This window comes from Helicoverpa armigera, chromosome 2 (genome assembly GCF_030705265.1).
Source record: "Helicoverpa armigera isolate CAAS_96S chromosome 2, ASM3070526v1, whole genome shotgun sequence".
In the NCBI taxonomy this organism is placed as follows: Eukaryota; Metazoa; Arthropoda; class Insecta; order Lepidoptera; family Noctuidae; genus Helicoverpa; species Helicoverpa armigera.
Genome location: NC_087121.1, coordinates 7,162,736 through 7,306,914, shown reverse-complemented (window position 1 = coordinate 7,306,914; position 144,179 = coordinate 7,162,736). Strand labels below are relative to the sequence as shown.

General features: G+C 36.2%; 1 protein-coding gene and 2 long non-coding RNA genes across 3 annotated transcripts; 2 read left to right on the top strand and 1 right to left on the bottom strand.

The window, feature by feature from the left end:
• The first annotated feature begins 39,636 nt into the window (after positions 1 to 39,636).
• LOC135118655 (uncharacterized) lies at positions 39,637 to 41,212 on the top strand. Its single transcript, XR_010277703.1, has 3 exons — positions 39,637 to 39,679; positions 40,248 to 40,358; positions 41,104 to 41,212. It is a non-coding gene; the product is annotated as an uncharacterized LOC135118655 (long non-coding RNA).
• A 58,568-nt stretch (positions 41,213 to 99,780) lies between these two features.
• LOC110377596 (chaoptin) lies at positions 99,781 to 116,901 on the top strand. The gene is made up of 6 exons (XM_064038908.1): positions 99,781 to 100,055; positions 111,161 to 111,337; positions 112,566 to 112,710; positions 112,810 to 112,920; positions 113,009 to 116,001; positions 116,610 to 116,901. Exons 2-6 carry the CDS (start codon positions 111,163 to 111,165, stop codon positions 116,894 to 116,896), a joined length of 3,711 nt encoding a protein of 1,236 aa, XP_063894978.1. The 5' UTR covers positions 99,781 to 100,055; positions 111,161 to 111,162; the 3' UTR covers positions 116,897 to 116,901.
• A 106-nt stretch (positions 116,902 to 117,007) lies between these two features.
• Positions 117,008 to 124,824, bottom strand: LOC135118033 (uncharacterized). The gene is made up of 2 exons (XR_010277323.1): positions 124,276 to 124,824; positions 117,008 to 118,889 (listed from the first exon to the last, which is right to left on the bottom strand). It is a non-coding gene; the product is annotated as an uncharacterized LOC135118033 (long non-coding RNA).
• Between the last annotated feature and the right edge of the window lie 19,355 nt (positions 124,825 to 144,179).

Genomic DNA, 144,179 nt, shown 5'->3' with positions numbered 1-144,179 from the left:
CGTTATTGAAGTACTGGTGGTTTAATAACAGCCGTGCTCCTATTGGTGCTCCGTTTAAGGTAGAATTAGTCTTAGACCTTTGACATCTAATTTCACATGAGGCCCATTCTCCATGCGCATATCCATCAGCCAATACCTACCTCATACGTCTGACATATACTACACTGAAAACCGCATCAGAATCTGTTCAGCCAAACGCGAGATAATCACGCACAAACTTACATACACAGTCGAACTGAGAACCTCATTTATACATTTTCTTTTTGCGCCAATTCCACGACATATTCTGAGCCGAATCTATAACATATTCATCATAACAGTAATATATTAATTTCCCAAACACAAGTATTTTCAATGTACATATAGGTAACTTGAAAGCGAACATTTGTTAAATCCAATAGGTACCGATTCCATTAATCCCGGATTCGGCAAAGGCTTACCGACTTATCCGATTATAACAAATTATGAATAAGCAAACGGTTTCAGTTGTCATACATTCACGTCATTGATTTATTTACTTAACCAAATGGGTCACGTAGGAATTGAGTTCTGATTTGAAAATATTATTTCATTGTGTTTTTAAAAGGCTTTTGTAAGACCAGCCATTTTCCCACGGGACGCGGGTTTTCACCGGGAATCGGGATGATATATAGCCTGTGTTACTTTGCAAGAGTGTAGCTTTCCAACAGAGAAAGTATTTTTCAAATCGGTTCAGTAGTTTCGGAAGCTTTAGGTACAAACAAACACACTAAAATTATTTTATCTTTATTATATAGGTACCTATAACGTCTCCTCTCGTCTATGTAACTTAACTTCCTATTTAAATTCTCATTAAATTTAATATTGCTCATAACAGTTCATCAAAATGAAAAATAAATACTCTACCAAGAAAATGCAGGAACCCCATAGAGTTTATTTATACAGAAATAGCAAATAGCACGTTAAACGTCGCCCACAACACAGAATCAACTTATTTTACACGTGCACAAGATAACACGTGCATGCAGGTCTGTTTGTCCATTACTGAATACGATTTCAGCTGAAAGACGGACACATCAAACACATTTATTAGTAAATCTATTTATTTGTTTCGCATCAAATTCCATTTATATCAATTGAAACCTTAATATATTGCATACAACCTGTGAATGGTTTTATCGAAATTAAACTGTTCAAAAATGATCAAATTCACATAATTACTTACACAAAACAGAATTTGATTCATGAACATAACTTTGAAATTGAAAGTAGCGATACAAATGCGTTTTTAAGATAAATAAAAAATAATCTAAACAAAACAAAACACTGTAATTTTCTACTACGAAGACAAAGCAAGATCATTTAATAAAAGTTCAATGTTCTAAGGCTTCAGTAACTTGCCACAGAAACCTTAAAAAGCGTCCGTTATTTGATATTCATTTAATAATGCCCGAAAAGGTCTTTTAACGATGACAGTAAAGTCTTGTTCGGACGGAGCGTTAAAATGATCGCGTACAATGTAGGTAAAGAGTTCGCGTATTCAAATGATTCTCCCCAAAGTGGCGCCTTGCAGCACACACAATATCGTGAATGTCGCCCATATTAATTGAAAACCTCCGCCACCCGCTGATACCTGAAATTGATTCTACATAGCGACCCTCACCCTGTTCCAAGACGCCAACAAGTTTGGTGCGAAGTGCATATAGAGTGGGTTTCACTATTTAACTTACTACATATAAATAACAATAACCGAATTATATCCACTTGCCAAATCGCTCATTTGACAAATGAGCGGCAAATTTAACGTTGATTATGGTTTAGCTATCATCATCTATTTTTTTATTTATCATCATCATCTTCTCAGGATTTTCCCAACTATGTTGGTGTCTGCAATATGGTTAGGCCAGCGGCAACACAACCCAAAATAGTGTAACCGCGATGTGTTCTTAGGACGCGTAGTCTGAACAAGGCTTTAAGATATTCATCCCGGCTCCCGGCTTACAATGTTAGCGACAATGTCCTACATATTCCATGCGATTTTCATAATCCCCGCCTAACTCAATGTCGGTCTGTTTGCAAATGAAATTCATTCGATCATGTTTTTATTTGGTAATACGCGAGCAAGGTTTTACATTACGTTTGTACTTGCTGATTTTAATTCGGATAAAGCTGCGATGCTTTGTATCTGAATATGTTAAAACAGATATATGTACCTCGACTTATCCGGGCTTCCATTATCAGACCCTATACCTTTACAAACAAATGAAGATTTTTTTAAAATCGGTAAGTAGTAAATGACCACAGATATAAATGACCATAGATTATCCGAATTTATAAACTCCTTCTTGGATTCAGTTCAACGGTATCACATCTATACTTCATGACTGTACAAAAAGTCCCTTTGTAAACAGTGCTCTATGTAGCAAAGAACCAACATTGGCCCAATATTAGATCATGCTTGTCAAACGTTCTCGTAAACATTGCTCAGCTTACCCAAGTGTCACTAACGTTGGCCAAACGTTAGACCATGCTTGTCCAACTTTTCATAAAGAGTAGGTACTCTACTTACTCAAGGGTCACCAACATTGGGCCAATTTTAGACCATGTATGTCCAACTTGTAAGCCGGGTCGGCCCCAGACCCTCGTAATATCTATTGACGTGTCTGCAAAGGATTCTGTATGATTTGGTGACCGCTTTCACATCTCAATATGATTGATTTGAATAATATTTTCACGCTAGTTTTTCGTATAAGCTTTCAATTTTATATCCAATTTTACGGATTTGTTACATAAATGTGGATTTTATTAGACTTGTATTGAACAAAGTGTTATTTCTATATGTAAAACAGCTTATGCTGTTGTTTTATTTTGTTTTACTTTTTGTCGATTTATCTAATAAAATAAAACTATCTGCCAGCGGCAGCGGAGTTTGCAAGATTTTTTTATAAATGTAAACGCTTGTTGTTTGTGTAAGTTATATTAATTTCAACATGAACAAAGTAATTTTATGCCATTTGGTTTAAAGATTTTGATAATTACATTATCCTAGATGTATGTACGTTTTTGAAGAGAAAAATACCTAGATAAAATTAAATAACCAAACCATACTAATGTTAAAAGTTTTAAGCTTAATGTAGAGGTTACTTAATTTTTACTATTACTTACTTACATTGTATTTATATACAACTTTAACAGAATTAAATAATTGCGCAGATCCATAGTTTCTCAACATGCATTTGTATAAGTTTTCTCTAACGACTTTGACTTTACATAACAAATCTAAAACTCCAAAACAAACTCGAATTCAACATTTAAAATCAACTCGAAATCGAAATACTATTTAAAACACATTTTTAATTACTTTTAAAATACATCCATTAGCCAGGCCCGGAGCTCTGAAAGGATTTTCCGAATGGCGTGCCGTGAAAATTTAATTTATACTCTTTGGAAAGCAACGCCCCATTCTCTGGCAAACACGTATGCTGTAATCTGGCACATTGAATGTTAATTACATCTCGTCTTAATGTATGTTTAATCAGTTTTAATTTATTTTTGCGAATTGTAATTAATAAATAAAGCATCATCATTTTTTCATGGGAACGTTGCAGGAGGAAGAAGAAGAATTTTTCATCATAATTATTCCACGTTCTGGGGCCCGATTCTCCTAAGTTAATAATGTCAACATTGAATAGAAATTGAATCGCAATAGCATTTTTAACCATATCGGGCTTTCTGCTACTAATATAAGACTAATCGTATTCCAATGACATTCGATTGGTTTGCCTCTGCCAGTCTGCCATTTATTTTGGTTATTTTGGTCTATTCGGTAGGTTGCTCTACAATCATATTGCAATCGTGAATCATTTGCAGACAAAGTGATTCATTATTCAGTGACAGAAAAGGATAAAAACGTTTATTTCAAAGAAAAAATAGCAGAATGCGCTTCAATCGTAATTGAGTCGGGATTGGATCTAGGTCGAACGTGAATCGTATGTCGCTTAAGTAAAATTAGTAGAATCGCGCCCCAGGAATTACTGGGCCTTTTGGGTTTAGCGATCCTTCAAAAACTATTTCAACTAAGCTATTAAAATTAATAGCAACAGATCATTGTAATATCTTTTTAGTTCATAATTAATTCGTTAGCCTGTGATACTTTATCCCTGAAAATAATTAAATTTTTAAATGTTAAAAACACTGACATTTAAATAAATGTTAAAAGTAACCAGATAGTACCTTCATTAGTTTTATTAAAATACTAGCTTTTGCCCGCAACTTCGTTCGCGTGGAATAGTGACTACCAGCAGATTTTTGATTTGACCAATAGATGGCGCTATATGGCCGGAATAATTTTATTTTTATTATTTTTTTTTGTAATAAAAACTATCCTATGTCCTTTCTCAAGTTTCAAACTATGTCTGTACCAAATTTCACACAAATCGGTTCATTAGTTTAGGCGTGAAGAAAAGACAGACAGACAGACAGAAAGACAGACAGACAGACAGACAGACAGACAGACAGAGTTACTTTCGCATTTATAATATTAGTTTGGATTTAATTAGGGCTTTAACGATTTGTAAAATAAGTTATATTTTTCTCCGTATATCATAATATTAACACAAAGGCCTCTGACACGTCTGTTTGTATGTGTGCGATAAACTTAAAACTGCTGTACGAACTCTCATTAGGTTTTTTGCAAGATTTAAGAGTGCACATCACATCTTGGTGCGGGTGGGATTTATGTGATCTATAATAAAATTATATTAAGAAAAAAACTGACTTTCTAGCTTCCGACTCTAACTACTGTCAATTTTCAAATGACAGCCTGTACACCATATTTTAATGTTTATTTTGAATCACTTGGTACAATTATTAATTTAATCTCAAGTCATGAAGAGCGGGAAAACCCTGAGAAAAACTCATCTACATAATACTGTTACAGCGTTTTTATCATCTCACTGCTGGGCTGCGGCCTCCTCTCACACGGAGAAGGATTGAGCATTAATCACCACGCTTGCTCAATGCGGCTCTTCTACATAATAAAACCCTGTTATTAAAGGACTTTTGAAACTTCTAAGAAGAAAACAAGTAAGTAATTAACTTTAACAATAAACGTTAAATGTTTAGCTCTGTAATCAGATGTTAAATAAGATTAATATTCTATCAAAAGTTGACGAAACTTCTATTGGAAAAATATCAAGTGTAATGAATTATGTCTAGGGATGTCACTTGGTGAGGCAGGTTTATCTGTCTGTCAGTTTGTCTGTTTATTCTTCTGACAAACTTATTGTTCTGTTATGAATGACAGTCTTTGAAGTTTCAAGTTAAGTTAAACTAAAGATGAAGGGCTAATTAGTTAGGTATGTACTTACTTAGTTTTGCAATATTTTAGCATTTTGTATTCCCTAATCAAATCTAGGTAAGTACACTTATATAGTGAATTGTCAAACTGTAGAGTCTGTTTGTTTGAATGCACTAATCTTACGCTGAAACATTTTTTTTACATTGGTCCGGTAGTTATTGAGACTAGTTCGTTCAAACAAACGAAGAAAGTCTTCAGCTTTATATTAGATAGATTAGTCTCATTTCAGAGACAAACTTGGGGATATAGACTGGATAGTGTGTGAAAAATACTGTCTAAAATGAGAGTGGAACCACAGGCAACAGCTAGTCAGTAAATAATTTCGTCTGCCAACCTTACATGATGAATGCCATTGAACTTAAACGGCTAACTTTATGATTAAGTAAGTATATTTGCTTTTCAAAAATTGTTGAAAGGTCGAGAAACTTGCTGATCGTAACTTTTCTTAGTACGAAGCAATCGAAGTTTTTAACGTATTGGTGATTTGGTACTTTAATAAGTTTTTTGAGAAGAACCCAATTTGTTGTTAATTGAGTGTAATGGGAAAATTAGCTGGAGTTTAGTTGGTTTCATTTTAAGTCTACGTTTATATACCATCGGGTGAGGCAGCTTTTCTGGTGGACTTTTACGTAAAAACTACTGAACCGATTTAAAAGAAATTGGTAAAGAAGTAGTTAAAGCACCAGTCTCTCAAGTATGCAGATTCAATTCTAGAATATAAATAAGTAACTTTCAAATAAAAAATACTGAACAGATTTCTTTGTTGCACACACAGTCCACGACCTGAGAAAGTGTATTACGTGGTATTGAATGAAAATGAAAAATGTTAAGTATGATCTATTGATAAAAGCCGAGCTGTTACCCAGTTATCAAGAAGTAAACCTCAATATACAAGTTTTTATTCCTTGCATAGCTATCATGCGAGATATCGCAAACAGCAATCTGTGATGCACAAACATCGCGACTGAGCTGTGTGGTGCACAAATATTTAGTTTGCATCGCTTTCGATAGCTGATAGCTAGTACTGGACGAGGATCTCAAAGAAAATGTGTATTGTACCTATATTATTATATGCTGGCTTTACCTTCCTACTTTAGTCTTTTAAAAACTGTTGAAATAATCCTAAATCTAGTAATATAATGACGAGGAAACATTTCGCAGGAATGATCGTCGGTTTTGTATCATCATTTCATTAAAGTTATCTCAAAAGGTCTTCAGCGTTTTGACTTGTGCCCCATGTTCGCCTCCCAAAAATCCGGAACTTTACAGTCTCGTGGTGTGGTACAGACATACATATAGGTAAGATTACAGTGGCGAAGGGTGGTTTAATGAAATAGGGAAGCCGCAGCAAAAAAACTGAGGGATGGGGAGAGAGATAATGGAGGTAATTTCTCAGTCCACCTTTTAGCACTGACTAGACTGATAGTTTGAACATGTTCTAATTAAGTTTTAAAAGTAGGTACACTAAAAAGAAACCTGATGCAAACTGTCGGCGTATCAAAATAACTCATTTCAACGTAGGTCCCTCTATTTTTTTCACTACACACACTGTACTTGTACTGAGAGTGAGTACCAGGTCACAGTGCGATTGCGGGGATTAGTAGGGAGTAATGATACTGCCAACTACTTAATCAAAATTATGTACTTGGTGAACCAGTGTTGCCAGATGGTGATCTAGCATTCTCCCAACTCTCACCAAAATCCCCAAAATGTTAGTCTTTTGAGAAAAACCCCAGTAATTTAAAAAATATTTAATTGGAAAGCTTTGGGAAGTTTATTGTAAAAGCGTATACATTGACCCATGAACGAGTTGGTTACTCTGTGGAGGCGAGTAGCATGTACAGCAAGATTATGTTTATTCCTAGTATTTTGCTATGAACATCGTCATAATCACATTTGAACAAAGTTAGATATGTTTTACGAACGTAGATTAAATTTTCAAAATGTATTGAAAAGCAACAGTCAGAATATTTATTTCTTTGAATTTCTCTCTAAGAGAACAGCTCTTCTGTAAAATAAATATATAGTATCATCGTTCATCGTCGTTCTCCGCACGCAGCATTATTGTGGTACTGTGTGTATGTTTTGTGTGGTTCTATGGTGCGTTCAAATTAAGTAGTAAAAGTAATTTGGTTGCGTTCAGTCATAAAACTTTTCGAAAAATCCTCCAATTCCCTCCAAGCCAATTTTTATCCCCGCTGTTCCCCAAATGATTTCACCCCCAAATGATTTCACCCCCAAAAATCCCCGTGGACAGAAAATACACCCAAATTTGGGGGGAATCCCCCCCATCTGGCATCACTGTGGTGAACACAAAAATTATCAATTCCCAAGTAGGGTCATTAAATCGCGGAGAATCTTAACACCGCGATTCAGGATTTGCATAAAAATGCACAACGCCATCTATGTTGACATAATGTAACTAAAACACTTAAACTAACATAAAATATTGTACACACACGAACTATGTTATTTCTAAATGATACACACACTAATAAATTCAATTAAGTAGTACAAAGAACAAATTGTTATTGGTATTATCTAAAATAAGAAGAATGAGAGTGAATTTGTCTGATTTGTTTGTTTACATATTTGAGACTCGCGCGTAGACAGATATAGCTACTCTACTCTTGACGCGTTCTTTCTCGTTCACTCGCGAGTTTTGATTGGCTGGAACCCGCTCCGTGAGCCGGCTTACCGCTCGCCCTTATGCCGCGAACATCGCGCGGCGCGGCGTGGATGACGTCACGCAAGCGTAGTTTTGTATGGAGGAGGAAGCCGCGGCTTGTTTAGTAGGAGCAAAATGTTTCAAGTAATTTATAGACAATTTTTTTACGGTGGTAGGCGTTTTGTTATACCTACATATTTAAATTGTGTGGTTTAAATGATCTGCCACACTCAGAGTCAGTTAATGGTTACTTAAGTGGCTCCTTAGTAAAGATTTAAAAAAGCTCACTCTCAGAGACAATTAATGATCCGTTAGCATCCCTTAATGACAATTAAAGTTAAGTAAAGCAAAACCTTTACTTAACTTTCTAATGATTGATTTTGACATTTATGTTTAAGGTTATAAAAGTAAATAAAATATTTTAAAAAGTCTCAGGAATGGGAATGTTTTAACAATAAAGTAAAGATGAGTGATTTGCTTGACTTTATTGATTTCGTAGACTATACCAGAAGGTTTAGAGTAGTGGGGCCAAATAAGAAGCCCAGGAGGAGTAACATTAGAAGTCTATAGGAATATAAAAGGATATTTTTCTATCAATGTTCAAGCAGTCACTGGGACAAACTTGGAATGTTATGATCTAGTAGCCCGGTGGCCTGGCAGTACCCATGATAGTTTTATTTATAACAGCAGTGCAAGTAAACAAAGACTGAATACTGGTGTGTTAAAAGGTATAATTTTAGGGGACAGCGGGTATGCAGTTAGCAATGTGCTACTGACACCGTTTTTATCACCAAATTCAACTGCACAAGAAAACTACAACAGAAGCCAATAAAATATAATGTGGAATACTGTGGAAAGATGCTTTGGCATTTGGAAAAGAAGGTTTCCTTGTCTCCAACTTGGCATGGGCATTAAGATGGATACAGTTGTGGCTGTTATATGTGCTTGTGCGACATTGCATAATATTTCTTTACAGGTTGATGATTTGGTTCCAAAGAACTGGGAATCTCCTCATATTGAGAATGATGATGTTGTCCTGAGTGAAAGGCGTGAAAGCACAACCAACAGCAATGGATTTTTGGTGCGACAATCTATAGTTGATAGATTTTTCTCATACCTAATATAATTTTTAATAAATAAAAATCCATAAAATAAGAGGAATACTTTTTTAATTGTTGAACAAGAGGCCAATTATGTAGTACAAAGTTTATTTGACTTCCTCGTTGATCTAGTGGTCGCAAGCGCGGCTGCTGTGCTCGAGGCCGGTCGGAGGTCGGGCCGAAATCGCTTTTTGAGTTTTCTTAAACTTTCACAAAGCAGCCCGTAGTCTGGAAGTTGGTGATTGATTCCTGATTGATTTCCTGTGTTATACTATCCCATGCTGCTTGTTTCTTGGCGACTGACTTGCCATCTGTTATTTAAGATTCCACGATTGGTCTCTTTTAACTAATTGTGCTAACAAAGCTTTTCGTCCGCCGTGAAATCAGCCACACGTTTGCATGGGGCTCTTGTTCCTGAAGACTCCTAAAATGAAACAAGCACAAGTTAAATATCTCAAATACATATGTGCAGCTACTTATGTACATAGAAACGAAACTTACCATGATAATATGTTAAGATAAAGCTATTTATTTCAGAGCTTATCACATTTTTCCACACACTTTTCTTTCCTGACGGTTAACGGAACAAGAATTTTAAACGTAACCTTGACACTGACAGTACAATATTGACAGTGATACCAGAAAAAAGTTTCCATGTACTTTATATCATTTACATGAAAATAGGTGTTTTTACGTAAAAACGATGCCGAAATTAACAAATTCTTATTTCTATTGTTGATATACAAGGTTTTAATGTATTTAAATAACAGTTTTTGCTACTTAATAATTTCACATTTTAAGGTGCGGCTACACCTTTCGTTTATCGATAAGCATTATCAAAGACAATTTGACGATACTCTGCCCTACGGATACTTAAAGCTGTCATTAACTAATGAACCCTTAAATTTCGTCTCTGGGATGTATCGTTCATTAACAGATTTAATGATAATTAGTTAAGAACTCATTAGGACTAATTTAAGTATCCATTCTGAGTGTGGCAGTATATTAATTATACCTATACCTACCTATATTATAACTTATACCTATGCTTCTTTCTTGAAATTCGAAAGGGAAGCCGATGGGAATCGGCTTATAAGGACGCCTCGCCACTGTAAGATTATATATTAGAAAGTAATTGTCAGTGTGCTGAACCAATTATTTTGAGATTTTTGACCACTTTTTAACCAAGTATGAAATTGGTGTAGTTTATAAACTCGACTAGGTTATTAATATTTTATATCCGGGTGCATAACCTAGTTTTTTCCAGAATGCAGTCGAAGCCACGGTAAGCTGGTAGTAAAAACATAATATTGTAAAATGTCAGATTCATAAGCAAAACGCCGCCAGCCGGGTTCTAGAAATGCAACAATTTCTTCATATTAAAAAATCTTGATGACACTGTCGCAGAGTAAGAAATGCAGTAGAAAAAATTATTTAGTCTTCGAAAACGAGTCAACCCACAATTTATTTTGTAACTAACAGCCCTTTTAAACAGTCAGAGATTTTAGCGCATACATTTGGTCGATTGGTCTACTCTCAGAGTTAAAATCTGTCGCACATACACTCTTGTATTTTGGTGTCATTGCTCAAACTGGTCGTTAAAAAATTGTTTAGCTAATAATTTACTTAAAAAATATATGATAAGCATCATTACTACCTAGTTTCATTCATATGTAGTTTTTACACAAAGAGTTACAAAACATACCTACATCCATTTCAAGTTTATAATATACCAAAGTGTGCTTGTGTGAAAAAGATATAGGTGCAATTTGGTAAAAACTTAAGGTTCCGATAAAATGTCACACTGCATATTTTACTCTGTGTCTGTTAGAAAACCGACAGAGGCCGTCGTAAAATAAACATAATATTTTTATATCGTTGATACGCTAGCTGCATCTAGATATAACTGCAGGCGTATTATTAAAACCAGATTCCACACAAATGTTGCATCTGGTATATTTGCTTTGCGAACAGTAACAAATTGCATGCGAATATTTCTAAAATTATGCACTTTGTTTCTGTGGCCTCGCGTTGATCCTGTACATGTTTTGTTCGTGAACAATTTTACTATCTCGCTCTCAGGAAAACACTACGCTAACTAACTACACTTCATATTATTTCTTAATCAATAGCCCAAATAATTTCAATTAGCGCAATAGTTGTCTCCGATAATTCGACCAATATCAGACTAATCGCCAGTTGCACAAAGCTTCATTAAATCTATCGCTGAGACTTTTTATCTTGTTGACAACGAAAGAGTCAGCAATAGATTAAAAGAAGCTTTAACTTTAATGGAGCTTTGTGTAACTGACGGTAAGTATGTAAAAAGTTAATTATGTACTATCAAAAACACTGTTTTTACTTATTACCTACAGAAAATCCATAGGTGAGTACATAAATAAATAAGTTAAAGTAATAAAGAAACATTGGGTTAACAAAGTTAAATATTTGTCGTGTCAATATTTTTAACAACGCTTAATCCGGGACCCTCGCAACTTCGGTAAAACAATTACTTAATTTATTGCAAACAGATTTAATTTCTGAGAAGTGGGCCTGCCATGTTATGTTGGATTTTAATGGACTTTTTGTGGCAACTTAGGGATGGGACAAGGAAGAGTGGTATTTTCCAACTTTTGTATTTGACACAAAGAGCAATGACTGTAAAGATAGGCAGTAAGACCTCAAAACTCAAAAGATAACATGTCCGACATAACCACGAAAATTCTAAAAATCAATAAATAATATAAAATCTGCGAATAGAATGTACAAAACTGCGAACAACAATTCTAGAGAAATCATAACAAATGTAGTTAACTAAAAATAAATAGCAGGTAAGTAAATTGCTAAAGACCACGGCAGCATCATCCATATAAAAATAACGTACTAATTCGTTACAACCAAAATCTGACACATCTAAAAATAAAAATACCAAAACTTCGAAAACAGAATTCGCAATACCGAATTTCGAATTTCGCGAAACATCTAGCCCAGCACTAGTGTCACGGCAATTACTCGGCATTCGTTTACACTGACACTCCACCTGTAAACTGCCTGTTAGCCTTTATAATATGCTCCCCCGGACTTTCGGGAGAAACGCCAAAAAGGTTCCATTTATTCATAAAAGTGCTACCAATTAAGGTAGAGGCGTTTTAGATGACTTTATTTTGGTGACTTATTTTCTTACTAGATTTAGCCAGCGGTTTCAGCCGCTTTCTGAAGGTATTACTTCCCGCACCCGGATAGAAAGCCTGTTTATTATATGACTGCAATAAGCTATGTTACTGATAAGTTTCATCAAATCCCGTTCAACAGTTTGCGTGTAAAGAAGTAACAAAAATACACACTTAAATATTTTCATTTTTATAGTGTTGCTCGAGCTGTTTCCTGCGGTTTTACCCGCGTCCCGTGGTAACTACTAAAATATAGACTAAGTATTATCACCCATGTATAGAACAGAAAACAATTTAACAAGACGCAAATTTATAAAATCACGAGCTTTCCAATCATACTGCCTAACTGACCTCCACAAGTCAACATAACATGATACCCAACAGAACTAGTTGTCAGACTTTCTGACACATGTAGTGCGAAATAAAAGCGGTGACAATAAAATATAATTGAGTGGAGTCCTGCCAACAGGTGTCATAATGTAATACGACAGACAGATACCTACATTGTTTTGTTGGTGATAGAAGTAAGTTTATTTATCTTTTGGACTGCTGGTTGTTTTAATTTTTTTCGGATTTCTGAATTAGAATTAGAATTTGCTTGAAATATGGTTACAATTAGGTCTAAAAATACAATGATGATTCTTCATATCTCGCCTCATATTCAGCATTAAATTTAATATAAAAGGGCATAATCATTAATACCATACTAACGTTTTAACAAATGAAATTTTGCAATGTTAATAAATTAGAAATTATTTCAAAAAGAGGAGGATTTGTTTTCATTTTAAGTCTGTTGGCTAGTTATGACTGACTTTAGGTTAAAGTAAGTATTTAATATTATGAAAATAATAAGTTAGGCAAAAGTATGTCAAAACTGGCTACTCATTTTTATACTATGTAGTACTTATTTCTAACACTATTTCATACATAACAAAAAATCTTCTTGCATCATTTACTACTTTTAGCTTCATAGTTTTAATTTATTCAGTAAATTAAATCCTTCCTTGAAAACAATAATTGAAATCGATACGCATACACACGTTTTACGCAATTAAAATATAAGGAAGTACGTAAAATATGACGTTTTATCAATACCACTAGGTCGACAGGTAATAATTTGTATGTCCAGCCTGTCTTCCGCAATACACCCATGAAAAATACATAAAATTGATGTGATTTTCATGATATTACGCAGTGGGACCCGTTCTGATTGCGTTCTTTCATAACAAATTATATGTTGGTCATGATTGTTATTCCTGGGGAGACACCATTAGATGTTATTGAAATTGTATTTTTATGGGAAAGGTAAGGGTGGAAAATATAAGGAATATACCATACTTACTTTGGACCTTATACTTTTTTTTTCAGATATAGTCATCTTAGTGCATATTCCTTCTGGAGTTTTGGAGACCTTTGTGTACCTACCAGGGCCGCGGTAACTCTTTCGAACAACACCGCAGCTCTGGTAGGCTTCGCCTATAAGTGCCTGCTGAGTTTGCTGACTGGTCTTTGAGGGGCGCATGGCTTGCAGTCTTTTTAAGAAACAGAAGGATGATGAGTCACTCAAAGCTCTCCGCCCGCAGACCCACGTCTGCGGTGACCGGAGTCGTCTCTCGAGATAAGTATAATGAACGTAACCATTATTTAAGTAATTTTATGTTATTTTTAATTTTAGAATTTGTTTCTGATATGATGATTCTCTTTTAAAATAAATAAATAAAACCGTAGTAGTGACTTATTTAATGTGGACCTAAAAGCGGCAATTTCGTATAAAACTGTGGTTTCTACCTCTGCGTAGTTCCATCGTTTATCTCTGTGGTTTTCCTAGAATATTTGATTGCATGGCTGCACGTGTCGTGTGTGATTTATTCATCACCAATTTGTAATGGCAATTGCAATATATTATTGGCATTACTACGTATTGTAAATCAAAGTCCTCTGCCTGTCTGTTAACTCAAAAAATACTGCACGGATTTTCATACTTGTGTCACCGTATGAAAATGCAGCATAAGATAGAGTGACTTTACTATTTGCCAATCAACATAAAAAAATAGTATTTAAGGACCTTTTCAGCAAGTTTTTCCAATAAAATATCTTGTACAAACACGGCGAAGTGGATAAACCATTTTCAATAGCGAAGTTCTTACGTGGTGCACTTTTCCGAATGAATGCTCGAGTGTGTGCCTTTTAGAAATCGAGAGCTAGATGCAAGTGGGTACACCTATAGGAATATTTGGCTAAGAAAATAAATACAAGAACAAATCACGATGTTATTATGTTAGTAGATCAGATTCATGTTTGTTTTGGAAGTTATATGAAATCAAGCTTCCGTCAAACCGCTTTTACGTGCAAAAGCTTTTACGTTTTCTTCGATGAAAGGTTTTGTGAATCTGAACAGAAGTTCTTGAGATTAGGAAGTGAACAAACTTTTCAGCACAATATTAGAATAGATCTATCCAAAACAAACATGAAACCGAATCCTTTGCTATAGCATTAGGTATGTATTAGGTTAAATTACTTACAATATAACAGCACGTGCATTTTTAACATAAACACGTGCCAACATCAACAGCTTGATCTCTGAACCTGTGTAAACATGGATCGACCTCTCAAGGATGAGATATTCGAAGATCATGAAGGATCCTTGTAAGGAGAATATAATACTTGCTTAGACTAGTTAGACTTACGTGTAGTGTTTTGTTTTATTCATAACATGGCTTTATGGTTCATGTTTAGGTGACGAATATTCATATTTCGTGTAATCTTATTGCGTTCTCAAGAAGTAAAGACTTAAGAAATACAAACATCTGAATGTAGAATATAATTTGTGGGAAGTCGTTAAAAACTAAAAAGAGTCAAAGACGTTTTAACGACGTCCACATTTTTTTACTGAAAAATCAGATAGAGATGAAGGTGTATTTAGTGTTGTAAGTATGTATATTTTAAATGCAAAATCGAAATTGATTGTTTGTAAGGCTTTCACGCAAAACGGCTGCACGAAAACAGATGGTACTTTGGACACAAGGATAGGCTAGTTCTTATCCAGATAATACAAATATTTCTTTCGGGAAACAAAGTAAGTATCATTACTACCTTTATTTAACTTAGTAATTATTTCACACAAACGAAGTTATAGTCGAAAGCTAATTGATATTAAACGTAAAAGTAGTCTTTTAACAGAGAATAAACTTGTCTGTAGTAGCTTTTCTTTAGCTTCATTGGTCGGTATAATTAAATGTTCTGCTAAGAAAATAGTCTCTACGGCTTTTCTGACTCCACTAATTATATATAATGAACATTTATTGTCTCTGGGTATTACACGAATATCTTCTCTCAACTAATATTTGTGTAATAGAGTTATATATTAACTAATATTATATATCTGAAGTTCATTGGCTTGGACGCGCTATCTTAGGAATCAATGGACGGATTAAAAGAAAACACTGTTGGGAATCTATACATAGGCTATCTTCTATCCGAGTGAACGAAATAGTTCCTATATGACACGGGTGAACCAACCAGCCAATGTCTTTGAGTTCCTCTCGTTCAATGGGACAATAACCATAAATGTATGCTTCCGTATATTTATAAAAAAAAATACTAAGTACGGTCTTGTTTGAAAAGTTACTGCCGTCTCTTAGATTTTGTTTTAACAACAAAACACTGTGTTATAAATGCATGATAAATATTTAAAAGTTGGTTTGTTAAACGTGGGTTCCCTCGGTACGAAGCACGATGACTTTGTGGCGTCAGTGGTAAGTCATTCATTCGATATATTCGCAGTCAATGAGACCTGGTTACGAGCGGGCGAGGAGGGTCGCGCGCCCACGGTGCCGGGCTACCGTCTGCGTCACACGCCGCGACCTGCGACTGTGCGCGGGGGTCGTGGCGGTGGTGTGGGTTTTTACATCAAGCGCGGTCTGACTGTCCGCGCCTGTTCTACACCAACTGACCCCAGATACGAGTCTATCGAACAAATGTGGATTACCCTGTCTTTGAATGGAGTCAAACTCGCTATAGGAACAGCGTATCGTCCCCCTCGCTCTGATTTGGACCTCTTCTTAGATTCAATTACCGACACCATCAGTTCACTAGCAAAATGTGACCACTATATACTGCTTGGCGATTTTAATGTTAATATGTTGATCACCAGTTGCCAAACTCGGAAAGTCAGTGAATTTTTAAATTGCTTGAACCTTAAGCAATTAGTTGACTCCCCCACCCATTTCACGGATCATAGTCAGACGCTAATCGACCTTGTTTGCACTACCATAAACAACATATCTGTCTGTGTTGAACCATTCGGTTCAATACATGGTCACGCATTGGTAAATTGCACACTTAATATAAAGCGTAGTAAGTATAAACCTCACACGGTGGCTTTCAGACCAATTTCAAAAATTAATATGGAAAGTTTCGATGATTGCTTGGCGCGTTTAAACTGGGAAATCATTCGTGACTTATCAAATGTAAATGACATGGTCGATGCACTGAACCGGAATGTCGTGTCTGTTTTCGATGAGTATGCTCCAGTCAAGACTTGCTTGATCAAAGACCACTCATACCCATGGATAACAGATACGATAAAGTTCATGATGCATCTGCGTAACGAGGCCCTCGCCAAGTATCGTACAACTAAGTCGGAATCAAAGAAGGTATATTACAAACAATTAAAATCACTCGTGTCCAGTTCCTTATTTTATGAAAAAGTTGCATATTTTAAACAAAACATAAATAACAAAATTAACGACCCAAAAACACTATGGAAAAATTTGAAAAGTACTATATTGCCACCTAAACCACTCAATGACCTTCCAGTTCACTTTAGAGACCCTGATCAAATAAATTTAAATTTTTTGAATGTTCCTGGTAATCCAAACTTAAATGCAACTGTAAGTACCTTCTTTGAATCTCACCGCTTTAGTGAGGCGAGTTTCTCACTACACCCGGTGAGTACCGAACAGGTTTTGCGATATTTTGGTCAGTTGAAATCGAATGCTGAGGGTTGTGACGGAATAACACTTGACATGCTTAAACTGACATTTCCGCATACAATAGAAGTTATCACTTATAATACCACAAGAGCTTCAAAATTATCGGGTATTTTCTAACTTGACGACTTTATTTGTTTGCAGGGAACCTTGAGGGAAATGCCAGATAATTATGAAGCTCGTGTGGTATTCGGGAGATTATTTTTCCGTCCCAAATGTCGGCCACAACCTGTCAGTTTGACGTAGCAACGACCAGAGAAAATATTCAAAAAATTTTCAGTATAATACCATGTAGGTTGTACCACGTGACGTCGAATGGTGCAATTCTATTGGTCGATATTTGGGTCGGAAAAATAATCACAGATATTGTTAATAAGTCGATTGCCTCTGCAACGTTCCCTGACATCTGGAAAATTGCTTGTGTTAGACCCCTCCCAAAAATAAACAACCCGACGGAACTCAAAGATCTCAGGCCCATAAGCATATTGCCATGCCTATCCAAAATTGCTGAAAAAGCAATCTTTCAGCAGCTGTCGCAGTATTTGGATGCAAACAATATGCTTCCGGAGTTGCAGTCAGGCTTTCGTAAACAACGTGGCACTTCGACCGCTCTGCTGGATGTGACGGATAACATCCTATCTGCACAGGACAAGGGCATGTGCACAATTCTGGTTTTGCTAGATTTTTCGCGTGCCTTTGACTGCATTAATATTGAGTTGCTTCTTAGCAAACTAAAGTATTACGGATTTGACGATAATGCTATAAAATTGTTTAGGAGCTATCTTAGCAATCGGCAGCAGCGTGTTGAAGTGCGACTGAGCAATGGGTCAACCCTGACCTCGTCACTTACTCCCGTCAATAGAGGAGTTCCGCAGGGCTCAATACTGGGCCCCCTGATCTTCATTTTATACTGTGCTGACATCGTAAACTCGCTGGAGCGGTGTAGGTATCACATTTACGCTGATGATGTACAAGTTTACGTCTCGTTTGTTCCTGGCGAACATTTAAACGCTCTGAGAGATTTGAACGAAGACCTTAATAGGATAGCAAGTTGGGCAGAGGTCAACGGCTTGGTACTTAATCCCGCCAAAACTAAGTACATGATATTTGGTACAAAATGTCAGATTAGTGCCCTGCCGTCTACAATAGACGTTGTACTCATGGGTGAGTCGGTTGACCGAGTTAATGAAGCACGTAATCTGGGTCTGACCATGGATGCGGAGTTGAGGTATGAGGCACACGTGGCAAAGTCGGTGCGCACGTGTTTCTACCGGCTTAAAATCCTTTATAAAATAAGGCCTTTTTTGTCGGAGGAATTGCGTGTGCAGCTGGTTGAGTCACTTGTGCTTTCTAACCTTAACTATGCAGACACTGTTTACGGTCCTCGATTGCTGGCACGAACGGAACGCCTGATCCAGAGAGTGCAAAATGCCTGCGCCAGATTCTGCTTCAAAATACCACCAAGAACTCACGTCACTCCCTTTATCAATGAACACTCCATCCTTAAGATGAAGTCGCGCCGCAAGTTGCACTTGGCTTGCCTACTCTTTGGGGTTACAAAGTACAAAGAGCCATCCTATTTGTATAATAAACTCAGCTTTATTGCTACTAAGAGAGATCGCCCGGTACGACAATGCTCACAGCAACTCTCCACGGAACCGCACAGCACTGCGGCCTTCAGAGGCAGTTTTAGGTACGCTGCTACTAAATGCTAGAACAATATTCCCCCGCCAATAAGAAATCTCAAAACACTTGGTACCTTTAGAACACACTTACGAAAGTTCCTTATTACATCACAAAAAAAACTAGGTATGACGATTTCAAATACCTCCATAATCTAGCGGTAGCAGGTACCTGCCGTGATGCTGTTTCGTTGCCGTGTTCCGGCTGACTTGTACTCTGACAAAACTAGTACTGGCAGATTGCATAATTACACATTTTTGCACTGCATTATTAATCATACATAGTTCATATTCAAACACAACACACACAGAACATAAAACACTTATTTCAAATACACACAGCACACACCAATCATCTACTCGACGTCCGTGCGTCATTTTCGGGATCCAGCAGAATACCAGCGTCAGGTATTCTACCTGACACATGCTGAGCTGGACTCCCATTCGGTGCAAGCGTAAGACACTGCACCACGCCGTTAATTTTTGTATTTTATGTTTGTCTTTCTACCCACTTCTTGTTTTGTTTTATTTCTTATTGTGTATCTTTATGGTGTCTTGTCGTTTGTCTGAATAAATGTTATATCTATCTATCTTATATCTATCTATCTATCTATCTATCTAGGTACTTATATAATTGAAAAAGTACACATAGGTTTTAGTCCTTAAAAGTTTGAATCCTTCTCGCTGCGTAGACACTTCGTCGTTAGGAATGGATTTTCACTTATAAGAAGAAATATGAAGCTTTATTTTAATTAAAATAATGATCTAAACCCTAACCAAACAAACCACAATAATACAAAAGTATATTCAAAACTGCACCCTGCAAGAATCGTATTCAACGTCAGAGCCGTTCCCACCTGAGACAAAAGAGGTTCCCAATGAAAAGTCCACGTCTTCAATGGCACCTTTGTCTTCAGAATCCGGCTCTTTAATTATAACCAACAATACTACAAAACTGTCTCGTTAGGCCCTATGCAGTAAGGCAGCAGTCATTTGTTTTTTTTGCGGAGTTGAAGAAAATATTTTGCTGTGACTTTGAAGCAAACTGCAACTGTTAATAGCACGTGCAGTGGCTGCAAAAAATCTATACTAATATACTATAGAAGAAACGTTTTTTTATTTCATTTATCCTAAAAACTATGATACTACTCAACCGATTTGAAAAATTATTTCACTGATAGAAAGTTACAGTCTTCGAGAGTAACATAGGCTACATTTTATCCCGGTACGGGTTTCTTACGGGACGCGGGTGAAACCGCGGGAAATCGTTCTAAATGAAACTGTAGCATGCATGTAGCCTTTTAGGTAAATAGGCTGTCTTTCACTGAAAATATTTTTCAAATCACTATAGTAGTTTCTGAGAATTGAGCGTTCAAAAAATAGAAGTATTTTTCCCTATCTATGTACATTTCTTCAAGTTGTCATGTTGGCTTTTACATCACTTAAACACTGGCCTAGGTGTACATAAATAGTGTAAAAAATAATATAGAGCCCTGTTATTTCGCCCAAAAAATAAATTAACTTGTCAAACAAACAAAATGAGCTCCGCACCTAATAAAGAATACCTTACCGAGTTCGTAAGCAATATAAATCTGTGTATTCTACGAAAAATGAGGTAAAATCGTTTATTAATAGACACCTACCCTCCCTAGCTGAGCAAGGTCATTGACCGTTAAGCCGTGACCCCGGAATCTCCTCTACATAATAAGTTTTCACAAGGCCGAATATACCAAAAACCAACGTATCTTGACCTCTCTCTACAAACATTTGGCACAGGTAGATAGGTCATCATATAGTTGACATTCAATATGTCTTGATCCCTGCTTTCAAGGGTTTGAAATGCAGAGATGGGTCTTGATAAAATGGTCATTGTATAGTCTACTTGTATTCATAAGTCACCCCCATAGTTTCGCGACATATCATCAATCATTTTTGGTGGAAATCATTATTAGAATTTCCACCAATTTTCTTTATGGGGTAGTGTTATGTAGGTAGCTATTGTTACAAACATACTCGTAGATATATAGATAGGTAATACCTTTATTCAGCAGTTCGGGCAGTCCTTAGCAAAATTGGGTCTGTACCAACTGATACAGAGTAGTTTTCAATTTTCAAAGACATCATATTTCTTCCACAAACCCTTTGGGAAAACAGAAAGAATTCGTAAATTCTTACAATCTAGACAAGATAGACCTTGTTCTATTTCAAAAATTCAACTTCAATTTCTGAACAAATGAACAGAATCTACTTCAAAAATATTACCGTAGATATACTTACATATAGATGGCCAGGTATTCAGCCTTCTCCTTATTTCCCTAGAGCTCCTTCCAGTTCCCACTAAGGAGATCCTAAGCCGGTTCCAGCAAAACAAATATTTCTTCAAGCTTACCTTTATGTGCCTATCTTACAATGTTGTTTTACCTGAACACGATATTCTTAAGACCTATAAGAGATTCATCCTGTATTCCCTGGAGGATTTTAGACGTATTTTTTTTTTGTTTATTCAGTTGGATTATGTCAATTTCCGATAAAGACATTTGTCCTGTTCCTTACCCCGCTAAATGAGCCTAATTGATGGATAGTATTTTCATCATCAGCCTTTTTATTGTCCCATTGCAGGGCTCTTTTTATACAGAAAAGAATGAGCGTCAAACACACGTTTAGGTTTAAGGTTATAACGATCCAAAAATTTAGTTACCTCTGGTTGGCTCACAGACCACTAAAACTATCAGCCGATTAAAAGTTTGTTGTGTGGGGTCCTAAACTTTTGCATAAAAGGATTATTTAAATGTCTCTGTTTAAATCTAAAAATGTATATTTTGAAGCATAGTTTAACAGAGTTTTCGATCCACAATATCAATAATGAAATCCTATTAATCAGATAAGCTGTGACCTATATAAAATGTCAGCAACAAAATAATCTTGCTATTAAGTAGATATCATAATATCGATCTGTGAATTGCAAATGTCACTCATTGATAAGCTTATGGTATAAAATATGGATCCTCTACATACCTATGGCATACATATATTTCTATGAATATTAATTATTCAAAGTTTATACTAAACCGTTAAAGCTGTAGAGTTTGTTCTTTTAGTTGCTTAATTTGTGGGCTACGAGATTGTTTGAAAAAGTTACCGCGGCCCTGGTACACACGTAAAAGGCCTACGACGGAACACGACGGTTTTTAGTCAGTAAGAGTCTGACACTCTTTCCGCTGCTAACCCACAGCGGGAGGGGTCATTTGATGATTTTTGGCGTCGTTAAAAAAAGCAAACAAATTAATCTAAAGAATTACCCGATTTGTTCGATTTGAATTTTAGTATTAGTTTAATCCAGCTGCCGTAAACAGTTCCAGTGGCAAGTCGCTAGTATAGTTCCCAGCACGTAACTTGGCATGAATCGTAAGACGAAAACAGGTCCTATTTTTTTCAAGCAAACATAATCGCCAATAAATGATGTCCATAACCATAGAATAATGCACAGGCAATAACAGGCACCACTTTTTTGTATTATTTAGTGCACTATGTGGGAGCTCAAACTTGTTAAAGGTCCCAAATCCTCGCCAAGTTATATGCCGGCTACATAGCATAAAATACTTACACATCATAATCAGCTGTCAAAGCAAATATTCAGGCGGACTAGTGCCTTTGTCTGCTAAGATTAAGCGCGATTTTATTTCCTATCTAGTTTGGCAGAAAATTACCAAGGAATAAAAGTGCCTATTTATAGAAAGAAATCATTAAAATCATTCAGCAAAATCCATCCAAATTTTTTCGAATGAAAAATATATTTTCCGATTCCATTTCTGTGTTCAATTATTGGAACAATACAATATTAATGAAAAGAACTTACATCTCGGTACCTATAGCTAAATGTTTCTGCTTTTGACATTTCCATTAGAACATCATTGTTCTTTTAAAATGAACTAGTAATCGAACCTGGCTTCGCACGAATGTAGGTGAATACAGGATTATTTTTGGAAGTGGACAAAGTTATAAGTCTTTGGGCAGACATCTTTTTCGATCAATTTCAGTACCTAGAATAAAATTTGTTTAAGTGTATGCTGTAATTTAAGAACTTAATAAAAAAATTTCTTTATAGAAATCACATTAAACGTTTCATGAAAGCCAGTTAAATAATTTTAGCTTATCATACTGCAGCGAACAAACATTCAGAAAACAAAACCTAAAAATGAACTATATCTATATATTTTTTTTAGAAGTTTACCATTTTCTCTCCCGTTATGGTTTTTTCGAAGCCTTCGCTGCAAATGTTTACCATTTATAGATGTACAGAAGCATTCTTGAATAGCCTTGCCTTATGTCAGATATAGCATAATACTTTTTTAGGAACCTTCAGGATACTTTATCTTCTTTAACGTACCTAACTTATTTTCTAAATTACTTATTCAAATTAGTTTTAGTTACGCTTGGTTTGACTATATACATATTTACAGGTCACCCATATAAAATTCAACAAATCCTTACTACGGATTCCTGCTAAGTTCATTGGTGTGGCTGAAACTGGGGCACAGGGCACAGGTAAACAGGGTCGGTTGCTTTGGATGCAAGTCCCACAAAGGAGATTAAAAACCTTCTGTTTCGTAGTACTGGGGTGAAGCCATACGTATCGCAGTTATCGAGTAACTCGACGTTTTAGCTCTTTAGTTTATTTTTTAGCTTACTTGGTGTAGGATTTCGTTTGAAGTAATCGTTGCTAGGGATTTAAATGGTTAAAGGCGCTTTTATACCATTCAATAGAAACGGCATAAAACCGCAGCAATGAAATTGCAATAGGTATTTATTTTTGTGCGGTCCTGGCCTTGCCCCAATTTTGATTTGTTGTTGGCTAAGTATGTTTTCTTATTCCACCTTCTCTGTGCGACGTTATCACATGTTTATAAATGTTTTATTCGGTCGTGTTTAACAAAATCCATCCCGACGTTTGTTTTTTTATTAGATAATCTACTACTAGTAGGTGCTTAACCGAATTTGAATAATGCTTGCTTCCCCACGTAGGTTTACTTAGCACAAAAATAACAATAGGTACGCATACTTAAACTGATTGCTTCAAGCCATTCTTCTCTAGGCTTAGAGCGTGTAACCAAAACGAACCAACAAGAATACAAATAGTGCTCATTTAACGACCTACGATAAAATTACTAACGTAAAACCCTTCGTAAGTCGCTTATAGTAATTTCTTAGAACATCTTGAACATGTAGTTGCTTCCATATCAATTACGTAAAGTACATTTACAGAGCATGACTGAATGGTAAAGATGAAAGCTCGGACCGTCTCCGGTTGGTGAACTAGTCTAAGCCAACAAAATTTATTATAATTTCGAGACGCGATAACGTCGCAACTTTTCATCACAATAGCAACTCTATTCATTTTATTTTCTATCTCGTCTAGTTTTTGTACTACATAAACGGTGAAGGCTAGGAATTGTGTTATTTTTAGACCTTTTTGTAGACGACAAAAGTGTGTTTTTATTAATTTGTTTTGTTTTCGAGTTTTGTGTGAAAATGGAAAATTTTACAATTTATGATAGCAATTACGTGGGTACCTGCTGGCATTGTACTTTTTTTGTAAGCAGTTGGGATTCGAAGCCTATTTGCAAAGTCAAACCATTGTAACTAAAGGCACTTTATCATGCTCTTGGAGATCTTTTATTTGTATTTTGGAATTGTTTAAAGTTTCTGATTTTCTTCACTGACAAAATGTATAGATATGACTCTTTGCTGTAACAAGACAGATTTTCTGAGTTAAACTTGCCTAAGCATTTATATAAAAGAAGACAAGGATTTCTGGGACTGCAATAAGTTAAGACATGGTCTCAAAACAGTTAGCATGTTTTAAAAGCTGTTATATAACTTACAATTATTATTTAAGTATATTAAACTAGCTCTTGTCAGCATATAAAGCTTTTGCAATATTTTTCGAGAACGTGATGTGAGAAATTAGCTAATTCTAATTCTAATTAACTTCAATTAAGTAAGTACGTCACTATACTAAGATATAACAAGTACATGTGAGTACGGAAAATGTTCATAATATACAGGCTGGACTAATGACAATTAATGTTAATTAATTAGGCTTAATTGTCACCAAGGTCTCGGTCACGATTTCTTATTCAATTTGTATTCGTTAATTCTTACCTGGTAACCGTACAAAATATCAGATTTGTTTATGTACAAATTGTTTAAACGTAGTCCACACAAAATCTTCATGATTTGATTGTTATTTCTGTATATATCTATTAAGAGGACGAATTGGAATTTTGGCGCCAAGGATGTCAATTTTTCTCAGTAAATACAAAACGGATCAAAATACAACTTGGTTACCTGAAAGTTCATGATATAAGCCTTATTTTGTTCGTTGTAGAAACATGATTAGGTAACTTTTATAACAGAGAAAAATATATCAAACATACCTCTTTTAAAAGAGATTCACATATTATGGGCAAACGGGACCGATTTAAGCCTCTTAACTTTTTAGTAGTTGAGTATATACATACTCTTTAAAATGGTAGTAGGAATTTTATTAAATTATCATTTCTAAATATTAAAATTACAAAACCATTTTGTCGCTTACGACTTTAGTTATAAGCTAGCGCGCGTATTGTTATCCTCGCCCCGCTCAGACGCTCCGACCCCTTTTGGCGCCTTAGATGCGCGTGCCGGTTATGGAATTATTGTTGACCAATTCCTCGCCTTAATTCACTAGCTTCTGCTGGTGGTTTTACCTACGCCTAAAGGCTCCATCCAGCAGATATCTCTATCAATAAAGGAACTATCTAACGCTGAAATATTTTTTTAATCGGATCTGTAGGTAGGTACCTTCTGAGATGCGCGTTCAAGCAACACACATTCTTGGAAAGGTAGATACTTACCTACCAACATTTTTTAATGACATAAAACTTAATAACTAAAATTTAGTAGATAAAGAGTACGTAACAACTTATTAAAGAATCACAAAAGTTTCAATGAAACCCGAGCACCAATTCCTATCGTTGTTTACTCGGCGTTTGTGCTAGCATTGGATTTTCAACACAAATTGACTTCAATCAGATATTTTCTTTGATGACTTAACAAAATATTCCAAGTACGATTATAAAGTTAAAGTTAAGTGAAAGGGAATGCCTGAGGAATCCGATATTAGATTTTGTACAAACAATCCGTTTTATTATTAGAAATTAGATGATCAAGGAAGAGGTTAAAGATGGAACTAATTATAAAGGTTGGCAGGGAATTATTTAGTGTTGACTTTTTGAGAGTTTTCTTGCCATTGGTGAAGCCATGACAAACATTCGATACTTGCTAACCATTCACAATTCCTACATAGATATTGTCGCGCCCAGTGGGAAATTTTTTGAATACGGCAGGTATTCAAAAATTTCTTCTTCAATGAGCTACCTAACACGACTTTTTTAAATCGGGCCTCTCTAGTTGTTTCTAAGATTAGCGCGCTTGAGAGTAGCGAAAAGATTTAGTACTTGCCTGACCTGGAATCGAACCCACACGCGTAAAAGTCTGGCGCCTTAACCTCTAAACTACTGCTTCATCCGGACCAAAACTGTCTAATAAATTAAAACAAATTGAAGTTCAGGTGAGAAGTATACTAATAAATTCGAATAAGAAGGCAATATTTTTATGAGTTTCAGTTAACCTGGTAATAAAGGTATAAGAATAAATTTATGGCCCGTTCCTGAAGGTAATCGATTGCTTCGAAATAGGTTACGAACCAAATTAGGGTCCAAAATTATGACACTTTTACTCGAATACCCAAGTTTATGGAGGTAACTTTAGCTTATAATTTAGGACATTCGTAAATTTTCTTCTATTCGAATTTATTAACATGCCGTTAATACATTTTGTAAGCGTTCAATATTAACGACCTTTTTGTGAAAACCGTGTCAATTTAATTTCAATATAAATAATTATTTTCTACTTACTACTTACACATACGCATTTTATTTCGGTCATTTCTTAGTCTATTACGTAAAAAAAACTGCTTATTAATGGGTAGAAACTTGACTTTTATTTGTCGATAGTTTGTAATTTTAATGTAATTACTTCTTTTTTATATTCTTGAAAGTGGGACTGTATAGGTACTAAAAATGGGCCACATTATCAAAACAAACACCAATCCACAAAGGCAAACTTATCCATGACCTTTAACGCAACCAACAGCATCCATTTGTATCCGTCAGCAAGACAGTTCAAGGTCAGGTCACAGCTTTAAGGAGTCAACTAAATCGCTGTGGATCGTGACACGAATGTGCACTATGCAATTCTTGCATCATACTGTAGTTGGGGATAAAATGTGGTTTTGAGCCGCCGCGGCGGCTCCCTTAGCATGCCGGGGCTGCGGGATTGTTCTAAAGAGTTACCGCGGCTCTGGTACATAAAGGGCTTAAGAAGGAACATGGTCGGTTTTAGTCAGTAAGAGTCTGACACTCTCTCACGCTGCTAACCCAAAACGGAAGGTGTTATTTGATGAGTTCACATTAAAAAAAGAAAAGGTTACATCTTTGAGGAGTCAACTAAATCGCTCTGAATCGTGACATGGATATGCACTATGCAACTTTTGTTGCATCATACTAGTGAGGGGATAAAATGTGGCTTTGAAACGGCTGTGGTTTGAGATGCGCTAAGCCGGGCAGCTAGTGGCTAGCCTGTGGTAGTTACGGAGTTACTTATGTGTTATATATGTAGGTTGAAAAGTTTGTTTGTTTGAACGTGTAAATAATAGCTGGAGTTAAATCAAACGTGCAGAAAAAATGGACAAAATACTTTAATATCAGGGCTATCAATGGAAAAAATCTCTAACATACGAGCACCTACTTGACCAAAAATATGCCTACGGTACCTGTACCTACAGTACAGCAGGGGTAAACAATAGCTTGATATCATTATCACTGCAATAGCAAAAGTTTCGACATACGGTTGACCTAAATAAGGCTTTACCTGCGATAACAAATGACGCATGCAATATATTAGTTTTATTGGAAACTTTATCTTTTATATTATTATTGTTTAGGAAAATGTCAAGGTGATTCTTATCAATATTTTGGTTAATTAGTTTTTTATTACGTGCACTGCTAAAATTGTAGGTATCTAATGAGAATCATCGTCCGCCTAGCCATTTTCCAAATATGTCGGGGTTGGTTTCCAGTCTTACAGGATGCAGCGGAGTACCAGTGTTTTACACGGAGCGACTCTCTATGTGACTTCCTCAACCCAGTTACCTTTGCAGCACGATATTCCTTGGTAAGACTGGTTACCAGACTCTCTGGTTTCCAAATACCCGTAACATCAACCAAAGATGTTCAAGCGACAGTCGGGATTCACTAATTCAACGTAACTTTCGAAAGACGCTTGAAACTTGTACCTACAAATGCCAAAAATAATTATCATCAAAAATCAACGTTATCAAATAATAGAGGTACGGGTTCCCGTACATATCTACTATAGCTACTATAACTTCACCCAAAAACAAAGACAGCCTCACAATTTAAATAACTTCTCTAACAATCAACGGTGGTCCTTTTATCCACGTCATAGTGATGACGTCATCAAAGTTGAATGTACCAAAAGCATAGCTGCGCTCGATGCGAGCGCATTCCTTTGATGTTCGCACTAGTGGCTTGCCGTGGCTTCACTTGGATTTCACAAATACCACGTTTGATGTCCATTAAGTTCCTACGTTGGAGAGCATTTTTTGAAAGTCGAAGCACTTTATTGTTTTGTCTTTCTTTAATTATTGGGTGGGCGTAGATATTGAAAGACAGAGAAGCAAAAGAAATAATATATATTTTTTATTTATTTATTTGAATCAGGCATCTAAGGCCCATAGAAAAATACAATACACATATTTGTAGGTGGTTAACAGGGTTGCTATAATGATTTAAAGGATAAAAATCACAGCTATGCCAAAGGACCAGACACATAAATGGTTGGCTTAGTTGGTTCGGGTTACGACCGATTATAGGTACATGTAAAAGTATGCAATAGATACCTATTTACATTATTATATTATTTACATGAAAGATTATATTCTCAAAGATTGAACCTGGTTACAAATTGATTCCTCACCTTCCTTTATTAATTCAATCTCCTATTAGATCAGTATCCTCAATGAAATTATACCTACCTACTCAAGTATTCACTGGCCCGTTACCATGGTAACGAGTCAACTACGTCATACCACCCGTCGACCGCACAAAGCAAATTTGACAACCAACCCTGTTCGTTTCACATTTTTCAGCCACTACAAACGCCTGTCAGAATACCAGTGAACGGACTACGGGGATGGAAAAAAAAAATCCTGCTAAAAACAGTATATAAAAAAATATGGCACACTTACTTACTTTGTTAAAAGGTCAACCAACTGCGATTGTTTAAGAGGCTTCTTTCTTGTTTGTTGTTATTAATTTGTGAAGAGTTAAGTAGTAAGTTTGACGAAGAATTGTAGAATATAAAGTAATAGGTTAGTACTATGGTACTACACTCAGCGGCACGGAATCTGGCCCAAGCACATTTGGGTCTTATAACCAATATTTAAATGAAAAATCGGTTTTTTATTTTAAAATTGTTTAATTTATTCATTTCCAAAAGAAAATGACTAACAAACAACAGAATTGTGAGGATTTTCATTAAATTTAATTGAGTTACAAAACAGAGTCCTTTACCGCAGTAATCACCATAAACTTTTAAATTCAACATTTTAACAGAAGAGAAAGTTGTCGAATTTTAATAATGGGTGTTTCTTCCTCTTGATCTGATGACTGCCTGCATGCGATCTGGCATGCACTGGATAATGTTTTTTATCTCCACCTGAGAGATCTCCTCACAGGCAGCTACCAGCGCGGTTTTCAGTTCACTGAGAGTTCGTGGTGGGTTACGACTTGCTCGGACCTGTTTTTAAGCATGTTCCAGACATGTCCTACAGGATTCATGGCTGGGTTTCTTCAGGCCAGTCCAATTTTGAATACCGACCTCGAATAAGTAATCGATTACGCAAAGAGCTGTGTGAGGTCGAGCATTGTCCTGCACTAAACGAAATTCTTCACTTCCTATGAATCCCTGACAGGGTAAAACATGATTTTGAAGGATCTTTTCAATATACCGCACTGTTGTCAGACGACTTTCGACAACCAATAATTCAGTACGGGCTTCTGAACTTACGCCTCGCCAAACCAAGATGGACCCACCATGAAAACCGACTGTTTGCTTGGTAGTGGTGGGAAGAAACCATTCTCCGCGGTTTCTCCATTCACATTCACGGCCGTCTGGAGCTCTTAAGACGACTCTGCATTCATCGGTCCATAAAATTTTACTCCATTGGTCATGCGTCCAATTTGCATGTTCTCTTGCAAACCTAAGTCTGGCTATGCGATGGTGCAGGAGAAGTTCCGGGCCTCGAGTTGGTCTTTGACTACGCGGATCCCGTTCCTCCATCCTTCTTCTTATTGTGTGCTTACGGACGTTGACTTCTCTTGCTGTTTGCAAAGGCTGGCGTATCTCTAACGCAGTGAGAAACCGATTTTCATTATTGCACGTACGATAAATCGGTCGTCGTGCGACGAACACCTTACACCGTCAGTTTCTGGTCTTCTTGTGTAAACCAGTCTACTCATACATTTTCTATGCATATTTTTACATGTACGCGGTGCACTTAAAGTTTCAACCATCTTCCACTGTGTACGCCCTTGACGTCTTAGCAACACTACTTGAGCAACTTGAGCTGCAGTAAGAGTAATGTTCAGATCAAATTGTGAATAAAGAGAAACAAAAACGATCATAATCATTATTTTTTTGGAACGTGCTTAGTACTTCGGCAATTTCTATCTGAATTTAAACTTAACTTTCTGCTTTTCCAACAACGTAATCTGTTTCTAGTGTTATAATCAGACACACATTTTCATTTTAATAACTATACTGTATGAAGAAATTAGAATTTACAACGGCTATCTGGGCTGATATCTACTTGTGTTTGTTTGGGCCAAATTCCGTGCCGCTGAGTGTATGTAGCTTATGTCGGTCCTACGCCTGATCTCTCTCGTTCGTGTCGGATAGCCACCCCATCGGGGCTATGAGAGTGAAGAATAGTGAGTGCACTGTCCTGCACATAATGCTTATGCACTATAATATGTCCTGTCCTCCTTATAATGACGTCAATAACTAATTAAACCTGGCTTACATCATAGTGGCACAATTCGGTGGAGTCGGTAATAGCAAAATACAATCAAAGTACTTTAAGTTAGAATTTGGGCGAGAGCTTACGTCCACCTCGTTGTCACGCCATGAATATTGAATAGTCGCCAGTCTAAGCCCGCAATAGTTAATCTTCTTTTCGGTGGTATCTTCTTCTTCTTTAGTCGGTCCCTCACTCGTTGAGGATCGTGACCCCATCTCCTACGCCGACTATTAGCTGTCGCCAGCGTTCTCTGTCCTGTGCCAGCCTTCGGTGGTATAACAGCCGTTTTAATTATAAAAGGCTATTATCGTTAAAGAGAATTTCGTGGCGTATCGTGTCCACAAGCTGTCGTCGAAAACTAATGCTAAACTAAACACAGCTTGCGTGGGCTTGGACTGATTGTAATGTTAGATTTAAAAGTCAATAGCTTTTGTACCTAACTTTTATTATTAAAAGCCTTGTGATAGAAATCAAGAACAACTTTATTACACCTACATAATTTATTTCGCTGGCATTGTTATAACGTCATAATATATTAATATGAAGTTATAACTTACTATTTATGTATGACTGTCATCTATTGGATACGGGCAAGTATTACTGTATAATACATACTTTACAAATAAGTACGTATCCACCAGGTTATATACCACAGAATGATATGTTACCTGACTCTTAATTTATTTATCCTTTGCTGCACCCACAGGGTCATAATAAGTGATGGTGTTTTGTCATTTTCATTAGCAATTTCAAAACCAAGGTGAAAACATGAATTAATTTAAAACCACTTCAAACACCGTCATTATATTACACGAACCGTCAATGTGTATGCAGAAATCAACTTTCCAAAAGCAATGCTTGAACAAAACTTGGAAACATAAATACTTGATACATGTTTACGAAGTTTCAGTGTTTGTAGTATTTTCATGCAAGTAACAAGAGCTCGAAGCAATACAAGGACGCTTTGCAAGTCGCCGCCTAGGGACTGGCCCGGAACATTGTTGCCTAACTTATTTCGATTCCGTAATGGAATCGCGCCAGACGCAAACATCCAACGTCTAAGTCCAACATCTATGCATAGCCAATAAACTTATATGTTTACACTGTTGTAAATGCATGCATTTGTTTCGCCCGAATTCTGATCGGAGTTGAAATATGTCGAACAAAGCTTTTATTTTGTAGTCGAAACCTTATATCAATTTTGTTTCATGCATTTCAGCATTTACTTTTGCAGTCTGATATTGTTAAAACAGCAATGTTTTTGGTAAAAATAGTTTGAAAATTTAAAATATTGATATGTGCCATTACTCCTTCCTATCAAACACAGCTTTACAGAGGCTGGTGTTTTTATAGAACTTATCAGTCAGGTTTGATTGTTTCAATTTTAATATTTAAAGTGTAACTTTTTATATAAATGAATTTTTATTCAATAAATGGATAACATACTTCTTCTAACTAATAAGTTCTCTAGCAAATAGAGTGAAATACGCCATCGCATTTCAATTGTGACTATCGTAAAGGCAACTCAGGGACTGTGTCAAGAAGAGGAGCATTAGCATAGGCAGGTACTCTAGACTCAGCAGACAGACAGTAGTGCAGAGGATTCTCTGAATTCATTGAATAATAAATTTTATTATGAGCGTCATTAAGTGAAAAGTGGCGTGCGAGTACCTTCGAGGACGCTCGTGCAAACGTTTGATAACTGCGTCAATGTTCGTATCGTAGGTACCACTTCATACTTTTTTGACACAAAGCACATAATAATATAAAGAATATTCCGTAATTTGATGGGGTGCAGACAAGCTTACTATTGTTGTGATCTATTAATAAATACTGTACTAATTATACCAGATATTGCATAAATTATTGCCAGAAGAAGGTAATGACAAAATAATGTATGGAACTTGAATCACTTAAAGTCTTACACCGGCAAATTGAAAATTAAATAGACTAGTTAATATTTCTTAAGATGATCGAAATTGCTCCTTCCAACTGTTGGTTTAAGGTTTATTTTACCGTAACTTTTTCTATAAGCCCTGCTCAGTAGAAGTTTCCATGGGTTCCTGTATAGTTCATTGTTAAATCGCGTGGTTGTGTTTTAAGTAATTGACGTCGGCTGTAATTACTCGCTTGCCAGCCACTCATATTCGTGTTTACTGCAAAACCGAGATACATAGACAAAAGTAGGCGTTTTATTACTTTGCAATCCTTTGCCTTATTTTTGCTTCGTCACAGCGTAATGCCAAACTTTTGTAGCTTTCTGAATGGGATGTTCGCTGCCAATTTCTCTCGCTAGGTAGCATAATCGATTGGGTGGAAGTCGAACTAAACTGGTTCGACAGTCGACTACTATTCTTCACAGTGCGCCTTTTAATGCCCATTGATGGATGAATATTGTTGTACGTTTAGAGAGAAAATAGACATCGTCTTTTACTGAGCAATGTTTTGATTTAGGTTTATCTACTTAGGTACCTACATATACGTGATCTGTGTTGCTATTTATAAAGGCCCAACGCTTTATTAAAATAGTAGATGTAACATAAAAATAGATATAGGTACTACATAAGTACTTCTATTTAAAAACAAAATACCCAAAAGAAATTCCCTTTTAAAAACAGATTTTCTACATTACGTTCTGCTTGTATTCTTCCTCCAATCTTACAGTTAGGCAATCATTCATAAAATAAATGAACGATCAGTCGTAGGTTTAATCTCAGTCAGTAAGACACAGATGCACGAATAAGGAGTCGGATAGGCCTATATAACACGAGATTATTAATAGTCTGGCCAACACAGCTTAGGGGAAAGCTGGGAATGTTTTATTACACGGTTGTTATTAAAATGGACACAATTATAATCGATTTTTACATTTCTAATGAAAATGTTTGTAGCAAAACTTAAACAAGTCCAGCCTACACAAGTAACGTAGAAATCGCAACAAAAACATTATCTCCACAGCTTCAAGCGACACCTACAATAACTTTCCCGAGCATTTGACACATAGCGTGTTGTCTCTTCTTGCGTAGTGTCATTTGTTACACAGATGAATGATACGTTATGGCACTCAATATCGCACAGATGGCGCCACGGCCGCTCTTGTAATGAGTAATGCTACACGTTAAATGCCAGCTATACATTACACCGAGACGTTAATTATGATCTAGCAAAATATCAAACTGTTTTGAATTAATTGAGTACTTATGAGAACAATAATTTGTTCTCGGAACCGACTGAACATTTGAAATAATAATGGCTATTATGTTTGATTTGTTGTTCGCATTATTGTATGCGACACAATCGTAAGGTAATTTATGTGCTGCCTGATTTTGGCAGTTAATAAAGTTGTTTGTGCGAATAGATTTTTAGAAAAATACACTAAAAACTATAAAACAAATTTTAAACACTTCTTGGAGGCACACAGGAAATTCTTGCCAGGTGACATGCAAATATATCTAAACACAAAATGTTCTAAATTGAGGCTGCGATATCGATAAGCTCGCCTTGGGATATCTAGTTTATCAGACGTCTTACCAACGCCTTCTTAAATATTGCCAATTCTAAGCAGCCAATTTACGATGACAACTGGTAGATATACCTTTGGAATTCTATCCCGATGTGCGTAGATATATTTACCGCTACACTCTTTGATTGCTAGAAGTGGTCTTTGCTTACTGTTTGCGTTCTTTTATTCAGTCTACCTACCTATGGCAACGTGAGTATCCCAAATATTATAGCATCATTTATAACCTTAACAACTTCTAGAGCAATTGGTTAACCAGGCGGTTTATGCTAAATCATACTTAAACACACAACCTAAGTTACGAGCGTACATACTGGGGCAGTAACCAAGCAGCAGCCTTAGTTCTCACTAAGGTTTATCTATTGCATAATTTATGCTGGTATACCTAGTGCTACCGCTTACATACCTACACTATAGGCTCCCAGCCAGCTAGGTATATGAACGATCACAAAAAATAGCAGGCTGAACGTAATATCGGTTGTCCATCACACGATTGTCATCACAGTCTCACTTTAAATTGAATTTGCACGGGAAGTTCATTTGTCTTAATAGTTCAAAATACCTGTAACCGCAAAAATAAATAAACTATTGGAAAACAAATGTCAAATGAACGCTTGGAAAACTCATATGTACAAACTATACGAAATCAACCAAACAGAAATAACATTACACACAGAGGTACTATTCAAAGTGATCAATATTATTAGAACATATTTTTTGTCCTTAATCCAATATTTGTTGGCTTTCTACAAAGATTTTCAACTGCCATTTATCTTCCGCGGTAACTGAAATCTGTCATTAAAAGATTGACTGCAGATCAGAAGGATCAAACTCCGAATTGGGATTGTAAATCGAATTTACTGATTCGATAATGGATGGCTGAGGGATATTGGAATGACGGCCCCTCGGTAAGCTGCTTAAACTTATAATAATCTTTTCAATCTATTTTACGGAATTTTTGATTTAATATCTCTTTATCCTCTTTTGTAGGCTTTTTTTAATATGATTTTACTTGTATTACATTACGTAGTTTTGCTATGTACGTACAGAAAAAAAAGACAGATTGATCTCCAAATTATTATGGCATAACTTAAGCTCACTGTCTTTAATATTGTTTTTTTATAATATAATATTTAAACGGGATTGCTTGAACGGAGAGATCTTTTGAACACTACCGAAGACGCAGAACACATACTAAAACCTTAATTCTTATTTATGCGTTACATTGCGATACAAAAATAAATAATGCGATGCAAATACTCACGGAATTAAACACATAACAAATGTTAATGATGCGGAAAAGAGGCGATTTACCTAATTCCTAAGGTATTCAATTGCAACTGCAACGCAGTAGGCAAAAATACAGACACCATTACGGCAACAGTTATTTTAATCGTCTAGTTCAATGGTTCGAACGTAGCAGCTCGTTGTGGAGCCTTGAAAAAGCGGGTAATAAGTTAATTAGTATTCATGAATAATATTTTAATAGTTGAAGATAAAAGAAATGGTATTGATTGAAATTCTTGCCAGTCAGGAGCTTTCGGAGGTAGCTTCATATAAGCGCTCTTATATTTACGTGCTCTGTTAAATCACAATCTGTATTGTAGTGACATTTTAGTATTTCGCTTGGAAAATGTGGAATGTAGCGACACAAATAACTCACAAAGCACGAGTACCTATACATTTTCGTTTAACTGCTATAAACTTGAGTTGCTTTTGTCGCTCTATTAGGTATAATATGTACAATATGGATGGACACTTACAGCGCTTTCGCATTAGCGGACTCGTTACGCGCGACACATTCAGAGCGGCAAAATACCTGTCGCGTCGTGTCGTATTATCGTTTCAACCGATAAGTGTCAATTGTTGTCCGCCCGTACGATCTGTGCATCAAAACCGAGCGGAAAAGTTAGTGCGAAAGCGCTGCTACGTGACATTTGCTTTCCATTTGCAACTCAGACATTCATTGACAGATTACTCCGTTTGACTTATAAGACAAGAATGTTCCCTCCGATTTCCCCTCTAACTTCGTGGCCTAACCGTTTAAGTTGGCTCATGAATATTGAACGAGCAGGCCCGCCTTTCACGCTCGCCGCACACCACATTAACACCACACTATTACCACAAAAGTCGATTTGTAAACTGAAATCAATGGACTTTATTCCCGACCTGACCTTTCTTTGTACGTTTAAACATAATTTTGGCTCGAAACTCCAACTTTTGATTGTGGTTATGGGAACGGGTTATATTTGTAGCTAGGTATTTTTCTTGAGCTTTTCTTTTCTTTATCTGAGGTTTTGCACTGAAACAGTAAAGACAGACCTTTTTATCTTTGATTAGGCAACATTTTTTCTTAGCGGCAAAAACAATAAAGTAATAATTGACACATGGATGTCACACGTCATCCGCATTCAGGGAATCTCGAAAGATATTGTCCGTTTTCCCATAAAAGTTGAATGGAGTGTAACATGTATTTCCATTCATAACTACATTTTATTTAAGCTAAGTGCTTGTTTAAAGGGGCCAATTTGCCCACATGTCGACAAAATATGCCACCACCGGTGAGAACAGATAGTACAAGGAAATGGAAGTAAGTAGATTTCAATAATTTTCGTTTTTGGCTTCTTATTCATCATTACAGGGTCAGTCAGGGGCCATTGAATAAGATAGACTAGAATGTACAATCTAGATAAAAACTCAATGGCAGTTCGCAACTATATTCCGGGCACAAGTTCATGTTGCTCATACACCTCTGCCATGCCTCCACCCGCCGATACCTGCGGTTTCTACAACTGGCAATGGTAGTGACGAAAAAGTTTGACATTAGCAATACAGATTTCTGAGTGGGTCACGGGTAGTCAGAAGCCAGTAAGTCCACGGAGGAGAAATAGCGGAGATTCCCTAACGCAGGTAGGTCACGCGCCTTCAGGTAGGTCAAATCAAATACGTCACGACGGCAGGCGTGGCTGGACACCGCCGTCCTTCACATCTAACTGACATCTTGTCATAGTTGTATTTTACCACAATTTCAATAGATTTTATTTGTTACTCGATTAAAACGATGAAATGCGCTATCATTAATTGTAGAAATTGCTCAGGATCAAAACTCAAACATACCATAGGATAACATTTCACGTGTAATAATATTTTTTAACTTTAAAACATATTTTTTGCTAGAGACATCTGTCGTCGAATAGCTGCATTTCTAGAACCTCTAAGTGAATTTGTATTATTTTCGTATGAATCTTGAATCAATGTAATTATTGGTACCAATTTTTGCCTTAAAAAGCAGCTTCATTTTTCCTTGCCTACAAGTTTTTAATAGATTATTTACAAACCAAAACATATGATATATTATCACGAAAATTTAAAATTATAAAAACACCATCTTTCGGTAAGTAGTCGACTTACGTATATTTCATCAAGACAGAGAGCCGTTACAAAATTAAGTGCTACCAGACATCGAAAATTCAATCACCCATAAAAAAGGTCTTATTTAAAAAATCTGCAATTATCTTAAAATTAATTATAACTCTAACTTTACATGTAATAAGATCTAAGACTACATTTTATAAAAACAGTATTTTTGCAATGGCTCTAAAATTTATAACAAATATAAGATGTGACGAAAATTAGCGTAGATTTATTTATATTCATCATCAGTAATGTTTTACATATAAGTAGGTATCTCTCTTGCCGTACATAGTTTTGAATGTACCTTTACTTAGAGCAATATCCGACTCACATAAAGTCACATAAAGTGGATACGCCGTTATGATACAGTTGTGAAAACTCTAATTTGATAAACACTGTCCCTATAATTTTAATTCCCATTTTTCTTGGTGAATTTCGTAATATGGCAACATCGAAAATAACAACAGTTATCGCAGCACGGTTCTAGAACAAATAGAACGAATTTTCGTGCTTGTGATGCCATAGTGGCTAGTAGATGAACTAACACAATGACATAAGTTGATACTGAAATTACACCATGGGGTATTTTAGACCCGTGGTGAATAAAAATGATTTTTCATCGAGTCTCCGTTTAATGATTCCTAGTAGAAAGAATTATACCTATTTCATTTCTGGGGAGTAAATAAATTGTTGTGGGGCCAGTTCTGTGCACAAAATAATACTTATATAACAATTAATTTTCTAACTTTTTATCTCTCTTTTCTTCGTTCATTTCAAATGAATGCTTCTTCAAACTTTCTAATTCAATTACTATTTTTAAAGAATTATTAATTTTGAGTATTTACTTTACTTTGAGTATGCCGCTAGTGGTCGATGTTAGTTTAGGGTTTGATTTTAATTATCCTATTCCACGCTAGATGGATTTACAAAAATGGGTGGTTTCCCATAAAATTTAAGGGTGTAGCACGGGTGGAGCCAGTAACGTTCCTCGTCCCCGCTCACCCGAATTTTGGCGCGCTGCTTTGTTAGGAGATTTTACGTTAGGGCACCTCCGCTAGTCTTTTCTCCTCCGTGAGTAAGTCTGACACCAGTCTAACCAAGGGGTATCGGGTTGCCCGGGTTACTGGGTTGAGGAGGTCAGATAGGCAGTCGCTTCTTGTAAAGCACTGGTACTCAGCTGAATCCGGTTAGACTGGAAGCCGACCCCAACATGATTGGGAAAAAGGCTCGGGAGGATGATGATTTCTGAGTGGGTCATAAATCAGCCTAGAGTCATGTAGGTATTTGTCGGTTTATATCCGTCAGGTTCATTTAAAAAAACTGACACCCCGCTATCCCTGAAGATTAAGCTGGCAGCTCACACGAAGAGAAATTTAAGATTGTATGATGACAACCAGTATAAATAATTAGGACTTCATCACATTTCTTTAAATATTTCTTTAATTCACATTCAGGTTTTGTCTACAGCAAATGGATGATTATCTTCTTTATAGTTGGAGGAATGTTCTTCTTAGTTGGTGTGTACTTTACTGCAAAAAAAGAAAAGAATGGACAATGTAGTAACGAGTTTATGGCTAATTAAGAAATCCTGGTGAGGATAATTGGAATCAAGTCTGAACCTGACAAAAAGGGTTAAATAGACAAATATAAGTAATAAACATAGTTGGGACTTTAAAATATCAGAAGTATTATATAACCACTTCATATTTACCAAATAAAATGTTACTTCAAATACTTATCTACCCAGACAACAAAAATATTACTTTATCAAGTTCTGTAGGAATAAAACTTTCTTAACAAAGTCATGATACATTTTATTTTAAGACTTGCGTGACGTGTCGATATCACAAGAACTTGTAATGTCTCGATTTGTGAATGTAATGTCCCAAATAAGCTAAATTACAAAGACATTATCATGATCATAGTACTGATTTCCCAAAGGACCGATTAGGAGTCACCTTTGTCCAGAGACACTTCAATAATTTAACCAAAACATAAGTACATAATTTTAATTAAACATTTATAGGTATCAAAAACTAATCAAAAACCCATTTTTTTACTTCAATCCTATCAATTCAGCTGCAATATTTTTTTGAATGAAACTCATATCACTTTCATATTTTTCTTCAATAGAATAAATCAATGATATAATTTTTCAGGAGTTATTGGAATAATGTGCGGTCTTAAAATGAATCGAAATAATGAATTGGAAGGACAGTCTTGGATCTTATTAGGAGTGTTAAGTTGCCTACTTGGGGTTACTTTATCAGGTAAGACTTACTAAAGAGGTAATAGTTTTTCAACAAGGCTAATATTTATAGTTTCTTGTTATATTTTCTGATAGGTGTAGTGCTCTCGAGTCTTTAATGATTTATAGTCAATACTTTGTTGTTCAAAGTCTTCAGACGCTACGTCTTGAAAAACTTAGCTTTAGTCATATATTTATGTGGCCGCCAGACAAATTGAGTTAAGGGCTCTCTAGAAAACTTTATAACTACACTTTGGGTTAAGAGGAATTATAGCTTCAAGAGAGAAACTGGTACGACAATTTTATTTTATATCATATTAAGGGCTATCAAAACACGAATATCAACCAAGATTTCTGAAGTTAAAAACAATGATTTCCTTTTCAAATTATAAGACTTACTTTCGCCGCTTCGTCTCCGTGGGGAGTCACAAAAACATTTTGTTGAAAGTTGCTCATTTTTTGAGGATTCGCAGCACAATGACCGTCGTTTAGCTAAACAATGAGGCACACTAACAATAAATGTTTCGGCCCAGCAGACAATGTTTTGATACTAAGTTTTCCTGCTATATTTAGAGTTTGTATTGATATTGACAACCTAAAATAATATCCTGATATTATTTAACCTAATAACAAAAAGAACAAGAATAGAAAAAATATTTATATAACATGTTATATAAATATTTTTCTATTCTTCTACAAAAAAAAATACTATTAGAGCCTTCAGCCACAAATCTTTGTTATCATACTTTTTATTGTATTATTTCCAGGCAGCGTGTCTGGTTATCATACTCTAATGCGATACCGTCGAGATCTGAGAGCCACAAATCTTGGGTAGCCATGGAGACATCTTATGGTAGCCATCAAACCAGTGAAGTTGATATGTATATATTATATTTATTTGATATTTTGACTAATAGTCGTGTTCTTAACTTGATAAAGGTACCTAATCAACAAATATTTTTATGCTTTTAATTTTTTACAAGACTTTCTGGTATGCTTTTAAAAAACCCTATGAAAACATATTGACTTGCAATCTACGCTAGCCTGCTCCTGGATACCAAATTGACAGCTTTTCCGGTACACTACACTTAGGTACACTTTCCAAAAATCTTTCAGAAAAACCTTGCTCTGACAATAACGAACGCAAAAATACCAGCTTTTCCTCTTTTCAAGAGGTATATTTTACATTGACTTCAGCTTGAGATACTTTTCATGAAAAGCACAAATACGTACATAATAGGAATAAAGTGATATACGTTCAAATAAAATGGTTTAAATATTGACCATACAAAATATTTTACACACGAAATCTGAAAATTACCGACAGAAATTGTCTACTTAAGGTCAATTCTACTTTGGTGAATTAACTTGAAGGAAATACGCTTACAATTTGTATTCGACGGTAAGCGCCATTCGCAATCAGCAAAGCTTGTTTCTGTACTCGAATACGCTTGTTTGTCGAACCATGAAGCATATTGTTATAAAAGATTCGATATTTTGCTCACCATGTGTGTATTTCTGTTATATTGTCGGGACGTTTTAAGTTGTACGCCGTAAAGAATATTTGCGTTGCAGGAACGCGAGGCGATTTAGAAAATGTTGGTACATTTTTGGGTGCTACAATACGAAATCACTTCCTTGTTTGCTTCATTGTTACAAAAATGCGAAGCATTAATATAATGTCAAATTACCACGTTTTTGTGACGGCCACACGAGTCATATCCAACAGGAAAGAAGTGATAAGTATGTTCCTTCTATCTGTATAATCTTGAACGTTTTGCGCGCAATGTAATGTAATTCTTTTATTTATACACCTGTTATACTGAGCTCGAATTACGTTCAGGTATATACATAAAATATGACTATGAGTATGTTTTCAAAATTGTTTTATTTGTAACACTGTCTATTCGATCACTGTCTGGATAAGCACTTTGAATGTATTTGGAACTGATTTTATCGATACCTGGATCCAATAACTATTCAAATAGACGTAGTAATAGAACATGCGTGTATCTATTTTTCCTATCCTCTGGTTGATAACCTAACTTGCCTACGTGTACGAGTTGCGTGCTAACAACTATTGATTCAACTGAAACTCTACGTGTATATTCTACAAAATGTAAACCAATATATATCTTCACAAAACGCTTCCTATTTTAAAACTTAACATAGCATCGTTATTTATTGCAGCTACGGCACTAGATCGATAGCTTATTTTCTCGTTCGCAGTACTACGACAATAAAGGTCTGTGTAGGTAAATGTGTTACTAACATTGATTGATGTTCTGTCGTTCATCTCCCATCCCGCGGTTGTTATAGACACAACCGCTTTTAACGTACAGCGAAGGTAATTAGCTAACACCTCCGCTGAATGATTGATAGTTGGAGCTCACCCATTATTTATTAAAGTTACGCGTTGACTTGTATGAATATACACCTGTCGATACCTATTCATCACGTGCTACATACAATATGTAGGCGAGGATTCTGTGTGCATGCAAAGGAAACTTCGTTTTATTAGCAATTCCAGTGTAAACGGCTTATGTGATTGATATTAAATGCACACGTTGAAATCCTGTCGATGTTCGCGGAATAGTTTTACGTTGGAAGGTTGTATTTTTTATTGTGTTGGGAAGTCCACTGTCCTGAGTTTCAACCGTCCATTATGCACGAGTGTTTGCTCTATGCTGTAAAAAGTATGAACTCGGCTATTTATTAAATACTGTTTCTACCAGTACCTACGTGTCATTAAGGACTGGGAGTATGTAGTCTGTTGTTTTTCGATTCAACTTTTACCGTACGGGTTTTATAAATAAAAATTCCGCGTAGGTGTGTTGGCTCGAGAGGGTCGGAAAATTTGAAGGTTTTCTTCCACAAAACAAAAAAGGAGCTAACTGGAAGAACTCGTAGAAATGTAAACAGAATTATTTAGAACCACAAAATTTGAGACTTTACCTTGTAGGCGTTACAACAAAAAGTAAACACACCTAATGGTGTTGGAAGCACGTCTTAGAGCGACAGGCATTCCAACTGTCGTTGCCTAAACAAGACTCGTATATTAAGCCTGGGGATAACACAGGTAAAACAGACTACTCTAAAAGTCAGACAAGCGAATAAAACAGTGAGAAGTACGGCACTCGTCTAGTTTCCGTACGTTGTTGGTTTTGGTCCTTTTTGCCCGGCAAGGTGTTAGCTGATGCAGAGTTAGGGTTAAATGTACGGACGTGGGTTTTAAACCGGTTGTGGGTTTAAGTTAACTCTTCTGTTGACGGAAAAGAATCCTCTCGCGAACTTTAAATGGGATTTTACTTTTTACAATAAACTACAGTATTTTTATTCTAGAACCACGAGACAAGAATTTCTATTCAGCGAGTTTTTTCTAAAAACATTATGCATAACAAAAGCAAATGTATAAATATTTTATACAGCTATATTCAGGTATGCTTTTATGCCCTATTGTGTTCCGTTGTGTGTAAAATAAAATGCTTTTGATAAATAATTATTCCATCAGGCAACTTTTTTCACTATTACATCTTTGGCGATGCAATTTCCACGAAAAGTAACAAAGAAAAATATTCCAAGAATATTCGTTTAGGAGTGCTTTCCCTCTGGTGTAGTCCAGTGATCTTCTACGTTGAAATAAAAGATTCAAATGGGCGTTCTGAGAAAAGGGATACTGCATAGTATTCCAGATCAATGATGTACTTGTCAAGTGGATAAGGTGAAACGTGGTTTCAGCGATCACGATACCGCAAAGTGAAGTGGTCAAGACAATTCCTTTGTCGGCTCACTGAAGTGCAAGCCATACATAGTACTGATATAATTACTTCACACGACACACAGTCGTCTTTCAGCACGAATGAACGATTGCTTGACTGATCAGTCAATTCGCCTCGGTCGGCCGGCCGGAGTAATCGACTCACTATGCTATGAGTGACCACTGGCTAGTGATCGTCTTAATAGTTCCGTCTCTATTCATATTACCATTGTCTGACTTTGTACTATTGTTTATGTGATTGTAGCTTTTAATATGCAAGCATATATTCTATAGCTTGTATACGTGATTACAGGAGTAGGTACATCGCTATGTTCATTATTAATTAATGTATTTGTTGTAGGTAATTATCTGTTTAATACCTCTGTGAGTAGTACTTAATCAGTCATAGCCGTCCACTGCTCAACGTAGACCAATATTAAAATTGATACTTTAACAGACTTCGACAGCTAAGAGCAGGGAAAGATTTGTGCCCGATTGACGGCATCAAAGCTACTAAATAAGTCATTTGCCTCACTGGTGTAACATTGTACACTGGTGGTATACCAACCGCTTGAAGGAAAACAAGCGAGATGCTATGTTCACTTTCAGCACACCATTCTTATTGTGAACAAAGCTGCTCTGTTTTGCTTTGGCTGCGAATCATTACGGTCGGCTGGTACAACGCTTTGTTGTTCCCTGGTTCAACGAACTATCCTCAATGTATTTTGGCCAGTGGAATCTCAATTCTGCATTCAAGTGCGCAACACTGCACGGGACGTAGCTTTGAAATAGATTTTGGGTTTGATAATTAATATTGGACAGCTAAGGTAGGATTGTGACATTTTCGCTGATTACGAATATTGAGCCAAATTCCGAAATTCCCACACACATAAGTACTCATTCGTCAAATAAATAGATATACTTAGTGATAATCTCAGAAGAAAATTTTTATCACAAAGACCTTGCACTCATATTACTTAGTTTGAAATCAATATTGAGAGAATATGCATGATATATGAATCACATGTTTTATTTACCCTCATGTGAAAGTCACAAATGCAAATTATAAAGGCAGTGGAATCAGTCATGAACTTTATTATAAACATGTATATCCTCGTATTTATATGTATAAAGGGCTCGTAGTCCACTCTGCATAGTTTGTCTTACTCCTTCTTAAGCCTCTTAAAGCTGCAATGTAGTAAGTAGGTTATGTACTGTTAGCAGCTGTGCTAATAATGTGCTCGGTGGAGCTAAGAGATTTGACACGTCCACTCATTCATTTCAAAATGCAACTTGCATTATGTAAGCTGTAAACTTTGTTTTTACAACAACTCCCGCTAATGGACGTTTGAAAAACTACTTAATGGCATTTGAAATACAGTTTAGTTTGTTTGCAAGTTAATTTTAAACGTTATTATGTAGTTGTACTGGACCATTGATCTGAGAGTCGGTCGATGGATGAGTTACCCACACGTCTCGTAAATAATGTCAAACAGTGGCTAACCAGTTATGAAACAAATGACAATCATTACATCAGTTGCAGTTACGCTGGATCTAATCGAGTTGGTTTGGCCAATGGTAGCGAATATTCCGCTAAATACCTACCTATGTATGTTCCATGTATAGAAATAAATCGTTATTGATTAATGTAACATGAATAAAGAGCTCAAATATATATTAAGGACTTATGAAAATAAATGATATTATATCGTTATAAGCCTCGCTTCCTAGATAGTTGAACAACCTCTAACCTTTCGTAAAATAAACAACTTTTATGGAACAGTTTTTAGACTTTTATTTTTTCTATACCGCGCAGTATACTATTGTCACGCAAAACATGATTTAGCGCTAATCGTTAATAAACTCAGTCACCAATGACGGGTACGTTTACGTGAAAAAACAACAAAAAAAGTAGGAAAAACATCCTTTCATCCAAACAAACAACGCTTTATCCCGAGTTATTGTGTGTAGTAAAGCCGCGGTAAGCAGTGGTCATACCGGCCGTGTTCGGTAATTACCGCAGGCTGCAATCAGCCGCCTATCTGCCCCAGCCTTACGCTCCCAACATTCGGCTAGAAATTCACACGTGAATGAAAGTTAACGGTGAAAACACCAAACAAAGTTTTGCTTTTCGCCATTTGAAAAGCTTTTCATGTTAATTTGCATGGGGTGGGGAACGGGATTAAATGTTGTTTTGTTAGTGGAAATGTTTCGAATTAGGGCAGTTTTATTTTTAGTTGACTGACAACCTTGAGTAAACTGATAGCTCTATCTTCTGGTCGATATTAGGGCGGACTACACGCTCGGAAATACGAACTATTACGAAAACCAAGGGAAATTAAAATTTGAAGTACCTATAATAAGTTGGAGGAGTTTGCTTGAAACTAATATTTGTTACGTCGAAATTGAGTATAGTTAATTATAGATATTTATCAAGTCTTCTCTCAAGATCTGGACATTACACAGAACAATTTACAGAATTTCTAATATCTATCTAAAATAAAAGCATTTTGCTTTCAGTATCTTATTGTATGAAAAACTTACATAACAAAATAATAAATTTTGATCTCCATCCAATTATCTGGTACACATGTTTGAGCATAATTTAGTACACACCCATACAGATTTATGCGTGTAGCCTACCACAACAGCTACATATCACCAAGACATTTACATTTATTAATCACCCAACAATTTGTTCTCTCCAATTTTCTTGAGCTCAGAACTAAAACAGCGTAACTTAATCCCATTAGTGTACCTGATAGGCTCTTATGGCAGTTACATTGTTTTCAATTATGATTCGAGCTTACGTTGCGTGAATTAATTGCGTCAGTGTTCGAGGTGACAGGAGAGACAGTGCCGACACAGAATGTGTTTAAACGGTATTGTCCCACTAACAAGTTTCACAAATTAATCGGATTTAGCACTATGTATCATGTCCTTCCGGCGGCCGGAAGCCTTTTGATCTACTGCATGTGCTCTTCTCTGTAATTGCACATAAGCACATAACAACTGTTGTCAACACATGTACCAAACATTTAAACGAATTAACTATTTTAACGAAGCGCCGAATAGCCATATTTTTTTCCTAAACGATTTTATGTTTGTAAATATTTCAAACGTTGTTTGCGTTATGGGCGAGTTCAATATTTTGACATAATAAATTCATAAAAGCTAGTTTGATTTATTCAAATGTTTCATTGCTATATCGTATTTTATTTTAAAATTCTGAACACGCGTAGAAGATGTACGTAGCTACAAATCGTTTTATACGACATGAGTTATGTTAAACACCTTTCAGACGAGTAGATAGAATCGAGTGACTAAGCGTTGTCCCTCGCACTTCGAGACCAATATGTTTCGGAAGACGGGCCCGAGATCTATAACAATACAATAAATTGTTTGTATTGGGGCGGCGCCGGTGCGCGTAATGTGCGTGAGACCGCCAACTTTATATCAACACCACGAGGAGGTGAAAAACGTCCCTCTCGTAACTCGAAAGGCAATAAGCAACACGCCATAAAAACCGGTGTCTCAGCTCGACGTGTAATCCGCCCCGAGGCTACTCTACAACTTTCTCACCAAACAACATATTGCTTTGAACATTTACAAGTGCTAATAGAAAAAGATCATCTTTATCCCTTTACACGGAAAAAATATAATATTATTTTTATGAAAAGGTGCGCCCATAAAATGTGTAAGAAAGTAGCGAATTGTGGCGTTTATACTGTAAGTAAAAGACTGCGTATATTTTATTACGTACTATAAGCATGGTACTTATTTCTAAGCAAATATTTACTCGCATATGTATTCTAACAGGACAACCCTTAAAATTCAGTGCTTTTTTATTCAACCATTTTTGTTCAGTAAAACTGTGCTAGCCAGTTACTAGCTTACCTACTCTTTTAAAATAAAAGCCGAAGCTTGTCTGTTGTCAATAGTGATAAAGTACTCCTTTAATGAGAAACTATCGCCTTTTAGTGCAATAGGTATCTAAAATTCTAAACGTCTGGCATAACTGTGTTGGACCACAAAAACGTTGCGATAGACCAATATATCACTGAAACACACCTGAACAGTAATAACGGAGAATAATAGCAATTGTTTCGCGCCGGTTTTTATGGGGTCTTCATTTCATTTGGGTTGCCAATATTTGGCACTGGGCATGTTATTTACCTTATATCACGCGTATATTGGGGTATTGTCTACATTTTGTGTTTATAAAGGTAAATAGGGTTCTAAGCAATAAAGTCGGTTGGTAGATATTTTATTAGAACTACGGAGGCACAATAGCAGTTATCGGTGCTGTTGATGTTTGTTAGAGGCTGTCGGTTTTCTAGATCGTGTGTGTAATTCCCTAAGGTTCAGACCGGGGTTTGGTGTAGCACATTCGTGTCTGTTAATTAACTGTGGGCGATGTCCTAAACCTAGCATTACGTCGCATGCGATGGGGTGAACTGACAGCCAATATTGGTCTTTGTGAAAACGGGAGTTCCTGCAGCGTTAAACGTCCAGGACGTTGGCAGTTTACAATTTCGTAGCAACTGTAGGATGAAATACTGTAGTGCAAGATTGTGTTACTGTTGCTTGTATAGTAACAAGACACATACAATATTAAAAGGTGTTATGATGGTAATGACATTCTAGTGTTATGCTAACTAAGCTTTTTTCAATAGGTCAGAGTTAGGCTGAATTTGTTTCGGTGTTTCGAAGGTAAAAAGGAAAAACTGTACTAGGTACATAGAGTGTACATAGGGGGGTGTCGCAGTGGCCTAGTGGGCAAAGAACCAACCTCTCAAGTATGAGGGCGCGGGTTCAATTCCACGTATTAGTATAATTACAGATAATAGTATATTATAGATATTAGTATAGATTGATTATTTATCATGTAGTTAATTTTAGTTGCAATATATACCTCTTTACTTTTCACCTCAAAAATCAATGGCATTCAAATTAATAAATACATCCAAGCTCGGTCCATTGAGGCTGAAACCTCCACTGAAATCTTTACGCACGATATGCACGGTGTTACACTTACTGTAATAACATGTTTCCTGCTCATCCTCAAGGGGCTGTGACCCTTCGCACTCGATTAATTTTTACAACTAGCCTGAGAAGGGATGCAGATGTCTGGATTGTTTTTTTTTTATAAAAAAATACGTATTTATTATTTTGAGGTGGTTTTCTGATCATGCATGGTAAATGCCGCCTCTTTCTTAGGACTCTGAGGAATCCCATAAGAGAGTCGCTCAAAGAATTATACATGGATTTGATAACTAGCAGCCAGATTCTTCATCAAAATTAAAAGCTAAAGGTAATGTCATAAAGTAAAATTAACGGTCAAATTCGTTTTATCTATTAGTTTTGCGTTAGACGTTAACCAGAACCACGAATATGTGGTTCGGATCCTCAGGAGGAAGGTTCGAGATTCTGTAACATGCAGCGTAAGGGCAAGAAATCAAAGCTTTCGGAAGAGACATTAGGGCTTATGAAGAAACGACGTGAAAACCCGCCTGTCACTTCGTCAGCTAAGCGGGCTCTAAAACCAAGAGATCAACAAGCACGTACGACGCGACCTCCGGTGCTCCAATACTCTTGCCATTGAAAGAGCAATTGAGCTGAATCGGGGTCAAAGGTGTTCGTACAATCTCTTGAAGAAGCCACTTGACGAAGCTGACCACAACAAGTGGAGAAGTCGTTTCTTCGGTGCCGGCAGTCCTTTCGGAAGTGGAAAATTTCTATAGCCGGTTATACGCATCGCATGCATCTCGACCTGATCCCGGAAATGAGGATTCTAGAGCCACATTAACACGCCATTTCACCGAAGACCTGCCAGAAGTCAGCAGTGGCGAAATCGAGATCGCTCTGAGACAGCTCAAAATGGAAAAGCCCTGGCGAGGATGGCATTACAACAGAGCTATTAAAAGCAGGAGGAAACCCCTTACTGGTGGAGCTCCAGAAGCTTTTTAATGCCGTCCTGTTTGAAGGGAGAACTCCAGAGGCGTGGAGTAGGAGTGTTGTCGTCCTGTTCTTCAAAAAGGGAGACAAAACCCAGCTGAAGAACTATCGACCCATTTCCCTCCTAAGGCACGTCTATAAGCTGTTCTCAAGAGTGATCACGAACCGACTTGCGCAAAGACTCGACGAATTCCAACCATCGGAGCAGGCTGGATTTCGGAGCGGATACGGCACCATAGACCACATCCACACAGTGCGGCAGATTATACAGAAGACCGAAGAGTATAATCAGCCCCTGTGTCTAGCATTTGTGGACTATGAGAAGGCCTTTGACTCGGTTGAAATCTGGTCTGTTCTGGAGTCCCTGCAGCGTTGTCAAGTAGATTGGCGATACATCCAAGTGATGAGATGTCTCTACGAAGCCGCTACAATGTCCGTCCAAGTACAGAATCAGCAAACAAGGCCCATACCGTTGCATCGAGGAGTGAGACAAGGGGATGTTATTTCCGAAACTGTTCACTAATGCAATGGAGGATATGTTCAAGACGCTGAACTGGAAAGGACGCGGCATCAACATCAATGGTGAACATCTCTCACTTGCGATTTGCTGACGATATCGTCATCATGGCGGAAACGCTGCAGGACCTACAACAGATGCTGAACGACCTGGCTGAATCTTCTACGCATTGGCCTACGGATGAACTTGGACAAAACCAAGGTCATGTTCAATGAACATGTTCTACCGGAACCGATTGCGATACACGGCGCCGTTCTCGAAGTTGTTCGGAAATATGTATACCTTGGGCAGACATTGCAGTTAGGTAGAAACAACTTTGAGGACGAGGTGAATAGGAGAATTCAGTTGGGTTGGGCTGCATTTGGGAAGCTACGTCGAGTCCTAACATCGTCGATCCCACAGTGCCTAAAGAAAAGTCTTCAATCAGTGCGTCCTACCTGTCATGACTTACGGAGCCGAAACGTGGACACTGTCGGTACGGCTGGTTCACAAGTTTAAAGTCGCTCAGCGGGCTATGGAAAGGGCTATGCTCGGCATTTCTCTGAGGGATCGCATCAGAAATGAGGTAATCCTTCAGAGAACCAAGGTCATCGACATAGCCCACCGAATCAGCAAGCTGAAGTGGCAGTGGGCTGGCCATATTAGCCGAAGAACCGATAACCGTTGGGGTAAACGCGTTCTAGAGTGGAGACCACGCCTCGGCAAACGTAGTGTAGGACGTCCTCAGGCACGGTGGAGTGATGACTTGCGCAAGGCGGCTGGCAGGAGCTGGATGCGAGAAGCCGAAAATCGATCTCAGTGGCGTGCACTTGAGAGGCCTATGTCCAGCAGTGGACTGCTATAGGCTGATGATGATTAGTTTTGCTGTTACTTAGCCTTGAAAAAACGAATTTGACCGTTACTTTTTTTACGCCTTTACTTTGGCTTTTACTTTTGATGAAGAAACTGGCTGTAATAGATGTATTGTAGATTTGTTAGGTTCATTAGGACACATACATTAGCCAAAGTTCTGCTGAACGTTGACACTGCGTGTGACTAAGCTGGTTATACACGAATACTTTATTAACAAAGACTATAATTACTAAACAGCTATATCCATTTTGCAATCAAGCTTTTCATCGATCCACAATGTAATCGAAAATTGAATTCTAAACAGATTAATAACCAGTATCATATTTGCTTAAAATTAGAGAAATTATGCGATAATGAATAGGTGTATAGGAATATTACGGTATAGGCATATTGCTGCCTACCCAGACGTAATTAATTTATTGAATGGCGCATTATGATAATCAATCGTATGCTCCTAATTGTGATCATATAAGCGTGACCAATAATTAGATAACAAGGCTATGTCAAACAGGTTCCGTTTATAATATTGAAAATACATATTTATTAATGAAATCTGCTCTAAATGATTTATGAAAATTTTCTTAAGTATCTACATTTATTTTGATCTTATTATTAATTTTGAAGCATAATCTTGATAAATAATATATTTTATTACATGGTTCCTAATACTCTTTTCAATAACTCTTTTTACAACAGTTTTCAATAATGACCTTTTTACTATGATACCGTCAAATCAATACCTATATGGTACTGATACGAATGAATTCGAAAACAAAAATGCACGTAGCTATTTAAATAAATAGCTGGAGAATGATGAAATTCGTTACTAGCCCGCATGTGTATAGATTTACATAGGCCAATACTAAACGATCGCCGATTGACATAGTTTCAGGACTGAGCCATTTCCACCGTATTTCAATCAACGTGAAAATAATCGACTGGTGAAAATGTATATTTGCAGTGCAACGTTTCATGTACAAAATTGTAGCGTTTATATAAAGCGATGTTGGTCACACTACTAGTTTACTCTTTTACTGTGTAATTTTCGCCAAAACGCCACCATAGTGGATTGTTACATAAATTGTGTTTCGAAATTTCAATTACAAACAAAAGAATCTTTTCTCCATAAATATAGCCTAACAACGTGTTTTAACAGATCACTACGTCGAGAAAGTTCAACAAGCCGGAAAGCGTCATCAGGACCCGAGAATACTCGTCTGTTTGTCAAAATTATTGAAATCATCGCCTCTCTCAATTCAATTACCAATTTGTGAGAAAAGCCAGCCAAGATTTTCACTCCCACTTACCGTTATTCTACGAATAAAGGGGTTTAACTACCATTTACTCTGTAAATAAAACGAGACAATTGTTATTTACCTTCAGAGTATCGCTAGGAAATACTCGGGAACATTTGCATAAAAGTGTTGTTTAAAAAATAATAAAAACAAACAACTCTTAATTTCGAATAATGGAATCCCCGAGGATCACACGGGCCTGCATAGCCTTTGATAACGCCAGCCCCGACACTCACAAATTTTATTTTCCATCTGTACCGCAAAACGTTCATTTAAAATTTAAAATCTTATTATGTTTTCTAACAAGCGCTCACACAAATCAGGTCAATTTATTCATTTATGTCTCACAAACATTGCAAGACGAACTGCGGCAATTTAATGGCAATCCCTCGGAAAATGTGGGTGAAATTAATCGTAACATTTGTAATGAGTTTGTCTGTCCATGTTTCAAGTAAGTTGAAAGTAATTTCGTCTCGATTCCCAGCTGACCGAGTGTTAACGTTTGTGAAATACTCGCATCCAACTGAGATGTTAATGCTTTCAACGCTGTTACCGAGCTTAGCTTTATAATTATTAAGTATCTACTTTTATCTCTTTTATGGGCCTCTAGATGTAATGAGATCTTTTCAAAAGCTGTGCAAGTACGTGCTTTTAACATGTTGATGCTCTTTAGAAATGTAATTATTGCTCATTAAATTATTAAGATTAAGCTCAGGTTGCTGTGGGGATAAACATTACATTAGACTTAGTAGGATTCCATAAATACATAAGAGTACACGTATTTTGAACGTACCTACACCACGAATTATGATTATTGTTACCTGCCGCCGTGCCAAGACAAATGAAAGTCCGGGTCTCAGCGTATTCTTAATCATCTTGTAAAAATATTATCTCTCCAAACGCAGGGTATTTGAACGTCTAATGAAAATCTCGTTTGAACGGAACTGTGTTGCGGTCAGGAAATTGAAAGGGTGGCCGGAAAACTTGATTTACAGCAAAGTGCCTGAGAAAAGGGATGTTTTATTATGAAAATTATCTTTGGGGACCCGAGAGGGCGCTCGTCCGCGCTGCCCGTTGCTTTGTTATCACACATGAAATATAGAATCGATTAAAATTTGTTTATCTGGGCAAATTAAGTGTTCTTCAAGGGAGGTACTTGTATTATATTCTTATTGTTAATATTAATGCGAGCCTTAACAACAATGAAGGGAGCGTTAATAAGGTAATTTTATCTAAGTGTCATCACAACATTACATAATAGACTTAGGTGAGGTTTGTACACAAATGTTGGCTCTTAGGTTAATATTTAATCTGTATGGACTAGGTGTAATGTAAATATTTGCTATGAGACATAAAATAATTAATCATATTAATATGTAGGAACTATTGTTTGTAAATATATCCATGAAAACAATTGTAGCTAATACTACTATGTGCTTCAGTCTGTATCGTACCTATATATTTCCTTATTAAATATGACATCATTTCTAAAATTGGTGGTATCTGAAAATACGATTAAAAATGTACCTAAAACCTTCGACCTAAAAACCTGCGAACTAATTTATGAACACGGTTTAAATAAAGGTTTATTTATTCGCGAAGACATTTGGCTGGGCTGCCTAACTAAGTTTAGCCTGTGCTGGCCCAGTTTATTTCCGCAGAAACTAATTGCTGGCGCCACGACTTTCTACACCTGTAATTGGTAATGTCAGGTGTCATAGTTTTCGTAAAGTTCCTGACTGTTAGCTCAAACACGCACTTGACTTTTTTGCACGAGCGACCTGTGACCTGAGTTTTCAGTTATATCTTATCTTTATGTATGTACGTTTTGACTAAATTTGTAGCCAGGTGTATAAGCTTACTTCCTGCATCAAATAATTTAACACAGTCAGAGCTACAAGAATGGAATTTTCATAAAAAAGCTTATAATTAAATAATATACCATGCATTGCTCACTTATTAAAAAAAAATTACCAAAAGCTACTTCAATTTAACTTGTAGTGATGTAACCTTAATAGAAAACAACACAACGCACGTCTTGAATGTATATCTTACGCCGTCACACGAGGGATACAATAACTTCGTGGACTAAGGCCATTCTCGTCTGTTATGGCATGGGTTTCAAGGTATATAGGCACCGTAACATAAAGATCACCTCATTGTATTGGCATATTGCCAAACTCACCCTTTTTAGTGCTATAGAAGTGTTGTTCTACTGTCTTATATTGTTACTGTGTGTTGAAGGAAGAATAAGGGATGGGTTGATGAATAATTTTAATGGATTAATATCCTTAATAAATAATAATTTGACATTCTGTTTTGTGGGGATATTACGAACATGTTCCATGCATATTAATTACGTGTTGATAACGTTTTGATGAATGAGAAGGCACTCAATGCACTGACATGTCAAACTTTTTCCTATCGCGAGTATGGTTGTGTGGCAGTATGGGTCACATGCGTCTACTTCTGTGTCTCGGAATATAGTCACGGACCGCCATTGCTATTGCGGGAACTGTATTTATCTTATCGCTCTATCTGAGGTGACCCCGCTCGCCATAAGGGTCACATACTTGTTAAGATATGTCTATGTTTAGAAGTTTCTATTTTGTTCTGTACAAGAAGTCAAAATATATAATGATAATATAGTACACCCCTTCACATTTAGGTTAGCACAGATAGGTATGTTGAAAAAATATTTCAGCAAAATGATTCGGGTTATTCGCATAAGATAAACTTACTTTTTCAACAAACCAATTCATAACTGATCTTAACACCACATAAAAGTAAACCAATTTTCATTGTAAAGTCGACAACTGACCGTAGAAGGTCCGACATCGGTAATCTGAACGGCAAACTAATCCATCAGCATGATATTCAAATCTCCGGATCGTGCGGTGGCTAGGCGTCGGTACACAATCGACGGGGCTAGAGAAACTGCAACTTTATACTGGAAGAGGTTTGAGGGTCGAGACCAACAGGTCGGAAGCAGAACTGTGTCAAAATACATTCAAACTACATATGATATTGGTCTTAAGTCTTACTACAAAATTTAACAGACGCAAGTCATGTGTTTAAGGCAAATCCTCCATACCATATGAGAGTGTAATTTTAAGGCTTCCCACGTCAGACTTTTGTAGGACAGATAATTGGACCAATTTATTGTAGGACGTTCTTACAAGAATTTTCTGACTGGCATTTTTGGGATGTGTGTGTTGCACTAGTGCTATCAGTGTGTTCTATTTTCTCATACAGACATGCTTTAGATTATCGGACAGCATTGACGGGCAGCCTTAATGCGGAAAAGACATGCCAAAGGTATTTTATTCAATTGACCATATTCTTTGAAAAAAAAAGTTTAAAAACGATGTAAGGTTTTGAGAGCTGTTTAAGTTCTGCGGGTACTCATAATTCTGATCATTTCTTGCGATGACGTGACTCTTTTGAAGAGTTCTTGACCTATTAATAGATAAGGACAATATTTTAACAAAATTCTTCGGAAAATGTCACCCATGGCCAAAATGTTTGCAGGTTTTGCGTATTTAATGTTACATATTGTATATTACTGACGAATCGATAGGAAAGTAAAACTAGGCATTTGGGCTCAATATTTGCAATCGCGCTAATAATAACGTACAAACGGATGTTTACCTGCAGTTGTCAACATCATCAGTACATCTAATATCCGTCCACTGTTTTGCATTCACTTCCCTATTTAATACTATGATCCAAATGTATTCTCTTACCATAGCTGCATACATTAGCTAAATCAAAGCTTATTTACATGATTCGCTGAAACTTTGTGAACATTATGAGATTAAATAAATAAAAGGTTTAATGAGCTTTTCCAAGTATTTCAATGTAGCGTTTATTTATCTGGCTCCGTAATGTTTATTTGATTTCAACTTTTTGTTTGCGATGCATTTCTTCCCTGGCTTCATCAGCTCACGCTATTCTATTTCATATCACGATTTTCTTAGCTTGTTTTCCTCATAGCTGTCCTGAGAATGGACCGTAATGATATTTTGTATAAACCAAGTGGATATTTCTTGTATTTCTTTCAAAATAAAGACCCAAACCTCGGTATATTTCTAGTCGTAAAGTTGTTGTGACTGCATGCTACAATTATTATAAGTTTCAGAATTTCTGTGTTTATAATAGTGCCTTGGCTGCATACTAAAGTTTGACAAAAGCGCAGAATTCACAAAATTAAAAGTTTATTTTATGGCAGAATATGGAAAAGTTTATTTCATTCAAAAGTCTTAGTCATATTTAGATACCAAATTCATCTAAAGCTAAGATATAATTAAGCATTGAAAACGTAATATTCTAGATGAAGAGATGGACGTTTATTAACAACGAAAACCGTTGCAAGAGACTGGATTAATTAAGTCGGATAGAAGACGAAGACAATACGATACTTATATTACTCTATTCACAAAATCACTGTCTGAAACTATAGCAGGGTCCGTCACGGGGAATAAACTTGAATAAACCTAAGTTCAATGAACATTGTTTCTATTGTGAGGATATTTTATCGAGTAGTGGTGGTCGTACGACGAATTGAGCCTAAACCGATTGTCAGTCATTGTAGTGAATGCGTGGCCCTCAATCTACCCACATTGCGTCGTTAGTTGGCGCTAAGGCAACAAATAGCGCAACTTCACAGCCTACACGCTCCGAATTAATTATTAACACTGGGTTTCCTCACTACGTTTCCCTTCACTTTGTGTTAGCTCTAAGTATATGGAATAGAATACATAATGTATCACATTGACAGTTCATTCTTATTGGAAATCGTTCTATCTACTATAAAAAAACGTAAATAACCAACTGAATTAAATAAAGTTGAATCACAAATGTTTTCCAAAGTAGTTACAAGTACTTAAGAAAGCATGATTACTTATTCTTTTGACGAGAAGTAAAACAAGAATTTACATAAGTCAAACTAAGTTTACCCAACACTTGAAATTCAATTTTCTATCACACATTTTTACCTTCTTAATAAAACCACGACGAAACTTTTTATTTTACATTTAGTTCACAGTTGACCGACAGTCGACGCGATTATTGTCACTTTCTTTTTTTAGAAAAATCTTGAATACAATCAAAGTTTTCGGTCGGTCTAATGTGTACCTACTAAATATCTCATCATTATAATATGCGTTCTACCATCCATCTCCATATTGATTTATTCGCTCAAACAAACTATTGACCTGCTAAAAGTTTGCAATGTGCGGCAGCTTACATTTATCAACTGGAGCATTTTGACACACAAAACACAACATAGGATCTTATACCCACGAAAAAAAATACAATATTTCGCAACGCCTCTTAGTCAAAAGTAGCTGTTAATACAATGTCGTCCAAACGGCATATTTCATACAAAACAAGATACACTTAACCCTCAGTGTCGGGGTGTTTAGTGACACAGTACCTTAATCTACACTTCAAAGAGCTCACAAACTCACTCAGCCGAGCCTGACGTACGTATATTTATGGGGCCCCGGATAGGCGCTAGCTCAAATCGGTAGTGTTATTACATTGTAAATTACGCGTGACTAACTTGTGGGTTATTTTTTAATATTACTGCTGATTATCAGTAAGTTTTATCGAAATTGTGTAGCCTCTTTGACGATCCAAAGAAAAGAGTAGATCTATAAATAGTTAATGTAAAATATTTGCAATTAATTCGTGGCTATGTGTGATAAAATGTCATATGTAAGATAATAAAGTTACGATGCTTTACAATCCATAGTAGTCAGCAAATCCACGCTCTTAAATCGTAATTATTGAACACAAAATTAATAGTAGAAATCAGCTTCATTTGCTCTGATAGTCTTACTTCATTAAACTCATTCATTTTAATCGGTCGCAGACTTTTGTGACGTTTTTTTTCTTTTACATGATTGATAATGAAGAATTCCATATTCTCATATAACAGTGAAACAAATAAAGCTAATGGTTAACACCTAGTAACCCATATTTACTAAGCAATATCTCACCAAGCAATTCGTAGTATCGACACGACATGTTTCGGGGCATAACAAATGACCTCTGTTGCCACCGCTGAGAAGCAGCTTAACCCATGGAGTGGCTGACACTAAGCTCTAATATTAGTTATCCCTTCTTGCCTTTGATCTTACTACAGTAACACAAGTGTGACTTTCACAAAACTCTCAAACAAACTCGTGTCTTCTATACATTCTCCGTCCTGATAGTAGGATGTGATTTGTATACATTGCAAAAATATCTATAAATAACTTTAATACAGTATTGATTATTATTGATTCTACTAATCTTAAATTACAATAGGTACTTGAAAACGAATTGCTCGTTCATGCAAAAAATTCACTAAAGCCTAGTTGACAAAGAGCCACACGTAGACCCGATCCATACAAAAGGACTGCCAACGTAAATATATCATTTGAAAACACTTCGAAGCCATAAAGGAACGTGATATTTGCGATTTATTAAAAAACAGATAATGTGTATCGGGCAGTAGTGACGTTTTTATTAGGAGGCATAAAAGGGCCAACGTCGGCGGCGACGCGCCATTATGTCCCATTCGCCCCATTGAGTGCTTAATGCAGGATAATGGACTCTCTCACTATTAATTTGGCCGCTTTTGGTACGAAAATACCATAAACAAGTGCTCCGTTTACCTTAACAACCTATAAGACATCGATTTATATTGTTCGTGCCAAATTGCTTCTAATGAACTGTAAACTCAACCGCCGAATGAAAACACCCAAGTTAGTCCGCCTGATATAAACAACGCTAAATTGCTTGTGATGTTTATTCAAAAACTAATTTAAACACTGTGCAAATATACAATGTAATTACAATAAATACCAGACCATCAGTTTAGTTAAGCTTTATTTATACAACACATTGACTTTGCGATGATTAATTTATAACACTGAAATATAAAAGCCAGTGAAAATATGCGTTATTTTTATACGAAATCCGAGTTGTGTTCAGATGTACCCGCCATAGTCGTAAACCAAATAGCTTTACGAACATGAGCGTACTCAAATATTGGTTGAACGTGGTCTCAGGGACACCAACACAGATTTACTTCGCACTGCATTAGAAATATGGATCATAGCAGAAGTGAAGCCGAATTTAAATTGTCACGTCGTAAAATTTTCGAAGCTTATACAGTTCGTAAAATATTGCATAGAAGGAAACTTTAAAAAGTCTCCGACAGTAACCGTCTTCTCTCTCCGTTCGCGGCAGTAAAACGTCTGTAAGCATCTGCTCTGAATATCGTAAAACGTCTGAAAAAACACTTACTCTGTCATTTTGTGCTTGTGTAAAATTTTGAATAGCAGTTTGAAATAAAATATGGAAAGCAGTAATTTTCATTATACCGCGAAATCCCAAACCGGCAGTGACGATCGTTCATATCGGGTACGATTAGAGTGTACGCTTGAAGGAGATAAATCGTCGGCAATACACGAACCGTGGCACGACGGACCAACAAATTATTGTCGCCCAGGGAGCACGAAATATCGGCCGGTGCCGGCACGTCGGCCGCGACCTACCAGAAATATATATCTGCACTCCCATCTGTAGGAAAAGCGGGAGATCCGAACGAATATCCGAGCGTACGGCAGCGGGCGGTCGAACGCGGCTCTCCTACTAACTGCCTACATGATGCTCAACTATATCTTCCTGTATTTTAAGTAATGCTCCTGAAATATCTGTAGTTGCTAGTCTGGAATAATAAACATAAAAATCTGTAATAAAGTATTTTGTAGTGAATTCTGAGCACATCCTCTGTTCTAAAATTAGGTCACCGGTTTTGAAATCCAGATTTAAACTCTGATATTTAGGCTCGCGTAGGCGAATTCCACTACTTCATTACCGTTGAAAGCCACTGGCAAAACCATATTTGATGTGTAAATAGCCACTGAATTTGAGTAAAAACATCCTTAAAGCGAAATAGCCCGTTTCCATAATGTTTACAAGTGTCGCGGGATAATAGGCATCGGATTACCATGAAACGCTTCTTTATATTAACGACTTGCGTCGAGTACTTGTTAATGAGCACCATAACGGTGTATTCATAAGTCGCATGATTTTCACGACACAGCTGCAAACTGAATAGAACGATACTTTTCGTAAGCTCTTACCGTAAATCTTAAGAACCAATTCTTAAAACAAAATGTAAATAAAATCAAATAAAAATACATTTATCTTTAAAAATGTAAAGGCGGTTTGCGGTTACATTATTTGTAGCAAATTGCCAGCGGCTACGAATCGTAGCTCTCGTAGACGCTACAATCTTGCTACAATGTTTATACATTTTTAAGTACCACACAGAAATGTACATAATATATTTGTTCATTAATGATCGTCGGTTAACCTTTGAAAGCACACATGCTTACTGTGACCTTTGTCGCTGAAAGATCACTGAACCGTGGCCATATGAGAAACATGTTTAAACTTGTATCGCAGTTTCTAAACAAATAAAAAAGAAAGCTGAGCGGCTTGGCTCGTTCAATTAGTGTCGTTCACTGTCAAAAGGAATATTGGTGTATAAATGGCGAAGGCAGGCATTGTCACAGCCGCGGTATATCATCGGCGCGCGGAAATTCAAAGGGCGCCGGAAGTACTTGATTTATGAGAGGAGGTCGCATGTATGGCCGAGTATTAAAATTTTCATAAAATATTCTTTATGAATTGCGAGCATTGTGCTGCTAGTTAAATGCCTGATTTAATATCTCATTTTGTTGTCCTGTTTTGGTATAGACAGCTTTATTAAATCCTTTTGTGGTTTAGATTTAAATCTGCGATGTGTGATGATTAAAAAAGTTTATTTGTATTGTGTTTTTGAATAACAGAATTAAGCCTCGTTTTATCTGTTGAACATGTAGGTAATAGCATTTTTTACCCAGCGACAACAAAAAAAAAAAAAAAAAAAAAAGGTACATTTAGTATCTTTTTGTGTTTATATTAGTCGTCAGCACTGTGTGACATGTTAGTGGGTCATCATTGTGGGTGCAAGTTCAACACAATATATGTACTTTAGAGGATTACTTTTGAGTAAGTAACTAAAGTTTTATTAAAGTTCTCTAAAGGTTGTGTGTCACATACATTTTAATTTTCTGCAGTTGGCCTTTAAAGCGCCACACGTGTTAACATTACGTACGATATACAAGACACGCTACACCCACATTTAATTTTCTTAGAAACAGAAACCAATTAATTCTTCGTAAACTGGATAATTAAATCTGCCTCCCACTTTATCCACAGTATAAAGAATTCTAGAACAGAACAATTCCATATCCTACGCTATAGCTAAAGCATAGTACGTAAGTACTACTTTTATTATTAAAATAAAAGTTCCATCTTTCCCGGAAGCTAGCTTTAAAGCTTAAATTGTTTACTGCCTTAAAGTTACAAGATCAAGAAGTTTTACACGGAAAGAAAATTGACACTTCTCCCATCAGCTTGAGACAAATCGTTCTGAAAGGGAACAAGAGTGACGGTAAGTACAATAAAAGTATTTGCTTTGGGTCCAGTTTTTAGTGGAGCTCATTTCATTTGTTTTACATTTTGTATATATAGGAGGGTACTCTGGTGGCCAGTTAGGCGTGCGGGGCGCTTTACACGCGTACTTTGTGAATAATTTGCATGAGCGTGGCGGGAGGACGCCGAGCCGCCGCTACGGGGGATTTAGACGGAGGGGGCGCGCCCGCGGGAGGGCCGGTCAGGATTTAATGGTGAGCGCGTTGCCTGCCCACTGGAGATATTCTCATCTCGCCGAGGATAACCACCATTACGATTTAGCGGCTTTGCAAATTGCAGCCGTGTCATGAAAATGTCTGATGCCGATCTGATTATACTTACCTACCTACTTACTTACTCATATTTTACTTATAATTGAATTTCCCCGCAATACTTGTATGTATTCTCTTCAGCTAAACCCCTCGTTTAGTCAGTGAAAATTTCCATTATTCCTACCTTAACGTCAGCTACAAAAGCGTTTTGAATTCATTTCGCGTTAATTAAGTTTTAAATACGTTTCAACCTTTTGATATCAGTCCTTTAACCACCTTATTTTCATAAATTTCAGCATATTTTAGTGCATAAATTATGCAAAATCGTTGTGACGCTTGTGTCGAGCGCGTTTAGTAGGTACATTGAGAGTGCCTTCCCATAAATATTCAGTTTACGGACACTCGACCACCTTATAGATGCGCTGATTTACACTAAACTAGACTTGCTGAGAGTGTAGCTTAATGAACACTGGGTTTTATAGCTTAATCTTGACGATAAAGTTAACAGGTTCGATATTTCATGTCCTCGCAAATGGCTGAACATCTGCGCTTGTATAGCGCTCTTGACTACGAATAATTACATAAACGACTGTTTATATGAGTCTAGAACTGCTATTTATTCGAACGTTGCTGGCTGATGTCATTGGCTTAAATCGTCGGATGTTTCTATGACTGTTTCCTTTGACTACTAGGTTGACCATAAGTGGCCAAATAAACAAGGCTCGTGTGCTAATACCGTGATTTGTTTTTCCTATTGACGAAATATGCGGTCAATGTGCAATGGTCAGTCAACTGTATCTATAAACCACTTATGTATTTCGTATTTGTCGTTGTATTTTCATGAAAGGCGGCAGAATGCTTTTGTAAAACATTTACTGAGACAGTTGAGCAGTCTTACCGTTGAGAGGTATTTAAACACAGAAGGATCTTACAGTTGCCTACACTTAGTACAGGTAGTTTGCGTAGGTTTGAGGTGTATTTTCCGTTATTTAAACCAGTTTCTCACCGTCTTTTAAACACAAATAATACAAAATTGTCTTATTTATTTACTTCCTTTTTCCTGTCAATGTAATACAAACAAAGAACTTAAAATTTTATAAACTTTTCCTTGTGTATTCCATCTTTTCCACGAAATTCATCAGGACGTTTCAGTATTCCACTCAACCAACAATTTGATTATTTTCATAAAATTATATTAAGAAAATAAAAGCCTCAGCAAAAAGCTACTGTTCAGATACAAAAGATGAACAGTTTTTAAATTCCTTTCTTCAAAGGCTTTTGACGCCTACAGGTACCCAACATTATATGATTTGGTCGGCGACTTCACTTCACACGGCTTTCATATCGGCCCAAAAATATGTAAATGACACAGTCACCGACATAAATATTTATACGAACACTCTGCAGTATTTGAAAACATTTCAGCCGAATACTAGTGAATTCTGTAGAGACAACTCGGGCCACTGAAAATGTCAATATATATTTGTAACTTTGATACAACATTCATGCTCCGTGAACGAAGATACAGATTAGGTGGCGCGACGTACGTGTCGCGAGAGATCTTAGGGGATGTAGTGTGTGAGTGCCAATAACTGGTCTACATCCCTACTTTATTATTACTTCAATGTTTTAAATCGAGATATAGCACTTTCTAAATCCCCTTTATGTGTTTGCGATACAAATGTGTTGTATTATGAAGATAAATTGTTTATGTAAACGTCTCAAGTGAGAATTAATGAATTTGGGTTACCTGTGTATTATATTTTTTCATAAAAAGTTTTGCTTTTAATGTTACTTTGTGTTTGCTTAAAAAACTCATTAAAAACAACTTCTCATATCCTTCCTTTATCAACTAAGTACAGGCACAAAGTTTCTCTTTAATTCTCCAAAAAGCGCGCACTACGAAGCAGATTTGTATCGTAATTTGCATAGTTAAGTCTGAAACTTACATAGAGGTACACATAAGCAAACTTCCGTCATAACTCCGCAGCCGATGTCGGCGAGCAAATAAGTAACTAGCAAGTTTAAGCAAACACTATTAACTGTATAGTAGTTTAAGAAACGGTCTCAATTTACCCTTAACATAATCTAGTTTGTGCTTAATCAAAATTCCGGGCCGCACTCAATATGGATACGGGTTAGCGCTGTATAATGGCTTGTACCTTCGCATATATTATTAGGTACTTATGTGATATACATGGTGTTACGTTAATTAGCTTAATCTGAAGTACAAACTGACAATTAACTAGGCGCTAACGATTTGTTGTTGTGGTTGGAGAGGGGAGTGACAGATTGGGTCGGGCGCAGGGAGGTAACGCGCGGCAAGGTTACCCATGCGTAATACGTGTAAACAAAGGCTTTTTATTACGAAATGTGCGAAACTCCTATCACAATTGTTTGTAAAGCCATAATGGCTTTTCAACTATGTTCCTAATTATTAATGTAGTTAATGTATTATTGATCATAGTCGGATTGATAATCCAAATAGCCCTTTACACTACTACTGTACAGTAGGTACTGGTTGTATTCGTATGTTATCTGTGGCTGAACAACATACAGCTAGTGAACAAATGTGTAATTTGTGGAATCGTGGTTTTATCTAATTTTCCATCTAGTTAATTATCGAGCTTTCTAATTTAATTCTAAATGTAGGAATGAGTTTGACTGACCCAGCGTTTGTGATTTAACATTAAGTTTTGATTCTAGAAATACCTTTATACATTATAGGATTAGGAAAAGCTGAAAAATTTTCACTGTACCATCAAATTGGGATTGTAGATGACATGTCAAAGGAAAGCGATGCCTTGATTCAGATTAGAAAGGAGGGTAAAGTGTCAGTAGCAATTACACTTATGATGTATGATGTTTTCACATGTAAAAGCATTGATTCTGTGAAAAGTCAAGATGTGTAACGTTGCGTCAAAAATTCAGCAGTTGCACAGCAGCGGAGGTGTTTAAAATTTCAAGAGCGGGCGCGGGCGGCCCCGCTGAAGTATCACGAGTTCATAAATTAGTTACTTTACGAGGGAAAGGTCGCGCCCCATAGCGCCGGGCCCGTGTATAATTTTCATTTAAACACGAGCAGCCACAGGTCCTCGCCGTAAATCAGCTCCGACGGTCGCCCTTTGAGTCCGTGAAACGCGCGGCTCGACCGCGTCGCGCGCCGGCCGACCGCTCGACCGCCGCCCGCCGCCCGCAACAATGTAAAGACATTTCCATTGTACCGTAATAGGGCATTGTTTGTGACGTAAATTTTACTGCTGAATATGCAAATTTCGTTTTGCCGCGACCTCCAGCGAGAAATATTGCGAAAGTTTTGTCGAAAAATTAAAATCACGAATCGCGAACAAGTTTTTAATAACGATCGTTATAGCTTCGGAAAAAATATCGCTATTTGTACTGCAGAGTTATAAACAAAATTTTTCGCGAGATTAAAAATACTCAACCCCCTTTTTATATATTACTGTTTGTGCTTATTAAAATAAAGCCAGAGGAAAATGACAATTCCGGTTTGGAAAAACGTAAAATTAAACGTTTTATTGAGTGGCGTTTACATATCGAGTCATAAATATTCATAGCGAAGGTTGTGCACATCTGTTCGTGAGGCGCGACCGACACGAAAGGAAACAGTCGAAATTCGCTCATCATTCCGTAACATGTACGCGGCGTATATCAAATAAATCTCTCTGACAAACTTGTTTAAAATAAAGCAGTACTTATAGGTATATTTTTAATTAAATAGCTGCAATACCAGACCTGTGTTCCGAGATAACGACGTCATAACCATAAATCCATAGAAAAATCCCGCGCTGCAGCTTGGCTGACCACCTTTATCTCAACTTAACAGCGCGATAAATAACTATATGAAACTCATTACCAGGAAATAAGAAACTTCATTATAAGTAGAAGCAGTGCACGATCTCGTTATCCACAAATAAAAAGGCTTTTTCAGTGGGAGGGCTTGCAAGCGGGCCCGAGGCGTTAATATTTAAAGCTGCGCCGTCGAGATGGCTGCTCTAATGTGCTATTAGCCCCACAACCGCGTGTTTGACTCGGCGGAAGCCACGCGGCGCCGCGCCGATGTATATGGCGTCTTAAACGCACCGCGCCAATGTAAACGTCTTGTAACAATATTATGTAATACGTGTTCACCGTATACTAATCAGTACAGCCGGCTTATCTTCGCATTTATCTTCTAAAAATGGATTGTACTTTGACTGCTGGAATTTTGAAATTTAAGTATTTAGACATCTTTTTGAAATTGCGAAACTAACACCATCTATGCGTACTTTTTATTGATGCAATTTTCTGTCAATTACTACAAATGCGTTGTTACTCAGAGAAAATTGTATTCATTGACTTTATACCACGTTACTCTATCTAGAATGTTAATTTAATCATGAACGTCTAGAACTTATGCTATCAAGTGCACCATCAAATTGAAGACAGAAAGTGCTTGAGCAAGAAGTATTTACTCCACCAGACATACATTACTGGCACTGGCTGTAAAAAATGTTCTTTAATGTGAGGTAGAAAAAGCTTCAGGGCAAGGCATGCGGACGCAACGGCGACGGACATGCACCTGACATTTATTACCTCCGACAAAACTCGCGTTCACATTAACTTCCATTTGCAGTGTTTAAGGCGAACGCATATTATGCTGCAGTACTGCTGAAGGTAAATTGCGACAACCTCCGTGTCAAGCCAACGCTAGGATCTGTTTATTTTGCATCGCCGTTCTCAGCTTTCATCTTGCAAATGTCAGTATTCTTGAGATAGGAATGTTAAGATTCTTGATAATAGCAATGACATATGTACACAAAATTAAATCCTGTCTCCAAAGAATTTATTATTGTGAGCATGAAGCTTTCCTTTTGCTCAGGACGCGGGTGAAGCCGTTGGGAGACCGCTAGTTCCCTATGCAAACATGGATAATGTAGGTATTTCAAGTGATAACACATGTTCATGATATGACTCTAGTGACACGCGTTCACGTCGCTCTAACAGACTGTGCGCCAATCCTTACTTCCATTTGCAGTGCACTTTTATATTTCGCTTCATATTCCATATAAAATGGCACAATGTGAAAGATGCATGGAAAGTTTCCGAAACACGACGCGTTTAGGTGGTAAATAGTGGAATGTATGAGGAAATGTATCCGTGTATAATGTTTGCTGCTGTCCTGTTGCGATACTCAATCATACTATCCACAATCTTAAGGTATCCTTACGAAACATGTGACTGTCGCATGGCTCGTAAACTGCGCCATTCATTTCCACACTATGTGCTATTGACGTATTGACCAAGTCTTTAGCCAGCCTGTTTCGAATGGGTTACCTTTAGCGGACGATGACGGACTTCACGCACAACTACATACCTGTTGTTTACATAACGGATTCTCTTTATATAATAGATTTTTTGTTATGTAGGCAATAACTTGCCTCTCTTACCAAAATAACAGGCATGTTCGTGACAACAGGTTACGCAGGTTGGTATTTTTATAGAAATAAATATTCAGATCTGTCTGAAATTCGGTGTAAGTTAACAATCGGTAGCAATGTAACAGACATATTGGAGGCTATATTTTCCTCAAACCAAACCTATGTACATACACACGCAAAATAATACAAACAAAAATATTCCAGACAAAGTTTACCAAAAGGTTTATGTTTCTCGTGCGTTCCACCAGCGACCCTGAAACGGCTTACGTCTTTCCCAATTTTTTGTTTGATTCGTGCTGTAAATCTCCTATATAAATAAAAAAGAAACATACGGACGGACAAGAGAGAATCCTATTATGTTTTTGGTTTTATCTTATGATAAATGGCAACGTATTTCATTTAACAGCGAATGTCAAAATGTTTTGTCATTCAGAAGATTTCGCTTGAGGCTACGTTTTATATAAAATATGAAAATAATGAGACATTACAAAATAAAATATTGAGACAGCTTCAAACAATAAATTAGCTTTCATAAGACAGGGTCGTTTTCAAGAGCACTCGAATATGAACAAAATAATTTGGCCTTGAAAACAATGCATTGTATGTAGGTGATTCATATAAAAGTACAGTTCATAAATCAGGGAATTTAAAACATTCAACCGGAGCAAGTTTTACGAGTCTGTGCGAGTGAAGCAACTGGTTACATTAATTAAAGAAGAAGAAAAGGGACAATTAACTCAATGATGATAAAAGTTTTAAATCGGCCATAAATTAATTATAATTATACGGTCAGCATTCTGATTCTATTAGGATCAAAAGTCATTTTTAAATAATTATTCTGAAAATTGCGCAGGTTTTTTTGTGTAACTCTTTTTTCCATTTACCATCATTTGACGTGAAAAAGTTCACTAAAAAAGAAACACGATAGTCCTAGCATGGATTCAATTTTCTTCCAAACCATTATACATTTTATTTTTTCACGTCAAATCACAAATGTCTTGGATCATAATCTTCAGATAAGGAGTAGATACAACTCCAGTCTAAATAATACCTTCTCAATGAACACTCGTAAAGCCTTCAAAGTTTGGAGCATTCTATTTATATCCAAGAGCAAGTCAAATAATAAAATATAAGGAAGAAAGATCGGCAGGAACGAAGAAACGTCGAATACAAGACCGACTTATTTAATAAATAACTGGAATAAGTTGCAAAATGTTCCTTTTATTTCGAAATTATTTATCTTTTTAGCCGTCCTGTCAGGTACCTCAAACTTGTTAAAATGTTTGCAGTTTATCTTTGTGGAGCGAAATGACTACATGGACAGTTACAACCACATAAAGCTGGATATTAGTTTCAAAGTTTGCGTTTATACAGGTTGTTTCGCAAACACTAACATATGGTATTGCTTTTGGCATGAAGAAGATAGCCAGAATGGGTCGTCGTCCGCTTCACTGCTTGCGATTTCCTGGTGCTGTGGGACCTAGCTTGGATTCAAAAACCCATTAAGATTTTGCTATAAATTTTTAGTTCACTTCGCAGAGTTTTCTTTAACTTCATTTAATATTATTCTTACATAAATGGTTCTTGATAATCTTCAGCCTTTTTCTCCTTTAGTTCATTGGATTTTGAGTAAGTTGAAGCTAAAATCTTAACTTGTTACACAAACGCTATTTAGCTAACTATGTTTAGCGACCTCACTCCGAGAAGATGAAACACGCGACAGGCATTTGACAAATTGACCCGTAAATCTTAGGAAACCAGGTCATAGCAAAATGTTATGTACAGGTGACTGCTGCCCATCTACTTGATATGATCCCTGAGTATCCTACAACCCCGCCGGGGAAGAAGCTATCTATTTTAAGAGCCGACAGAAAACATAACCTCACTTACTCATCATATATTTATTGTTGTACTGGTTTTTTCTTAATTTTCCTTTTCCATAAATTGTGTAAAACAAAACTTATACATTAATAAAAACATAGAAGCAGGTTTTCATTCCCCGCCTTTAATTATAAAAATATTTTAAACTTTCATCACGCGCGGCTAGTAAAAATATCCGACTAAACGATCCAAAAATATACGGAGTAACAAAAATGGTCGATAAATCCGCGCAATTTCATCGATGCCGGCATAATAAAACATCGACGATAGAGAGCGATGCTATTCCAATGGCGATTTCAATATTATTATGATCACGTTCCACTAATATTTGACTGTCCAATTGCATAATATGCGAACGGTATCTATAATCGTATTTGTAGTGGACGTACGGCAATTTTTTGATGCATTTTTGGCGCAATTGGGAAAAACATGACTTTGTGTGCAAGGCTGAAAATAAACAGATGACAAAAGATTTTCTTACAACAAACTTTTCGAAAAAGGAATCGAATACGTAAACACATATAAAGCTTGAGACACAACTTGTGATGTAGTGTTCCGCATTGTATAAACACCTGCAATACCGCGTTCGCCGATGTGCTACCAGCCTTAGAGACATAGTTGGGATATCTTATGTGCCTGTAATTTTGCCGGCGCGCAGACCTTCAATTCAGACACTATACTGCTTAGCGGCAGAAATGTATAGTGCTGGTAGAAACTATTCCTGTGAAGGTCGGATAAAACTTTTTATGATACTTCCTATTAAAAAATGTGCATGTGGATTAAACTGTAATTTAACGAATATTTCGACCAAATAGGTTGTTCTTTTAAAAATGAAGTACTAAGTACGTAATTATGTAGGTACAAGGTATTACTTTAAGAACATAATATAATGTCAATATCCAAATTCATACAATGAAAAAGGGCTTTTCGTAAACGCTAAGATTACGTGGCATGTTAAAATATTGTGTCTAATCATCTTATTTCTTCAATGTGAAGTTGAACGTAAGCTTTGACTTAATTGCGAGATTATTCGACTAACTTTGCTTACTTATCGTATTTGCAGCGACCGCTCGACTACGATGTTGCCACTTAATATAACTAAATAAACTAGTTTGGACGCAATCCCTGACATTTTACGAGATTTCTAATTTTCCTTTATACAAATATCTGCTTTAACGTTGATTCAGCTTATCTAGATATTTAATACAGTAGAATTACCTTACAATTTACTTTGAAGTAATATTATAGTAAGCTTCATTAGCATTCATCATTTATCTCAATATCGCATCGGATGACATTTAAGCTCTCGTTGCAGCTTTGAATAGCGTACCCTTTTGATTGCAATCGCAAAACTATAAATTATGATTAATTCTCATTTCAAAGTTTCATGCATTTATAGTAAATACAAATATATTTAGTGAAAGAAACAGAAACAATGCGAGACAAAATAATATCGTTTATGCTTTAGGGCAGGATCGTTTCCAAGTAAAGAATATGTAGGTTACATTCCCATGGGAGTTGTTGGCGACAAAGAAAATATTGCACCAGAGAAAACATAAAAACTGGTGTACCAACAGAAAAATTATTAGGTATATTTATGTCCAGAAATGGCATATAACAATATTGTTTTTAATAGCAATATTGCCATCAGTCTAAAACTTAAATAAAACCCGGAAAATGGAGATACTTAATGAGTACTGAAGCAACCCACGAGTCTTTAAAAATAAACATCGTATAATATCATAAATTATTTCAATCTCCTCTAGTACTCCCAGAAGACAAGCACCACTTGAAAATAAAAATGATAAACACGAATAATGAGCAATAAAACTGACGATTTCAACTCTCGACACGCTAATGGCTTCCTTCTTGTTCATAATAATAAGAAAATATAAAAATAAAACGCTTCGCTGAATTGAAATTCTAATGTCTCTTGAATAATTGAAAACGTTTGGGTACCCACTGAAGTTTTTCCTTAAATATTTGAAAAACAAAAACACATCTAATCTGTCGCTTGTTTCGTACACAGAAACTCATTCCGCAATTTTTCAATTTATTTTGTTTGAGTTTTGCCCACGAGCAGAAATTAGTTTCCTAGAAATGTTGGTCGCGTGTACTATAAAAGTGTAACGTTCTGGCAATTTCCCTAATTTTCACTTTATTTGTAATTTAAACCTGGGCATAGGCTAAATTTCAAGCAGGGTATTACTACGAGTACCTTAGAATTTTGATTGCTCATCAACCCGTCTTGAAAGTTGCTATAAAATTTTATAACATTAATAAATTATGAAAGTGAGTTGACTACATTATTTGGAACATATCGTTGGTTGCGAACAGAGCTCGGTAGGAAGGTAGTTCTAATTCGAGCTCGGTCGGAGTAATTAGCGAGTATCGTAAAGAGCAATCACGTGTCGGGTCTAAAGATGGCAGTAGTGAGACATAAAGTTTGAACACCGGCTTAACGGAGCTCTTTGTGCACTACGATTGCAAAGAGAGTTACATTAACGTGTGGCAGTTTCCCGGTAACCTGCGTTCTCGTACTAACACGTGTGTATTCAAGCTCTGTGTTACATTGGCCTGTGTTTAGTATTTGCCTCGATGTGACTACATGATGCAGTCTTCACTATTATTATGTAGGTTAAGCTAAGTGAAACAACCGTAGGAATCAGGCCGTCTTTGCTGCCTTGCTTACTACATTTTTCAGCATGAAAGCACATCTAATACGGTTCGTATCTATAATATTATACGAGTATGAAAGAAGATGTTGCAAAACAATCTACATAATGTGAGTATATCATTTTAACAATGCACTTTAGGTACTCGCTTATCTGCAGAGCCCCGCAGTAACAAACCCTCAGTTTACTTTTACAACTTGCGCTTAGATAAGCTACCGACATGCTTCATGTCGAATTTTATATATTTACCCACATATGTTATCAAAAGTCCTAACAACGTAATCCCAAAACTTTTAAGAAATTATATTGTCTAGAGCTTAGTCTTTGAAACTTCTTAAGTAATTACGAAACCTTTCAAAGTTATATAACATGTAAAATTCATCAATGTAAGTGTAAATACTGCTTCAATACCTAAGTAAACAAGCACGGGTCTTAAACATTTAATACACATCCATCGAGTTAGTTTAATAAAGTTTGTAACTATTCGACACATAAGGTGTAGGCAAGGTTAATACTGCGAGGTAGACCTACTTGGGCCATTGTGTTTTAATCTAATTTATAAGGAGAGAATTTATGAGGCTGTAGAGAAGGGAAAATAGCCTCACGCAACGTGTCTGTGCCGGTTCTATTGGATACGTGAGCGTGATACATCGAACAGCTCTCCGCAACACGTACGCCGGCGATTTATCTCGGAGACTCTTTGACAAAACCCGCTGGAACGAGGCGGCGCCCGCGTCCGCTCCGCACTTGTCTACACACAATAAAATAAATAAAACATATCTCCTCCGCACGTCCCACGCTTCAACGTTGCTCACTAAAAAGGCAAAAGCTATTCAGTCCACCTAAATATTTGTAACATTTCTAAATTCGACTATAATTAGCCCCGACAAGGATTTCTCATTTTTATGTAGTAGCGGAAATGAAAAATATTAATGACACAAATTTTAAGCTGAAGCCAGCGAGTCGGGCCGGGCGTACTCAGACAAAATGAAATGTTGATTTTATGACGCGCGTTTTACGTTCTACTGACGGCAGATGAAACAAAATACACGTTCATTAGCGCAGACCGGGAAATTATATTACAGTTGGTACTTGATTATGAAATCACCGGCCTCGCATAGCCGGTTCAAGCACCTACTCCCAGGTGTACATACTTCACTCGTCTACTCTGCAATTAGTGCACATTTGGTCTCGGCGCCCCGACTAAACTTTATCTTTTCATCTCTTTTACAACTCCTCAAAGGGCCTACTGTGAGTAACAAACCTCGACATTTGATTAAAGAAAAGTCTTAACAAGAGTGAGCAGTCGTATAAAAGCATTTGAAGTCGTAGATTTAATTAGAATAATGGATTCTTTCAGGCTTGGTGACTCCACAAGGTTACATGTGCGTCGGCGTTGTCGTCGTTGGTTCGCAAGAGTTCATATTTTAAAATTAGCATTTGAGCGGGGTTGTGAGTAGCAGATGACATTAGTGCCGGGGCTGGCGACATGAAACAGAATCCACGCGATGCATGCCGACTTAATCCCAGGTAATGGGACGTAATAAAATGTAAGAGGCTAAGGGTAACGGCAGACGTGCGCGCGTGACCTGTTATCTTTACCTTTTGGACTACTTAGGCGAACACAAAATCAGATTTTGTTGCCTACGAGTAGAATCTCTTACGGTTCTAGTTTAGACATTATTTTCAGAGCTCTAGCCATAATTCACGTGTCAGGTATGATGAGTTTTATATAGATAATCGATTGGATGCTTTCTCTCGCCAGTCATCATGTGTGAAATTTCTAACTTTTTCTTTATGACGTCGGGTTTTGACAAATTAACACGTCACCGAAGAGATAGGGCGCGCGCCCGGTCTCGCCATCAATATCGACGCGGCCACCATTACTCAATATCACTCAAGTGGAACTGCCCAATTTACAGCTACATTTAACTGATTTGATTGAATCCACCGAAAGTTATCACCTCGGAACGCTTTCGGGATCACACTCGGTCAACTGGATGCGAATACATTATGTTATTATTTACATTGGCTGTGTTGCGTTTATCCTGCTTGTGATGCAAGTAATGCCCCAGCTGTGTCTATGGTACCTACGTGTTGTTAGTGTAAGCATACGTGAACTAATTACAGCTTCGTAATTATTCCCAAAGCCTGTAATGTAAACAAAGATATTAGTATACTTCACGATATTGTAACCCGTGTCAAAGAACTTATTATAACATAATCATGTTTTGTTTTACTACCGTAAAATCCATCGATTTGTCATCATATGAATTTTCAGTAGGTATACTGTATTCGGCATCCTCAAAGACAGCGGTTATTTTTGTCACATCCATTTTAGAAAGGTTTTCTTCAAAACGGAAAGGAATCGTTCCCTTTCTTTCCGTTCACGTATTCCGCTCTTGACCCTGAAAACATTGGGCTTAACCTTCCTCAACGAATATTGCTTCGTGCCACGAAAAGTTTATAAGATACTACGCTATAATGGCTTACTTAAGATAAACACAACTGTATAATGTGAATCTCTACAAATATTGATAAAGGGTCTTTTGCCTTTGTTGAAAGTTACAAAAGAATATGTAAGAGTCCCTTTGAACTGAAGTATACATTCTTCATGACAAAAAATAAAACACACATTAATTGCAATATCAAAGAGTAACTTAAATATAAATATAAACAACATTGAGCTCATGGCAGTCCTCATATTATGGCGAAATGTGCGTTATTAAGTAAACTAGCAGTCATTTAGGATGAGTGCCGAATCCGACCGAGATCATTCTCAACTTATAAATGTCGCAAAATCTCACACAATTGCCTGTTCTTATTTAATTTCCGTTGGGTGTTTGTTTAACGTTTTCATTTGTTTTGTAGTGGCGGCCGTCGCAAAGTTAAACATGGCGGTATGTTAGGTGAGTACTGTATGAGACGACGAGACTTTGATGTATTGTGGAGCGCCGGTAGTCGGACCCTGAATATTTACGAGTAGAAGGCCCAGTCTCCGCCTCGCGCGCCGGCAACCGTGTCACATTATTCATGAACTATATTTTATGTTACATCTGCCAAAATACACTCATCGAGCGTCGCATAAGATGAATGCCTCAGCACCTTTGCCTAGATATTGCTGCAATATTTTATTGAATGCTTGCTATGCAGTTTGTAACGGAGACTGTATTTTGTTATTTATGTTTTTCGTATTGTTTTATTTTCTAAAGCTTGGGTCTCCTAGGAAAGCGGTGCCGTCATATAGCGGCCGCCATATTACGAACGCAAATCGATCTCTTCAAAATCTTAAATTCTTAAATCGGTCGTCTTTACGGTGATGATATGTGGAAAGTTCCACGGCCGTTTTAACACACCGTCATAAACTTTTTGTTAGTTGTATCATACTTACTAACCTTTTATTTAAATAAAACTTAATATTTCTCAAATTTCACGACACCAATTTCTGTTTTAGTTGACTTTTTCTATAATCTTTACTTTTTATATTATATATTGCTTCGTGGTTACGAACGAAATCTATTAAAATTTCGTCGTCCTTGCTGCTCCAAGAGTTGTAACTAATTTTTGACGTTGTTCCGAAAAAAAACACAAATACGTATTAAAAAAGCTTTCAATAAAACGTTCACCAAACTATCTGACACCGTCAAGACGGCCGTCATGCAAATGGCGGCACCGCTTTTTGAAGTTACGTTGTCAGTTACCGCTCTCTAGGAAACCGCCCATTTTGTTTACATAGACAACGTTCTGGTGACGTTATTCACCGCTGTATTACGGCCGCTATATGACGGCACCGCTTTCCTAGAAACCAAAGCTTTACTGAAGAAACGAATACATTCAACGGTTTTTTTGACTCAATTTTGTTTTTGGTTACAAAACAAATGCTAGTTCGTGACACATCAGTTATCTTGTTAGAAATACAAAACGTACATAATCATTTATCTCACATTCAAGTAGTCTAAAACCAAGCCACATTTATCAAAATATTGTATAATATCCACAAGTACCTATTTTACCGCTTCGCAACATCGTTTAAGTCTAACCAACCTTATTTTTTGTGTTCAGCAATTTGAAAGCGCTCCAAATTACTTACCTTACAATAAATATCGTTTATTTATCGTTGATTATTGACTTCCTGACCGAACATTTCGTTCCAGTTAACGAAGCACAGCTATTTTACTGTAAACATTTTGTTTACGTTTCTCAACCGAAACCACCAAAGTCAACAGTTATTTGGGAAATAAATCTCCTTATTTTGAATTCGCACGTGCGTAAAGAATAACAAATAACAATACCAGGATTAGGTGTAACTCGCCATTATAATAGGAATTCGTTAACCGACCTAATTTTTTGCGAAAACTGCCTCCAGCTGTATTCAATATTTATATTTACAAATTTTTCAGCCGAGTCGCGAAAATTTGAGTGGAAAATTCGATTATTTTGGTTGAGCTAACCGAACACCTCGGGGTTATTATTGTAAAAAGAAAAAAGAGTTTTAAACTACAGTTAACGTTGCTCGTATACACTATTTTTGCCCTCGAACGCACTCTCATTATGCTGATGTGCTTATAACTTAGAAGATCAAAGAAATAATCAACGAAAGTAATTGACCATCCTGTCGCATCAAATTATATTTTTATTCAAAGAAACGAAAAATGTAAACAAAATGAACGAAGAGGTAAATTACGGGCACCGCAATAATTTCTCTTGTGGACATTTTGTTTTCCTTTATTGGTCATATTTATCAGTGCGAACGCCCGCAGTGGCAAATAAATCGCTTGCTCATTTCAAGTGAACCTCTTATTTCTTAGACGGCGCAGTGAGCGAGGTTGGGGACGATTAAACTATGTGATTGTGCTCCTCTCGATTTTTTACGTATTCTCCTCACAGTGCACAATGGTTGTCGGACGTCCGACATTATCCTTTTTCCCGGTATTTAGATACGAAATCCGGACAGAAAAATTAGGAGTACATTTTGTTCCAGGCAATTTTTCAAGCATCTAAAATATCGTATTATAAAACCACGGTATTTTAACAAAACGATAGAATAAACAGTTGATACAAAAATGGAATGCTTATGATAAAAAATTGCTACCGATTTATAAAGATAGGTGCATTTTGTGTAAACCGGACTCGCTCGCGCCATCAAAAACAGCGAACGCAAACACGTCAGTTGACACATTCAGTGAAATAAGAACGTGATGTATGAACTACCTATTTTATTTACGTATCTAGTATTTACGTATTCTTGCATTTTTCATTGCAACGTCTACTAAATAAACTTAATTGGCAGCCGGTACAGTTAAAGAAGAATCAACTTTGTTCGAAGCTGCCGCATCTAGCTACTTAATGACTCATGAATCTAGATACTAGCGCGACTAGCGGTGTCCCATTTAGATGCTTAGACTAGAATTTAATAGTAAGACTACTGAGCGATAGCCTTGTAATGTAACTAGATATTTTACAGAAAAGTAATTATGGCAAAATCATTTTAAAACTTAATTTTAGTTCTCATTATTCTACAAAAAATATTGAAGGTTATTATTTTATATCATAATTAAAATATATCGTGTTATTACTATGCTAGTCTGTCTAACTCATGAGTTGTTCAGTCTATACTTACGAAAATATAACCTTTGTCCACAACCCACACTAGATTTCTCTTAAAACCAAATAAACGATGAGTCAATATACTGAAATTATCGTGATTCCCCAGGTATTTATAACGATATACCTATCACAAGAATTTCTTAAAAAATCACGCTATATTAAATCGAAATAAAAATATTAGTAACTTACGCCCTTCTTCCCACAATCCACCTACGATTCACCTTCAATACTCATGAGAAACAGTAGCGTTCGTGCCGTTCAAAGAATTACATTATAAATATAGAACATGCTGTATTAGATGAAAATCCTATACAAGTTTTTAAAGGAGGTTAGTTGAAAAAGCCGTAGGTTTGGTAAACATTATCTAGCTAGTAAAGGTATAACTATAAGCGTGTCTGAACTAAACAAGCTTTGCGTTGTTCGTCGTACACGAAACACGCCAAGTCTAGTATAACTACTCCTACATAAATTGGGACAGCTTATAGGTTTAGTTCCATTATCTAAGACTTACATTTTAAACAGGGAATTTAAAATATCTACGAGTATGTCTGAATTGTTGCGAACTACGTAACCTAATTAGGTTATCCATACTTACCTTGCGTTTGCCATAGTTTAGTTTTGAAGGCAATACTTATCTACCCAGATGGATAAGAAACGCGGTGTCTCACTTGTATCTTTGTTTTTAGCATAAAAAAGTGTGAAACTCGTTTATGAAAAAGTACCTTTACTTACTTAAGTGCGAAAAATTGTGGTCACGTACAACCGAATTTAAATGATGCCACTGAAAGTATTGGTAATAACGTATTTATATTCACATTAAAAATATGATGTCGCTAATGAAATTCTAAAATATGATAAACATTAAACGCATTCGTAATAAACTCTTGAAAGCGAATCGCGTTTGATTTGATATCGAATTATGAGTGAAATCGCGGCGCGGTGAACGCTCGGTCGGTAAATGAGGAATATAAATTTGTCTTAAACAAATTCGCTTCTTGATGACGGCGATACGTTCTCGGGTAAATTACAAGCTTCAGTTCTTGGCACCTTTTTGACGAGTGAGTTATACGCCTTTATTATAGTAGATTGGAGATGATGAGAGGTGTGAATCAATGCTATTGATACCAGCGAAAATAATAGGCACTTACCATCTGGCTTGTAATAAAGGGACGTTTTATTCTTACCACGAGATTATACGTACATGTAAACAAAACAAATGAAAAGACCTCGATTCTAAGAAAATCTTTCTTCAAAGAAAAATTGAACACAATTAGTAGGCTGTTGGAAGCCTCAAAAATAATGCTAAGTCGACAGATTTCGTAGAACTGTGATGGAATGTTAGAGCTTATTATAAATAATAAGAACTAGATAAAGGGCTTAATATCTAATAAGTATGTACTAGATACGTTTTAACTTGTTATGATTTTACAAACAGCGACTCCCTACATTAGTCATAGCCGCAAGCTAGAACTAATAAGTAAAATAACTATGAAACTAATTAGAGAAACAAAGAAACTTTGTCGCAGACTACAGACAATTTCGAGAACCTGCTTTTGAAATGAAATGCCTGTTTCTTTCTACTAATTAGTTTACTATGTTAAAATAAATTAGCAAAGCCAGTGTTTCATTACGAAATGTCTAACCAAAATGGATACGTCTTGGAAATCATAATTTGATGTAAATAAGTCTACTGCTGTAAATAATTACCAAGAAAATTTTCGGTGTGCCGTAAAAGTGCTATTTTTCTAGTCATTATAGGAAATTTTATAGTCTGTACCTAATTACTTATAAACATAAACAAGTTTCTGTAGGCATATTCTGTCCTTCTCGTGGGAGAAGCTACTTACTACCTACATATTACCTTTAAGTATTATATTATTACCGAAAAAGAAAATGTTAATTGATTATTCCGTAGACATGTAATTACGAGGAATTCCCCCGACATCATGACTAGATTCATTCATAATTAATTTCATGATTTGTACTCCCGCATACGTAGGTAGACAGTGTAAGCTTGTAATTGATTACAGAAGCTGCAATATTGTGTGGAACGACAATTATAATACATGTATTGATATCTGTTTGCTTATTGTTTACGAATATATTGTTTTTGTTTCGACATAACGGTTGTTATGATTAAATAGGAATTAATGTCAAAGCAACATATACGTACAAACAAATCTGGTATGAACAGAACACAAACCACAGCATTGTGGTTATACATTGTGTTGTAAAAGAACTTTATTGTATTTTAAAACTGCAATGCTTTATCAAAGACATCTGCATCATCAAACAATGTTGACGATTACATAATCTTGAGGCAATAAATGAGCACTGTATGTACTAATTGTTTAATGCTAATTTCACGGCAAACAAGATTGCAGCAATGCAGACTTGTATTTAGATTATCTTGTATTTAAGATAAGACCATTCCAACAGCATTTATTTCTGATTTTGGATAGCACAGTTCCTACAAGAAATAGATAAATTTAACACCACAATAACTGAAGGCACAAAAATAGTCACCGCTTACAACCCTTACTTTGTTTCTCTGAAGCCACATTAATTATAACCAATATTGGCAGATGTATTTCGAGACTTATTCCATAAATTCCATTTACAATTATAGAAATTGAATTTTATCACCAACTTACTTTGCAAACATGCTAACAATGTGAACTTTCAACAGAAATTATAGGAATAAAAGAAAGACATAAATCGTATCAGTCGCTTATCTTTCACAAGTTGTAGGAATCAAGCGAAACGGGTTAGTATATGCTTCTTGGCAATGTGCCAGTGAGCCAGCTTTACTTAAGCACTATTGTGGTTTTTACGTGCCTTTAAACGATTCTATCGCAACTATTTTTTACGCCCTAGAACAAAGTTTGATGTTAGGCATCGTCGGAGTTAAATAGCTAAAATAAGAATTTAGAAACCTAAACTGTCTGTTTAATGCTAAGGCTTTGCGGCTACGACTATTTGTGTAAAAGTTATGAAACTATTATAATGGATGGGCTAGTTTTACAAAATAGGGGTTAGATTTTAGTTTGAAAAGCTTTGTAGAAAGTATGTCCGTCTAGTTTTTGAGATTTCATTTTCGTGTTCGGTAAAAGAATGACACCGTAAATACAACCTATACAATGCACATATTCGTGTAAGGACAACAGGCGGTACAGCACTTTTCCCTCCCCCAAGGTTCCACGTCGCCCTATTCAAATTTCTTTAATACGTTTATGAGGTCGCTTTTAACAAAGGTAAGATACACCTAGTTCCCCGAAGAACACTGAAGGTCTGGCCCAAGTTCACAAGTAGCCGACTCGAATTTCGTAACATGAAAAAGTTTGTGTAACAACAGTGTGCGCCGGCGGTCTTCCCCGAGGACGCAGCCACAACAAATTACTGGCAAACAACTTCGAAATAAATTAACTCTCAACTTTCAAGCGTTTTACTTTCTTTTTGTTAGACGAAAAACAATTTCCTTTGTGTTTTGTTTACGTTGTAACGTTCTTTGGCGTGGAAACCGTTCGGTGAAAAATAAACGCATTTTTTATGTATCGGCAACTTTAATATCAGCATAATAACACCGGGAATATTTTTTATTCGAACCGCTTTCCGGCGAATATGTCAATATTATTTTTTATATTACACGGCTAATCTAACCAGGTATAAAGGGTAAACATTTATGTATTTTGTACGTGGCCGAATATTTATGAAATGCTTTGTGTATTACCTAGCTTCTACTTATAAATAAACACACTGTAGATACTTACCCATAAATAGAATAGCTACTTAACAGGAAATTTATGTAAAATACAGGACAACGAACACTGACACGATACAAAACAACAAAAAAAAACAAAGTCATCAATTTTATAAAACGCAAAAACGGCTGCAAAAATATCACAAAAGTTTGCTTAAATTCTGTAAAAATACATCAGAAAATATATCTCTCTGCGACTCACGCACGCGATCCTGCCAGTTACAAACCAACGGAGGGTCGGACACAGGGACAGATGGACATAAAATTATAGGGATACCACTGGTACCAAGCCTAAAAACATGTATATTTCCATGTAAAGGGTTGCCCAGATAACTTCCTTGCGTCATCGTCAAAAAGACAAATGTATGTTTCGCTACAGCCCTAGTTTTGAAACTTGCGGGGTCCTCGACAGCGAGCAAGGTTCCGCATAAATTGCTTTTAATTTCCCGCTTTGTCCATAATACATGATTCCACGTTAATGAGTCCGGAACGTTAATATTCAAGGTCCTCCGTGTAATCATTCCTGTGTGCCGCCGACTGGTAAAACAGACCCACTTATTTATATTTACAGCTAACTTGAGCCAGTATTGTTGTTCTCACAAGAAAATATGAATTCGTTTATTTAATTTTGATTCGTTTCGTAACATTTTGTCGTCAAACAATATGCTAAAGATACCGTAAATTAGATTTCGCCTTTGATTTTATGGAGCAAATTAATTTTGGGGCTGCTTATTAGTCTCGGAAAGACGTCTATATTATGTTTTACAGAAGTTAACAAGCATTTTCGAATCGTGCTGATATTTGATACAAAATTACATATTTATTGAGATAGAAATTAGGACCGAGCCAGGACCTGTATGGGAAGTGTCTGGTTCACACAGTTAAATAAAATGTGATAATATTTTCGAAGTATTAAGAATCTCTAAATTATATTTGACGTATATCAAAAATTAATCTAATATAAATACTATATAAAACCAAGACACAGGTTTCAGTACAGATTTTAGGGAAAATTAAATTAAACAGTCAGTAGAAATGTCTTCAAACAAACTTTCCAAATTAACACTACCGTTAAGTCCACAAAAACAATTGCCCATCGACAGCCCGTTAAGGAAATACAGATTGACACATAAATTGTGGTACAATTTTCCTTTATTTCTGGGAAATTAGACATTCAAAACTCAATTCTCGGCCAAGAGCCCAATTTTGAATGCAATTTACGGCTAATTAGAGTCTTAAGTACAGAGGCCGGTGGCGCGAGACGGCAGGCGCGGAGGAAGTTTGCAATGGTGGCGTTAATGCGGGCCAGGCGACGAGGCGCTAGTGCCGCCCCTAATGTGCAATAACTAGCACTGTTTTGTTTCTGTCGCCAACTTAACATTCAACTCGCTGACTCACTACTTGTCTTAGCCTGGCCGAGCTCGAGAGCCTCAGTTAAATGTAGCGTGCGATGGTCTTGTTGTTGACCTATTATATTGTTGAAATAGCATTTGCAAAGCAGTTACAATTCTGCGCTACTTTTATCTAAACATTTTATAAAAACCATTGCCTCATCTCAATAAAACAAAATAACGTAATTACTTGAAAAGGATATGCCTGAAATGCTTCGGAAAACTCTTACAAAATTAAACGATCAATTGAAGTCTTTTGAGATTGTTTTAACAATTTCCAAACCACTCTCTTTACTTATTCAAATATCCGCAATGATCAAACTGAAAGTAATATTTTGCGCGAAATATTTGGGGAAATTATTTCTTCCCCAGAATTTGCCTTAGTTACATTCACGTTAAAAGCATTCCAGAGCTTCTTAATCAACGGTCTAAGAATATTAATTTAATTAGTTAAAAGTTTTTATAACTTTTAAGTAAAAAGGTGGAAGCGAAAAAAGCTTCCGCGCGGGCGCCGATGTAAAGGAAACTTCAGCTTTTGAATTCGAACAAGCAACATTTATTTATCTTGCCTACTTTGCGAATCAATTAAGTGAATGAATAGGCATCACCCGTAGTATACATACCTGGGAAGGTAATTTCTTGTACGTTATCGTGTTCCTCGCAAAATATGAGTGTAAATTGTGTAATGACTAATGTATATTCATGACGTAGCGAGGCGGTGAGGCGGTGAGGCGGCGAGGCGCCTCAGAAGCAAGATGTATTACAGGCGTGCAGCATCGCAGACTCGGCATCCCGTAACAAATGTATGTACGTACCATGCTACCCTCTCTGATACATGACGTGCCGCCACGTCAATGATTCAAGCACGAATTGCGGACCGCCCTCAGATAATCGCGCGTTTTGAATTAACAATGTAAGGAATAATTGAAACATTTCATTAAGGTTCCGGATGAGTGATTTTTGTTTGTGTTTTGGAATTTAATACATTAAAACGTACGAAGGGATTTCATCGTACCAAACGCTCATAAATTGTTGATTTACATTTCAGTTCACTCAAAAGCATGCCAATTGTTTATTCGTGTACTTTTATTCCAACTGTTAGTTTTTCAATTCATATTTACATTTTTTTAAACCCTTTGAAAACCATATCGTAATATTCGATGAATCTTCTATCTTGTGACTCCAAAGATACGTAAGTATGTGAAACCCGAATACGAGGTATATTGGTTTCCAAATTAACACAAACCTTGGGAAAACTTACCTACTGGTTCACAACCGTTTAATAAAACATACGCGAGATAATACACTATACAGACAATATACATAATTATTCGATTTAGACTCAATTCTGATAACAACGTTTATAAATATTTAAATAGACAATTTAGTACAAGGTTGTCGTAGATATCATAACTGATATATACCTTTATAATAATTCCTTTGCATTAATAATGAATCATTTCAACTACAATCACTTTGATAAAACCTTTGTGATTTTTGGTTAGAAACTCATTTTGAAATGTCTGAAACATTTATTTATGTAAACCCGTTCTCAAAGTTAAACCTAGAATACTTGGGTCGCTTATTTAGCCCTAAAATGAGTATTCCCGAGACGAGCTTTGGCTAAACGTTTGAACGTCGTAATCCACCATATTTCATCATAACGTTTAGGCCCAGTTTTAGGAGAAAGATTTAAAAAATAAATGCGCATATAAAGCTGCGTAATCTTGGATTAAGAGCGAATGTCATGTTGAAGTAGGAATGGAAGGGAACCGAATAGATTTGTTCCTTATCCCCCGCGAGATAGGCGCCCCGCATGGCATCAACGTATCCTTTGAAATCACGTTGATACGCGGAATGCGGAGGGTTGCTGGTTAATAATACTTTCGATAATGTAATACTTTGACATGATATTGTAGCTTCCCTATTGTCTTTTATCTGTACGTTACAGTCAAATTATTTTTGTAATTTCTATACTCAATATAAATACACCTTTATGTCTGTCGGTCTACCATATCTTATCTGATTTTGTATATGTATCACGCTAAATGAAATGAAAATCCATGGATATATATTTTAGTAATCTGAAACAACTCACAGATTAAAAAGTTACGCGACGATAATCTCCGCACTAAAACTTTAGCTGGTAACTCTTAAAAACGTCTCAACATCTTCAAGTCTGTTACAATAAAACTACAAAAACATAAAAGATTTAGTGGCCCGATACACACAACTCCGGTTTAAGAAAAAAAGTTTAAAACCCCAACAGAAAGTTTTCGCCTTAAACGACAACGGAGTCACTATCATTGTTACAAACTGGAAAGTCGCATTATCTGATAAGTGCGGACCTTCTTTTTCTGAAACTTCCGCGGTATCTCGGTCAAGTTAAGGTTTAGTTCGAGATTACGTCGTTTCTGCTAATTCATCTGAGATTCAACCCGTTTTCAAGCAATTTGCTCCTCCTTTAATTCGTTGATGAACGTGTCTTAGATTTAATATCACTTGAATGGGAATTACTTGTAATTTGTTTCTCGAGAGCTTTATGTGACTTTAGCTTTACGCTTTTGTTTTATATTTACGGGATTGTTCTTTTATTCATTGCTTCCACGGATTGTTTCATTCCTTTTACGATAAGTTTTCGGAATCTCACATTTTGATCCCACAATTTTAATGGTATGTGTATAAAACAATGTTAAAAATACTTAATTCAGTGTCTTCTATAACACAGATACTCAACAACTCGATTTGTATTATAGTCAAATAAAAACAATAAAAGTCAGTAGGTCTGTACCTCTTCGACCCAGCGATCCAATGTTTTGAAAGACAATGTTACCGAGATAAACTGTAAATATGTATGTATCGTTGTGACGTCACATAGGGCCCGTAAAAGCTTTCACTGTTCAAAAGGAGCCTCCTTACACAAAGGCAGGTCAACGGAACAAATAATTGATATGATACGAGTTTTTGCCTTGTGTTGCAAATATTTGGTAATGGTAGGATAATAAATATGAATAGAATGAATCATATGTTTATGTATAGGAGAATTACGTTACACATGGATTAAAGGTGAAAATTATTTATTACTGTTTTATAAAATTTAGCAATATACTTTAATTCTTTCTTACACGTTCCCTTACTAAAATTGTATCACGCAGCCTCGGTCATGCAATGCAGTTTAGCAATAAAAATATATTCAGAAACTTACGTTCGTAACCACAACACTTTAAAATAGTTTTTTTTTTTTAAGTCTAATCTTAAGGAACCCAATAATTTCTTCAAACAATCGACAATTTATCGGTGCAAAAGATGCCTATTAAAAACAGATATTTGTGACGCATATATGCTCGGTTTTTACGCGGGAAACTGAAGTTTTTACTTCGAAAGCAAACATATTTTCTGTTACAATATTATTCACGAACTAAGATTTGTTTTTTTAATGAGCAAATACCATACGAATGATTAATTAACATAAAACATAGATAGATCCCTAGCAACAAGTTGTTTTCATCATAAAGTCAAGAAAGCGTCTTAGAGAATGTCGCTACAAGCGATGTCTTCAGACAAAAACCGGTATTTTAGTAATATAAGTCCCCTTTGACGTTTGAGCTACATGCTCCACAAGACTGCCAGTAAAAGTCGACAAGCTCAAGAAGAATTTAATTCGGTAATAATTCTTCATTAATTTCTAGTACCTATTTACATTTAATTCCTGCCTTTTGATTTTAAATCTCCTACAAAATGTCAAGCTTGTTTCGATCTAAAGACTTCAGGTATATAATGAAGCTATTTTTAGACCCCGAGCGGCGCTTTAACCAGATTCTCGCACTAAATGAACCTTTAAAATGGCACTTCAAAAATTGAGAATGCAAAGTAGAATCGGCTAGTTTGGCTTTATAAAATCTCCATTTCAAATACATAAATAGACTATTCATATTCACGCAATAGCGTGGACCGAATTAAATAGTGTGCCAGGAAGTGTCGCGCGCGGCGATAATCCGGCTTTTAAGTAAATAAAACGCCAACCATACTTTAGAGAATAGCGCGACCTTCTGTATAGTCTTTGAATAAGTAATGAGCAGCCTTTTTGATACTTAAACTATAGTTAATTAATGAATCGCGATAAAATAATGAGTTTTAAATTTATTAAGAGCTGTGTCGTATTCTATTTCTAAGCAGAATAAAAATCTATGATGTAACTTTTAATAAAGTCTTTTCATAAGGAATTATTGATTTCGTTTGAATCTCAGCTTTAATAAGGAGAAAAAATCTGCGACTATTTCTTCTAGGTAAAATAGAAATTTCATTTCACAAGATCTATCAGTTTTAAAGTGATCGATCTAAGTACGAAGCGAGCGTAGTCACTGCAAACGAAACTCGTAGCACGTCTACGTCGTAGCTAACAGTGCTACGAGAAATGCTATGACTCATTTAAAGTAACAAAACCAGCTGGTTTATTTTTTGTATAAATAACACCGCGTGGCTCGCGGCAAAGAATATGTCACCTCCGGTGCATGTCGTAAAAGGTCATTAGGAAAATAAATGAAGTGGATGCGCACTTCTCTGCTAAGGAAAATATGCTTTTGTTTAATAGTTTCAGGGTAAGTTTGTATTACCGCTACTTAGTTATAAGTCATCATCATCATCCTCCGAGCCTTTTCCCAACTATGTTGGGGTCGGCTTCCAGTCTCACCGGATTCAGCTGAGTACCAGTGCTTTACAAGAAGCGACTGCCTATCTGACCTCCTCAACCCAATTACCCGGGCAACCCGATACCCCTTGGTCAGACTTACTGGCTTCTGACTACCCGTAACGACTGCCAAGGATGTTCAATGACAGCCGGGACCTACAGTTTAACGTGCCATCCGAAACACAGTCATTGGTGTCTAAGATATACTTAGAAAGTACATACCAACTTAGAAAAGTTGCATTGGTACTTGCCCGACCTGGGATCGAACCCGCGCCCTCATACTCGAGAGGTTGGTTCTTTGCCCACTAGGCCACCACGACTTTACTACTTAGTTAAAAGTACGATGACGCAATACTTTGAGCAATGGAGCTTGAAAATAGGCAGATCAATAATCTTTTGTTGTATTTACATTAATTATGGCATAACTTTTTTGTGAAAGGCCATATACGCAGCCATAATTTAAGCAATTTGTTGAACGCTATGGGAAAAGGGTAGAATTGCAACTCATTATATTTTTATGGCAAGTCAGATGCGTTGTCATTAAACAATAATTGCGCGCGCTCACTGGCGCGGACACGGCTGCTACCCACGCGCTCCTATAAAGGTATTTCATTTAAGTTTGGCTCCCTTATTGACACCAACATACAGAATCAAATTGAACAATTATTAGGTTCAACAAATACAGGCACTCGATTCTATTCAAAATAAACGTGTGACACATAAACGTCGTAATTGGACAATTAGTGTAAGCCCGCGGTGGCATGTGTACCACTACATTTATACGAAATGCGGTAATTATCGTAGTCACGCAAACGACTAATTATTATATGTACACGCACAACGTTAGCAAAAACCACTGTCATTTGCGCGCCATCTTGATTTCTGTATATTTTAGCCTGAATATAATAGGGATGTTTTAAATGGAACTTTGGATATGTGTCCTCTGGGAGAAGCCGGAAATGTTTAATATCTTTTTTCTTTTAGCGTTGTCACTAAATAGCTTTTGTTGCCAATTCATTGATTATCGAGGTTTAAAGATTAAACGACAAAGTTCCATCCATTGTACTCTCGCTAATTAGCGGGACAAGTTCTAAGTAAAAAGGATCCTGCGAACCGCTGGCAAGACAACTGTTTGTTCTTTGTTCTGCAACTATAAACAATGTAAAATTTAATCGATACTGTTTACTCATTTATTTTCCTGAACATCCGATCTAAGTAATAATATAAATGAGAGCTCTAGGGAAACAATATCGTTTATCGAAACGGAGTCTATACCAAGCACTTAAGCGAAGTGTAGGTAACTTTCAATTTTTTGATTACCTATGAAATAGTAAATAAGCCTAAATTGTGAAGAAATATAGGTTGGGAACATTTATCGACTAACTTTTTCATGAGGATTAATGGTACGAACGTGCAGATTCCCATGAATTGAAATGTGATCTCGATACACAGAATTCGCCTCGTGAATTCGCCTGGACAAACGCTTCATTATTCGGTGTCGTACATCTAAACCGTCCATAAGATAACGTTCCTCATTCCTCAAACCAGTAATACCTCTTTCGACATAAAATAAACGAACATAAAGCACAAGGAAACAAGAGCTCGTTTGAAAATTATTAAGACGGCGTAAGCGTCCGGGCATCTGTTATTTCTAGAAAGGAATTCAGAATCCCGGAAAGGAATTTTCGAACACAAAAATATGTATTTTGCTGTGAAATAATGAGAGAGGTAGCCAACGGAGATAGCTGTTGGAACTCCTTGCTCACTGGAATTAAGCTGAGGATTGTCTTCGAACATTACTTTTTAGTTTTTATTTTGTTCAGTTATGTACCGCATAAGCTTGAAGATTTAAGTACCTACGTAAGGGAAATAAGTAGCGTTAGGGCTTTCTGATTCCTGAAACACATATTTTTATATTTGTCGGCGAAATATAGAAATAATTGGGTAGCTAGCTAAAAGGTGGGATATATTTTGTAGCCTATCCATTATAGCAAACATTTAATTTGACTGTTAAGACATTAGCCATACCTATATTTACGTGACACTAATGACACATGAGCTATGAGCTATTCCCAACATGGTATTTTGGTTATTTATAGTACCATAGGTATAATTTGTTAATTATTTGCGGTTTAAAAAAAAACTTTTTTAAGGTCATATTTAGCCCAATGAGTCTTCAACAATAATATTACTAGTTCACCGAATGTATTTAAAATGCGAACAAACATAAACATCGAGCTAAGTATTAGCTGTACCTACTGCTAACAATTTTCTATGAAAGAAGGATCAGAGCTCATAATTATTGTATGAATTAAAAGAAAATAAATTCTATACTTAGAACTAAGAGGATATTAAAACTACCATGATTATGTATGCGATAGAAAAATATAAGCAGCTTTAAGTTATTAATGATTAATTTTCCATACAAAAATATATTTAATAATGTTGTTGACCTTTTAGGTCAGATTTAATTAATACTCTTGGCTGAAGGCGACTAATAAAAGTAGTTTACAATAAGTAAGAGGGTTCGTTTTAGATATCCATAGAAAGGAATACAACGATAGGCATTTCCATCACGTTTTACGACATGCAAGGATTGATACACATCTCTTTATCCTTTATATTGAGGTAGTTTGAATTCTGGCTTTCGTACAGCAATATTATTTATTTCTTTTTAGGTAATACAATAAAATATAAAAATACTTTTGACCTTTGGTTTTTTACTACTATTTAATTCGTGTTTATTTATAGCTAGCAGATTAATTTGAGCGGTGGAAAAGTTTATGAAAATTTGATGATTATAGATTAATTAAATTTTCTTATCTTTGTTTATGCAGCTGTCCCATATTTGTTTTTTATCAATTGATCAATCAATACGAAGTGGTAAACGTAGGTTAAAACAGACAGTTGCTATATAAATACAACGAATCAAAAATAACATAATATGATTTAATTATTTTTCACAAAAATTAAATGTGTTTTCTGTAAATCTGCATACCAAGATCAATACTTTTACAAGTCGTTATTTCTTCGACTTAGCAATTGATTTTGTTCATTCACTTCCATAGTTGAGTTGAGTGCGAACTTATTCTGTTTCGTACAACGAGCTTTGCTACGGAAATGCAGTGCACTTCGAGAGAAGCTCGACTTATAAATTATTCAAGTAGTGAGACACTTCAAATATAGCACAGCCGCTGCGCGTTATTTTGAGAACAACGACTGCTCTGCCGACGTGGCGTTCGATGCGGACGCGCCGCTTGACCTCGTTCTGACCTTAGATTGTGACAATGCTACGTTTCAATGTACCCAACTTCGATCACTATTCAAACTATTTGTTCGACTCCCCAACTCTTCATCATTGTACCCATCCATTAAAATCAAACTCCTGTTAAACCTTTAGCAAGTATTTACTAGTCCCTAACTTTTTTGCCTTAAAACGTCCCATAGGATGAGTTTCGCCGAGAAGTAAGATAATGCGAGTAAATATATGATCTTACTTTTGTAATTTATTGCCCCCATATAACAGTTTATAGCTGAGCAAAGACGTCGCTTTATGGTAATTACCTTCTACATGTTCAAAGCTTTGCAAAGGGGTCACGTATGAATTTTTTGATCACGTTATTTCCCTATGAGGCGTGCTGTCATATTTTGATCATGAGATTAGCTTTTGGTAAGTTTAACATCAAAATTAGCTGACGGTCTTCATAATTTCCTTCGTGCAAACCGTATGCATACAAAACCGTGTGCATACTAACACTGGTAAAACGTGCGTAATATTAGTTCTGTGCTTAAATTAGTTTATATTTCTGAATGCAGAATACAGCTTCAAAGTGTGCCACTACTTTATTCAACAACAGTTTTCCAAGAATGTGCTATGTCGTTGTTTTTTACAAACTTGGAAAGAGTGGTTATAAATTTTTGTGTTACAATCTCTCAACACATTTTTATTTTTAGATGCATTTCAATGCCTAACTTTAACCATTTCGTAACTTCATAGATTTTTATGAATACTAAGAAATCGTTATTGGCTTAACAAATTGATTGTGGGATTCACAATTCAGATTTATCTGGTAAATAAAATAATTATTTTCAATGTATTTTGATTTTAAAAGTACATAATGAATTGGACCATTTAAAACATGCAAAGTATTAAACGGCAATTTGTTTCATAACTTGCACGTATATTCGTAGAAGTTCTGTTGTTATATTTTAATAAATTCATTCGTTTTTTCGTCGTTTACATAAAAATTCAATACCGATACGTGGTGTATAAAAAGCTTGAAAGGCCGATGAGAGCAGTACCACGCGGGGCATAGGATGACGCCGCAGGCCAGGGCCCGGTATTTGAATAACGTTTGTAGCCTCGGATACAACTCAATATTTTCAAAGCCAGGAAGCCTTACATTGCGACACCTATGTAAAGAATTTTCTTTTGAATACGACCTGTAGAACCAAATATGTAGCATATGAATTTTATTGCTTTGTTTCAATTATTTTAAATGAAGTCTCATTGAAGAATTTTTATATTGAAATATCATAACTTTACGAACTGTTTCCCTTAATAATAAGCATCTGTTAGGACAAAAACAATAAAAAGGTTCAATTTAGGAATTATTAAAATTACGAGCAAGCAAATATAAAGCAGTTAGTCCTACCTACAATTTGTTTGTCTAAAATGGTTGTCTCTTTTGACTCAGAATTGTTATCAGAATGATACTTTAATACTTTTCACACAAAGCCAACTTATTAAAGTCCTAAAATCTTACCCACGTCAGATAACAGCCTGTCGTTGAAGTGAGCCATTCAATATAATATGCCCTTTTAGTATTCTATTGTAATGCATATAAAATTGTATATTACACATACAATTGTAAACACTAACGTTATTTACCAAAATGTCTGCAATAATACCCTTTATAGAATTTTACGACTTTATAAAATTAACTAGACGTGAGTGCGATTCCATCGTTAAAAATAGAGAATGCCATTTTATAAATTATATCGGAGAGCAGATATCATAACTCGGTGAGGCGAGTCACTTAGTTCTATAAATGTTATCGCCGGCTCTATTGCGGGTTTATTAACTTAGGTGTCATATTTTGAACTGCGATGCGAGAGTTTTATGTCTATTTTAATTAAATCTTTTTTAAATCCAACGATATAAGTACGCTTTTAAGTGCGTTAATTGAAACAGTAAAACGGCATATGACACCCTGTCAGTGACTGACAGCGAGCTGTATAAAGCACATATTTGATTTTATAGCAATACGGGTCGCAGCCACTTTTGGTTTACACGCTTTAAAATAGCCCGTAACTGTAAAAGTGGTTATATGTTTTTAATAACCCACAAACGACAGCCAATTAATACTTCAAAACTACCTTTGATTCGCAAAGCCGTAAGTACATATTAGGAGTTTGATTCTCCCAACTACAGATTATCGTACGCCCAAAATGGTGCTAATAATAGATACGAAGAGCTGTTACCACGTATTATACGCTAATATAAGTGTAGTGATGGTACCTTCCCCGGTCGCTTATGTTCATGTTAGAGCGCTTAACTGCACAATATTGGGGTATATCCGGGAGGGCTCGTGGAATCATCGCGAGCAAACGCCGCCTACAGCTGAACAGTGCCGCTGCGTCACACAGAATAATGATACAAAGGCTTTATTTTATGAGCCGCTATTATCTTGCAGTGCACAACTTTGACGCCTCCCGGCCAAATTAAAATATCTTGCTAGAAATGAACTTGAAGTAAAGCTTTTCTATGGCACTGTTTGTGAAATATTAAATGAAGTTACAAAGATGTATACGATCGTAAAAGTTTTCTGTTTAGTACTTCCGCGAGGGTCGTCGAAGACGCTCCGAAGTTTTGTTAAAGCCGCGAGTCGTAATTCTGTACTCGACTGTCATCTTTGTATTGTGATAATAAAGTCTATTGTTTACTGCGATGTATGTGACAGATTTACTTAGGCACAAACTTTAGGGCCCGCAAGATACAAATTACTTTTAAAAGATTTAAATTTCGTCACTTATGTGTCCATTTATGAACAATAAAATATCAAAACCCAGTGAATTTTCGATACAAACAAATCATCCGGCCCACGTTTGTAATACGAGCAAAATGAAAATAAGCAATAACAATATTTTTATGTAGCGACGAATTCTTTATAGGCAATTTTTCTCAGTGAATTGTATTTTGATGACACTGGCTGATATTTTATAAATGATGAGCACATTCATTATTATCCGAATACAATTTACTCAAATGTTTAAGAACAGATGTCTCAAGATGATACTTGCAATGCAGTCTGATGATTATTCGTAACAATCACATCAAGATTGTGACGTTGACCAGATTTTTATTTAAAAAAAAAAACAGGATAGAACATTTGTATAATAAACTCGTTAGGAGAACATTTGCCACAAATTCTCTCATAACGAATATTCATTCATTCATTAATATCCGCAAAGCATAAAACAAAAAGATGCTGTGACCCATTTTATTCCGCAAAACGACGCAAAAATTTAGATAGCAAATAACAAACCCAACAGATCTAAATTTTCCCATTTTCCCAGGAAAGGTTTATACATAAAACTTTTGAATAGAACATGCGGTGTTACTGTACACCGAGCTATAACAATAGATTGCTCGGTAACTGCACAAAACTACAATAGAATTTTAGGAATTTTATGAAACCGACGGACAGGTTTCCATCGGACATTAACAAATGGTTATTTCATTTATATTCGATGTATTTGCTTATTTGCACTTTTTGGCATGAACTAAAACTGTCATTCGGGAAACTGCTGACGTTAGAAAAGTTTAGTAAAAAACTGGTTATTGAATCGTGCTCGGAAAACGTTAACCCTACAAAAATTCATGTAAACCTAATTTGATGGATTTGATACTTGTAATTAATATTTATTCGAAATGTCATTCAAAAGGCATCAATTAGATATGACATTGTAGATGACACTCCATTTCAAAAACCACATAAAGTGGAGTCCTTTTCATATCCAACGTGGACAACATGCGGGAAGATATAAGTCATCATAACGGTCGTGACCATGATACCCAAAAGGTTAGATAGTGGTGTACCTCCGTCATACCCACCCTTCTCATATATCTACAGTCATGTGTAACGGTATTAGGTTCTGACAGGGGGCATACCCATCACCATATATCAGTAAAACTCCAAACTCCATGAGGTACTCATAATACAACACAATATTCTTTGTACGTTTCCCTAAGTCGCACCACACTCAGTACCTCTAAGTCGCCACCTGTTTTTGTTAGCACCAGAATGTTAAGATAGATAAGTAGCTTATACCTGCACTATATTTTTCCTTTCAATCTCGATCTAGCGAGAAAATGGATCATTGTTGTCCGCAAAATAAGACTCCGAGCATACCTCTAAGATGTTTTCTTTGAGCGTCGGAAAATCTTAAAGCATTCCACATAACTGCTTTGAAATTGCACACAACTGACAAAGTATATCATGCAACATCATTTATTTCTATTAAGCAGAAAAGGCTCACACAAATTGCCTTGGCGTGTAAATAATTTGAAAACAAATTAAAGGCGAAGTTGGAATAAAAATTCGCGTGTGAGAAACTAAGAGTATATAATATAAAGGCTTATGAATACGTGCGAATAGGTAGTTCTTAACACGGCCGGCGTGGATGGAGGCGAGCGCACTTGGCGTGGGCTCAAGACCTCTTCATTCCCCTATGTCTCGCCGGTAAATAATTGCGACTGTACCGCACACCACTCACCTTGACAATTATGTGCACTTTATTTGACGGTGCTCCAACCCACCTTACTCTTTGCATGAGGCGTATTATAAAACACTTGGAGACACTAAACCAGCTGTACTAAATACAGCGACTTTTCCAAAAACAGACCATTTTCCGTTACAAGGATTTAATTTGCCTGGAAAGATTTAAGTGCATTCCTAGATTTTAGAAATTAGTCTAGCTTGCGGGAGTACGTAGAAAGGTACTCGGAATTGTTTCCTTAAAAAAGTGACTTTAAATAGGCGTTATTTTAGGAGAAGGTGTGTAGCTGATAATTCCTACGTATTCGTATTCGAGGCGTGCATAAACCAAATAAAATATAAATGTGAACATGAGTGTATTGTTCGCCGCAATGTTTAGGTCTCTTTGTAAAAGACAGCTGAGATAAATGGGTCAGCACAGCGCTTGAAGGCAATGCTCCACAGACCAGTCACTGTTGGCTTATAGTTTAATCACTATGACTATAGTTTTTTTAGTTTATCCTAAAATTGTTTAATAATGTATGAATTATACTTTAAATATAATTTAAAAGTCTTTCTTTAATGTCTAAAATCATAGCATAATGCTGACTAAAATACCTACCCACGCAAATATATTTAAAGTTGGAAAGTCCTGTCCTACGTAGGCGACAGAATGTTAAGTCACTCGCAAAACTGTTTCATTTGGTACGTAGAAGTTGCGCAGAACATATATAGATATAATATTATCTTTTAGGCGGGCCTAATGCGAGCAGTTTTCCAAACAATTACATAAGCACATGCAGGTAAGCGTGGCTGCAGACTGCCAAGGGACGCGAGCCAACGTACACGTCATCACGTAACCAACCGCCGCGGAATACAAATGAAAGGGTGCGCCCAAATGTTTGTATTCAACTTCATCAAAATTACCCAGCCGGGCCTTGTTTAACCTATGCCAATTAAATGCCAATTGATTAAGTTTTTATCTTGGGTTCATATTCTGTAAATAGATTCAATTTTGAACAAAGTTTATTTTGTTATACTCTGTGAAAATAAATGGTATCGATCAAAGCGTCTGTATATAAAGTAGTATGAAATAGACCAAAAATAGAAAAGTTTTACAACTAAAACAAAAGTTTTATTACAAAGTCTATTGTAGTTTTTACTAATCTATACATTCAGAGAGATGTATCATTGTCAATCGACAAAAGAAGAACACACATACAGAAACAGCTTATATTGGACAGAGAAACAATAGCATTTTCCTTTGATTGTTAGTAGAGATACTTCGCTGCTTATCTACGTAACATCTGATATTTCTTTTAGCGCTTCATTATGGTGGTGGATACAATCACGCGTATTGCTTTGAAGAGCCCCTCCCCTCACACAATGCCGTCTAGACGCATTCATTCTACGTTACGTACATGCGTTCGTTTCCAAGAACCTATTACCTTCTGTTTGCACGTTAACTAGAACGGTGTAACATTGTTAGGCGGTGGCTATGACTAAGATCATTTTTCATTTTTTTTTTTTAGTCTTTAATGTCTTTATTGTGTGATCAGTGAGAAATACTGAGAAGTGTACGTTTTGCGTACATGTTGAATACTTAATGCAAAATGTCATGCTAGGGCCCACAAACAATAACATATCAATAACTTAACTTGTTCCTGTTTTCTTTTTCACAAATACATAATTTAAGTGAGGATGATTTTTTGACGCTTTTTAGTTTTCGTTTTTTTGTTTTACTAGGATAGTTTTGACATGTATTGTAAATATGTAAATATCTATGTAAATATTTAAGTTGGCACATTATAAAACGTGTTACAGAACCTTATTGGCATCACTTTTATTGCAAGCTCAAAAATATTTGAAATAAAAATCTAAAATTACCAAATAACAAAATTGAACACAGTAAAACAGAACATATTTTTAATTAAACAAAAATATACTACGTACCACATTTAAGAGTTCATCAACATCTAATAACAGTATAACGAGTGAATATTACAACAACGCCCACACGCCCGCGTCTGACAACTTCATAAGACTTCAGCCAAACAACTAGAGTTTTCGGCAATAACTAAACGTACCAACACTGACATGATCCGTAAACTACGTCTTGTATCGAGTCAGATTTCGATGCGAGTAGAAATCGGATCACTACACTGAGGGCTAACTTCACTAACAGCTGGTTTACTAATCTGCTCGTTAAGCGAACAAGTTTTTAACCATGATAGGGAAAATTTGTGTGTTTCGTGTTGAACACCGCACCGTATGGTACATGATGCTTTTAGAGTAAACTTGACTAAGGCTCTTCCTTGACCAACAATTGAATTGCGTAATATTATGATTATGCTTTCTTGACGTGTAGGGTAGACTTTGCTGATTGCGCAAATATTTTGGTGAGTACAATTTTCATTGCAGAATACATTCAGCCTTTCCCCATCAATGGGACAGTACAGGGTGATAAAAAGAAATGTATTGGTCAATGCTAATGTCCAGGGGCCGCCTAACTCAGCTTACCTTTGAGCGAATGGTAAACAGCTGTTTTCACATAATCGGAGTGTTGCGTTGTTGGTGAACTTAGGCCTAGACAAGTTGATCTCGCCTAGCAGTTAGCATACTGCGGTGTGCTGCTAACGATGAGTATTTGTATTTAGACTGATTTAACTTGCTCTCTATAGTAGGAAATACTAAAGACTATGTTATGTACATTATGTTCTGCATTTTCTGGTTCTGGCGACCCGGGGGAACTTCTTCTCATACCCGGTCAAAATATAGCTTATGTTACTTGGGAATACTCCAGCATTCCGACAGTGCAAGATTTTTTCAAATCAAACCAGTAGTTCTTGAGAATAAAGCGCTCAAGCAAAAAAAAACTTTTTGACTTTAATAATAATAATATTAGTACAGGCTTTAAATTACTGACAATTGTGCCATAAATAAGTAAGCCTTTATCAAAAGCATAATATGAAAAATAAATTTAATACGAACACAAAAGGCAAAAGGAATAACAATGAATGATTTTATTTTTATGATCACAATAAATAGAGCTCTCAATTAAAGCCCCAGTTTATAAAAGTGAGTAGTAAACATGCCCCGTGACGTCATAGGCAGCCATTGTCATTAGAAGTTTCATAAATAAAACGAATCGTGAAACTAATCGCTCCATCAATAGAAATGTGGTCGACAGACAAACTGTTATTTTAAAGCCCAAAGTTAATCACAATTTTGCATTTTAAATATCAGAATAAAAAATAATATTAAAAAGTACCTTTACATTTAATTAAAAAATCCCTAATGGTTGTTTTTTAAACAAATTAAAATGATTACTTTACTGAATGTTTAATACTAGCGACGAATACGTCTACCATATTAATCTCGTTAAACAGAACATAAATCAAGTTCTGCACACAATAACTTATCAGTTTGGGAATTCACTTAAATAAAATCCATTAAAAACTTACCTTATCCATCTTCACTAAATGTAATTAAAAGAATATAAAGACCAGCTACACATGAACAATAGGTTTCGATACAATTGCAGTTTCTTTACTTTTTTTTGTGTTACTGTAGAAGCGTGGCGCAAATGGTATATAAAGAATAAGTCTCAGCTATCTATCTCAACTTGCTTATTTCAAAACTAAGTTATTAATAAAACAAGTTTCCTCCGAGATGACCGCAGAAACTTAAGTAATGGTGAATGCTCGTTTACTTCAAAAGTGAGTTTCAATTTCAGTCGCTTACCTTCGTCAAAGCAAATTCTATTAATCTCGCATTATGGAACTGTCCAAGCGAAATTAGTTCAAGTCAAGAGTCTTAATGTGGCCTCACCTGCACAAATTAGGTGCACAGTTCCAAATTATGGTTCTAATAAAGTCGCCCGAAATAACAATGTAGGTAGAGAGCACTGGAACACGAGTCACATTTGATATGAAGATAGAACTAATAAATGAGTGAGGCACGCACATTAATTAGTTGATGAGATAAGACCTTGAAGGGGAGATAAGGTGGATACCTGAAAGGTATAATTTGAAGCGTCGATCGCTCGGCTCGGCTGCACGGCCTACGAGGACCGGCGCTCAGTCCGACTAGGGATGCCGAGGCGAGCGGCCGCGTCGCTGTCCGTCGAGACCCTCTCACCCCCTCTCTAGCGATTGCGAAGTGCGCTAACTTTAAAATGTCCCGCAACTCCCGAATGTTGTTACCAGTGAACCGCAAGCTTGAAAGTGACTGATGAAGTTGAACGAAAATTACAGTTACGTATAAACGAACAAACGTTACCAAACTTTGGATTTCGATTGAATTGTAGTGATTTTTGAGATGTGATTAATTAATAAGTAGCTATTCGTGAGTATATTATTATAAGTTTTTTATGTATCAGCAAGGTATTAATTATGTTTTAATGTTATGAGTAATGCCCTACTTAGAAGTATTTAAATCCTAACCCAAATATTCCAAACCGGCAAAAAAACTCTTTTAAATATTATGTACTAGTATTAAAAACGTATAATTTTCGTACGACTATGCTATTAGGCTATTATCAGGCTCGTGTCGGGTGACTGGGTGACGTTTAACACGTTTGAATTATTAAAACACAAAACTAAATTAACAGCAATTTTCTTTTTAGCCAAATCATGCTAGTTAACTACGTTGGTTCACCGATCTGTAGAAACAACAGCCTATTTTATAGAGCCGCCTAAAAATTAGATAGAAAGCAAATATTTCAGGTGTTCACTATTTTTGGCCGACGGCCAAGGTATCAGTTCGTAAAACTAATTTCTATGATAATTCTATAATACCAAGCTTTACTGCAGCGCTGCCGTATCCCTTGGGGACTATCAATTTTTGAAAGGTTACAGAAGTTATTACTGCTTATCACTTCTTCATCATTATCAGTGGCCTGACTTGAAATATAAACCTGCCTTTCAAGCCATGTCCTCGTTGGCCATTATTAGCATTTTGTTTCAAGTTCCAGCAATGCGAGGTATGCTAATGAAAGATAGTACGGTTCAGACTTATGCTAAGGCGGGCTGTTTCCGCAACTTCGCCTCAAAGCGCGTCTTTCGCGCATTAGGTGGCCAGCCAGTAGTTGAGAACTGCCTTTAATAACATACCAATCTGTTGTACCTTTCTTTTTTAATACAATTAGAGGAGGAATTGGAGGATGTTACACCATTCTGTGGATGACGTGTGAGTTAGAGTAAATACTAATATGTATTAATTAACTATCATATAAACACAGCGCATCATAGTTTTAGTACAATTTTATACATAATGTATGTATAATTCTCAGAAGAATACTTCAAAAGAACCTTTGCTAGAATATGAAAGGAGAAGAAGAAGCATATATATGCCAAAATTAAGATTATTTAAACATGCAAATGAAGCAAAAAGATACGAAATTGTAATTTTATTTACAATTTCATTAACGTATGTTTTATTTGTTAATCAACATAAACAGCTTATACAAGCCAAATATTACTACACCATGTTAAACTTACACGTATTAATAAATGCATTTCATAATGGATAACTCATACCGACGGCTTTAATTTGCTACAGTCCATTTGCGTATTCTACGCCGTAGCACCGTAGCACCGTAGCAACGCGCCGTAGGCTGCTACGAATTGAACCGACATTCCTTTCATATAACAAAATCGTTGATATTGTATCCAAAACTTTTATTTATTTTTTGAACTACGATAAACATAAAATATAGCTACTTTAAAAAGGCAATTTCCTCCAAAGGTTTTTTCGTAAATTGGATATTACTAAGGATTCTCAAAAGGTAAACTTATCATTAGTTTCAAAAATAAACAAGCACTACTCAAAGAAACTATTGATCCTAAGATACTTTTGACGTAGGCTGAAAAATGCTGTAGTAGGAGACTTCTGATTTGTGAATTCTATTGGGCTTTGGATGATTATGGAGAATCTACGAGAGGGATTTATTTACCACAATAGCACGCCGGAACACCGCAATGATTTTGGAAGTGGTATGTGATGAAGACAGACCAATATCGTGATTCAAAGCCAAAGTCATACAAGATACAGTATGTGTTGAGACGAAGAAACCGTACTTATGTGCTAAACATCACAGCGAATAAGCTATTAGCAGTAAGCTCACTTTAAAATTATTATCACCATCATCAGCCTCTTTATTGTCTTACTGCTCCTGACTTCTTCAAGATCATCATCATCTTCCGAGCCCTTTCCCAACTATGTTGGAGTCGGCTTCCAGTCTAACCCGAAGCAGCTGAGTACAAGCGTTTTACAAGAAAAGTTGCATTGGTACTTGCCTGACCTGGAATCGAACCCTGACCTCAAGAATCATAATAAATACTGAAATTGCAATGGATGAAATTGGGCCTGGAAATAAATATTAGTTGAGGAAGATCCGGTGCATGAAGCAAGCTCCCTTGGGATGCAAATGTATCTACAGGAAACTACAACTGTTTCTGACTTTGCTTTCGTTTCGACGTTTGAATTTACAAACAACATGCTTTTTATTAATCTTATATAGGTTATTTTTAGAAAGGCATATCCATCAATGCCTATAGTGCTGTCGTCTTGTAGGAATTAGATTGTTAGGTACGGAAAGAGTTTGATGCGAAAAGAATGGATGTAGCAGAGATGAGAACATTGAGATGAATATATATGGTGGTTACAAGAATAGATTAGAGGAAATTTAAAAGTGGTCCCTGTGATGGAAAAGACATGAGCCTAGGAGACAAGGGGGATGAAACACATGCCACTAAGAGTGTACCGAGTATGAATGTAGATGAACGGGGTGTAAGAGGAAGACCTGAGAAAACACGAATGGGTTGTTTGAAAGATGTCATGAATAAGAAAGGAGTAAATATTTCTTCAAGTACTACATCATTTTCAGCGGTGTCTTCTATACAGTCTATCAAGAGAATCATTTATTTATTTATACGGATAAATCAGTTCTTAATTAATTAGCTAGTTTAGCTGAGCGATTAACTTATTAATCAGTTTTGACTCAACATATCTAGAATGTTTTTGTAACATTACTTTCTTACAATGTTCTCGCTTCTGACATTGAGATACAACTTTGTTTGTCTAAGTAGATGTTATTCAAGGAGTGTTGAACAGCTTCCTCAGATTGCAGACTTAACTGTCAGTTGTTGACCGACAGTTTAATTAAAAATAATATTAAGTCCAACTAAATGTTTGCAGTCTGGAGAATCTTCTGGTTTTATTATGAAGTCACATTAAACTAAATATTTCCAAATTACATACGTTCTTAGATAACATGTACATTTGATTAGATTATTATGTTTGGAAACGGTATCTGTTACATAACTCTGACATTCGTTCACTCTTTGTAATAGTTCAAAAGTTCCATAAAGGTCTTGTCCCATTTATTCTATCTTTCACGATTTTCGTGCGGTTTATTTTTGGTAGTTGACAAAATCTAGTTTTCTGCCAACACAGCCTTCCAGTTGCTTTGACAAGTAAACTTTTGAATTTCACAGCATTGCAATAGGATACGCTGACAGGATGTTTGAATGTTACAAAATATTTTACTTTACCGTTACAAAGTCGGAATCCAAAGAGTCTGACAACTATTGGTGCTGAAACTTTACGTCGCGTCAAATTGATGCTGCCTTGTTACCATAAAAGAGATCCAGTATTCATAAGTCCATACTTTGATCGGAGAATCAGGTCAAGGTGTCCTCTAATAATAAACCTCGCCAGCATACCACCTCTATTGATTAGTCTAATTACTAATAAAACCAAAGAATAAAGAACTGTAATTACTTTAAATCTAATTAATTGCTGGTTGAAAAATATAATTAACAGCAATGCCTGAATAATTAAACTTGTTATTACAAAGTTCAGGCAAAATTGCTTAACGACTTTCTACTTAAAAATGTGTTGGATTTATTCAATATAACAATGTAACTGGGGCGCCGGTGCTCGGTAGAGGTGGAGCAGAGGTTCCATGTCATGAACCACAAGCTCATTATCCAGGTTTTTACAACCTACACTTTAATCTACAAGCGAAATAACTGAAATTACCAAACTAAAAAAACAACCAACGTAGTTTGTGTTTTCCACTTTAGCTAACTCTTGTTTCTATGGAAGCCTTTCAAATTACCACTTTCGAATAACTCTTCCACTCTAAGCTAAAAAACTCACCATCCGTTAGTCTCGAGGAAGCTTCTTAAAATCGAGCGAAAGAAAGTAGCTTTTTGCACATTGATAGATCTACTGCAATTCTACTCCGAAGAATAAATTATACGTAAATGCAACGAACATTATAAATGTGGCGAACTTTGCTGCTGAAACACATGCCAAATTTAGTTCATTTGCAATCCACAAAACCGTACATAAACCAAGTGTAGTTAAATTACAAAATCTAGTTCAACTAATTGGATACAAAAACATAGGTCACAACTTGTTTGTGAAATGCTAATTTGAAGCATGTGAACGCGGACAGTAAATGTAAATAGATTTTGTGTCCAATTTCTAGCACAAAATGTTGCCTTTTTGAACACGTTAAGACATCAATAATGTATTTAATAAATTTAATGGTCATTGTGGCGTATTAATAGATTCATGGAAAAGTATTGAACTGACTGTGACCTATAATGATTCTTAGAAACACAAACAGAACGTTGAAGGCGAGCGTTGAAGGGAACCATTCATTATATTTTCTTTACGAGTTCGATTTTTTTATTTTCTACGAGGTAAATAAGGTTTCGATTCTTTCCGAGCAAGCTATATCGAAGCACATTTTCAAGTTCCGTGTAACAGCTTTCATCGTGGTGACTGACAGTCAATTACGTTCGGCTTGGAAGTTAGGGTTGGGAGATCACAAAACCCATGAACTAAGTTGATTTAGAGATTAAACTTTTGAAGTAGTGAAGTTCGGAATATCGCTTTAGTGTTTGTCATCTTATGTTATGGGTGTGCGCGAAGTATCTTTTAAACCTTTATGAGTATTAAATACTGGGTCTTTATTGGAACATAGGATGATGAGTATAATGTATGAGATGCATAGTTCTAATACAAAGTTTTAACAAGGTACTAACTTTTTATGAGTAACTAGATGCTAAGATATTATTATTTTGTAAAGTATGTATCATTGTATAAATAAAATATGAAAACCTATCTCCAGTTCACGTACGGTTTTTCAAACAGAAATTGACTCGGTATAAGATCTAATCTTAATAGCAATTTATTCGAATAGTGAGGTTTGAAGCCTGCAGGTGCTATATATAACGTTCTACATTCGGTCGCGGTTACGAGCACATTGCAAGCCATTTCTCTCCATCTACTTTACGACTTTTGCGGAAGGTTAGCAGCGGATATATTTCTCATTCTTAAGCTGCTATAAATAGTTTCAAATATCACGTCAATGATATACATAAATGTTTGATAGAATTCTGATTGAATGGATATACTTAAACACACACATAGGTAATGGTGAATGGAAGCCGACCCCAACATAGTTGGGAAAAGGCTCGGAGGATGATGATGATGATGAGGTAATGGTGAATGGCCGGCATTATGGGGGGTAATTTTTTGTAAACTTGACCTTCAAAAATGACCTTGAATAAATTACTTTTAATCTTAACATTTTAAATGTCCAATAAGTGCCGAAAAAAGGAAAACTTAATTGAATTGAATTTAGAAATACTTGAAATACATGAACGGTAACTTTGAAAAACATAGTGTCATTATCCACTAATTTATTTCTAGGAATAATTTCTAGGCTTTGTTTAATTTTTATTGAAGATTAGAAGCTTCAAAAAGTTTTTATTTTACTCTCACAAAAACTATGAATTATTTCCATGATTGAAAATTAATCCTGCACTGATAAACCTGTCAATTTTAATTACAATATTGCTTGAGTCTTAAATAAAACCCACGTTTTAAAACCTAGCTCAGGTATCCATTACTTTTGAAATATAGTTAAATTTAAAGGCTGTTATTTTTCATTGCAAATCACAGATATAATAGTTATTTAAGCCAATTTCACGATAAATAGCAAAATAATCCAAATGTATTTTAAAAGATCATCGTGCTCCTGTCATTTATTTAAAGTTGACAGAGACAAATAGTGAAAACGAGCCGAAAATAGTTATCGTTTTGCACTTTAAATTAAGCACTTTGCTTTTATTTTCTTACTATAATAGCTATAAAAGATAAAAAAAATACAATGATGTAGTTTGAAAAATCCATTTAGCAATTCAGTACACTCAATGCGTTCAAGCTTGTGTTATTAAAAACTTGAAAAAATACTCGAGTGCACGAAGGCGATAAGAAAAATCAAGTTTGTTTTCTTTCTGTACGAAATCGAATTGTAGATTCAATTTCTTAAGTACATACCAGCGAAGATAATGGAACAAAGCGCTAACACTTGCACTGCTCGACACGCAGATACGTCGCACCTAATATATGGTCCTGAAAGCACTTTAAGAAATTCTCTTATAAAACATTACCGTGAGGTAAAAGTGACAAAATGACTTTTGATAAGACGTACGTATTTTATGAGTGAATAATTTGAAATATCCCGCAAATACATCCGAGGTGACGCCTAATCTGATTACCGTACTCCAAAATTTCTCAGATTACCATTTAACGTGAAAATCTCTGCGAAAACTTTTGTGCTACTTATTACCGCTTCAAGTGCCTTAAAATAATTTCTCACTTTTTTCGTCGTGGGCACTTCGTTACGGTCTCTTTCATCTTTTAATTTCTTTCTTACTTCGTTTATTTTTTATCCTTTTCGCATTCCGTTCCCCAGTGCCTAATGCTTCAATTACTGCTCAAAATGTAAATGCAGTAGACAAAATTGAAATAAAAACGTTTATTACAATAGGGATAATAACTAACTGAGGAAGTTCAATCTATAACCGTAAACATATTTTTATGAAAATGGGAATCAATGCTTCCGTGTTCCGGAAAATCGTTATTACCGAAGCGGATTTGATATATCGCTTCTCTTTGTATTTATTTAAAGCAGTATTTACTTATCTCTGAAATAAAACTGCATATACAAATAAATCATATGCATGTATAAGATAGATGCAAATGGTGTAGATCCGTGGAGCGGTTACTATCCCAAAGAGGTTTCGCATTAATCCCAACTTACGCCAGCTATTCGTCTACATTCATTTGATAACAGTGGAACAGAGGGAACCGCAACAGTCCACAGCTGCAATCTAATTTGAAACCCTACTCGAATGCAGCCAGAATTTTCCCTACCGCCAACCCTTGGCGCCACTCCAATCTTTATTTTCTCTACCACCACGAAGCACCTTCGAAAAGCGTAAATAACCAACTTTTGCTGTCGAACTAATTTCTTTTGAGAGTTTGCGTGTAATAATCAAATAGTCATTCATTTTGTTTCGTTAAAAACGTTTTAATTAATTTTATCGTACTGTGCTTAAGCCAAAGTGCAACTACAGAAATAGTGTAGTGCTTGGCAGTCTGTCCAACTGTCACACTCTTTCATTTCGGCGACCTTTTGACGCAGACTGTTGTAGTTGTGAGAAGCAGTGCCCCAATTACTAACGTCAAGAACTTTCTTTTATTGCGACTTCGCTTTGGGGAATCAAGCAGAATTTTTACCAAAACAGTAAACTGTGGTGTTTTGGGGAAATTTTGTTGGTTGTTAGAGATAAATTATCTTGTCGATACAACAACAAAGCGCAGTCCTCTGAGATAATTGAACCAGTTGTTGATTTCCAATGCTAGGATAACAACCTAACGCTGTCCGCCTACACAACTCCTACTTGGCCGCTTGATAAATGAATCAAACAATTTAAGTAGGTACACAGAAAGTATTCATCGAGGTATTCGATGATTGAGTTTGTACACTGTAAAGGAACAAAGCTTTCGCGTGGCCTGTCTGCTAAAATTGATTAAATGCAAGCATACTCCATAAATAAACCGAGTTTTTTCAGAGCTCAGCACGAAAGTACCGGCGACCCCTAAGTATTCACGAGTTACCTCGATGAACGGGAAAATAAGACAGACAATATGAAATGACGGAAATTGGATTTATATTCCTTTTAGTTTCTTTTTTCGTACACGTTGTATAAAAGCTGTCGCTTTTTCCTTATAAAGCAAAGCTCTAGGTAACGTCTTAAAGTGGCTTTATAGGTTCTATTTGTACGGTATTGTCAAACATGTTTACGTTTTCTTTTAAACTTTTGTAGTGAGCTTATTTCTGTTTAATAGTATCACAGATTCATGTGTTTGCGTTAAGCATGATGTGCGTTATTTTGTAACATTGAATTTTAAGTACTATCCAAATTCCATGTAAATTATAAGCCAAATCTGTCTGTTTTCTAGTTACTTATACCTAGAAGTAAATTAAAATGTTGATATTGTTAAACTTATATATAATTAGGCAAGACAAAATTCATCGAAATCCCTGCTTTATTATGACGTAATTTTAAAAGAAAATGTTAAAGAATGCTGCAGCTCAATTCTAACAAGCTTTCTTTACGTTGTTAGTTTTAAAAGATATCAAAAGATCTTTATTTTTATAACTTATAATGTGAACTGACTTTCTAAGAAGATGTTGTCTCGCTTGAGCTAATCAAAAGTCTGGCGTAACTACGTACTGAATTTCATAATAGAATATTTTCAGTGAATTGGAATGTTCTAGTAAACTATAGGCCGGGTGGCTTAACAATTCTTTTATCTAGCATTTCTATTTGAACTACAAAAGATTTACAAGCCGATCCGAGTACTGAATAAAGACACAAAGAGAGTATCTAGATTCCTTTCGTGTCGCGTAAATTACAAGTCAGTGGAAAGAACGGAAAGCTATGTACTAGTTGTACTATATCATTAAAAGAAGTTTATATAAATACAAACAATGACAACAAAGATACGCTTTTTGTGTACAATAATATTGACGTCTCATTATAAAAGATGGCAAATGTTATTAATAAATAAAACTTGTCGACTATATTTTTATCAAATACTAAAAATGTAAAAGACAAATATCTACCTACAATACTAATTACACTAAAAAGGATTCTCTAGTCTAATTTTGTAACAAAATTCCGAACCCAAAAGCGAATTTGATGAATTAATTTTCCCTTTCTATTTGAACTATTTGTAAGTACCTATAAATATTTTAAAGTCCTAATAGTAAGCCGATAGAGGGTAGATAACCACTGGCTAGGAGATTATGAAGCTCAGCCAATGAGGGGCAATCAGGTAACAATAAGAACGCTTCGTGGAATTAAGCCGTATTTAATGTTTTAACCAATTAGTCTTTCAGTAAGTTTTAGGTTATCAGGTAGCTTGAATATTTGTGAGCGTAAAAAACTATTTATAGAATCTATTTTGTTTATTCCTTATATTTTATATTCTCCCCAAGGGGTATTGGGTTGCCCGGGTAACTAGGTTGAGGAGGTCAGATAGGTAGTCGCTCCTTGTAAAACACTGGTACACAGCTGCTTCCGATTAGACTGGAAACCGACCCCAACATAGTTGGAAAAAAGGCTCGGGAGATGATGATGATGAATCGTTTTATTCTTAAGATAGCCATAACATTATTATCCCTCCTTCTTATATGGTGTATTTGTAGTTTTTCATCATGCCTCTGCTCTTAAGAAGGAAGAACTTGGAGTCTTTTTTGTAACATGTCATGTTTTTGTAGACGCGCGGTCAACAAAAACTTCTCCGTGACTGGATAATTGACTATAAGCACACTGTTTTAATATAATAGAATGTAATAAAAGATACTATGGCAATATATGGTAATTAAACAAGTCTTGTAAAATGATTTTGAATACTGGATAGGTAAACAACCAGTAGATAGCACATAGAGGTAAAGTAAATAACGATAGCACAGTCAAAAAAATTGGTTATGGACTTTTTAGGATTTGCCGCTGCAAAGTTAAAAACTGCAATATGTCACCAAAAGATTAAAAAATATATTTGAGATTTTTTCAATACAATTTATTTTACACAGTTTTACGTCGCCCACCACAGTTTTTCCGAAGGATGTGGTGAGAGAGGTGTTTGGTAAATACGCCCCCGTTTTTTTTTTTTCAATTTGATCTTATGATGACCTTTTCATATCACTTTTTATAACGCCCACATTGAAAACGCACAAACACCCCCCTTGAACAAAGAGATAAATTGCATATTGGCTTAGCAGTGGTTTGCAATCGAAACAGATATCCCGAATTTTGCAAAAGATTACTTATAAACTTTTTAGTCCATCCGCACTGGACTATCGGCACTACAAATTGCTACTACGAAAGAATTTCGGCAATTCTCTTTTACTTTTTCACGACGCAAACAGAACAACTCTTTTCGAATTCAGTTATTTAATTGGCCGTATTTCTCTGTAAATCCAATCACGAACGCTTGAAGAAGTAGCGTAGCAAATACTCATAACTGTAATGAACCTATAACAATGAGGCCACTTTATGTTTAAGAGATTGCAGTGGTTACTTTAAGTGCGCTTTATTTTCTTAATACCTAAGTAATAGAAAAGAAGCTGGGGACTGAACTATATATTCGTTCATCATATACATTTTCCGTTGCTCATGTGTAATTGTGGACTAATATCAAATCAAATCAAATCAAATCAAATAACCTTTATTGTCAGGCATCAAAGGCCCATAGATAAATACCTTAAAACTAGCATACATATGTTATACAAAATTGTTAGTAAATAAAAACTTAATACGAGTGAGATATTAATATGAGTTAGAGTGATGGATAGGTTTAGGTATTTCGGTTTCAGTCGAGTTTCGACAAAAAAACTAGTTTCGGTTATGTTTCGAAGGCAAACCTACCGAAACTATGAACAATTCGATACCAAAACTGCATTTGGGAGTTCTCGCGCTGTGCTCATGTTCAGCGTAGCATATATAAAAAATGCCTACCAAAACACATATGATTGTATATTGAATGAGTGAAAATGTCCATGTTCGTCGTCAGCTATGCGATTCAAAAATAAATAAAGAAACGTTTTCTTTATATTACTATCATACAATGATCTTTGTGAGGAAGAACAGAAATACTGAATACCGAATACTGTATCACTCTTGGCCGGAAACTAGTTTAGGCTTATGATTTATAAAACACTCGTGCAAAACAAGCATTAGTTGCTTTACTGCTACAGCCTTTTTATCGTCCCACTGCTAGGCAAGGCCTCCTCTCACACGTAGAAGGATTGAGCATTAATCACCACGCTTGCTCAATGCGGGTTGGTGATTTCAGACTTTATAGTCCAGGTTTCTTAAAGATGTTTTCCTTCAAACGAGCTGATGTTTTATGCCCAAACGAGCTGATTCTAACACCTGTAACCAATCATCACAATCAAGACAGTAAAGATTACTTAACTTTACTTTACTTTCACCTTTTTACCAGCTGTTGGTTGCTTTACTTACCAATATTATTCCAACTTAAACTTACTTAACTCTAGTACGTTGTTACAGTGATGGTGTTGGGGCATGGATGCGCGCGATGGGCGCTGCAGTGGGTGGCGCTGGCGGCGTGCGCGCTGGCGGGGGCGCAGGCGCCGGAGCGCGTGGAGCCCTGCGCCACCAGCCCGCTGTGCTCCTGCCGCGTGGCGCACATGTCCTGCATCGCTGTGCCTCTGCACAGGTTCCCAGGTACGCTAATATAAGCTGTACTAAGAGTACCAATGATTGGTAAAATTCGGCCGAATAAGAGCCCTTACTCTAAGGCAGCTGCAGGCATTTGTTTCGTGTGCCGCTTCTCTGTTCCTACGTAAGCGAGGCGCAAAAGGGATATATATATATCCCTTTTGCCCATATAGGGGTCAATGAACCTTATGTTAGTAGGTACAGTCTTTTCGTAAGGCAGCGAGAGACTATCTCAAAATTGAAATGTTATGATTCAAGTCATCTTAGTATAGTGAGACTACACTTTGTCAGCCCAATATGCTGCCACAGCGAGAGCACGTGATTCAAGTAAAAGTACCATAATATATGGTACTTTTACAAAGTACCATAATATATGGTACTTTTACAAAGTACCATAATATATGGTACTTTTACTCAGTTGGCATAAACTTGATTTAAGGCATATTACCAGTCTTTGTGTTCATACATGGTGGCATTTCACGTATACGTTACATGAAAAATAAATATGTACCTACACACATATAAATAGCTGACAACGATTGTGCTGTTGACACCACCAAACATTTTGACCAATCTTTATGAGCCAACCGTACCGCAAGCCATGATTTTCCAGCCAAGCAAATTATTCATTATCTACAAACACACTTTCCATCGAGTTTTACACTAATTAGACGATTTATCGAATTTCCAGCCAAATTGGAGTTTTAAGCGACCCTGGCCCAAAATTATTGGTTGGATGTCAACTACCCAATTGATTGTATTGTTATAGTTTGTTTGCGATATAACAGGTCCCAGCAGCCCCAAAGCATTTAGTATTATTGACAGTTTACAGCAACTCTATACATGTACATATTAAATACAGTCATCATTATAAACCGCAGTATTCAAACGAATGTATATAAATTGCGGCTTACAGACTGGCTAATGTAGTTTTAAATTAAAATACTGTTCATATTAAGTGGTAATTGATAGACTGTAATTATATGTGGCATAAAGTGTAAAAGTTATTTATTCATGTTTTATACGGACCTCATTATATTACATTCACAGAGGAAATTAAGGCAGCTAATTGCAACATATTTTCTATTCTTTAGAAAGTTCTATTTAATATCAAGCGCTCAACGTAAGGAAGCTTATTATAAGTTCCAAGTGGGTGCCTTAATTGAAATTGTACGCCATCGTAAGTCCTTAAGTCCGGCTCAAAACTATGTACCCATTTAAACTTCTCTTACAGAATGGCCCCGAATAGAGCTGCAACATCTAGATATAAGCATGTCTAACCTAGAAGTGCTGACAGAGAGCGCACTGGATGGATTGAAATTGCAAACATTAGTTTTAGTCGCTAACAAATTACATTACATCGAGATGCACGCATTTAGGTAAATTGTGTTTTAATCAAACTTTATAACAACAATTTGAAGAACTTTAATTAAATGTCAAGTGGAAAGGAACATTTGATAAAACTCATTCGTTTTCAGTTCCATGGCGGGTACACTAGCATCTTTAGACCTCGGTTACAACGAATTCACTGAAATACCGCAGCAGGGCTTAAAAGATTTAAAAGTTTTAAACTGGTTGAATCTGCAGAAGTAAGCACAAGTTTTGAAACTAAATTCTATTAAACTTTTACTCGGAGAGTTGATTAATTTTATTAATATATATTCGCTTTTATTTTAGCAACAATATTGTGTACATAGGACCTGATGTAAAATGGCATCATTTGGAAGAAACGCTGACGAGTTTGTCACTGAGTAATAACCAAGTGACGCACTTGAAGTCCCAGGCACTGACGTCGCTGTACCACCTGCTGCAGCTGGACTTGGAAGGCAACCACCTCCGCACCATCAGCGCCGACTCCCTGCCCGCTTCCCTCACACTCCTGAAGCTATCCAACAACTTTATCCATGAACTATCCTGTGATTTACTTTTTAGTCTGCCTAGGTTACAATCTGTACATTTACGACATAATTTTATAACTTTCTCAGACAATTATCTTTGTCCAGCTAATAAGAGTAAAAAGATTGAAAAGTTAGATTTGAGTAATAACAAACTTAATGATACTTCCCAAATACTTGTACTTCGGGATGTTCAAATTAGGCAAATTATATTAGATCTTAACGAATTAACAACGATTCCAAAGTTGATTTTCACAAATAATAGACTAGAAAGGTTGTCTGTATCGTACAACATGTTGAGTTCTATCAGCCGAGATCTATTCCTGTCACTGAGGAACTCGCTAGAGCACCTGGAGGTCGAGCACAACAGACTGTCGCACTTGCCGGACAGCCTGGCGCAGCTCGTGCGACTCCGCCATTTATCACTGGCTTACAACCAGTTGGAGGAGTCGCCCGCGCTCCCCAGTCGGATTCAGACGCTATCGCTCGCCGGCAACTTTTTAACTTCAATACCCTCCGCACTTCAAACGCTCGAAGCCGGTTCTATTCGCTATCTCGACTTAAGCTACAACAGGATATCTAATTTGTTACCAAACGAATTTCTAGACTGGTCCACTTCTCTTGGGAACATCAACTTGAGAGGTAACAGGATTGCACAGATTTATAAGAACGTTTTTCCGGCGAGTATGTCATTGAAAGAGATACATCTAAGTTTTAACGACTTGTACTACGTGCATCCACAATCTTTCGCGAACGTGACTAGATCGCTCCGTGTCCTAGAATCGTCTTCTACGCTTTTTAGTGGCTACTTCCCGTTCGAGATCGAAGAGGGCTTAGAGAATATCAGCTGGCTATCGTTCGATAACAACGACTTTCACATCCTAAAACTTTCAGATGTGGTTGTGTTTCCATTTCTAAAATATTTAAATTTAGATTACAATAGAATCGTTGATATTGTCATAACTGAGGACTATCATAACGAGTCACTATACCTAAGCAACTTGAGACTCGCCTACAATTTTTTGCATTCACTGCACAGCAGAAGTTTTATATACATGCCGGAGTTAAGAAACTTGGATTTATCTTATAACAGAATCAACAACTTAACTAAGCACACTTTCACAAACTTACCAAACTTGAGATATTTATCTCTTGCGGGTAACATAATCGATTCGATGGAAGCCGAGACGTTTGCTAATTTACCAAAACTGCAAATATTGGAGCTCCAGGGAAATAACTTTACGTATTTATCACTGAACGCGTTTCATAACGTTTCTAATGTAGACATAACGTTCACGCTAAATGTTAGCAGAAACCACATTAAGTTTGTGGATGGCGAATCCGCAATATCGGTTAACATATTCGACGGCTCATATAATGATCTGTATGAAGTGCCAAATAACTTTTTTGTTGCGGTCGCGCCCTCCATACGACAGATTATATTAGCCCATAATAAAATCATACATGTATCAAATGAAGCGTTCGGTGATGCAAAATACTTAGAAATACTCGATTTGCACAAGAATAATATCAATAACATTAAGAGAAAGTCGTTCACAGATCTAATTTCTCTTCAAATATTAGATTTGTCTTTCAATGTTATCTCCCAATTATCAGTGGAACAGTTCTATAATTTGAACAAACTTAGATATTTGAAATTGGACCATAATAATTTGCGTCTGCTGCCTCGAGACGTGTTTAAGAACACGATCGTGGAGCACCTGGACCTGAGCTACAACGACATGTCGCTGTTCCCGGGGACGGCGCTCTCGCAGATCGGCTTCACGCTGCGCTACCTCGACATGTCTCACAACCGCATCGAGTATTTAGACAGCAATATATTCCGCACCACACAATTCCTCTTGAGTCTTAATTTAGGTCACAATCTATTGACAGTACTATCAGATAACACGTTCTCCAGCCTCGGCGGACTGCGCCAACTGGACCTCAGCTTTAACTCTATAAAGGCAAACTTTAAGGAACTGTTTCATAACCTTCCCAACTTGAGGCATTTGAATCTTGCAAATGTAAGCTTAAAGTCAGTGCCTTATCTACCTTTGACAAACTTAACTAGCCTCAATTTGACTTCAAATTACATTAACAGTTTTAAAGAGACTGATGTGAAGCGACTAGCGAGTCTTCGTCATCTAGACCTTAGTAATAATCGTCTTACCTCTTTAGTGCCAAAGATGTGGTTTCATTTTAATAATTTGAACGTTCTTGATTTATCGTACAACCCTATTGTAAGAATCACGTCAAATAGTTTCAAATGGTTGAGCAATTTATCTCATTTGAATTTAAATGGACTTAGATACTTAGACATAGTTGACCAGGATTCCTTCCGTCCCTTGATATCGCTTCGGTCACTGCATATTCAGTCGTGGTCAACTATAAATCATTCCACGTTCCGAATTTCCAACATCACTTCTTCCTTATCCACCCTGTACAAATTAGTAATACACTGGACTGATGAAATCATGGATAATCAATTACATGGGATCGATGCGAGGAACATTCGCTACTTAGAAATCAGAGGAACAAATCTTAAAAGAATATCGGACGATGCTTTTCAATCGTTCGCCAACAGCCAAGAGATATTTATCAGGATCACAATGACTTCCTTAACTAAATTGCCGACAGCATTCATGAGGCATTTGGGACAAGTTCCACAACTCGGGATCGACTTGAGCTACAATCAACTTACGACACTTAATCCAGCAATTTTCTATCCAAATTTCACCAGTTGGAGCCACGTAGCCACAAAGTTATTGTCAGGTACGTCATATTAATTTTGTTGTATATTTTATAGCGACCAATATCAGTCTCATGCAATAGTTGGGCCAACTGAGCGGGCTGCAACGGATAAACAAGATAAAGTTTTCATTTCAGGATAGATGATTTTATTTTACCCTACCTATCTGCAGTTCAGCTTAACGAAGTTGAAAACCTGCATTTTTTTCGCTCGTTTCATTTTTAAAGTCAAACTTAGTTCGGCTCTAGTCTCGCCAGTAAAAATTCTAGCACAACATCAAAAAGCACCATTCTCACTTTAAATCCTATGGTTAATCCCAAACTACACAATCTACCTGTAGTCAAACCCCTAGTCTCTTTTGAAAACTATTTGAATACTTAATAAGCTTATAATTAACGCTACAATATCTCTAAAACGAGTTAGGTAGTTTATCAAAAATGTACAACGGCGCGAGTGAACCGCAAGCAAATGCTAGTATTTTATTAAAATTTACCGAGCCTCTCACCACGCAGAATGAGCCGGGCAACTCTTCTTAATGAGTTTTAATTCTTAATACACCACTCGAAACTTTTCTGGGCAAGTTAAATCGTCTGGTGGGATGTATTAATATGGTGGATGAATAATTCGGCAGGAGGGCTGATACTGACGGGTAACCCGCTGCGGTGCGAGTGCGAGCTGGCCTGGGTGGGCGCGTGGCTGCGGCGCTGGCTGCAGGAGAACGAGGCGGGCGCGGAGCTGCGGCGCGCCGTGCGCAGCGGCACGTGCAAGGACGCGGCGGGCCGGCGCGTGCCGCTGCTGCAGCTGCGCGCCGACGAGGCGGAGTGCCACGCCAGCGCGCTCTCCAGCGACGCCACGCCGCGCCGCACCGGCCTCGCGCACACGCTCGCGCTTGCGCTCACTACCATCCTGCTCAGATGATGACCATCACACCCCTAAATCAATTAGCTACTCTTGTTTCCGGAGCGGGGAAACTATTGAAATTACTAAGTATTACTACTAAGGAATTTCGGGAGACAAATTAAAAGCGTGTTACCGATTCTGAGGTACTTTTAATTGTAAAAAAACTAATCTACTGTCTGACCCATCTCGGCGCGACATCTCCGGTGGGGCGACTTATCTACCTAAGTTCTTAAAATTATAGTCAGCACATTATACATGTGTGCGTACAGACTTAATCTAGGGCCGAAGGCTGGGTGGTCACCATAGCTCCTCCGACCTTAAGAGGAAAATTATCGGGAGAATCGATTTTAGATTGGTTCCGATAATTTTTCTTGAAACACGTGTATTTCAGCAATTTGAGCCGAACAACATAAACGGAAAATACAAAAATACTTAAAATAACTAAACCTAAGGTCACGTACACCAAGGACGCACTGAAGCTACTGTCCCTTTTATCAAAAACACTTTCGATCACTTCACTATGTTTTAACGAATACGCCATATATTTCACTTCGTCTAGATTTATGCCCTTCATATCAAGTGCACGTGTACTGGATAGCTGTGCGTTAGTGCGTAACTGAGGTAAGGCGATGATTGGTACTCTTTTCACCACATCGGACTCTATGAAGATACGATGATTAATGTGTATGCCATGAATCTCCACCTCACAGGGTTCTTCGATGGTCATCAGGTAAGTACCAAATACCAATTGTCTACTGGTCTCATCCTTGCATCGTTCTGTTAGTGTGGTCTTCTCTTCACTATACAGGATCCAGTTGTTGTTAGCGACTTGTTGGACTCTGACCTGTTCGATTTCTATTGGATGTTGTTTGCAAAGGGTAAGGTCGTTTTCGAAATTCATAAGCTGTTCGACACAGGTAAGTTCATAGAAGGGGATCCTGTTGTCTGCAGTGCAGAGGAAGCGAGCACCGGCAGAGAATGGTCTACACGGTATTGCGATTGGTGAGTATCTATTTTCTTTCGCCAATAGGTAAGGGTATTTGGGGAAAATAGCTAGGGTCTTATTTTCGGTGTCATGGAAAATTGGTAGGGAGTAAATCTTATAATAGTTATAAGTAACATTATCGGTAAGTGGTATCTCCATTATAAACGTTATTTGATTACTTTTAATAAATGATTTAACACATATAATCTCTTCTATTTTTAACAAGTTCGCTTCGGCGGGAGGATATATTAAGCTTTCATATTCGGATATTAATTTAAGATGATATAAAAGTTCTGAAGAATTAACAATTGATTGATGTAAAATAGAGACTCTGCTTAATGCAAGTGCAGTTTCGATTTCACTTAATCTAATAAATATAGTACGAAAGTTACTCATGAAAACATTGAACAACCCAGTTAAGTACGTCAGAAAAATCCAACTATTTTGCTGAGCAGTTAAATCTTTAATTAATGTTTCAATTTTAGTTAACCTGTTATGGAAGTTAATTGTATTCTGTTCAATAGTTTCAGTGGCATTAATAAAACTGTCAAACATTTTAGAGACCAATGTTAACCTTTTAGATATAGTGATTTGACCTTGATTCAATTTAGAAATGAGATTATCATACTTCAACGCATCATCATGATCCAAATTACCGGTAACAATTTTATAATAGAGCCCAGTGGATTAATGAGTCCTCGTTTAGATCGTTTGGATGGTATAAGCTGTTGGTATTTTTCTACAGTTAAATCACGTATGGAATCTGTATGCATTTTAATAGTCATAATTTCTTGTGAGTATGATGCATTCCAATCAATTAAATTACAAAGCGCTTGATAGTTGGTAGAGATGTAGTTAAGGTCAGTATAAATTTGATCTAGGCTGATGATCTTTACAATAGTCCACTGATCAGTTTGGAAATATGCATGACCTTGTTTCACCGGTAAAACTCCTGGATTACCTTCAAGATTTTGCAGATGAAGGGCCAGCGACAGCATCGTGACTGTCATCAATAATATGCCGCACCTGTGGAGGACGTTTTATATTTTAATAGGAATTTTGGTATCCCTCTCTCCTATTTTTATAGGTAAAATATTTTTATCTGCTTTGCCTGTTACTACAGCTTTTATATATCGGGGCTTATCCTTACTTTTACGCTTATTTATGTCTTTACCGAAAACAATTTCTCCTTTTTTAAACTTTATTTCACCTTCACCACCCTTACTCTCTATTCTTTTCTTTAATATTAACCATTTTGTCTGCTAAGTGTTCGTATAATGTTTTTATTCTTTTTGCATGATCTTTTACTAATTTTTGGAAATAACGTTTTTCTAATTCTATGCTAAACGGACTGCTTGAGTCGGTATGTCCGAAGACAACTTCAAATGGTGCAAGTTCAGTGACTGAGTGAATAGTGTGATTGTATGCCAGAACAGAATAAGTCATAACCGAAGCCGCATCAGTACATTGTTTTTCGTATTTGGCCAGTCTGTAAATTTCTATTATAGTGGAGTGGAACCTCTCAATAAGACCCATTGAATTGGGGTTATTAGGGGTTCCAATGTGGAAATCAATTTTATGTAAATTCAAAAATTCCTTAATTAGTTCATTATTAAATTCGGTTCCGGGGTCTGAGCTTATTCTTCTGGGTGTACCGTAATACGAAAAATATTTCATCAGTGCTCTAGTTACTTCGGGAGTTGATTTTCCTGAGTTTCGATTGCCTGACCTAATTTGCTAAATGCGTCAATTATAGTTAAATAAGTTTTACCTTCTATACTAAAAGATCTATAAATAGCTCTTGAAAAGGCGTCTTGGGTTTGTGTTAGTTGTAATATAGGTTTGATGGGTTTCCTATCATATTTCATTCTACGGCACCCATCGCAACTGTTTATGACGGCTGTTACAGTTTCCTGCATTCTATTCCAATAATAATTTCTACGGAGCCTAACTAGCGTTTCTTTTATGCCTCTATGACAGGTCTTTCCTTCATGGTGTTTAAGTATAAGTGCCTTTTGCTCTCCTTCATCTTCTACAAAATAACTCTTTCTGTACATTCAAATAGGTTAATAGTTCCCTTTCTGAATAGTTCAATTATTATATTGCTAAATAGTTTCCGATGTTCATTCTCCTCAAAATAAATGAAATATTTTAATTTTGGCTGTATGTATTCCTTTAAAAAGTCCTTTACTAATTGCGGATTATCTTTTGGCAGGAAAACTTCTAATATCTTTTGTTTGTCACGTGACAGGTTCTTAACATGCATTTGATTTTTAAACCATGAAAATATTAAGATTTGATTCGGCTTGGTGTCGATCGCCTCATGTAAAATAGGTATACCGGTTGATTCTAATTCTACAGCGGAATGAACGGTTTCGTTCGACTTACTGGACACTGATCGTATTGGATACTCATTTGTATCGTAGTGAACTTCTCTAATATTGTCGGAAAAATCTATAGGACTACAGGTCATAGTTCGACTAGAATCAGATATCGTTACTGTTGATGAACCTTTACTATCTGCACATTCATTTAGATTTTTATCTTCCTTCTCATCAATATTAACTGCTAGAGACTGATTTTCGTCGTCTGTGAGTAAGGCATTGATTTTTATTCTGGACAGAGCGTCTGCATTTGTATTTTGTTTGCCGTTTTGTGAATTAAATCAAAGTCGTAATCTTGCAAACGTAACCGCCAACGTGTGAGTTTGCTACTAGGGTCTTTAAGAGATTGGAGCCAAGTTAAGGGACGGTGGTCAGTATATATATAGAATTTTCTACCGTACAGATAGGGCCTAAAATGCTTTACTGCCCACACTATAGCGAGCAGTTCACGTTCGATGGTACTATAACGTGATTCTGTATCACTGAGGGTACGACTAGCATACGCAATGGGCTTGTCACTGCCAATCTGTCCTTGTGACAGCACAGCGCCTAGAGCGACATTGGATGCGTCGGTCGTCAGTATAAATGTTTTGTCATAGTCAGGGTATTGTAACAGTGGGGCATGTGTCAGGAGTTCCTTGCATTTGTTAAATGCGTCTATGTATTTCTGGTCAATAACAATTTTGTTGCGCTTTTTTAAGCAGGCTGTCAATGGTTGAGTAATTTTTGCAAAATCTTTTATAAAACGTCTGTAGTAACCTACAAGTCCAAGAAAGCTCTTAATCTCTGTCGTTGTCTTTGGTAACGGGTAATTCAATACAGCGTTTATTTTGTCGTCATTAGGCTTTAGCCCGTCTTTAGTTATAGTGTGTCCAAGGTAGAGCACTTCTTTGCGTAAAATTCAGATTTGTCTAATTGAATTTTCATGTTAGTTGTTCTAAGTCGGTCAAATACAATTCTTAATTTATTTATCATTTCGTCAAGGCTATTTCCGTAAATTATTATGTCATCCAAGTATACCATGCAGTGGAGTCCTTGCAGACCACGCAAAATATTATCCATGGTCCGTTGGAAGGTAGCAGGAGCGGTTTTAAGTCCAAACGGCATTCTGAGAAACTCAAAATGGCCATTTTGCGTCGAAAAAGCTGTCTTCTGTCTATCCTTCTCTTCTACTTCTATTTGGTGGTAGCCGCTTGCTAGATCCAATGTGGTGAAGTACACACTCTTTCCTAGTTTGTCGAAAAGGTCATTAATATTAGGTAGGGGGTATTTGTCGTCTATGGTTATGTCATTCAGTCGTCTGTAGTCTATTACCATCCTGTATTTAATTTCACCAGACGCATCCTTCTTTTTAGGGACAAGGTGAACTGGAGCACTCCAAGGGAATGAGATTCTTGTATAACATTTTCATGAAGTAATTTTTCTACCTGATTATTTATTTCGTTTTGGATGAAAGGTGCCTGTCTATAGGGTTTAATGTATATAGGATCTTCATTTTGGTACGTATGTGATGTTTAACCTGATTAGTAAACGTAAGGGGGATTTGGTCACAGTAGAATATGTCCTTATATTCCCTACAAAGTGCATAAATTTTCTCACGTTCTTCGCCATTGGTATGATCGAGTCTTAATTTATCTAAATTTTCTTCAAGTAATTTGTCAATTTCTAGAGGAGTATTGGTCGTAGTAAAATTAATGTTGTATTCTGTATTTTCATATGGCGTTACTGTGAAAGGTTGGCAAATAGTCAGTTGTTTTGGGCAATCTGAAGTGTTTTGAATTACTGTAAATGCGTATCCACTATCACAGTTTACTAAAGCACTAGGCATTCGTAGTCCATTTCGAAATTCTTGGTAGTCAAGAATAGCGTCACCTGAATATTGATCTACTGGCAATTTAAATCGTTGTTCTGAACGTGGCTGTACAGTAATTTTATAATTTAAATTATTATTGATTATTGGAATACAAGTGGAATTCGTTTTAAGATTCGTTCTTTTAGATCAATAATTGCACCTAATTGCTGTAAAGGTCGTTACCTATAAGCCCGTCATACCGTGGATCTACTTCGTATACATAGAACTTATGCCAATCGTCACTAACAAAGGTAGGTAGAAGAGGAATTTCTATTACTTCATTATGTCTACTAGTAGCATGAGTACTAACCACCTGAAAATTTTCATTACGTATATAGTCGTAAAAATACTCATATGCTTTTGTAGGACCAATGAACGATCTCATACTACCAGTATCTATCATCATTTTGCGTCTATCTCTTCTACATAAATATACGGTAGCTCTAAATTAGAGTCAAAATTTAATTCTAAGATTTCTTGTCCGTCGAGGCACTCTCCTGAAAATCCAGTGCCTGAATTTCATTTTCTGATTGTAATTCATAGTCAACATGAGTCTCGTCATGATAATTAATTTCATTTGAGTCACCATAATAGTCATCGTCATAGTTAGAGTAATAGTTATTGTAATAAGGCTCATAGTCGTCAGCAGACAATTCATTTAAATTGAAACCTTGTGGTACATTCGATTTAGGTTGGGCTGTTCGCATAGACACATCAGTAGTTTGCGTTTGAGGTTTTAGTATTTGTGGGGTATTAGAATTATTGGGGGATTTGTAACCAAACTGCTGAGGTTGCAACGGTTTATAGCCAAACTGTGGCGGTGGCCTGTATCCTAATTGTTGGGGTGGCCTGTACCCAAATGGTTGAGGTGGCCTATACCCGAATTGTTGAGGTGGCCTGTACCCGAATTGTTGGGGTGGCCTGTACCCAAATTGTTGAGATTGGGGTAAGTACCCAGGCTTGGGGCGTGATGTTAATGCATTTGGTAATTGACCTTGGGGCTGATTGAATTTATTCTGTGGAATACCGAAATTAAATTTAGGTGTGGTAATATTATTTGGCAATAAAGGTTTGTATCCGCTGGCGTCATTACCAATTTTGATCCGAAACTGCTAGATTGACCGTAAATGCGATTCCTAGTATTATACTGCTCTAAGAAATTAACTTCCTCAAGTACTATACTCAAGGCCGCTTCTAAACTAGAGGGTGCCTTAAGCCTTACAATACGAACCATATTCTCTGGGAGATTGTATAAGAACACATTCAAGGCCGTATTGTTATAAATAATTGTCTTTGCACTCTTCAAATCAGTATCCTCAATCATGTTGACCTTGGACATCAATAATGATCGAACACTTTGGATTCTATTACAAAATTCTAAATAACTTTCACCGGATTTAATTTTTAAGGATTCTAATTCGATATTAATGCACGCTTCGCTACGCGGGTCTCCAAAATGTTGAATAAGTAGATCTTTAAAAGCAGACCATGTCACAATATCTTCACGTTCTGATAAGAGCGCTGCGGCGTCATCTCTCAATCGACTAGTTAAAACATTATAAACGTAAAGATTTTGTTCGTGGCTACCCTTATATCGGTCAAGGACATACTGACACTTTCGCAAATAAAGATTTAACTGTCTTTTATCACCATTATACAAAGGTATTAATTGAATAATTTCTTTGGGTATTTGTTCAATAGTCACTGAAGTCATCATGTTCACAGAGTAGAGAACGGAACAGATAAAACAATTCGTGAGAGTACAATTGACTATGCTATGAAACACACAAGATAACACAATTCAAACATAACACACGTAAATCAGAAAATAATTAGACGCAAAATGTATGTAATAGTTTAGGTAATAAAATTAAAAATATTAATGTATAAAATATATATTTTTTTTTATATTAGGTGTAGAATTACATACACTTTACTTATTACTTTTAATAAAACACATTTATAAAAATATCAATGCAAAGAATACACTTGAGATAACAATTAATTGGCGTCTCTGAAAGTTTAACTACTCTATGTCGGTTCTATTTATAGAACACAATGAGATAAGCCAATAATCTAAATGAACACGTTATAATGAGAGAGGTTTAATCTCAAAATAATGTAGGTATTAAGTATTGGGGGATAGAGGAACATGGATTGGCGAAAAATCACTCACCAGCCAGCTGCTACTCTCATCCTTGGTATTCCTTTGTTTGCCCACACGCACCAAGAGTAATTTATTTGGTTCGTCGGATTTCACTCGTCCTTAAATTCCCACAGCTATCGTGCAGCTCGTCCTCGAGACACGCGACGAATTTAAAACCGCGAAGAATTTAGGAATATAACAGCGAAATCCTACCGGCTGCGCCACTCTTGTTTCCGGAGCGGGGAAACTATTGAAATTACTAAGTATTACTACTAAGGAATTTCGGGAGACAAATTAAAAGCGTGTTACCGATTCTGAGGTACTTTTAATTGTAAAAAAACTAATCTACTGTCTGACCCATCTCGGCGCGACATCTCCGGTGGGGCGACTTATCTACCTAAGTTCTTAAAATTATAGTCAGCACATTATACATGTGTGCGTACAGACTTAATCTAGGGCCGAAGGCTGGGTGGTCACCATAGCTAGCTAATAAATGTAAATATGTTTCGTCACCACCCAGTCTAATGTTTGCAATCAGACTAGATAAACTTTTTACACGGTACGATTAATGTTTTTGTAGGTACATAAACGTGTATAGACAGGAGGTGAATCTTATTTTAATGTCTATTTAATATTTGTATTTTAAGGTAGGTGCGTATTGTAAGGTCAATTAGGTTTTATAGATAATTGTAATCAATAATGTATTATATTGACACAATAGATTGCTCACTAAATGCGACCACTTTGAAACAGAATATATTGTAATGTACAGTAGTGTTCTTTCTAATTTATTTTTTCCTTATTGTAATGAACGAAGTATACCTATACGTAATCTAAATACGTTAAACGTATGTACCCTACTGCGGCCACAAATTGTTATTCTTTTGTAAATTTACTTTATACTCGTGTAAATATGTACAAAAGTAAATATTTTTACATAATGACGTGATTTTATTGTAATATTCCAGCCGCGTCCGCCGTTGCTTAAGTCGGTAGCTGTAGGAACCCAGTCAAATGTTTCATCACGTTTTAATAACTCCGCAATGTTTCGTTTATCAAAAGCGTAGCTTTGTGATTTCAGCTGTGGGTACCCAACCCACTTACATTATAATTTTCATTGTGATTTCGCCACCAGTAACCGAAACGTTTTACTAATCCCCGCACTAAACTCAAACCAAATTGCTTACTTTATACGAGTTGATTGTTGTCGAAATTGTGATTCAAATTATTTAGTAGGCAGCAATTTTAAGTTATACATAAACTGTTATCGATAAAATAGTTGGAAGTGGTCTAATATGAATAATGAAATTATGCGGGTCAACAGTACGGCCATGTAAATAAAATGGCTAAGGATTAGTGGTGCGATGGGAATAAATCAAAACGTTGCCAATGAATACATTTAATTTCCGAGCTGGCTTTGATTCGGTATCGATTCGCGGGCTATTTCGGTTGTTGCTAATGCGCTGGAATTAATTTAATTGGTCTGGATTGCTACGGTTATTTATACGTTTGTAGTCAAGATTTGTGGGCTTATTTGTTATAGTAAGCTAGTAAGGCTTATAGAGAGATTTGCAGGAACTGAAACAACAATCTTACGTAAAATACCTAATAATGAGGGGACTTCGAACAAAGAAGAAACGTAATGCTAAGATTACACGGAGTAAATAAACAATAATAGACGCCGAACTCAGCCGGGCCTTGTCGCGGCTTAGTGGCAAAAAGTAACAAGGTAAGTATTTATTTATAGAGAAACAAAAAAAAAGTCATACCTAAAAGAAAAGCTCTTATATTTTTATTGTATATGTTCGATCAACAGCAATATCACGGCTGTTTCAGCTTTATGTGGTAATACAAACACAGCCCACTAGTTCATTCTAAGTCTAAGCAAAGCCTAAGTCCCATGTTATAGATTAGAGCCTATTGCCAACACGCAAACACATAATAGTTCTGAGTCGTACTAAGTTAGAACCTAAAACAGGCAACTCAGCTTAGTATGTAGTTAAGAGGCAAACAATAAAATCAAGTTAACAGCGAACTAGAATAACACCCATTTGGGGCAAACATTTCGTTCCGCACAACAATCTGTTCAGAAGCACCCCAAAATAATACATTCTAGTGTCAATTACAACTGTCTCAACATCGCAAAGAACAGCATAATTCAATAGTAACCTCTGTGGAAAGTTACAAAGAATAAATTCGTATCTAAAGACACATATTATTCTGTAGAAAGGCGTCTCGCAGCGAACATAAATCTGCCCACTCGACTCTTACGTAGATAATAGTGAATAGTGGAGCGAGAGAGCTCACAGCCAGTACAACGTGAAGATAGATGCAGTAAATCATTGTTGCGATGTTTGCAATTAACTTGCTAGTGTTCGCCCACTGTCGCACTTCACAGGAGCCGGGATTCGAGACACTCTCTACACGTGTTCGTTAGTGACCAGAGATTGATGCAAGCATGTTGCCGCCCGTCTCCATGTAGGTGTAAGCTAATTATTATACAACTAAATACACGCTGCCTACTGACTGAGGGAAACCGAGTTATCCGAACGTTACAAACGTGTTGTTGTGTTAATGTAATGAAGACGAATAAAGATAATACGAAGTGACCAGCCGTATCCGTACTGTTACAGCCTTTTTATCGTCCCACTGCTGGGCACAGGCCTCCTCTCACATGGAGAAGGATTGAGCATTAATCACCACGCTTGCTCAATGCGGGTTGGTGATTTCAGACTTTATAGTCCAGGTTTCCTCAAGATGTTTTCCTTCACCTTTTTTATCAGCCATTGGTGTCTAAGTATACTTAGAAAGTACATACAAACTTAGAAAAGTTGCATTGGTACTTGCCTGACCCTGGAATCGAACCCACACCCTCATACTCGAAAGGTTGGTTCTTTACCCACTAGGCCACCACGACTTATCCGTAACCTAATAAGATTTCTTACGTTACTTACATAACATGAGATTAGTTGAAGCCCCTGAAGAAGAATTTTATAACCTCTTGTAGGTAAATGTACGTAAGTACTTCGATCAACAGAGTATAAGTAGGTAAGTACTATTGATAAAATTAAAAAAATATGGTGACTGTACCGCAGAAAGATCGTGTGCCGTAATAACACAAGTTCGTTATAACGTTACTGGACGGAAAATCAAATAAAACTTATCAATATTGAAAACGTTGATGAATATTGATGACCTATGCAAAAAGGGTGAATGACTTTTTGTTAAATCTGATTCCACAGTTTAGTTTTACAATGGAATCCTTAAAAAGCGATTTAAATACATTTGCGAAAATGTATTTATTATTCATCAGATAGGTTTAGAGCTGGAAACGAATTAATGCAAAGTTGTATCAACCACATCAATCGGAAATTTCTCTGTTAGCATGTAGCTATCTCTTTCACAAATCGTTTAACGTGCTGTGCACATGAAAATTGAGGGCTCGCAACACCACGCTTGCGGTCAGCGAAAAATAACAGCGCACACAGATCAAATTTATTTAAAAGTATCGCTAACGCAGCGAGAAGCAGGTGTACCTATACTAACTGCTTACATTAGGAAAAATTCTTGAATAAATCATAGTCCGCTATAAACACATAAAACTTTAAATCGGTCCCTAGAGGCATCTGGAATATTAAACGTAAAAATAAAACTTCAAGACTTGTGTAAAGTCCTAACGACGTCTGGGTACCTATCCCAAGTGCTTTTAAAGACGAGCTACCAGAATAACATACAGAAGTAATTTTCTATAACTTGTAACATTTACTTAATTAAAACCACATAAGTACCATCGGGTAACGACACGAGAACATGCTTTTGCCATTATCTATACCTATTGGGGGACATATAAGAACACAATTATACTGTAGGGACTCATTTTATTATACACATAGTACAAAACGTATAAACATGAAAAAATAATCAAATTGAAAGCCCGTTTACTTGTCTTATACCTCTCTTGAGCTTGGTAACTACTGCAAATAAAATAATCGGTTATAGTGTCACAATAAAATTGTTTTAATAATTTATCTTAATAATTTCAGCAACCTTTACATGAAACCGATACTTTGTTATCATCCAAAAGAGGTTGAGTTAAAAACGGTATTCGTTATCATTTCAGGCACCCGTGTCGTACTTGCTCGAATGTACCTACTTACTGAACTTACATAGTAAGTTTTTGGAGGTGCAATCTGAAAATTATAAGGAAATTAAAAACAGTTAAAAACTGTTTACATAGTGAAAGTAATTTGTTTGTATAGCCTACTCAGAGGTCTTTAATTCGCTTAAGCCTCCCAAGGGGCCCAACAAGAAAATTTGAAGTGTCAAAACACAAAACTTAATTTGTCAAAAGTCTAATTTGTTAGAATACAGACGGCTTCCCTCGGCGCCTTTGTGTTGGTACAGAGTTAACTAAAATATTTATATCAATGAAATTAGCTGCTAGCAGTTGGCATTCATTAGCTAGAGAGATACATATGTAATATTCGCAATTAGAGCGTGTGATATATCTTTCCGGTGACAGCAGCTCAGCTCGGCCTCTAATACACAAGGATTAAATCGGTGCACATTCCTACAGAGATTCGGCGAGCCGATCCGCACTGTCTCGCCTCGGCGCGCGGCCCGGGCCCTGCCACCACATTCACGTGCCACTCCTCACGCCTCGCATAATATATAACTGCTCATCTTTACACGGAACTTGCAACTCTAATTGATATGAAATATCACATCATTGGTAAAAGTTAATTGCCAGCCTCATAATTATAATTAATCCTACAACAAAAGAAAGATTTCTCACAAAATATTGAAAAGTACTCAAACTTTGCGGAATATGCAAGAATTTGTTAAACATTCAAGAAGCCAAATCAAAGTAAATTCTCCTTTTGACAAAAACGTTTCCTTAGAGACGCGAGCGGTGACCCGAAAATTCGCTCGCACCTCATACAAACACCGGTCTCAAATGTCTTCTATATTTATTTATTTACTAAGTTACCTCGAATGCAGAGTACCTACTCAATTTCGGCACACTAGGGGTTGAAATTAATTCTCTCAAATTTTTAAAGAGAATAAGGATTTCATATTACTCCTTCATATTAGATTTAATATTTTGAAGTTGTATTTTTTTTATAACAACCTGGTTAGTCAGTTATGATACCTTGACATCATTGCGGTGCGGTTATTGCTTGATCCGATGCGTTGCGTATTATTCATCGTCGAACGAGTCACTGCGGTCAGTACTTCATCAATTTTCACACTGTGTTGTTCAAGGACTCCCGTAATAAGCTCCAGGTCACTCACTATTGGGATTTTGATGTATGCAAATGGTGGAGAATTTATAGTTATGGTATATTACTAGGTAGGTGTGTTAAGGCATTTTGCGCGTGCGTGCGAAGGTACTGGAGTCCCGTAGGAGATGGAACTCGGTTGGCACGCTACAATTACATTCCACATACGCTCCCAGAATCGGCAACAAAGGTAACTCCTAGTGAGGAACGACTGTTATTCAATGTAATACCCTTGTAACACATTTTAATATACCGTGTTTCCTTTATTTATTTTGATGACTCGTACTTTTTATATGAAATTGCGTTACCAAAGCTCACTGAATCGGCAGCAATAAAAATCTGCTATGAATAGCAAAAATGAACAAATCGTACGCTACATTAAACCTTTTTAAAAGAATTCATATTTATGCGTTTTAATCGAGAATGTTATTCGATGTTTTGTGACGTATAAGTAGGCTAAATATAAACGTAGCGTGTATTCTCCTCTAAATATATTATTTTTTCGTTTAAAAGAAAACTTTACCAAAGAGTCCAGAGCGTATTCTGCGCAGCAGAAATCCTTTAATTATTGGAACAGCTTATTCAAAAGTCGTCCTAATTTACTTTTTCTTCCCAAAAATGCGAAGGGACAAATTGGAAGGGATCGCAAGTCGTTAAGTAATGTTTATAGTTAAAGAAAATTATGTTATAAACGGCGATATCGAGGGGCGCACTAGTTAAACATTCGGAACCTAATCGTTTCGATTCCAATAAAGAAATGCGAATTGAAACTTGAAAGAAGGATAGTCTCGGGGCCCGAATGTAATTGTCCGTGCTCGAAGCAAACGATTTCTTTTGCTTATTGCCTCCGAGGGTTTCTTGCAATTCTCTTAATGTTATTCCCTGACAACTGAATTTTATGACTGTAGATCAAGGGGAAGGTATTGAATGAATTAAGGAATGCTTTCTCGAGGAAGTTATTTAAAAAGTTCCGTAAATTACAAATAAACTTCACATGAAAATATCGGAGGCCTTCAACGTTACACAAATGCACGCTGAACAAATAGTTATATTTAAACGTATGTCGAGTATCGAAAAACGCTCAACACAAATGGCAATATATTCGCAGCTCGATGTTTGCTACTATTAATTAGTTTGCACATAGGGGTTGGTATTTGTTTGAAATGCTGCGTTACTAAATACCTGCAATAGATTTACAAAAATATCTAAAATATGTAGAGCAAACAAAATCCTGACCTATTTCATATTTTTCCTGTTTATTATTTATTGTTGACGTCGAAAGTCGATACAAATAATTTTAAGCGTAATTAGCGAAGTATATTTCAGGATAAATTGCGCTGATTAATTAAAAAACGTTCATGTAGTATTGACTTTTAAAAATATGAATTCCGTTTCAGTGAAAATAAGTCTATCTCGATTGGAAATATCTGCGGGCAAACAAACTCAACCGTAGCACGGAATCGTTTTACGTGCTTTAAATAAATTAATGGTGTAAGTTAGTTAAACTTGGCCGCCGAGAGTTCTGGCCCAGCGATGTCTATTTATTTGTGTAATTAATATAATTAGAGAAGTATAATTGTACGTTCGTGAAACTTTCTACTTCAGGTATATTAAGCAAACGTCTTTAAAATCTATTCTGTTCAAAGGCTTAATTATAACGGTGTTCATTTGAGTCGAGAAGATTGCATTTCCAGCTTTGTATAGTATAAAGATTTGTCAGATTAATATAAGGTACTGTTCTCCTTTATGTATCGTAAAGTGGAGCTTTAGTTTCCTAATTCAAAAATGTTATCATCAATAGCTATTTAGTATCTGATGAGTAGCCACAATGGTTGTGAGGAATGTGCGGTTCGTATCTATGCACTAAATACCACTGCATTGCGTGTTTCAGCCATGGCCTATGTTCTTCAATGCTTTGCCGAGTGGGTGTTTGTGAACATGTAGACTCAAACTACATCAAAGTTCGCGGAAACAAACAACTGTAATCGTATACGTTATCTTGGTTTAACCTAACACCTACTTAAGTTTAGTTTTCAGACCTGAAACATGCAGAAATCTGAATAGAACGAAGAATAAAGTATAAAATGATTCAAAATCAAAGTAGGTATCTAGGTACTGTGATCTTAGACATGTCAGTTTGACATATAGCGTGTTATTTGAAAGGACTATCATACGCCAGCGATCATAGTTCCACGAATTGCAAGCGCCTGTGCTGCAAAGTCTGCGACCCGTTACTAGGAACCTAAGATACCAATAACAAAGTTCGAGGGTGTCAAACGTATCGCAATGCTTATTCCAGTTGACTTCTGAGAAACTGTCTACATTCTCGAAGTGATGTCACAAGCCTCAGGATTATGTTTTCTTTCAAACTAGAATATCTTTTCAATTGAATTAAATTGAACCAAATTGTGGGCGTGATTCCAATCGCTATAAAATTCTCATTAACCAAAACTACTTACACGCCTACATGTCTACGCAAAGTTAAGACAAAGACCCAACAAAGGGAGGCAATTCAACGATAAGCTCGAACAACATGAAATCTCTTAAGAAGTCCGCCTATAAAAACAAAGATTGTTTCACTACAAGTTACTCATCAGTGTAACAAAGATATTAAGGAAACAAATTATAAAAGTTAGCGAACAACAACAGCCGTGTATCGAATGCGATATTGCGAGTATAGCAAAACTATCGAAACACAGACAATTAGGTAGATGTCCGAGCTATCAGGGCCGTAATGGCCGCTCCTTCTGCCTCCACTAAAACCTGATGGCGCAGAACGAAACGAAATGAACGACCGATGACTTTCGTTTTCTTATAATTCTTTGTATTGTTCCGGAAAATACCGAGCCACTTGACTTGCTACCTGGTCTAACGACAACCCTCCTATTTCTTTTATTGTATTAGGAAATATACAAGTCGATATTGGCAAACGATAGTAAGCGAAAGGGAAGCGGAGACTGTGATTTAAAACGGGACTTCTATTGATAACATTTTATTGAAATGCCATGGGATTCCAGTGATTGCGGAAGAAAATGAATTAGATTACTGGATATCCTTCCGCGTTTGGCTAGCTCGAGCGCGCTCTGAGTTTCAAATAGGGAAGAGTAAAACGTTATCGTAGGAAAGCTTACTATAGAGGAATTTCAAAAGTAAATCCACCATGTTCGAAATTAATGGTTCTTAGAATGATGATAATACGGAAGAGTAAAGATATATAGGTACATGAAATAAATATTCAGCAATTCGGCAGGTTTTCAGTAAAAGTCACTACAAACGAAAATATTTCAAGAACTTAATAATGATCTTACTCATCAAATATGTACGACTGCACATGTTGTCCGCCAATTAAAATTTACCGCGAAATTCATAATGAATGCGCACTTCATTACGAATTTCGTATTACCGATAGCGACACAAATAACTTGTACAAAACCAGGAAGGAAAAGCTTTTTTTATTAACAAATATATAGATAGAATCTCCACAAAAACTCCCTGTAATTACACAGTACAATAAAGTTCTTTATGACAGCAATGTAAATTCCAGGAAACGGACCAACCCTTTGCATGAATATTAATTATGTTCAGAATAGTGATACGGCTGTTATCAGGATAACTGATTAAGTGGACCGTTCATTCGCACTGACCCAGGTTGGTACTGAATAAAGACAATGGATATAACTTTGAAGGCTTTCGCGGTGAGTGGTCGATGTCATTACCGTATTGGTTTAGGGCTGACAGCCGGAAGCTCTCGAACAAACAACATCGCCCGACCCAATGGACGGGTACAGATACACAGCTGCCTCCGCTCACCACCAATAACGATCATTTGCGAAATATCAAATCCTTTGAGTTCTTCTGCCGTGATGTTTCGTTTGTACACATTCGCGCTCGCCGATAACGCTATTTTATTATTACCATTGTAATGTTTTTTATTGAAAACGCTTCAGTTAAATTAAATATTTCATATCGATACTGGTGTACGGTAATTTCAGTGTAGCAGTTTTAATTAATTATTTAGTTTGGCAGCTATTTTGAACTTTCACATTATACCTATTGTTTATTCTTAATTAAACAATGCCTTATTACATTATTGATTACATAACAATGAGCTTTATGTCACCTGGGACCTAATTAAAATAGATAGAGCTGTTAGTTTACAACAGTGCACGCCTCTGCTTAACCCTTGGGGATCACAGGTTTGACAGTTATTATGTAATTGTGTCATATTTAATTAACATTAGCAGTCGAAGTCCCCCGGCCCTGTACGCCCACGGTTCCACATGGCGCATACAATACGAGGGCTTTAACGATTCGTCAAAGTATTTCCTCATTCATACGAGTAGGTACCTGATATTAAAACGTTACGTGGGAAACGTGTTATTTGGAATCAGAATTTATAAGTTTTAGATCACCTACTTCAGAAAAATACCTAAGTATTTAAAATATAATCATTTAGATATCTACTACTTAAATACGAATTATATTAAAGGATTTTGTGTCTGCGGCTTCCGTGACATAAACTTTTGTGTCCTTTTCGTTGTCATACATCATTTGTTAAAGTTGTCACTAGCCTTAATGACAGGGAGCCATATTTATACGGAACTTTTATTTTTCCTGTAGCTCTTAAGTAAAGGCATAAATCATTTAGTTAAGTGACAGATGGAATAAATTCTTTATTTTGTATATTATATTCTATGAAACATCTAGGTACACACATAGGTATACACAAAATGTGAACCAGTTTTAGCTCTTGTTAACTAATAACAAAAATATAACATACACACATCGATATTTGGACGTAAGCTACAGATTAAAACCCTTCAATATTCACAATGATATTTTTATTTTATTTATAAATACTCTGTGTAAAGTACTGTAACATTTAATGAACACTACTCGTTAACAAGGCTTGCTCGGCCAATAGTGTAAGTATCTCTGTCATGACGTACTTATCAATAATTGATTCTAACTACATAATATATCATTTGTCCAATACCTAGTAATTCATATATTAACAAAAACATAGGTACATAAAATAAGACTCCAAATTTCCAATTAGGATCAGGTACGTTTTTATGTAAACATCAAAAGACGCAAGTTTTGTTATTACGATGATTGAAAAGTTACGACGAATTTCAAATAATTAATTAAAACAAACATTTATATGTTCCCATTAACTTTGATTTTCGCCAGGATTCTTAATTATTATGCTAATTTACGAAACCACAGAAATTATGCTGAATGCGTATTAGGACAGCCGGTGTTTATAGCCATGAAAAAAATTAAAATACCAACAACAATTTTATGAAACCCGGGCCATAATTTTGAATTTTATAGACTAGGCGCGGGTTGAACATGGAGGGATAAAATGTTACATTATGAGATGAAAATGCTTCATTAGATATATGCTTTAGCATCAACTTGAACATGTTTAGTACGTACCTACATATGCTTAAAAAATGTGTCTCCCTTTTGTCAGAAGTAACGTTTGTCGAAATCTGTTCATCGAAATTACTCAAATCCAATTACGAAAAGCGACGACAGCGGGGGAAAAATAATAAAATTACTCAATTCCTCTTGTACTCGTAGATTTACATGTGTAAGGAGTTTAAACAAATTGTAACTTTGGATGATTAAAAAGGGCGGAGAACTCCCGCACGCGAGAGTTTCATATCGAGTAAAGATAATTACAAAATGAATTGTTAAGGCTGGCTTACACGTAACTTATTGAAACATCACAATTAAATTACTAACAAAGTTATGGCTTTATAAGTTCGTATGTTGAGATGTCAACTTCTTGATTAACCAAAAATGGGACTTTCTTTTGAGATTGACATAGTAATTCGCGAATCGTCATTCCAAAAACTAACATTTTTTACTTTTAAGTGTATTGCTTTTTTACGGAAACATATTACCTATTTATTTCAACTGTTCAATTGTTCTTGAGTCTGTAGATAAAACAAAAAGAGAGATATACAAAAGTTGGAGAGGCATTTTATCTCACTCCATACCTTTGATAGTTGCGTCCATGTATCACGAGCATTGTTCGCTGCTTATTGACGTGTGAAATAATACATGTGCCACTTACATACAATGCCTGAAACGTTGGAACCCTATCAGGTTTCACGCTATCATCTCAGACGTTGATAACTACAATTTATAACAATGACAAATTGTTGGACCTCCCTTGATCCTCGCCGCAGGTACCTCGACCTACGCTAATACTTTGTAATTAATAACCTTTTCTGTTTGTTTTGATGATAGCATTAATTCGCAATTTCATGTGCATAATGAATACGTATTTATGAATAAACTATATGATCACTTCGTTAATATCCGCATCGTATTATCCAATAATTCCTGCGTCATATTTTTTTTTAATCAAAAATACTTCTGTCGCCTGTTAATGACGCTACGTTTTATTGAAAATATTTAAAGGCTGAAATATGTTTTCGCTTTTACTGTTATATCATGCTTTTGTAATAAACTTTCCGTTATAAAAGAAACTACATATAATAAAAGCAAGTTAAATAAATATACAGGTGCAGCGTACTTCAACAAAATCTATTTCTGCTATTGCTGGAGTGGCTTATGACCTACATATGTGACATTCTTTCAACGTAGCGAGAAAGACGTGGTTTGAGGACGGCTTAAACGAAGCGGGTGGAAAGAATTCGAGTAATCAAATCAACTGGCTGCAGAAAAGCTTTTGTAATGTCATATACATATTGGTGATTCGATCAACGGGACATACTTTCAATCCGACTGTCGTCACCGATTGATTGATATAGCACACACACATGCAGCCATCAGACGCACACGTACAAATAATGGTCATATGTCTCTGCCAAGATAACGCGCTCCCCAGGTACGATGATCGCGAGTTTTTGTTTGGCGTGTGACAAAGAGAAAATTGATAATTCATCAGAAGGCTCCATTGTTGCCGAGTGGTATTTGATGGGGTAATTCAAAAGGAACAATTTATTTTATTGCCCTTTGTTTTTACCTTACTCCGCAAACATTCTGTGTAATGTGTGAGTTTTAAGCGCGCAATTTTATGAAAAGGTTTATGTTAAATATAAAAGGTAAGTTAACTTACTCGTATACTTGGTATTAAATTCCTATGTATCCTACTGTATGCCGCCGCTGGAACGTTACAAGGAATATAGTAAACAGAGATCCATTTTTGTAGTTCCTTTGAAAATGGCAATTTTATCCTCGAAGAAAATCACAAATGAAATGCCGGTCGACTTAAATTTCCTCTATAACAGGTAGATCTATAAAAGTAATATCACAACTTTTGTCGACTATAGTAAACTTGATACCTATAGGTAGCAGGTAACTATTCGTAGCATCACAGACGAGGCTTCACTATCCCCAAAATAAACTATGGATCAGAAAAGATTCAAATATTTACAGATTGTTTCTTAATAACTTAATATTCTTACATTATGGTAATTTTAATAATACTTAATTTAATTAAGAACATTACTTAACTTCCACACGCCGTAAGGCAACAAATATTGAAATACTGAACATCAGACATTCCGAAATTCCGTTATACATTTTACAAACATTAATATCTGATGGTCGGACATTGCACATGGGATTTAAATTTGAGTGCAAATTCTGTACAGCCTGTAAGTGGTTTTACTGACTACATAGCTTCAGGAGACTACGAAAATATAACCCATAAAGTAATAAGTAAGTAGAATATAATCATATACGCCTGAAGCACAGGTTCTACCTAGTTCAGGCAAATTATATATCAGCACTTATTTAAAATTAAGCAAATTATGTACAAAAGAAGTTAATAAACGACTCATTATTTGTTTATTTGTAAACAAATTATAACTTATTATGCTTAAAATTATATAAGCAGAATAACAGAGAGTAGGTGAATGACACGTCGTGAATTCGGTTCATCCTTATCTTAAGGCAGCACTACATAAAGCGAGAGCAGCCGTCAGGGCCGGATTAGGAGCGTCGTTTTACCTGCACCTGCTATACAGAGATGAATTTAGGCGGCTGACGAGAGCGACACCTGTCTCACGCGAAATAATACGCTACTTATTCGCCAGTGAAATATGAAATTCTTCGCGAAGGATTATCCAGCGAAATACCTGCGTTGTCATAAGACATGATATCTACATCACTGTGACGCGATATGTTACAGGGGTCTTGTACAGTTCACTCACAATTCCTGGAATTCGTAAATTTTTGCTCAACTTCATGTTGTTATATTGCAGCGAAGTAATTTGTATGTCTTTATGTGGCATTAGGGTTTATGTGGTATTACGCGTGCTTGCGAAGTGTCGTCATCAATCCACATAAAGGTTTTACAACTTTATGCTACCTTTTTAATGTGTAAAGAAAATTAAGTAGAAGTCGTTAAAGGATGTGTTTCGGAGTAGTTGTAGCAACAAAATTACTTGCTTAAGCTTCTTCTCGAGAACCACAATGAAAATATCCAGGAAATTGTGTTTTCCCTTCATTTAGAAATGTTTTGTTATATGCTAGGAATCCATCAATAGGTACTTTAAGGTTAGTAACAACAAAATAATTCCCAAACGTAATAAACATTACTAGAAACAAATTATTACGTCTTCTTACTAGGTACTACCGTCTACTCTTCCAGTATTTGAAATACGAATGAATTTAAAAAATATGGGTTTTTAGTTGACGGTTGAAAAATTATGTTTTTTGTAATTGTTGTTTTTTTTTTATTTACTAGCAGTTTACCACATTGTCACTAGGTGCACATAGGTACAACCTGAGCTCATACTTATGCCATAAAATTGTAAAAGTAAATATGAACAAATTGCACCTTCCTAACATGACTTAGTACGAAACTAATTTAGCTACGAGTAGTTCAATATGTTAGAAGGATCACCCCCAATTCCCTATAATCCGCTAAACGGGCAATACACCAAGATAAGTCTTGACTCTTATACTTCTTCTACGTTGCTAAGCCCCGTGAATTGGCAGATTCGCTTTGCTTAAAGCGACCTACTTTGATAACTTTCCCGTAGGTTTGTTATCTTAGGATCATGATAAAATAACATCAAGCCCATTTTGCTCGGTGAAGTCAAATGTAAATATGATACACTTATTACGCCATTATAACAAGTTTACGTCTGTGCTGGGTAGTTTTACATGGAAAAGGATTATGTGTATAAAAACATAATGTGTTTATTTGATTGCGTGTTCAAAGAAAAGACTTGGCAACTATTATGCAAAAATAATGAGGCTGTTGCTGCGTTGACAGTAATTTTCTTTTCAATAATACGATATTTCTTTATGATCTACGTACGTGATTAAAAGTAAACAAGCAAAAATTCCCCGTTGTCAACATGTGAGGCTCGAAGCCGGAGTACATTGTTCCGTACGTGAGCCATTGTGAGACGTGGACGCTCATGTTATCCATTAAGGTAACGAAGTTCGCACCAGATTCATTAGAAAACCATTCATCCGCCACCGCTGCGCTCACTAACTACACCTTTATATTTAATTGAAAAATAAATTACTACGAGCCTCGGAAAGGATTGATGTAATTTTCCGTTTTAAGTCCAGGGCGTGTCTGTTTCGAGGAATGCCGCTTATCTTTTAATCGCAATACTTAGCTTCAAAAGTGTTTTACGCTCTTGGACGTTTCCTAGATAAACACTTGTTTGAGTAGTTTATTAAAAGTTAAGGCAAAACCTGCATTTTAGTATGGGACCAATTAATAAAGATATCATAAACATTAACCGAGGGCCTATTGTTCAGTGGTCCGACTGAGCGATAATGATTTAAAAATATCTGAAAGTTGGAAAACAAAGGTTCCCTAAATATTATGGTTTAATTAGAGTATATTTTAGTACTTAATTTCGCTTATATTTCAAAGGCGAATGTTTCAATTGCAGTTATTACCAAAGCAACTACGAAAATGAATAAACGTGATTCCGTATAAGATACCACAACGACGACGTATTGAATTCACGACGACGCGTGAGATAACTTGAAGTATAACAGAAGCGCAAATTTTAAACTTTATACTCGTAGGTCTGGCAGTGGTCTAGTTAGTGCGACTGAAAGTTTGTAACTTGACAAATGTAAAGTTGAGCGCACAAACGGGACGGCCGTATGCATTTAGTAGAAACTTTTCGCTTTGTAAGGAAAGTGTTCAGTTTAAACCGTGCGCTCGCCTACCCAATATCCGTCGCGGAGTGAACATCGCGTCGCGTGTGTATTCAGGCGCGGCGAGTCGAGCGCGATTGTGTCGCCGACTCGCGCCGCGCCGCCGATAACAAACTGCGCTCTGCCGAGCTTATTGTCGCCCACACTGTTCTCCGTCCCATTGTACACTCCTAAGTTATTCAAAGTAAATATTATTTTGTTTTTACCATAAAGTTTTATTGACGACATTCACCGTTCCCCGCCCCACAAAATTCCCAGATGAGTCGGAGTTGGCTCGTTAAGTTGTTGTATATACGCGGGAGGCAGTGTTTGCGCGCCGCCCTCAAAACCAGCAAACAGTCTCAAGTTACACCCTCGCAATCTCTGAAATAAACATGCGACGAGGCCACTACTGCTAACAACCTTAGCAACTCAGGCCGCGAGAGCTTTACTAACTCCAGCCAGAGGATTAATCTTAAGCAAGATTCCGCTCATGTGTGTAACTAACTTAAATTACGATCAAATATTAATGTGAAGTGTTCTCCCGAATAATACAACGAAGCCGCTTTGTGAATTAATTCTCAAAAAGATTCAGCGGCGAAATTGTTTACAGTTAACTAACCGCATGTGCATACTTGTGGCTATGTTTTCGTAAGTTATACATTGGCTATGTATAATTAAGCAAGATACATAATGTTACGTTAATACTTTGTAACCAATTAAAAATTAATTAAAAAACAAATTACATTTAAACTTCTAAATAAACTAAACTAGACGAACAAGTATGGGAGTGATGAAATAACTCCGACTTTTGATACAAAGACTGAAGTGTGAGGTACGAATTCCGAAAAAGCAATTAAAATAATCATGTAACCACAGTTTAAATTTTAGTGAGTGAAAACGGCGGGCGAGATAAAGAATTTGTTACAAGTTACGGGCCGGCAAACTCCTAGGGGCTAATTACATTGTTACATGACAAAACTTTTGGGTCGGCCGAAGTTTCTTTACGTTCCTTGCTCGGGCTTAAGCTCTGTTGAGACTAATAAAATCACCTCTGCATCAGAGAACATACAATGTTATTGAACAGCTAATTTAATATTAAGTTTGATCACATTATTTAGCAGCCGGCAACAAGCCAGTTTAGGGGTGATTCCTGCGCCACTCGTATTGTTTATCGGTTCACAAATGGCCTCCCCACTCGTTCCTTCATTCGGTTACAAGTACATTTCGTTTGGTGGCTTATGTTCGAGTGTTCATAAATTATTCCAGACCTGTTTTTGCTCTCCGGTTGGGCTAGCTTGTGCGATTTAACAAATATGTTATTGCACATTATTCTGACAATAAAGACAACCAAATATGATTCAATATTAGCAATATAATCATATTTTATACGTGTCCAATCAAATATGATTAAATATTGATTGAATTTCTGCAAATAGTGGTAAATTACTGCATATGTTAGCGTGACTGATTTATTTGTAATTATAATAACAATCGTTAACAGCGTTATGTCGAGCAAATTATTTACAATTAAGCTATAGTCACATATGTACGGTGAAAACAAATATTTATATAATTTGATTCTGGGTACTCATAGTTTGACATGTTCTAATGTGTATTTAAACAACAAACCAAACTGCCGAAAACATTCCGGTGCAGTAACTGTTTTAGATACATGTGTAGATAGTTTAACAATTCCCCAACTCGTTAATTCAGATCTCGTTGAAATTGACAGGCAAAACCATTCCAAAATTACTGTTTAATGACTCGACATGTTTTCCTCCATTCTCCAAGCATTTTCTTGTAAATTAAAAACAGATTCCGAAAAATCTTACTTGTCGACAATTTTCTTCAAGGAAAAATATTATACAAGAGAGTCTGTAATTGACATGTTAGTATTATATTTCATTTTATAGAACTTCAAGATTAAGTCGATATAAAAATTAAAGAAAGTGATATCAATTGGCCGTTCTGTGAAAGTTAGAAAGGTCGACTAAGGGACACAGGTCAAACGGTGAACGTAGGCGGGAAACTTTCAACTAGTCAGCGTGTGCGGGCTCAGCCCCAACTACGTATTTTAATAACCTTTAGAACACAGATAGCTAGATAGAACAGTACAACCTTTAGAGTAATCACTTAAAAAAAGAAAAAACGATCTGACGCTACACAAATTGATTCCACCAAGGTTTTTATAAAGCATTTAGTTCGCAAAAATATTTATCCAATCGGCTAAATGGTTAATTAATCTTCCCATTTCAGGTCTGGGAAATTGAACACCCGCTACAATTCTTTGTAAAGGCCGAACAAATATATAATGCTGGTGAATAACGATAATATTACTCGATGTACTTATGTACTTAACTTGTAAATTGAATCTGGTTCAAGGCCTACTTATTGATGGTTTATCGTCAATAGCTAAAGGGCTCTTTGCATCCAATCAAACTGGTTTAAAAAAAATAATCTTTAAACCAAATGATGTCTTAAGAAAAAAATGCTGTCTCTCGATGTGGCGACAGCTGCTACGCATTCGTAGCGAATCGTAGCAGAGAGACAGACTTGCTGCTACGCATATGTTTTCATTGAATTTCTTATGCATCACTGCTCATTGAGTGTTCAATATTCATCAAACGTCAGTAAACTAAACTTTCACTTTAAAATCTAACTTTCGTAATATGAGTTAAACTAACTATAATATCTTATTCAAACTTTTAACTAAATATTCTCACAACAAAATGAATAATCGTTTCCCATGTTTGACTCAAAGTGTTGCAATCTACCTATCTTTGCACATCAAATTAATTCACCCCTTTCTAATAGGAAGCGTGAGGTTGGTACCGTTTCCCGATGCGTTCAATCATAGTATTATGAATACAAATTGAATTTAATTCACCACTGATCTGAGAATTAATATCGAATACAGACTGTTATATTTCTAGCATGCAACTTAGATTGGAACCGTGCCCAGTGATGGCAATAGGCTTTATTTGAATATTATAAACCTATGCCAAAGGCTTGCATAGAAAAGGTGCTGACATGACATGTCGGTGGCTCGCCTTACTATGAATAAATATGTCTCAAACAGCCTTATAGACATTGAATATATTCTTTATGACTTGTAAGTGTAGTGCTTAATTCAACTGGCATCGGAAAGAAGATTTACTTTATGCCACTTGATCTTCAAACCTTAATTGAGTCTTTCATTTTTAATTACAACGCCTACCTTGAAGTAATGTAAACATAAATAAAACTAAAGATTTTTTATTTACATAGCTTCAAGAAGATTTGACTATATACGAATAAAATGATAATAAGATCATAATGTTATTACTCAACTGCTCCATATTATGTAATAAAATATTCGTGTGCCTAATACAAATTTATTCATGACAATGGCTCTATGATCCTACATCATTAGAGACGGTTCGCTCGTTTCAATAATGACAATTGCTGACTAAATTAACTTTAATTCACGTCAACGCTTCTACTCACATTATTTAGGTATAGGAAAGTCTGTTACTAGGTATCTTAGTGATTTCTATTGATATCTTGTTGGTTTAGGATATACTAGCTGGTGCCCGCGACTTCGTCTGCGCAGGTTTAGTATTTCGAACAATATGTTTACAAATTGTAGCCTATGTGTTATTCTGATATATAAGCTATATTATTGTAAAGTTTCATTAAAATCCATTCAGTAGTTTTTGCGTGAAAGAGTAACAAACATCCATACATCCATACATACAAACTTTCGCGTTTATAATATTAGTAGGATATTTCAAACTGTATTCAGTTAAATTCTATTCAATTTCCAGTTATTAAATTGAAACCATAAGCGCCTTGCAGGTGAAAATTTTGAACTTCATGGGAGATTATTATGTTTCTAAGTTTTGCAGATTAGGTTTCTGAAGTGATTTCGATGTAAGATAAAGCATTCATAGAAATAATGTTTACTACGCTAAGTAACACAGAGTGCTCCTCATACGAATTTGTTAAGAAGTTCGTCTGCATTGGGTGTATCCGCGGTTCACAGCTATATAATTATGATACGTATCATGAATATAAATCGTAATATTATTAGAGGCATTAACCATTAACTGAATAGTTTATCATATTGCCAATCACCGGAAACTTGATATGCTCGATGAATGATAATATCATCATCACTGTGATTATGATGATTTTATGTTTTAAATAGCATAAGTTTTCTGAAAGAGCGAAAATATCACTAGACATTCTGAGCAGACCTTGTTCTAGTTACTTTTGACAAGTCTGATAATAGGACCCAAAATAACATGGCACAGTTACTGTTAATCTCTTGAGGTTGACATATTGTAATACAACATACCTTTTTCCAAATGGTTGTCTACTTACAAAAGTTGATCTGAATCTGTTTATTGTGTTCATTCTTTATTTTTTCTCACATCCAGAGAACACAAAGTTGCAAATGAAACTGTATTTTATATTCTGTAAATATTTGACCACAAAAATAGGATGTCA

Bases quoted from the DNA above. Each gene is read 5' to 3' on its own strand.
- LOC110377596 (XM_064038908.1), top strand. From the start codon at position 111,163: ATGGTGTTGGGGCATGGATGCGCGCGATGGGCGCTGCAGTGGGTGGCG. The intron at 112,711-112,809 runs GTAAATTGTGTT...ATTCGTTTTCAG, and splicing joins ATCGAGATGCACGCATTTAG to TTCCATGGCGGGTACACTAG. The intron at 116,002-116,609 runs GTACGTCATATT...ATAATTCGGCAG, and splicing joins AGCCACAAAGTTATTGTCAG to GAGGGCTGATACTGACGGGT.